General features: G+C 37.2%; 11 protein-coding genes, 1 non-coding gene and 2 pseudogenes across 13 annotated transcripts; 6 read left to right on the top strand and 8 right to left on the bottom strand.

The window, feature by feature from the left end:
* Positions 1-5,365: 5,365 nt before the first annotated feature.
* Positions 5,366-8,299, bottom strand: LOC143546250 (heat shock factor-binding protein-like). The gene is made up of 5 exons (XM_077037952.1): positions 8,202-8,299; positions 7,794-7,847; positions 6,843-6,866; positions 6,329-6,371; positions 5,366-6,194 (listed from the first exon to the last, which is right to left on the bottom strand). The coding sequence occupies exons 1-5, from the start codon at positions 8,202-8,204 to the stop codon at positions 6,079-6,081; spliced, it is 240 nt and encodes a 79-aa protein (XP_076894067.1). The 5' UTR covers positions 8,205-8,299; the 3' UTR covers positions 5,366-6,078.
* Positions 8,300-10,294: 1,995 nt separating this feature from the next.
* LOC143546249 (translocator protein homolog pseudogene) lies at positions 10,295-11,018 on the top strand (annotated as a pseudogene).
* Positions 11,019-24,617: 13,599 nt separating this feature from the next.
* TRNAV-AAC (transfer RNA valine (anticodon AAC)) lies at positions 24,618-24,691 on the bottom strand. Its single transcript has one exon. It is a non-coding gene; the product is annotated as a tRNA-Val (tRNA).
* A 189-nt stretch (positions 24,692-24,880) lies between these two features.
* On the top strand, positions 24,881-29,147 carry LOC143546226 (DNA mismatch repair protein PMS1-like; annotated as a pseudogene). The gene is made up of 9 exons (XR_013137567.1): positions 24,881-25,150; positions 26,314-26,480; positions 26,566-26,692; positions 26,770-26,838; positions 27,001-27,074; positions 28,091-28,156; positions 28,329-28,432; positions 28,504-28,685; positions 28,751-29,147. The product of XR_013137567.1 is annotated as a DNA mismatch repair protein PMS1-like (transcript).
* Positions 29,148-56,695: 27,548 nt separating this feature from the next.
* LOC143546269 (ABC transporter C family member 4-like) lies at positions 56,696-65,475 on the top strand. Its single transcript, XM_077037970.1, has 11 exons — positions 56,696-58,871; positions 60,579-60,899; positions 60,983-61,069; positions 61,151-61,777; positions 61,952-62,116; positions 62,196-62,490; positions 62,570-62,784; positions 62,858-63,163; positions 63,834-63,897; positions 63,978-64,217; positions 65,125-65,475. The coding sequence occupies exons 1-11, from the start codon at positions 56,796-56,798 to the stop codon at positions 65,223-65,225; spliced, it is 4,497 nt and encodes a 1,498-aa protein (XP_076894085.1). The 5' UTR covers positions 56,696-56,795; the 3' UTR covers positions 65,226-65,475.
* Positions 65,476-68,726: 3,251 nt separating this feature from the next.
* Positions 68,727-76,010, top strand: LOC143546268 (ABC transporter C family member 14-like). The gene is made up of 11 exons (XM_077037969.1): positions 68,727-71,117; positions 71,198-71,518; positions 71,602-71,688; positions 71,756-72,376; positions 72,500-72,664; positions 72,930-73,224; positions 73,307-73,521; positions 73,589-73,894; positions 74,610-74,673; positions 74,750-74,989; positions 75,691-76,010. Exons 1-11 carry the CDS (start codon positions 69,003-69,005, stop codon positions 75,789-75,791), a joined length of 4,530 nt encoding a protein of 1,509 aa, XP_076894084.1. The 5' UTR covers positions 68,727-69,002; the 3' UTR covers positions 75,792-76,010.
* A 2,499-nt stretch (positions 76,011-78,509) lies between these two features.
* LOC143546267 (universal stress protein PHOS34-like) lies at positions 78,510-80,211 on the top strand. The gene is made up of 4 exons (XM_077037968.1): positions 78,510-78,786; positions 78,857-78,951; positions 79,694-79,815; positions 79,918-80,211. Exons 1-4 carry the CDS (start codon positions 78,597-78,599, stop codon positions 80,009-80,011), a joined length of 501 nt encoding a protein of 166 aa, XP_076894083.1. The 5' UTR covers positions 78,510-78,596; the 3' UTR covers positions 80,012-80,211.
* A 1,254-nt stretch (positions 80,212-81,465) lies between these two features.
* LOC143546266 (caffeoylshikimate esterase-like) lies at positions 81,466-85,325 on the bottom strand. Its single transcript, XM_077037967.1, has 8 exons — positions 85,076-85,325; positions 84,852-84,942; positions 84,717-84,749; positions 83,580-83,726; positions 82,706-82,836; positions 82,479-82,616; positions 82,289-82,387; positions 81,466-82,015 (listed from the first exon to the last, which is right to left on the bottom strand). The coding sequence occupies exons 1-8, from the start codon at positions 85,094-85,096 to the stop codon at positions 81,671-81,673; spliced, it is 1,005 nt and encodes a 334-aa protein (XP_076894082.1). The 5' UTR covers positions 85,097-85,325; the 3' UTR covers positions 81,466-81,670.
* Positions 85,326-88,438: 3,113 nt separating this feature from the next.
* LOC143546225 (outer envelope pore protein 16-4, chloroplastic-like) lies at positions 88,439-89,805 on the bottom strand. Its single transcript, XM_077037932.1, has 6 exons — positions 89,713-89,805; positions 89,582-89,633; positions 89,473-89,504; positions 88,952-88,985; positions 88,746-88,813; positions 88,439-88,669 (listed from the first exon to the last, which is right to left on the bottom strand). Exons 1-6 carry the CDS (start codon positions 89,803-89,805, stop codon positions 88,535-88,537), a joined length of 414 nt encoding a protein of 137 aa, XP_076894047.1. The 3' UTR covers positions 88,439-88,534.
* A 12,940-nt stretch (positions 89,806-102,745) lies between these two features.
* On the top strand, positions 102,746-108,567 carry LOC143546248 (magnesium/proton exchanger-like). Its single transcript, XM_077037951.1, has 8 exons — positions 102,746-103,106; positions 104,471-104,646; positions 104,736-104,854; positions 104,949-105,067; positions 105,162-105,289; positions 105,815-106,031; positions 106,112-106,241; positions 108,118-108,567. Exons 1-8 carry the CDS (start codon positions 102,752-102,754, stop codon positions 108,413-108,415), a joined length of 1,542 nt encoding a protein of 513 aa, XP_076894066.1. The 5' UTR covers positions 102,746-102,751; the 3' UTR covers positions 108,416-108,567.
* Positions 108,568-108,699: 132 nt separating this feature from the next.
* LOC143546246 (blue-light photoreceptor PHR2-like) lies at positions 108,700-110,829 on the bottom strand. The gene is made up of 4 exons (XM_077037949.1): positions 109,814-110,829; positions 109,317-109,528; positions 109,055-109,144; positions 108,700-108,972 (listed from the first exon to the last, which is right to left on the bottom strand). The coding sequence occupies exons 1-4, from the start codon at positions 110,762-110,764 to the stop codon at positions 108,897-108,899; spliced, it is 1,329 nt and encodes a 442-aa protein (XP_076894064.1). The 5' UTR covers positions 110,765-110,829; the 3' UTR covers positions 108,700-108,896.
* Positions 110,830-112,588: 1,759 nt separating this feature from the next.
* On the bottom strand, positions 112,589-117,484 carry LOC143546265 (U3 small nucleolar RNA-associated protein 14-like). The gene is made up of 10 exons (XM_077037966.1): positions 117,136-117,484; positions 116,175-116,331; positions 115,625-116,100; positions 114,836-115,057; positions 114,408-114,749; positions 113,909-114,337; positions 113,671-113,757; positions 113,217-113,582; positions 113,017-113,148; positions 112,589-112,928 (listed from the first exon to the last, which is right to left on the bottom strand). The coding sequence occupies exons 1-10, from the start codon at positions 117,418-117,420 to the stop codon at positions 112,869-112,871; spliced, it is 2,556 nt and encodes an 851-aa protein (XP_076894081.1). The 5' UTR covers positions 117,421-117,484; the 3' UTR covers positions 112,589-112,868.
* A 1,101-nt stretch (positions 117,485-118,585) lies between these two features.
* Positions 118,586-122,812, bottom strand: LOC143546224 (poly [ADP-ribose] polymerase 2-like). Its single transcript, XM_077037931.1, has 17 exons — positions 122,729-122,812; positions 122,374-122,647; positions 121,293-121,420; positions 121,137-121,218; positions 120,804-121,039; positions 120,602-120,728; positions 120,479-120,534; positions 120,311-120,384; positions 120,134-120,230; positions 119,988-120,050; positions 119,835-119,915; positions 119,634-119,744; positions 119,478-119,553; positions 119,261-119,403; positions 119,102-119,175; positions 118,904-119,009; positions 118,586-118,805 (listed from the first exon to the last, which is right to left on the bottom strand). The coding sequence occupies exons 1-17, from the start codon at positions 122,810-122,812 to the stop codon at positions 118,713-118,715; spliced, it is 1,905 nt and encodes a 634-aa protein (XP_076894046.1). The 3' UTR covers positions 118,586-118,712.
* An 18,346-nt stretch (positions 122,813-141,158) lies between these two features.
* On the bottom strand, positions 141,159-141,635 carry LOC143546223 (uncharacterized protein At5g01610-like). The gene has a single exon (XM_077037929.1). The coding sequence runs from the start codon at positions 141,633-141,635 to the stop codon at positions 141,159-141,161; it is 477 nt and encodes a 158-aa protein (XP_076894044.1).
* Positions 141,636-142,947: the final 1,312 nt, after the last annotated feature.

The raw sequence follows: 142,947 nt of genomic DNA, 5'->3' as shown, positions 1-142,947 counted from the left end.
CAAAACTAATATGCGCAATTGTGCGGTTTTGAAGTTTAAGGGTTTTAATTATTGCTGTAAAAATCCCGACTGCGCATGGTGTCAGCTAATTTTGATTAATTTTAAATAATTCTTAATTAATCCTCACCTTAATCACCAAATAGCAACTAACGATTACTAGAACAATATAATGGGACGAGAATCCCAAAAAGAAAAAAGAAGGGATTGCAGGATGATTGATGAACATTAAAAAAATGTGTTAGTTTACTCAATAATTCAAGCAATGGTTTAAAGGCATAGGTTGTAAAATAAACTACACTCCATGTGTGTCGGCAAGATTTAAATAGTATTGTTGAATAGGTAAAATATGTTTTTAATATCATACTTTAATAGATGGTTTTTATATTTTGTTCTTGGAATCACGACTCTTTCTTTCTTTGTTAATATCAAGGGTTTTTTTTTTTGGACATAATAATATTTAATATCATAGAAACATTCAAACGTTTTACAATAAAGTGGCAGGTAAGCGGGCAACAAGTTGCGTCGTAACCCCCTTTTGTATAGCAAACCCAATCCTACTAAAAACAAAGTTTCGATTCTTGTGGGCCGATACGTTACTATGCACAACTTTCTGAACCCTATTCAAAAGGTCAACGGCATCCGGAGCTAAGAAACCAAAAGGGTTAAACTTTGATTAAACATTTTTTATGTTTACCGTATACATCAATGGGCCGGGATCATCTTTAATATCAACAAGTCGGAAAACCAATGTGTTGCAATGGCTCTAATGTCTTCTCTGGTTACTTCGTTGGAAATTCCGAATCTAAACCCTCTTTCTATAGTTGTTTTAAACTAGTGCGTCAAGGCCGGGACACGACGAATGAACCCTAACACCTACGTCGGGTACCACATCGAAAGCCCGAAATCCAAACCCTCTCCCTATAGCTGCTTTAAACCGTCACGTTGTTGCTGTGATGCGACGAATGAACCCCTAACATCTACGCGAGTACTACGCAGAAAAACCCGAAATAATCCAAATGTTGTCTCTATAGTTGCTTTAAACCGGTGTGTTGCGAGGGTGCACAACAGTAACTCTGTTGGTATGAGACTGGTTCGTTATGATACTCGCGTATCCACAACAGTAATTGTTTTGTCATTTGGTGGTTGCATACAAGTAATTGAGCCGGCGCGATATGATCAAAGGGAAATGATAGTTATATAACTTCGAAATACATAATTTATAGATTTTCATCTTAAGAAAATGCAATTTATAAGAGAACAATACTAATCTTCTGTACCCACTTTTGTTTATCAATTATCATAAAGTATATAAATCAACATATTACATGATTTACATACTCTATATCATAGTAGTAGGTGAATCTATATCATAGTAGTAGCTTTAGGGTCGGTCATGGTGACGGCAGTAGAAAAAAAAATTAGGGTTTATGGACTTGTGGCTCTGATGCCATGAAAGTCAATGATGATATTATTGTGAATGAATATTACATGCCAATCATCCGAAATATATAGAGTATACATGACAACCTATTCCTATCAAGTATGGAAAGGAAATCATTATAATATATAGAGAATATAATACTCTAATATTAACGTGTGATGCTTTCTTCGTGTTATAGTATGTTTTGTTCTACCTATTATTTTTAGAACTCATTGGAATTGAAAGAAATGTTTAATAAGCTCCAAACAATTTAAGAAGCTTTATGTTGCAAGGATGATTTGTTTTGTTCTACCTATTATCTTTATGTCGACAACATGGTGATGGTCAGAAATGATACCACAAAGATGTAAGTGCGAAAGAGTGAACTCAAGGATTTCTTGGCATTGAGGTGGTCCGTACTCCGTACCAAAGATGGTTTAGTGATAAGCAAACTACATTATGTGCTTTACATTCTTAAAAGATTGCGGGTTACGAGGATAGAAGCTAAGTTCGTAAACCTTAAAATCGAAAGATATAAAATGAACCCTAGTGATGTAGGCCGCTGTCGTCACATTAAGGGTAGGTTGCTCCACCTACAAGCCACGAGGCCTAATATTCTACACAATCAATGTTTTGAGTAAATTTGTTATCAATCCATGACAACCACACTTGGATGACGTTTATTGAGTCCTACAGTATCCAAAGGGGATGTTGGGCAGGGAGTTCTTTTATCACATGAGGGTGGTACTTTCACTTCATATATATTGTGATTCCGTCTAGCTCGGATGTCCTTACATCTATAAATTACACTTGGTAGAGCGCCAACTTCTTGAAGACAAAGTAGTTAGTTGTCTCTTGTTCATCAGCTAAAGTTGAATATCGGTCCATGGGATCAATCGTTAGTGAAGTTCTTTGGGTAAGATGGGTTCGAACGAAGTTAGGCATCCAGTTTACTAAACCCACTCTCTTGTTTTGTTATAATCAGAATGACATGTAGATAAGTAGATTGAACCAATCATATAATTACTTTCTAAGATTTATAACGACTAACCTCACTCCCTCGAAGGGCCATCTCTTCAATACAAGTTTCGTTTTACATCATTTCATTAGTTAGTAGTGTATTTGTATGATCCCTTTGAACATACTAGCAACTTGGCAAAAAGAATAACTATTTGGGTTTTAGGGTTTACTGAAAAGAAATTTTTGTTTTATTTTTTAACATTTTTTTTAACGTACGACAGTTTAGATTACTGACGGGTCATTTGGCTCACCTGATCATCACCATTTTTCAGACATAAAGTCTTGGGGCTTTAGGCTGACATGCCCCGATGTCCGTCATGAATAAGATGGAATACTTATATCTATTCCTTTTGCTTATATAAATGAATATAAACCAGTAGTAGTAGTTACGAATATGCTTATTTAATATATTTATATATTTATTTACGTCTCAAGCATTAAAAACGATTTTGGATACATAAAATAGTAAAAGAAATACAAGCACTTTGGATATTTTTTTCCTATGATCTCGGAAAGAGATATAAATACTTTAAATGCAATTAAAATTGATGTACAATACTTAGAATGCAATTAAAATGATGAGTTATAATGACATAGAATGATAGAAACTCATCGTGATCGTTTTTTGATAATTAATGTTATAAAACCAAAACCATTTAATATGTAAAAAGTTATATGGCTATTTATATATTTAATTAATAATAGCACAAGATTTATCAAATTTATATTTTCACAAGTATATTAAGTCTATTCTATTTTAATTTTTATTATATTAGTTACATAAATTATTGATTTTTGTTTCATACATCCTTATTCAGTTTATTTTTCTTTCACTTATTCAATGTATAAGTTATTCTTTATTAACAAAAATAGTAAGGATAATAATGAGGAGCAACCACGTAGTATTTTAGAGAAATCAACTTTGTTGATAGATAAAATAACCTAAATAGTTATATACCTTTTCTAGTTAAATTTGTTAATCCTAATGAAAATGTGGCGTGTGCAAGTGACACATGACATATGTGCCCAAGCCATCGACCTAGAAGCGATCACGTGCAACATACGCACAAGTAGATGTTATTGTGCGTTTAAGGACACACAAGTAGATGTTTTTGTGCGCTTATGGACACTAGGTTGTTATTTTGTCACTGTTAATAGAAAAGAAAGAAAAAAAACTTTTATAAATGAAGTATAATTGTTTTTCTTATCACATTCACTTGAATAATTTCAAATGAGAGAAAATTGCATAAGTGGTCCATCTGATTAGACCAAATGGCAAGTTTGGTCCCATAACTTAAAAACTTAAAACTGTAAACCTAGTTTAAACATTTTTGAAATGGTTGCACGTTTAGTCCATATCATTATTCCCATTTATTTTTTAATGGAAAAGTTACATCATGTGTCATTCATGTGAGTGTAAGTGTATATTTTCAGATAAATTTATAAGGTCCAAAGTTAGAGTACTCCAGATAAGTTTGTGAGGTCGAATGTGTAGTTTTCGCATTAGTTCTTGTAACAGGCTGTTAAAAATGCATTCAAACAAACATATAGCCTTTTTTTCCATTTTTCACAATCATGATATGAAGGATTAATCTTGAATATTAATAAAGTTAAGGGTTTATTATGTTATATTTATTTTACTTAATTAAATTGTAGTAGGTTTAGGAAAGAAGTCTTGAAGAGCAAGTTTAGTAGGTCTATATATAGGGTCTAGATTATCAGTTTTATGAGAGAGAGTTGTTTCTCCTAGTAAGAGTTAAGAGAGAGTTAAGGAGTCTCATCTCCATTACGTTTGATAAGTTCGTGAAGTTCGTTTGTTAAGTTCGTTTATTATATGAAAGGAGTTGTGAGTTGTCACCCCAATATCGTGTGTTCGTTTGTTTGATAAGTTCGTTTGATATAATTGTTTGATCCGTCTGGGCCAACATGATACGCATGTTATGCATCCCTAAGGCGGAAATAGGAAGAACATGTGAACCCGCAACCTCTAACAAGTTACAATTTAGATATCATATTAACATTCATAACTTTTGTGTAGATTAACCACATGTAACCAGAGGCAGACCCACATAGTGTGATTGATACTGATAGAAACATAGTCAGCACTACATAATCTCCAAGTAGGATGCACATTTCCTTAAACTCACACTGATGTATTAGGTCGAGCAGTTGATGTCCATACCAAACATTCATGTGCATTAGGTCAACATTCATGTGCCATTTAACCTTCATTAATTTCAAAAACATTCGTAGTTGATGCTGATGGCTACCTTTCACATTTCAATAAAGTGTTGCATTATGATTGTTTGTACTCATCCTACTCTTCTGACAATGATACACGCCTGTAAATGAGTTTTTCTTATGTGTGACAATTGGTTGACGAGTTAACGAGTTAAAATATATTGGTGAAAACAATCATGGCCCATATATTTATTCGCTTAATGGAAGTCAACCGTAACTGGAATCACTTAAAACCATGTAACTTTTTTTTAATGGAAATTTCATTATGTGACTTCATAAAAACATCCAAACGATTTACAATGAAGTGGCAGGTAAGCGGGCAACAAGCTGCGTCGACCTCACAGGAGTGTCCCTAAGTGTCCCCTCTTGTTGGGATTAGGGACACTGGATTTGTAGCAGGCCAGGCAGCATTGAAGGCGACATCGGGCAAGGTTGCTAAACACGAGAGAGCTTGTTTGGAGAATCAACACGTGTTTATCCCCTTCGCCTTTGACACTTTTGGTTTCTTAGCTCCGGATGCCGTGGACCTTTTGAATAAGGTTCAGAAAGTTGTGTATAGTAACGTATCAGGCCATAAGAATCAAAACTTTGTTTTTAGTCGGATTGGGTTTGCTATCCAAAAGGGGGTTGCGGCGCAGCTTGTTGCCCGCTTACCATGTAACCAATTTCTGTAAACATGTCCTTGGTTTTTAAAAGTGTGAGTCCCACCGGGATGATAGAATTAGGGTGCAAAAACACACTTCCAGACTGCGCTCAAGTCGATTTTCTGTGTGTTACATGTCAAACAGGTTGATTGGTGATCACAAGTTGGCTAGTTGCAAATGACTTGTAACCAAGATGTAAACAGATTGTAATAAAGGTGTAAAGGCTTAAACCGGCGATAAAAGTTTGGCGGATTAATTTAAAAATCATCAACTTTCAAGAAATGTAATTGTACACAAATTTGAATATAAAGCTTACAACTAGTTCAGTCATATTGTACAAGAGTCTTTATTGATCATAACCTTTTGCTTTTAGAAAGATCAAAAAAGTTTCATCAACAATAAAGACATCCCCTATTTCTTTCTCTTTCTTATGTAGGAAGATGTACCTTAGTCCTTAAGCAAATATAACACAAAAATCATTCAAAAAAGCAATTTCAAACTAAAACTAAAACAACATATCTGTAGCCATCAGTAACATGGCCAACCAAACAAATACACTTTTCAATAACATTATGTATGATAATAATTTCAAATCATAAAATGGGGTATTCAATATTCATGTTCAAAGTTCAAACACCCTAAAACAGCAACATAACAAGATATCAAGCAAAATAAGAAACAAATAATTCACGGTTTTGAAATTCTAAATGCGGTAAGCAATAAGCAAAACAAAAGTTACACCATAACCAGATCTCATTCATCATCTTTCGGTGGTACTGCGGGAGGTGGTGGGCCCTCGGCTCCCATTTCTGCTCTAAGATCATTAATGCTCTGCTCCAACTCGCTAATCCGTTCTCCCATCTCATCGAGTGAGTTTCTGTTAAGGTAACTTAATAGAACTCTGTAATAATAGTTAAATTTTATGTGACCCAAATGAAAATTTTATGTTTTCACAGTATTTTGACTATAGAATAGTAATAAAGAAATATGTAAAAAAGGATATTCTTTGATACGATGGAGTCTGACATTGTTTGGAATCTGTTTTGCTGCAAAGAGAAAACTAATCAGTACAAATTCGAAGTGTGATTGTAATGTAATTAGAGAACCACACTAGCATTTAGGCCTGTAAACGAACTGAATGTTCAGTAAATCGTTCCACGGAACATGAACATAAAAATTTGTTCATTCGTTTATGTTTGTTCATTTACGTTCGTTTGTTTATGTTGGTTTACATATTTATTTAGATTTATACCGATACTAACTGGATTGTCATGTATCAGCTCATCACCCAATCATATTTTAGAGCTAACGAACCAGAACACGTTCATTTTCTTCGTTCACTTACGTTTGTTAATGTTTGTTCGGATTTACGTTCGTTTAGAATATAAATGTACGAACATAAACAAAGACAAACATGTTCATTTTCTTCACGAACAAACATGAAAAAGAAATTCGTTCATTTAAATGTCCATGTTTGTTCGGTTTGTTTACAGGACTACTAGCATTTGCAAGCTTACCATCTGTTGGAGAAGAGTTTGAACCTGCCAAAACAATGGTGTTAATATTAGTTAATGCCAGGAAATTGCAATCTACAAACTAATAAATGGAAGTCCTGTTAACTATTAATAAAGGACTTGGTGAAATCATGGTTTATAATCAGGAAGCAGATTAAAAAAACTTGTCTCTTCGATGAACACATTCACTTAAATTTGTATCTAAGTGTATAAGTAATGCACTATCAGTTACAGAGGCCGTCAGTACTATATTACTAGTGTGCTTATTGAAGTATTGAAAAGTTCATAGAGCAAGGTTCTAATCAATGTTTTAGAGCAATATATATCCAAACTTCATTGTTGTGATTAGTGGCAAACTCACGTATTTCCTTAGATTCAGGTTATTTGCAAATATAATCATAATTTTCAATAGCGAATAGCGTTCAATAGCGGCAAGCTATCTATATGCCACGTAGCAACATCGATGAAGTAGTGCCCGCAATCATGTTTAGCGATAAAGTAGTAGATTTTCCTTTTTTATATTTTACATTTAAGTAGTCAACCAAAATAGCAATTACAATCAATATGAACACTCACACAACCAAAATAGCAACTATAATCAATAAATACCACCAAATAGCCTAGAAAACGCTATCTATATCAACAAGAAGGGATATAAGGCAGGAAATGATTGATCAGTACCAAATATGAGCATTCAAGAACATAATATTTAAATCAAATAAACATAGATTTGAAGTAAGGTGACAGACACGATATCGGCCATATGTTTGTTAGTTTCAATAGTTCTATAAGTATCAATTAGAATTATAGTGACATGTAACATAATCCAAACACATTTAACTAGGAATTTTTTGCAGTTGAAATAATGTAAGATATGCATAACATGTCACTCGATTTTTACCTAACAAAATTTAAGTAATAATAATAATAATAATAAGAGGGTAAAAAACTTACAAACTGTGTCATATCAGCAGTATTTTGCTTTCCATCTCCGGAATCTTTTGCTTCCTGTAAACAAATAATTATATATATGCAATTCATAATTCTTCACATTCATTATATTATATTGTTTCCTTGTATAGAGAACATGAACATCAATGTGCCAATAGCATTTCAAAACCGTATCAATTAGCGTACATTATTAAGCTAAACAAATCGTAATTCAGATCTAAAAACAACGAAAATCCATTATTCCGTGGCAGATCTGTGACACTTTAGGTTAATTATTCCAAATATAATCGTTAGGGCATTTGAGTGTAACGTTGAGAATCAAATGATGAATCGAACGGAATTATTACGGATTTAATAGAAGGTTATAATCATGAAATTATTATTATTATGAAAGAAAAAGGAGTTGCGTACCATTATTGAAGTGAATGTGGATTTGATTTAGCGCTGTGGTTTCTGCAATTTGGTTTCTTTGATTGATCTCATTCAGCTTTTGCTTTTGTGTAATTTAATTACTTAATTACCACTTTGCCACACCATTCATTGTTAAAGGATTAAAATGTAAAAATAAAAACATTAAATTTCAAATTTTCAAAAATATAATTATTTTATCATTATTATTACTATTATTGAAATCAATAATTCATTTGTAAACTTTTGTTTTCTACTGAAAGTGCACAAAGGCAGTTTTTAAGTTTTAGTTTTTTCGTTAAGAGTAACAGTAGATAAATTTTGTTTGAAATAAAACAAAATATTGAACTGAGACCTTAGATATAATATTATGAAGCATACAGAAATCATTATTAAGCATGATTATAAAAGTTGTATTGATTCCAAACATGAAAGTAAAAAAAAAAACGATTATATAATATTCTATCAGAATTCTACTCATTGACCCCGAACACATTTTTATCTGCTTCTCGGAAAAACGAAGATTGAGGTAAATATGATTTACGAAAACTATAATGTTTGTAAAACAACCTTACATTTTAAAACGCAATTTAGGAGGTTTTTAAGTGACCAAAGGAGTGATGCTTTAGCGGTTCAAGTCTCACTTTTGATAAAATATCATACATGAGTAAGGATTTTACTATAGTGGATCTTCTAGTGATGTGTTTTCCCTGAAATTGGCGGGCCGAATCACCAGCGTAGTATGCAATCGCGGGCATTCATAGTCTTTTGATAACGGATGTACCCGAGTGACCTGGCTTTGTTGGTTGTTAGAAAAAGCTTTTTGTATGTTCAAAGTGTCTATAGAGTGACTTTCAACTTGCATGCTTATCCAGCCCAACCCATTTGACTTGTTTGTCGTAACTAAAGTCCCTACGCTTAACAGTAAACACGTTGACCTGTTATAAAATAAATCCCAAAAAGCTCATATGCATGAGTAAAAATTCCAAGCTACCACTAATGAATAATGATACATTGCAAAACAACGTTTCTATGTATCGGGTTTTACACCGTGCGTAGTATGGCGCTTTCCTCACCCAAAAAGCCCACAAAGTGCCGGGAACACCGCCCCTTCGGGGTGCTTTGGAAGGGGGGCGCTTCCCACAAAGCGCTGGTGGGGGAGAAAAGGTAGAATGTGATTGGTTGCTTTATTTGTTATTTTTTTAAATATAAAATAATGACGTGGCGTCACATGACGTGAAACGCTTTCGTAAGGGATCCATCAACTACACAAGTCTACGAAAAAGCATGGGCTTATAGTGTTTCCAATGTAAATGCTCTAATAGTTAAGTAGGCCGGTCGAGCTGGCCCAACCAAACAGGCCCATTTGATACGTTGATTATAGTTAATATAGTTTTCGGTTGGAATTTTCTTCAAAACCAGCTAAAGCAAGCAGATCATCATATTATATTCTTAAATTCTAGAAAAGAACATTCTTTGGGTTTTAAGTAGTTTAAAAAATAGTTAACCAAGATTTTATAAAAAATACAACATAATATAAAATGTCAATAGTATATTAAAAATTGAAAAATTAAATGTAGTTTTTTTTTAAATTTGATACGTAATTCATATATATATATATATATATATCTTTTTTTCTTTTCAGCTACTTTGATGTATGGAACTATAGATGGATTACGTGAATACACAATAGTTATAATTTTCTTGTTTTGTCGGCTCCTTATCATTCATCAGACTTAAACTTAAGACTTCCTAAAACTTCCTCACGTCAAAGACGAGAACTATGATAGTTACAACTTACAAGTTACAACTATGTTAATGACGACTGTTTTTAGAAGATACGTTATCTCGACAACCGTCAATGTGAAGTAACAATATACAAAAGTCCCAAAAAAAATATACCAAAAACGGATAATGCATTTGACCAGATCCTACAAACACACATACGTGGCACTACACTCGTTCACGTGGCAACCCCTAACCCAATTTTCCACTCCTCACCACCTTCTCAAGACACTTGTCACCATACTCATACCCATCTTCCCGCGAAAACCCTATAAAACACCACCTCAAAACCCCATAAATCAACATTAACATTAATATCCACCATGGATTCCACCACACAAGATTTAAAACACAGAACCAAAGACCAATCTCCAACTCTTCAAGATGACACCAACATAAATACTCAGTCAAAGCAACGCAGGCGCGCGATCCCGAGACGTAGCATCCGCTCGCTTGCCGTCGGGATCGCGATCCCGCTTGCTCTCACCTTAGCAAACATCCATGTTCAGCTGGAACCGAAGCTACCGAACCGTCCAAAAGCCCTTCTGGATCCCACCGCTATGGGCTCTACATTTATGTTGTTTGGCTTCGGCTTTCGTAATGGGGTTATCGGCCTGGCTCGTGTGGGCCGAGGGCGGGTTTCATCAGAATCCGTCTACGATTGGGTTTTACTTGGGTCAGCTTGGTCTGAGCTTGGCTTGGGACCCGATATTTTTTAAGATGGGTGCGGTGAGGCTCGGGTTGTTGGTGTGTTTGGGTCAGATGGCGACTATGTGGTCTTGTTCGAAGATGTTTGGGCGGGTTAATTCGACTGCAGGTGACTTGGTGAAGCTTTGTTTGATCTGGTCCGGGTTTTTAACGCTTGTGAACTTGTATTTTGTGGTTTAAATGTTTAATGGCTTAATCTATACATGCAAAGAGATGGTGACGGTTTTTTGTAAATAGAAGTTTCTGTTTTAATATGTTATCTGGTTTGGTTATACGCTCCGCTATATAATAAGAAGTCATGTTCGTGTTTTGTTTAAAAGCGCGTTTTCGTTTAATGGGATTTGACTATAAACATTGGGGCAACCTCCTGCCCACCACAGGCGGATTAGCATTGCAAGAAGGGTGGCCAGGCGCACACCTTTTGAAACTTTAGCAATATTAAGCCCCGTGTCCAAACCAATTAAAATAAAATCCAATTCTAATCAGTTAATTAAACCAATTAAAATCTAATTCTAATTGGTTAATTTTGATTTGGAAGAAGAATACCATATCACTGGACAGAAATTAAAATCTAATCCTAATTGGTTAATTTTGATATGTAAGAAGAATACCTTATTATTAATATTATTATAATTAGTAGTAGTTTTTTTTTATATAACTGTTAAACTTTTTTTTTTTTTTTTTTTTTCATACACATGTTCTTAGAGCCGAGGGTCTCTCTGGAAGCCACCTCTTTATTCCTTTGGATAGAGGTACGGTGTGCCTACATCCCACCCTCCCCAGACCCTACCTATAGCTCTGCTGTCGGTGGGATTTTACTGGGTATGATTGATTGATTGATTGATTGAAGAAGAATACTATATCACTAGACCGATACCACTAGTTTGCAATTACAAGGTCTGATTATATAGGTGAGTGAAGAAACACTAACCGGACCCCGGACAGATTACTGGTAACCTGGGGGTTAGATAGATGTTTCCCACGAGGGGTTAGACCCTTGGAAGATGGTTCTTCTGATAACCTGCAAAACAGACACCGTGAGCTCGTCACTAAGAAGGGGGGGGGTTCCTCCTTGTGACCACCCTCCGGCGTGAGAATCAGACTAGATTGCTCTTTAAATATAAAAGTATATTAAGAGATTGCTAGAGCAGATATCAAGTATAATATGATGATAATGTGATAAGATATGATAGGATGAGATGGTCATACCATTTGTGGTATTTATAGCCGAAGGTAGGTTTCCAAGGAGGTATGGCCGGCTGCAACAGTGTTCCTGTTCCACCAACAGTAGCCTACGCACGTGCCCTGCTGGTAGTTGGTGGGTAGGTAGCGGCTGATAGCGACCAGGCCTGCTGTATACTATTCCTTTTCTACCAACTGCCGGCTACGCAAGTGGTATGACAATAGTTGGTGAGTAGGCAGCGGCTAATAGTGACATACAGTGTAGGAGCATGCTGCTCGCCATACTGTTGTCCATAAGCTGTCGTATCTTTAGTCAGATCTTTTTCCCATACCTCGTCAGGTACAGTACAGAAGATCTTCCCGTATCGTACGGACTGGCTTATTTGGGCGGGAGTATTCCCCCTCCCGCCCTTATGCGGGATTGTTCCCGGCTTCGCTCATTCCTTCAGGTGACACTGAATGATTGAGAGCTAAGTGCCTTGTGCGTGTAGCCTTGCTGCGCGGGTGGCCTTCCCTAATGGCTTGTATCCGAGGCTGCGGGGACAGGCGGAGTCCTTCACCATTGGGAGGCATTTCCTGCGGGACCAGCTTGCGTACTGCGCGTAAGGACGTCACGTCTCTGAGCATGGTTGGTCCTGCGGATCCAGTTGGTTTTTGCGCAGACGTCCCTGTTTAAGGTGAGTCTTGCGGGTCCAACTGGGCTCTGCTGGGACCTACCTCTTCAAGTCCCCCCAGTCCAATGTTCTTCTCATGCGTGTTTAATAAAGTGAGGTGAACTTTTGGACTTAAGCAAAGGGTTTTGAAGGGTTTTTTAAGGTTTTCCATGGGGATTCTTCCCGCGGAAGTCCTTGTCACTTGCAGAAATTCCCGAGTTTCCTTCTTGGTCTTTGGGTATGATGCGGGTAGGTCTGTAACCTCCTCGCAAGTCAGGAGCGTTGAGTCCCACTTGTGTGGACTCTCCATGAGGTTTTGGTAGTTTTGAACATAGTGATCAATTATGTTAAAACCACCAATTCCATCCTGGAGCTTCAAACAACGTAGTTCTCGACGTTCCCGCTATGCGGGGATGTTATTTCCGTTTCCGCAAGCATTGCCCAGAAGATCCTTCTTGGTTTCAATTCCCAGCGGAGCGCTAGGTATGTGAAGGGTTTTGCCTTAACACTGTACCAGCGCTCGTCTTACGGTTACTTTACTTCCAAGGTATTCCTGGCGTCAATTCCCTGCGGGTGCTAGGTATGTGAAGGGTTTTGCCTTTACACTGTACCCGCACCCGTCTTACAGTTACTTGGTTGCCGAAGAATATTTGGCTTCAATTCCCTGCGGGTGCTAGGTATGTGAAGGGTTTTGCCTTTACACTGTACCCGCATCCGTCTTACGGTTACTTGTTTGCCAAGGTTTTACTTGGCTCCAATTCCCTGCGGGTGCTAGGTGCGTGAAGGCTTTTGCCTTTACACTGTACCCGCATCCGTCTTACGGTTACTTGTTTGCCAAGGTTTTACTTGGCTCCAATTCCCTGCGGGTGCTAGGTGCGTGAAGGCTTTTGCCTTTACACTGTACCCGCATCCGTCTTACGGTTACTTGTTTGCCAAGGTTTTACTTGGCTCCAATTCCCTGCGGGTGCTAGGTGCGTGAAGGGTTTTGCCTTTACACTGTACCCGCATCCGTCTTACGGTTACTTGTTTGCCAAGGGGTATTTTCCCGCTTACTTTTTAATATTTTTAAATTTTGAATTTTGAAATTCGAAAGGTTGGTGGAAAGATAGGAACAGTCCAAACCTCTGAAACGTCGTGCGACGGTTTCTTCTGACTGTGTCAGGACGTGCAGGAAGTTATGGTGACGTGACATTATATGGTCATTCCAGACGCTTTTCAGGCGCGTGGGCGCGATTTTTCGGGCGCGTGGCCATGAAATTACTGGCACACGTCCTTTCAACAGCTGTTTCCAGCTTGCTTTTTGCCACGTGTCATAGTTTCATTGCACCTTCGATTTCTCTCTCCTCCGCATTAAATTCACCGCATTAATTGCGATTAGTATATAAAGGGGAAGAGGGTCCTTTGTAATTCACATCTTCACTTCTTCTCTTCATCTCTAAGGCGATTTCTGGTGAATACTCCCTTATTCAGTTGAGCATTCCTCCGAAATCGTTTCTTCTTCCTCTGCAATATGTCTTCCCATGATGCTGAAGCTGTAGCCGACGATAGGAGTACTGCTGGCGAGTGCCAGTGTGCTCTACCTGTCGATCAGTACCAGTATGTCGTCAGGAAATTCATGCTTGAGTCTCTTGAGCCTGAGTTTCCTGAACCCCACCAGACTGTGTACGATGCCCCCAGTGGCAAGATCGGGGTATATGCTGCATTCTTTGTTTATGGGAACCTTAGGTTCCCATTGACAAAGTTTATGTACCGTGTCTTGGAGAGGCACGGTGTGCACCTGACCGAGGTGCATCCGATGGCGATTGCCAAGATCCGGCACTTCGAGTGGGTGTGCCGGATTCTGGTTATTGAGCCCTATGTGGACCGCCTGATGACCTTCTATACTTGGAGGTGCATCCAGGGGTGGTACACCCTGACAACCCGTATTAAGGGTTTGAAGATCTGCGTGACCGAGCGCAGTCTCCGATCGTGGAAGCGGGAGTTCTTCTACATTTCTGCCCGCGCCATCCCTATTGCCATGAAGTTTAAGAAGGGACAAGCGCTTTCGAGCCTTCACGCTTCCAGCTACCAGGAGGCGGAATGGTTCGCGAAGATATCCCGGGTCCAATCTCCGGTTTACCGGTTTGCGGAGTCCGGGATGGTGATGCTGGGGATGAGCCGGGTATGGAAGGATGCGTCCCGGTTTCCCATCCTTCTCGAATACGGTTTGAACTCTATTCCTTATGGTATGTCTTGTCTTTCTTGCTGATATGAGTTTGTCTTCTAACCGTTTCTTTTCTTTCAGAGGGGAACGATTTGGAGTCGCTCCTGTACCCGCGGGAAGCTGACGGTCCCGTGCGGGTGGGCACTCGTGCTCTAGACGAGAACGAGTTGCCAATCCTGGAGCAAACGGCGGATCGGTTTGTGGAGGTCTACCCGCTGGGCCACGAGATCCTGAGCCAACGGCGGCCAGGTAAGGCGTTATTCTCTCCTCCACCCCTCAATGCTGTACCCGCTGCTGGAATTCCTGACATCCTGTCTTCTTCTGAGGAATCCGCAGATGGTCCTCCGCTGGTGCGGAAGAAGAGGGCTGCCGGCGGGAAAGGGAAGGAGAAGGCGGCCTCCACAGCCGATCCAGTGCTCCTATCTGACGCCGAGTCAGATAATGAAGAGGTGGCGGGGAACCCCGGTGGTGAGAAGACCACTGTTCCGGAGGCTACTACTGTTACCTCCGGAGAACCAACGACGACGACGGTGACCGACATCAAGAGACCGGCTCCATCGGGCTCGTCCCCGCCCGTCCGTACGTTCAGGCTCAAGAAAACCCGTAAGTACAACTTCCTTTAGCTTTTATCTTCATAGCTTAATATCATTTAACACTTATCTTCTTGTGCAGGCGTGGATGTTGACGCATTCCAAGGTGGAGCGCAGAGGAGTACCTCTCCGCCGATGACGGTAGGCTCGGTCAGCCTACCTGAGGCGACGACCCAGGCGCCTGCGCCTGTTTCCGCTGGATCAGTTGCTCAGTCCCTTGAGCCGACTGTTCCAGCCGAGATGACGTCACCGCCGGTGGTAAGTGCGATTTTTACAGCATCTTTCACCGAGCCGGCGGTTACGATTGCTGCGGATTCTGCGGCAGCGACTGCGGCGGCTGCCACCATGCCCCCGCCACCGGCACCGACGGCCGGCCCATCAGGTACGCATGGGAGTACTCGCCAATCTTTGCCACCTTCCCATCTGCCTGACCTTTTGGATGGGTTTCCTTTGGGTTCAGGTGATGGGTTCGGCGGCTATCGGCCTGTTATAGACCCTACAGGTGCGTAGGGTTCCTTTGGCCCTTTTTCACTTTTATTTTTTATCATCTTTTCCTAACTGCTTTTTCGTTTTTTGCAGTGTCGGATTCCAATGAAGTGTATGTTCCGCGATGGAACATACGCCGAGGAACAACCCTTCGTACCCCTGTGGAGTGCGTGGAATGGGCTCGCCACGCTGCTCCCCATGGTGCGTTGGGGGAAGCCATGGCTAGCTACCAGGAGGGTAGGCTAACCAATGAGCTTCGGGTTCTCCAGGCCCGGATGCAGCCGCGCGTCGAGCTGCTTTGTCGTGAAAACGATAAGTTAAAAGCAGCTCGCGCCAAGGAAGTATCTCAAGCGCGGGCTCTTCGGGAGGAGAACCAAAAGTTGGCCGCAGCTGCTGCGGAGAAGGAGAAGGCCTTCAAGGCCCTCGAGGTTGAGGTTCAAGCGCGACTCGAGGCCCGCTCCAAGGCTGCCCAAGCTGTTAACGAACAACTTCGGCTGGCTAAGGAGACTGCGAGGAACGCAACCGAGAGGGCCACCAAGGCTGAAGCCGTTGCTGAGCCTTTACGCGTGGAGAACGAGGAGCTCAAGGCCAAATTGGAGGCTCTCCAACGTGCTCATGATGCCTTGGCGATGGAGGATGCCAAGAAGCTTCAAGAGATCCTGGACCAGAGGGGCGTGCTTGATCACACCGAGCGGAAGCTTAAGGGCGTTGAAGAGGCTGCTGCAAAGGAAGTGCTACTTGCCAACCTTAACAAAAGCGAAGCCGAACGCGCCCGCACCCAAGCTCAAGCCGCCCTCCAAGAAGTTCTGGTTGCCAAGGAATGGCTTCTTCGAGAAGCGTTGCCTCAGGTAGGTTTGGCTTTACGTCTTCACGCTTTCCTTTGTACATAGAAAAGGTGCTTGACACTTGTATATTTTCTTTTGTAGGTTGTGCATCGGGTTTTCTCAGAGACATCCTACGACGATGCTATGAGCGCAGCCCTCAACGCTTCTCACGAGGATGGGGAACGGGCCGGCTTCCTGCTTGGTCTAGGGTTCGTTGAGAAAGGCTTCCCGCCTTCCAACTTCCCTTTGTACAATGTTGATACTGAAGCCATATATGACCAAGCAGTAAATCAATACGCCGCCTTCCCGCATCCAGTGGTGGAGAAGGTGAACCAAGTAGCTGCTGCTGATGATGGGTTAGCTATCTTTAAAGCCTTCCTCGAACCGCCCCGTTCTTCTGATGGAGTGGGTCCAAGTGGAAGCGGCCCTGAAGCTTGATCCTGAAGATCCCTTCCCGTTGCTAGGATAGTCTTGTACAGATGTATTTATTTTCTTTTCGTAGGCGGGTAGTTACCCGGCCATTTTTGTAATAATCCGTTTGTGAAATATTAATCTTTTTGCGCATAAGATTGTTATTTCCTTCTTTGGGTTTCTTGCTTTATAAACTTATGACTTGCATACTTAGTTTAAATTAGCAATTTTCCAAGTGTAGAATAAGTTAACCTGTTGAACGTGGTTGATAATGGGTTAAAGTTTTGCTTCCTCTTTCATGATTGTGCGGGTAGAACCGTCACTTGCACTTAGTAGGATGGCTAAACTTTAACCTTTATCTGACCTGCGTGTAGGTTTTCCTCATCTTTTGAGGATAAGTGAACCTTTGAACGTGGTCGATAATGGGTGTGAAGTTTTGCTTCCTCTTTCTTGATTGTGCGGGTAGAACCGTCACTTGCACTTAGTAGGATGGCAAAGCTTTACCCATATCTGACCTGCGTGTAGGTTTTCCTCATCCTTTGAGGATAAGTTAACCTTTGAACGTGGTTGATAATAGGTGTGAAGTTTTGCTTCCTCTTTCGTGATTGTGCGGGTAGGACCGTCACTTGCACTTAGTAGGATGGCAAAACTTTACCCATATCTGACCTGCGTGTAGGTTTTCCTCATCCTTTGAGGATAAGTTAACCTTTGAACGTGGTTGATAATAGGTGTGAAGTTTTGCTTCCTCTTTCGTGATTGTGCGGGTAGGACCGTCACTTGCACTTAGTAGGATGGCAAAACTTTACCCATATCTGACCTGCGTGTAGGTTTTCCTCATCCTTTTAAGAATTTTGTTTCAAACCGTTCGACGCGCGGTTGTCAATAGGTAGTGTTCAGTTTCCTTTCAAGATTCATGCGGATAGACCGGCACTTTCATTTAATGGGATAATTGAACTCTTCCCCTTCAACTGACCTGCGTGAAGGTTTGTCACGTTATTGGGTTTGTGCGGGTAGGACCGCCTTCCCACGCAACGACTTCACGTAATGTGAATGCCGTTACCAGTGTTCAGAAAAGTATAAATGTAAAATCATCAGCTTCGATGTTCTAAAGAGAATCATTTCCATTAGAAGTGGCTCTTGGCCTTTTCTTTACAAATTGGAATTGATTTACATGCAAACTGTGTAAATAAGCTCCCTTCCATATTGTTGGGATGGGAGTGCCATCGAGCCGATACGCACCTGGTTCGGGATCTCGTTCTTTACGCAGCATGTAGTCTCGACATTGAAGCTGGAATTTTTATTCGTGTTTACCCCAGCTGGGGTTCTACACGCACCCGCCTGTTCAGCCTTTATTGCGCCACGAGGTGCGCGAGCGTCCCATCTCTGACAAATGCTTCGACCATGTCTTTTACGTATATGCATTCTTCAGTGTTGTGGCCTTTTGTCTTGTGAAAGTCACAGTATTTGCTCCGATCAGCATCGTGACGATGTCGGATTATTGGAGGCTTTGGCCACGGGAGCTCTTCAGTGGCGAATATCTCAGTGACGCTTTTGGTGAGTGGCGTCCATCTGGAGTTTCGGTGCGGCTGTACATTATCCTTTCCGCCCAATCGATGTTGCAAGCCGGATGAGGTGTCAAAGTTTACCCTTGACTGCCAAATGCCTAGCTTCCGCTTTTTATTTAATCGGGCGGTGAGGACGTTGTCTTCTCTCGTCTTCTGAGTGTAGAGGTTTGTGCTCTGGGGGAGATCTCTACCCAGTTGCTTCTCCGTTTCCGCATAGCGTTTTGCTGCTGTCATGATGGCATCCCATGTGGATGGCATGCCATCTTTACCCGTTAGGGTGCGGATGAGCTCTGGGTCATGCGCGCCCTGGATGAAGGCAGCGCGAACAAGATCTTCGCTGATATTGCCCAAACTTAGCTTCTTTGAGTTGAAGCGAGTGATGAAGTTTGGCAGAGATTCATCTTCTTCTCGTATGCATTTGAGGATTGTCCATTGCTCCTCGGTATACTTCCGTTGCTGGCTGAAGTGTTGGCTAAACTTCTGCTGGAAGTCTGCCCAGTCGTAGATGTGGTTGACCGGTAGACGATCAAACCAAGCTCTAGCAGCCCCAACAAGCGTCATTTGGAACATGTAGCACCACGTGGGTTCCGTCCAATTGCTGACGGTTGCCCCCGCTATGAACCTGTTCAAATGATCGTCTGGATCAGATATACCGTCATATGTGCCTATGTTAGGCATTTGTTTGGCACTCTTTGGGGCGATTGCTTCCGCAATGTCCCTTGCAAACTTGGACGTTCCTGCATTTGCAACGTTTGGTCTGAACGTTTTGGAGAAGTCTCGTGGACTTCCACCTGTGCTTTTTGGTTTGAAGGCTTGTCCAAAATGCCTTTTCGGTTGGGATTCCATTTCCTTACGCTTCCCTTTTGCCCTATGGCGAGGGTTCGCGTCGGAGTCGGATTCCTCCGAGTCATCCTCCCAGTATTCGAATTCGTCGGCCTGTTGTACGGAACGCAAGCGTTCGTTCAACTCGGCCTGGAATTCCTTTTGTCGTGCCTCCGCCCATGCCTTGACTTCATCGAGAGTTTGGCGGGGGAGTCTTCGTTTCTCAACCTGGGTATCAGTGGATCCCAGTAGGCGATCATTTACTGCACTTGCCCCAGCATGAGTAACTGGGGTAGTGTTCGTAAAATTTACTTCACTTGCCCCGGCTTGGGTAACCGGGGTAGTGTTTGTAAAAACTGTGTTACCGGTATTCCCCCCAGTAGCTGGGGTTGTGGTTACCGGAATTTCTCTAACCATCTTTGTAGAAGTTTGAAAAAACTGGAGAAAAATGAAGTTCTAGCTTTATGCACGGATGGCGCCAATGAAGAAACACTAACCGGACCCCGGACAGATTACTGGTAACCTGGGGGTTAGATAGATGTTTCCCACGAGGGGTTAGACCCTTGGAAGATGGTTCTTCTGATAACCTGCAAAACAGACACCGTGAGCTCGTCACTGAGAAGGGGGGGGGGGGTTCCTCCTTGTGACCACCCTCCGGCTTGAGAATCAGACTAGATTGCTCTTTAAATATAAAAGTATATTAAGAGATTGCTAGAGCAGATATCAGGTATAATATGATGATAATGTGATAAGATATGATAGGATGAGATGGTTATACCATTTGTGGTATTTATAGCCGAAGGTAGGTTTCCAAGGAGGTATGGCCGGCTGCAACAGTGTTCCTGTTCCACCAACAGTAGCCTACGCACGTGCCCTGCTGGTAGTTGGTGGGTAGGTAGCGGCTGATAGCGACCAGGCCTGCTGTATACTATTCCTTTTCTACCAACTGCCGGCTACGCACGTGGTATGACAATAGTTGGTGAGTAGGCAGCGGCTAATAGTGACATACAGTGTAGGAGCATGCTGCTCGCCATACTGTTGTCCATAAGCTGTCGTATCTTTAGTCAGATCTTTTTCCCATACCTCGTCAGGTACAGTACAGAAGATCTTCCCGTATCGTACGGACTGGCTTATTTGGGCGGGAGTATTCCCCCTCCCGCCCTTATGCGGGATTGTTCCCGGCTTCGCTCATTCCTTCAGGTGACACTGAATGATTGAGAGCTAAGTGCCTTGTGCGTGTAGCCTTGCTGCGCGGGTGGCCTTCCCTAATGGCTTGTATCCGAGGCTGCGGGGACAGGCGGAGTCCTTCACCATTGGGAGGCATTTCCTGCTGGACCAGCTTGCGTACTGCGCGTAAGGACGTCACGTCTCTGAGCATGGTTGGTCCTGCGGATCCAGTTGGTTTTTGCGCAGACGTTCCTGTTTAAGGTGAGTCTTGCGGGTCCAACTGGGCTCTGCTGGGACCTACCTCTTCAATGGCTTATATAGGTGAGTTTTGACTTGATATACCTAGTGAGTTTGTAACGTGCAATTTGAAATGTTGGAAGTGTGTTTTTCACCCCTTTAAATTCGGGATGCCCGACATGGGTGTAAAATCTGGTCTGATTGACAACTTTGAACTCAGTATGTTTCTAACTATTGGGTTTTGGTAACCAGGGTTTGCTCACCAAAATGGATTTTAAGCTAACCCACGGTGGTTCTGTTAACAAGGAACGAACGTTACACCAAAATGCATTATTTGCGCTAGCTCAACGAGCTGTCTAACACTGTCCAATAGAATTGTCTTCACCTATTTAGTGGCTTGTCATAGCATCCATCGTCTTGTAACTTTTCTAATTTTTAGCGAGACTGTTGGCCCAGACGGATCAAACAATCAGATCAAACGAACTTATCAAACAAACAATCACGCGATATTGGGGTGATAACCCTCGACTCTTTTCATATATCAAACGAACATAACGAACTTATCAAACATACATGAAGATAAGACTCATTGACTCTCTCTCAACTCTCGTCTCTCTCTCAAAACTAATAATCTAAACCCTATATATAGACTTACTAAACTTGTTCTCCAAGAAATACCTTTTCTAAATATATTATAATTCAAATAACTAAATTAAAACATAATTAAATAAACCCTCAACTTTATTAATAATTCAAGATTAATCCTTCATTCACCCCCTTAATCTTGAATTTGTACCACCAAGGTCTTGATTCCCGCATAACACTCTCAACTCTTCAATTTTAATCATTGGTTCATTTTTACCCTTTCTTTTTAGTTGTTTGTAACAAACCTGCTTAACATGCTTTTCACGTTCCTCGTTCAAACCATCCACACTGACCTTAGATACAATGTCGTTCTCCACATTCTGCTTTCTCACTTTTCTTTTCATTCTTTGCTCATCAAAATTTGCAGATGGGTTATTCTTTCTTTCGTTATCACACCCTGTCGAGCCATTTATTATGAACCTTTCTTTCGGTTCTGACTTTTCATCAACAAATGCTCGATTGTTGACTTTCACACACACTTCTAAATCTACAGACCTGTTAACTGCATCATTCTTTTCATTCAGTACAATATCCTTCCTCTCATCATCAGTAGCAGATTTCTTTGTTTCTTCTCACTTATCTTAACAACTTTCTCATCTTCAAGGTTGTTTGAGTCAGAAAAACATACCTGAAGATTCACCATATTCTCTTCTTCTTCCTTTTTTTTAAGAAATTCTTTCTTTTTCTTTATTCAACCTTGCTTTTCCTTTACTTCTCAAAAAAAGCTTGCTGAGCTTCTTCATTCTCTGTAACTTCCTGATCTTCATTATTATGTGCTTGTTCTTGAACAATAGCATCCAGTTTTTACTTCTCAACGATCTTATCCAATCTTTCTTTCTCAGCGGCTTCGTTAGCTGCTTTTTCCTCTTATTCCTTTCGTACATAATCAATTCAAAATATCGAATCTTCAAAGCACGCCATACTTCCCCAGCATTCATAAGTATGCCAACTTGTACCAAGACGCCTTCCGGTAGGGTTTGACATATGAACCCTAACGCTGTATACATCTTCCGTTCATCTATAGTCACGTCGACTGTAGGTTCAATAACATCCCAAAAACCATACTCTTTCAGAAATCTCTCCATCTTGATCGACCATACTTTGTAGTTCGATTTCGTCAATACCGGAAGTCCCTCACTCACCATCACGTCTTTCCTGTCTTTACTTCTTTTCTAGTTTGCTTTTCAGTTAGAATTGATTCCCGATCCCGAAATCAATCTCCAAGGCTCCAACACATAAGCAAGCACTGCAAACTTTTCTTTTGTTTTCTTTAATTAATAAAAAAAACATTCTTGATTACCTGAAAACAATCTTGCTAAACACAAACTTGCTTTAAAACATGGATTCCGAAAACCCGAACACTTTCTCACAGCATTGATTTATATTTGTGTGCTTCTAGATTTTTAATTTTGATGAACAAGTAAAACAATTCACCTTAGTCAACAACCTTCCTTCTTGGTTGCTTTGATTTTTTATTTTAATTCAAGCTGACTATATTATTTGCCTCGAAATAACTTCACCAACTAATCTTTATTTATTAAACCTTCAACCGACTTCACCTTTTCTCAATTCAAGATAATCACAATGAATTAAATAAGTTGTGAAAGTATTCACTTACTTTTAATTCTTTTATACTTCGTTTACAACTCCAACAAAATAGCTGCTACCTTTGTTGTGATCACGGCTATCTATAAAACCTCTTTTCTAGCGGCACTGATTATCGATAGTCTCAAATAAACTTAAACAAACATCTCCTTTAATTGCCGACTTTACATTCTTGATGCGATCAGCCAGTAAAAAAACTGGACGACACGACAATTCAAATGAACCGTGTGTTCAATGAGCCAAAGCTCTGATACCAATTGTTGGCCCAGACGGATTAAACAATCAGATCAAACGAACTTATCAAGCAAACAATCACGCGATATTGGGGTGACAACCCTCGACTCTTTTCATATATCAAACGAACATACCAAACGAACTTCACGAACTTATCAAACATACATGGATAAGACTCCTTGACTCTCTCTTAACTCTCCCTCAACTCTCTCTTGTCTCTCTCTCAAAACTAATAATCTAAACCCTATATATAGACTTACTAAACTTGTTCTCTAAAAAATATCTTTTTTAAACATATTATAATTCAAATAACTAAATTAAAACATAATTAAATAAACCCTCAACTTTATTAATAATTCAAGATTAATCCTTTGGAGACGTCATCTTCATTAATAGGGGTGTGAAGGCCCTTTGTTTATTGTCGGTGAGAATATTTTCACTTTATGTTGTTCCATGTTTTCCTTTTGTTATTAGTGACAAGTTCCACCGATTGTAAGTTTCTTCGTTGAAGGTAACTTAGAGCATTTTCATCTCATTCCCTATAATTATGTGAGGAAAGTTTGTAAATTATAGGGTGGGGTTGTGAGTGTAAATTATAAGATAGAGAAAGAAATGTAGTGATTTTTTGTAAATTTGGGGAAACATTTGAGGAAATATTGTTTCCCCTATTTATTTTTAAATATTTGTTGGATTGGTTGTAAGTAGAAAAGAGAGAAAACTGTAATGATAAAGGTATAAAAAATATTATTTAATTAAAGATGAGAGAGAAATGTAGTGCTTTTTAGTGTAATTATAAAGATATGGATGGAGAACGGGTTGAGAATGCTCTTACCCCTTACTTGCCGCCTATATCATAATAGGTAACTTCTTGTAGCTCACTCCATCTCAAGAATCCCATCGGATGCTATTAACACTTTTCAGTGTCACTCGCTTAAAACCTTTCTTCTTGATATCTAGAGTTGTAACTCACAAGAGTAGATACTGAATATTCTCTTTTGAGAGTTCATCTTGGAGTTTGATTATCATTAGTTCTTGACTTCTTTCTAGTTTCTATAGTTTATATCAAACAACCTTCCTCATTTTGTTATGTTCATGCAACTCTAAATACTTAATTGAATTCTTTTGTGTTTATGTAACATGTATTTAGTATTTTATTGGATAAAAGTAGTATAGTAATATTGTATCGTTTCCTGTACAATTAAAAATAATGTTTTTATTTACAAGGAAAAATAGTAGATTTTGGGTCAAATTGTTAATTGTTCGTTAAAAAACATTCAAAGGTTTTGTAAAACAAAAAATCACTGGCTTCGCCCGGGTTCGAACCGGAGACCTTCAGTGTGTTAGACTGACGTGATAACCAACTACACCACGAAACCATTTTTGACAATAAATCGTCCTTACCATATAAAATCAGCGTAGTATTTCATTTTAATTTTGGCGGTAAGCCACTGAAATAAATACCTAGGGTTTCACTTCCGCCAAAAAAACCCTTTCAATTCAATTTCTTCCATCCAATCATCCAAATTCATTTGATTCCATGCAAATTAACGTTTGATTCAAGCTAAACAGTTGTTTCAATAGAAGGAAGTGACGCACCTTCACCGGCCATAACATCTCCGTCGATAAAGCCGATCAGCAAGACCGCAATCCCCAGAATCTGCTCCGGCCAAGTGATTCTGGACCTCTCTTCCGCCGTCAAGGAGATGGTGGAGAACAGCTTGGACGCCGGTGCCACCAGCATCGAGGTTTCGTTGAAGGAATTCGGCCAAGAGTCGTTTCAAGTCTTCGATAACGGCTGCGGCATTTCGCCACACAATTTCAAGGTACATTGTTTTGTTTATATATGAATGAAGGGGAAAGTTAACGTACAAATTAAATTAGTGTGCTAACTGTGAGAATCAAGTAGTGTAATTATATATACAAGTCATCAATCATCATCAATCATGCCCAGTAAAATCCCACCGACAGCAAAGCTATAAGTAGGGTCTGGGGAGGGTGGGATGTAGGCACACCGTACCTCTATCCAAAGGAATAAAGAGGTGGCTTCCAGAGAGACCCTCGGCTCTAAGTACATGTGTATGAAGCAAAATAAAGAAAATCAAAGTTTAACATTTATATAAAAACTACTACTAATTATAATAATATTAATAATAAGATCACAGTTTAACAGCTATATAAAAGCTAATAATAATTATAATAATAATAATATATGTAAGGGAAATACCATTATGGTATGTGACCTAAATTAAGTTAAGTCTAAGCCCTAAGGTATTCAATTCTCTCTAAAAATCCTTAACTTTAATTCTACTTCTCCACGAATTCCTATCCTCAACCATGTCCTCGGAGAGGTTTAGGTCTATCAAATCCTGCCTAATCCTCTCATCCCAAGTCAATTTCGGTCGTCCTCTACCCCTCCTCCCCTCTATAGTAATGTTTTCTACGGATCTAACAGGATTCGTCGTCTGCCTATTGTAATTATATATACAAGTAATTAGTGTTATTATGTAATTACATCATACTATAATTACACTATGTTGTACATATAATTACACTGCTTGATTCTCACTGTTAGCACGTTAATTTAATTTGTATTTGATCCATTAGTGATTTTGTGAGTTTAGTTTTGTTGATGATGGTTAATGTTTAATTTTATGTAATTTCAAGGTGCGTTGTGTAATAAATAATAAGTTTCATTGATGAATTAGTGATTTTGTGAGTGAAATTTTGTTGATGATTTCCAAATTTTTAAGTTAGTGATTTTGTGTAATTAAAGGTAAATAAGTTTTATTGATAAATTAGTGAGAACTTGTGAGTGAGAAAGTAATGATTTTCAACTTTTATATTTGTGATTGTGTAATGACTAATAAGTTTTGTTGATGAATTAGGTAGTTTGTGAGTGAAAAAGTTTTGTTGATGATCCATGACTTTTAGTTTTGTGATTTTGTGTAATAAACTAATAAGTTTTATTGACGAATTAGTGATGACGTTTCAACTCTAGAAAATTAATGATGACGTTTCAACTCTAGATTCACCTGTGCCTTCTCGTTCAAAGATGTGTTATACAATGCAGTTTAGTTTTGAGGAATTAAAGAAAAAGAGGCAGCAAAAACTAGCAGCAGCATTGTAAGCAAGCCAACATACACGTGGAATATCAAAGACTAAAGGGTTTGAAACTGTAAATTCTTTGTGGTAATTAGTTAATTACTGCAATGTGTTTGCTTTTTAACTGTTTGTTGTTATTTACGTTCAGATGTTATGCTGATGCTACATTAGAGATTTCTCAAGTGGTAAAAGAGGATGCTAAAGAAAAAGCTTTATCTGCCGCAACAAGTGAATTAGAAAAGTTGTTTAAGAAAGAAGATTTTGGCCGCATGAAGGTTATTAAAAATGAATATTTATATAATAAAAGCAGTCTGATAGTATTTAATGAAGTAATTTTTTTATTTATCTGTAGGTTATTGGGCAGTTTAATCTTGGATTTATCATTGGCAAGTTGGACCAAGACCTCTTTATAGTGGATCAGGTTTTGCTTCTTTACTACTATGTATATTTCATGTTTTCATCTGATTCTTCAACATAAAATGCCTAATCTTATTTCAAGATTGTTCTATGCATGGATTCTAGTTTGTATGTTATAAAATTTATTTTGTAGCTGACGGTTTGATGGCGTTTTTTTTATGATCAGCATGCTGCGGATGAAAAATACAATTATGAGCGCTTGTCACAGTCCACCATCTTGAACCAACAACCATTACTGAGGTGAGTGTGTGTGTGTGTGTGTGTGTGTGTGTGTGTGTATGTTCTTTTTATGACCTAAAAGTATGTTGAGAACCGCATTAGACGTGTACATTTTGCTTCAACAAAAGAAATAAAACTGAAAACCAAATGTTTATTTTATATCCCCCCCCCTCTTCTTTCTTTGATTTTGTCTCCTCTCAAGAACTTGTTAAATATATAAAAATGAGCACGTATGCATGTATATATGCATCTATATAGAGTGTAAATATCATAAAACCAACATACTTTTTATTTTTTCTCATAAAAGTCCCTCAACATCTTTTTACACATTAAAGTCCATCTACATGTTAATTTCAACAAAATTGTAAATTTTTTTAAACTGATACTTATACATCTGGTTGTTCTGCTTATGTCATCATCATCATCATCATCATCATTGGACTCGGTAAATCCTATCATTAGCAAAGCCATGGTAGGGTCTGAGGAGGGTAAGATGTAGACAACCTTACCTCTACCCCGTAGGAATAGAGAGGTTGCTCCTGGTGAGAACAACCCCCCCCCCCCCCGGCACGGTGTGCTTGTCCTTTTTTTTTTTTAACTAACGTAGCTTATATTTTTCTATCCTAGTATTTTAAAACAATTTGGATGTACCGTTTCAAGTTGTTTTAAAAAAAATTCACAATTTTGTTCAAAATTAACATATAGAAGGACTTTAATGTGTAAAATTTGTTGAGGACTTTTGTGATAGAAGACAAAGCATGTTGGTTTTTTATTCCATTTGCCCTTTGATAAAAGACTTACCAATATTATATTTGTCTAAAAAATAAATCTTAAAAACATTGAAATCCGCATGCTTTCTAGTTGCTTAAACAATAGATAGCACAATATGGTTTTCATAGTTCTCAATGTATTATTGGCTCTGAAATGAATGTTCTGCTATTTATGTGTATTTGTTGATTGGAGTTTTCCTTTTGGAATGTCTTCTGTTACACCTTTAGTTGATAAGAGTTCTTTTTTGTTATATGTTGTATATTTAGGCCAATTTCGGTGGAGTTGTCTCCTGAAGAAGAAATAATCGCCTCAATGCACATGGATACTATCAGGTGAGCTTTCTCTAATCTCGAGTTTTCTTATTTCCCTTTCCAGCAGTACCCAAATGGATTTTCTGGCAATCATTTTCAAAATGTTTTGATTTTTTCATAATCTGTCAAAATATTGCTTTAAGATAGTTTTTTATAACCAATCCTAATACTTATTATTCTTTTCTACTTCCAGGAAAAACGGGTTTTCATTAGAAGAAGACGTGGATGCTCCTCCTGGTCACCGTTACAAATTAAAAGCTGTCCCCTTTAGTAAAAACATAACTTTTGGTGTTTCAGGTTGCCTACAATGCTATGCTATTGTTTTAAATTTTTTTTATGAGTATGTATTTATTTGTTCTCTTTTGCAGATGTGAAGGAGCTTATATCTATATTGGCTGATAGTGAAGGAGAATGTTCAATTATAGGTACTTATAAAACAGACACTACAGATTCAGTGTGTCCCCCGAGAGTACGTGCAATGTTGGCATCACGTGCATGCAGATCATCTGTGATGATCGGTGATCCACTTGGAAGAAACGAGATGCAAAAGGTACTTCTTTCAACCTGTTCAACTTGTTGGAGATAAAAGATTTGACTTGCTGTTTATGATTGTAGATAGTTGAACATTTGACTGGTTTACGGTCACCATGGAATTGTCCACATGGCAGACCGACGATGCGCCACCTGGTGGATTTAACGACTGTGCATAAAAGGTCACATGAAGATGATTTAGCTTAGTGTTGGATGCAAATAGTTCAGGAAGGTTGGTTTTATGATCGTTTGGTGTTCTTTCTTTTGCCTTGTTCGCATGTGCATTTTATTCGAAGGCCAATTTTGTAGTCCCATTTAGTAATTATATCATGCACTATCTAAAGGAAAGTTCCCTATCCTAAACTGTTGGTCACCAAATATTAGATTCGCAACGAAGGAATCTAACACGAGATGATGGTATGCAATTTAACAATCTATCAGAAGAAACTTTCTTCTTTTACCCATGCTTTGCAACTTATTCCTCAAATACTCACCACAAACTTATTCTCCTCGGTCTCACTTGTCGTCTCTGTTCTGCATCGTGCCATTATCACTCCGCCCCCCTAATGGTTAATGCTTATTATTATCTAATTTTTTACTAAGTTCTTTATTTATATCTTTAATAAGTTTTTTTGACGGTTTGATTGGTCCAACAACCTCACTCAACGAATGCGTAGAGTGGCAGCTTGATAAACGGTCCAACTTTTAACCCCGACACTTCCCAACTTGAGCGTATGTTCAGGCTATATGTTATTATCTTGATTATACTTGACACAAACTTTGAGCTTTAGTCATGAACAACCTACTTACCTATTATAGATATCGTTGTGCTTGTACTCATTATCCTTATTGCATGTTTTGCAGTATAGTTTTGATTATTATACGATGACTTAGACGTATAGTATAGAGGCCTACTGCTAGCAAATTATATTATGTGGTTGGTGCCAAGTTCAGTTCAACATGACTACATTGCATGCGCATATCTCCTTCGTGTGATGTCATGGAGTCACACCATTGAGGCATTGATGGCGTGCGATAAAATGGCAATGTAATAAGTTCATGACTATATCTTTAGCACGCTTGAGGGTGTCTGGTTTGAGAGATGTATGGATAGGTTCTAGAATTATATTACATGTATGGGTGGATGGTTGGTGTGAAATACCTACATGGCATCTTACGCTCGGTACATAAGTTACCTACTTATGCACTACGATTGTTGTATTTTATTTACACCTCTCGATATTATTGTGTGATATAACATGGTTATTGATGTGCTTTTACTATATCTGCTTTGATTATATTGTTATCGTCATTCATGTTGTCCGCTCAAAGATGGCTCGCTCATTTCTTTATGCACGATAAATTTTCAGCTTCATCAATAAAATGTCTTCCAATCATTTAATATGGCCGGCGATGCTAGAAATGATTGTCTGGAAGAAACAACATAAGAAATCCCGCCAACAACAACAAACCGTATCCATATTCCGATGAATAGAGAAATTGTTTTCAAAGAGACACTCAACTCTAAAACCATATGTATGAAATTGAAAAAAAGAAACACAAGTTCAATGCTAGACCTTTGGGCAGCAACAAAAGGTTAGATAAATAAAATAAATGCTTAATAATAAAAATAATTTAACAATAGTCATAAATAATAAGTAAATAGATAAGGAGAGTAATAACGGTAATTAATAATAAAATATAGAACAATAATTTAGAATTAATGTATTATAATAATATATATCATCATTTGACCTAAAATAAGTTAAGGAAAAGCCCCTAGTTGCATTTCTAACTAAAAACTACACTCATACTAAAGGTCATTAACTTTAATCATGTCTCCAAGAATTCATATTCTCAATCATGTCTTCAGAGATGTGCATGTTTACCAAATCAGGTATAATCTTCTCATCCCAAGTCAATTAGGGTCAGCATCTGCCCCTCCTCTCCTCTACAGTAATGTTTTCGACATATCTAACAAGAGCCATCATCATCTTCTCCTCACATCTACAAACCATCTCAATCTCCCTTCTCTTATCTTATATGAAATGTTAGTCAACCCTAATCTCTCACGAAAAACACCATTTCTTATTCATCTGTTTCGTATATCGCATGTCTAATCACTGTCTAATTATAATTATGACCCTATAAAATGTTCCCTTTAATTTAGTTGGGAATGTACCGTCACACAAAATTCCTGTAGTTGCTCTTCATCTACACCATCCTGCCTTGGACGTGATGGGCCACATCACTATCTATCTAGCCATTGCATAAATAGAGATTATTAGAGTTGCATCAAGTTCTTTACATTTGATGACATGATGGCTCATGAACAAATAAAGTTCATAGGTGTATATAAAATAAGTATGGCAAATATTATAAAAAAATCAACATATTTTATGTTTTTTCTCTTTATAGTTTCTTAACAATTCTTTACGCATCAATTGTCCATCGAAGTCTCTGTACATGCTAATTTTGAACACAATAGTGATTTATGTTTTATTTTTTATATAACTACCTAATACCTACAAAACATTAGTTTAAAAAAAAGTATATAAAATATAAAAAATATATAATTCTATTTCCAGTTGTTGATTCAGATTTTGTGAAAAGGCTATTCATTAAATACTGCTTTTCTAGCTAGTGAGTTCAATTCAATTAAATGATTTGCTATGGATTGATTAAAAAAAAGAACTTAACGGTGGTTTTTTTTATCTAATTACAAACCTTTTTATGTTCTTTTATTATACAGACGAGCGGATCTGGAGCTCCCATTAGCCAAAATGAAATCGAGCTCAGCTCAGACTTGTATTGAAAGAGTTATTAATTATATCTAGATAAATATGTTGATAAGTTTTTTCTAATCAATTTTCTCTAATAAATACATATAAACCGTCCCTCTCACATTATGTGGTTCATAGATTCTTAATAGAAAAGAAAAATATATGCCATCACAGGTTTAAGAAAGTGGCATCAAAAATATTTTTACTAAAGCCACAAATGAATGTAAATAGATAAAAAGCCACTGTTTAGCACTCTTCTTTTATTTTTGAAATTGATCCATATGCACATCATTTAATTGAATTTAACACGAGAATCAAATATCTAGCTAAATCCAATACTAAAAATGGAATTATATATTTTTTTTAAAATCAATGTTTTGTAAGTACTAGGGTTATTTTTAAAGAAGAAACAAAAAATCAATATTGTGTTAATATGTTGGTTTTTAATAGTATTTACCCAAATAAGTATTACAAATTTTAAATAAAGTGTGAATATAAAAGGTTTAAGGAGAAATAAATTAAACTATTATTCTATAATAATATTCACCTATATAACCATTTAATTTAAAATAGGCTAAACCATTTTATAATTTATTTTCTCTAATAGTTCTAATGGTGATACGTCCAGAAACAAAAATCACATTTTATGGACTTTCCGATGATTTTTTTCTTTTCTTTTTTTCTTTTTGAAAATTTATGGACTTTCCGATGAAATTTATGTGGTCAAGGAGAAAAATGCCTAAACCTAAGGCCACCAGGGGCACCGCGTGAGGAAGGCCCATCACGCGTGATGGCTTCACCTCACACCGTCGCCGGTGGTTTATCACGCAAATGATGGGTGGGTTGAGTGATGGCCATCACACAAGTGATGGTTGTTTTTCAAGAAAAATGACCGTTGAGGGAAGGAGCCATACCACCATCACACCACACCACCACCCATAGTAAAAATCCATCACATGTGATGGATTTAAGGTTGGTGATGTGACACCATTTGATTGGGTGGGGTGTGTGATGAGAAATTTCATCACATCCAGCACCCCTTCCCCCCTAATGTTACATGCCATGCCTTTATGACATATGTCACCTTCACGCCTTATTTTTATGTCTAAATAGAAAAACATAGAAGATGTAACCAATGTGTCTACTAAATCCACACCCTTTTAAGACTTCCTAGCTAAAATCACACGTCCTAGGATGAATTAACATATATGGTTTAGTTTTCACACGTCCTAGCTAAAATCACACGTCCTAGGTTTTAACTTCAAACCATGAGATATTTTATATTATGCCCGATGTGTCGTTTTATTTTAAAATTTAGCCACGTTACTATTTAAATAATAAATGATTTATAATATGTGGTCATTTAACTTGGGTAAAGTTTATGGTTAAAATGACATTTGTGTTTTTTGGGTGAACTTTGAAATAGAAAGTCACTGGTTAGATAACTGAACCCAGTATAATTCATGATGAAGAGGTAGGTCCCAGCAGAGCCCAGTTGGACCCGCAAGACTCACCTTAAAGAGGGACGTCTGCGTAAAGACCAACTGCTTCCGCAGGACCCACCATGCCCAGAGATGAAGACCTTACGCGCAGTACGCCAACTGTTCCCGCAGGGAAAGCCTCCCAATGGTGAAGTACCCCGCCTGTTCCCGCAGCTGCGGATACAAGCCATCAGGGAAGGCTACCCGCACTAATAGCAAGGCTACACGCACAAGGCACTAACTCTTGATACTTCAGTAATGTCACCTGAAGGAATGAGCAAAGCGGGAATACTCCCGCCCAAATGAGTCAGTCCGTATGCTTCTGGAAGATCTTTTGTACTATACCTGCCAAGGTATGGGCAAAATAGACAAGATCTGACCAAAACAGCCCTTGAACCAATCACAGGGTGACAGCTCACCGACAACAGTACGAGGAGGAGCACCCTCTAGTACTGTTTGTCACTATCAGCCGCAGCCTATCCACCAACCAGCATGGTGTTGGGTTCGTAGGCCTTGTTGGCCCGGTTTATTATATGAAGTCAAAAGAGGAGACGGGTGTGGGCGGTCGGGCCCAAGCCCGGCCCGGTTTAGATTTCTTGCATAATAATTTACTAACCCTAGTTCAGTCTCTATATAAACAACATTATGTACTTGTAATATTTGTCACTCAATAAAGATATACCTAGTTGCCACCCGTGGACGTAGGTCAGTTTAGACCGAACCACGTTAAATCCTCGTGTTCGTTTATTGATTTCGTGTCGTGTTCGGTTCGTGTGTGCGTTTAATCCTAACAAGTGGTATCTAGAGCTTAGGTTCGGATCACGCGAAGAACACGTTGAACCTGTTGCGCTCGCCGTCGCCACCAGTAGCTGCCGTTCAAGTTTTGTTGACCGTCGGTAGGTTCCGATTACCGCGTATTAGGAAAGGGTGATCGTCAGATAGGGTTCCGCCATACCCAGTCGTCGACGATCCGTGGCTTATTTCAGGTTCTGTCCTTTTTTTATTTTGTTGAAAGCTATTAAATAATTGCATCACCACTGGTTTATCACTGCCGCAAGAGAAGACCTCGACAAGGGAATTGATTTCCCATTTTGTTGGAAACCTAGAGTTTGTTCTCTTTTGGACCACGTAAATAAATTGGGCAGGAGCTCATTTGTTTTATATTGTGGGCCTATAAACTCTTCTTCAACCAAATTGTTATTTCCTTTGGGCCATAAATTAAGGTGGTAGGCCCAACTAATTTGCTTAATTTGTGTGGGCCAAATTCTTGAGCAGTTTGACCGGATATATTTGGGTTTGAGTCGAGATCATAATTTGCAAAGTACGAGCCAAGAACAATTGAATCGAGATTCTATTTTTCGTTGAAGAACAGTTTCAAATCAGAATAAATTTAAAGAAACCGGGAACCAGTGCTAACCGCGTTTGTCAGGTTTTATCGTTTCAGTTTAAAATTTCAGTTTCTGATTTACAGTTCGTATTTCCGCTGCGGTTTAAATAGGTTGATTTTTTAACAAAGTTCAGTAGAACAGTCGTTAAGTTCAGGCTCGTGTTGCTGTGTTTGTCTCTGTTTTTTATCCAGTTTTTCGTTTTAGTCATTGTTATGGCAGAAGACGGAAAGTTTTCGATACAGAAGTTTGACGGACAGAAGTTCGGTTGGTGGAAGATGCAGATTGAGGCACTACTTTGTCAGAAAGACTTGGATGTAGTGTTTGAGGATGAAAAACCAGAAAAGTTGTCAGAAGCAGATTGGAAGAAGTTAGACAAGAAAGCTAGGGCTTGTATTACTTTGTCGTTATCGGAAGATGTGGCGTTTAACATCATGAAAGAAACCACAGCACGTGGTATGATGGAGGCGCTATCCAACATGTATGAGAAGCTTTCGGCAGCGAATAAGGTCTACCTTATCAGAGAGCTAGTGACAACTCGAATGAAAGAGGGTGGGTCAGTTACAACTCATATCAATAATCTTAATTCGATCTTGTCCCGCTTAGTGTCAGTTGACATTAAGTTTGATGATGAAGTTCAAGGCCTCTTGTTATTATCCTCTTTGCCCGACAGTTGGTCGCAAACAGTGACTGCAGTTTGTAGTTCGTCTACAAATATTACTTTCGATGGGATTCGAGATCTGATTCTGGGAGAAGATTCAAGACGCAGAAGTTCAGGTGAATCATCAGGCAATATGCTAGTCACAGAAGGTAGAGGTAGGGGAAAACAGCGAGGCAGTGGGAGCAGGAAGAGGAGTCAGTCTAAGACTCGTAAGGATATTGAATGTTGGGGTTGTAAAGAGAAAGGACACTTCAGGAATCAGTGTCCAAATGGTAAGAAAGAGGTGAACGTTACAGAAGACGACACAGATGACGGGGTCAGTAGTGATGAGGCTTTGGTTTGTAGTGTTGAGAGTAGCGTTGATGCTTGGGTGATGGATTCTGGTGCATCGTTTCATGCCACTCACTGTAGTGAAACGATGAAGAATCTTAAATTTGGGGATTTTGGAAAGGTTCGACTAGCGAATGATGATATTTTAGAGGTTACGGGTATGGGAGACGTTGATTTGATAACTTCGGCCGGTACTTCTTGGACTTTGAAAGACGTGAGGGTTATTCCAAGTTTGAAGAAACGTTTGATTTCAGTTGGGCAGTTGGATGACCAGGGGCACGATGTTAAGTTCGGGAATGGGCAGTGGAAAGTAGTCAAAGGGAATCTCGTGGTTGCTCGTGGCAAGAAAATGGGTTCGTTGTATATGGTCGATATGTCACCGAAAGGAGTGGATCCAGTTTTGGTGAAAGACAAAATCCGGTTCACAGAATCTCGTGGGCAGAAGAAGGTTAGTTTTGCAAGTAACAAACCCAGAGCCAAAGTGAAGATTCAGGATGAACGAGCTAGGAAGGTTAAATCAGTTGGGGGACATCGTGACAGTGGGAGCACAGGTCGTGTTTCAGTTACAGTTCCAGGTCGACAGTGGATTAAGAAAACCAGTGTTCCAGCTGTAAAAGTCTCTCCAATGAATTACTTGCTGAATATGGAGAGTGTTTGTTCTCAGGTTATCTCAGGATCCGGTAGTTCGTTACAGTGGGAGCCGGTAGAGACAGAGAACGGGTCAGGGGCAGTTTCAGCCATGACTGACGTGTTGGAGCTCCGGGGAGCTTCAACGGGCCTTCAGGTTAATTGATGAGAAGGCGGTGGCAACTAGAAGAAGTTTAATGTTCAGATTACAGAAGTATAATCAGGAGTGCAGACGAGAGTACTCAAGGCCTCCGAGTGGGAGATTGTTGGGTTCGTAGGCCTTGTTGGCCCGGTTTATTATATGAAGTCAAAAGAGGAGACGGGTGTGGGCGGTCGGGCCCAAGCCCGGCCCGGTTTAGATTTCTTGCATAATAATTTACTAACCCTAGTTCTGTCTCTATATAAACAACATTATGTACTTGTAATATTTGTCACTCAATAAAGATATACCTAGTTGCCACCCGTGGACGTAGGTCAGTTTAGACCGAACCACGTTAAATCCTCGTGTTCGTTTATTGCTTTCGTGTCGTGTTCGGTTCGTGTGTGCGTTTAATCCTAACACATGGCTTGTGCGCAGCCCACTGTTGGTAGAACAGGAATACTATTCAGCCGGCTGTACCTTCTTGGAAACCTACATTCGGCTATAAATACTCCAACACCTTGGAATGGTAAGGGGATTATCGGATATCTCATTATCTTATCTTCTCTAGCAATCTCTTAATATACACTTATATTCAGAGCAATCTAGTCTGATTCTCACACCGGAGGGTGGTCACAAGGAGGAACCCCCCCTTCTCAGTGACGAGCTTACGGTGTCTGTTTTGCAGGTCACCTGAAGAACAACTTTCTTTGCTGGACCTCATCCTCGTGGGAAACATCTATTTAACCCCCAGATTATCCGTAATCTGCCCGGGGTCGATTAGTGTTTCTTCATTGGCGCCATCCGTGCATAAAAGCTAGAACTAATTCTTAGTTTTTTCAAAATTTCTGAAGAAATGGTTAACGTTACTCCGGTCCCAAGGCCAGTAAGTGACCAAGAAACCCCGGTAACCACAACCCCAGCAACTGGGGGGAACACCGGGGGTTATACAAATTTTACGAACACTACCCCGGTTACCCAAGCCGGGACAAGTGCAGTAAACAATATTTCACTGGGGTTCACTGATGCCCAGTTGGAGAAACGGGCGAGGCTCCCTCGACAAACACTCGATCAAGTTAAGGCGTGGGCCGAAGCACGTCAGAAAGAGTTCCAAGCTGAGTTGGATGAACGCTTGCGTTCACTTCAACAGGCTGACGAATTCGGCAGTACTCGCCAACATCTCAACATGAACAGTGAGTGCGAGTACTCGGACGACGAGCGGGAAGAATCCGATACCGACGCAAACCCTCGCCATAAGGCGAAAGGGAAGCGTAAGGAAACGGACTTCCAACCGACAAGGAATTTTGGAGAAACCTTTAAACCAACGAACGCGGGGAGAAACCCACGTGACTTCTCTAAAACTCTTAGACCAACTGCTGCAAATGCAGGAAAGTCCAAGTTTGCAAGGGACATTGCGGAAGCAATCGCCCCGAGAAGTGCCAAACAAATGTCCAACATCGGCACTTATGATGGTCTATCCGACCCAGACGATCACTTGAACAGATTCATTACGGGGGCAACCGTCAGCAACTGGACGGAACCCACGTGGGGTTCACTTCATTGGAATCCGACACTTGAAAAAACAAAAAGCAGTTAGGAAAAGATGATATATATAAAAAAAAAAGGCCAAAAAAACCCTACGCACCTGTAGGGTCGACAACAGGCCGATAGCCGCCAAACCCATCACCTGAACCCAAGGGAAATCCATCCAAGAGGTCAGGCAGATGGGAAGGAGGCAGAGGTTGGCGAGAAGCCCCAAGCATACCTGAAGGATCGGCCGTCGTTGCCGATGACGAAGGAGGCATGGTGGAGGCCGCCGCGGTAGAAACTGTGACAACTGCCCAATCCGACCCGACCCAGGTACCCGTTTTCGAATCCGATTCTTTTTATGATTTAAAATTTGATTATTAATCTTTGTAAATTTATCATTAAATAAATTATATATATATACATATTATTTTTATATTACTTACTAATAATAATAATTTCCTTCCCGCCGTCCCGCCTCTTTCTCTCTTTCGTCGCCGTCCCGCCTCTTTCTCTTTCTTGTCGCCGTCCCGCCCCTTTGCTTAACCCTTGCGCCTTGAACCCCCCCCCTTTTCTCTTAACTCTTTGCTTGTCCTTTGGTTCTTCCCGCCTAAGGATGTCTGCGCAGCTCCACGCGCCAGACTCCTTACAAGGAAGCTTGCGCGAAGACCAGCTGTTCCTGCGATTCGCGAGACGAACTCTTCTCTCAGCGCGCTAAGAATTGTAGTTCTTCTCGCAGCGCGCTAAGAATGGTAGTTCTTCTCGCAGCGCGCTAAGAATTGTAGTTCTTCTCGCAGCACGCTAAGAATGATAGTTCTTCCCGCGACGCGCTAAGAATTGCAGTTCTTCTCGCAGCGCGCTAAGAATGGTAGTTCTTCCCGCGACGCGCTAAGGATTTGTATTCTTCCCGCGGCGCGCTAAGGTTTGCTCTGTCTGCCTTCGCCCTCGCGCGTGCGCTCGAATCTTCTCGCGCTAAACCTTAAGTCTTTTCTTCTGTTTAGGTCTGCCTGTATTCTTTTGATATCTTATCTTTTGTTTGAGCTCTTTAGGTCAGTTCCGACATCTGTCCGAAAAGCCACTTTCGGCGCAGCATGCGCACCAACCCTATTGGTTGACAGAAAAAGTGACTGACATAATCTTTTGAAATCTTCTTTTGCATGCCTTGAACAGTGTTTTATCTGACACCTCCCTTGCTTTATTCTGTAACCTGTCAGCCTTCCCCATCCCCTGCAGCTGCCGGCGTATCTTTGATATCTTTTGCTTTTGGATTCTTATGCTTTTTAATATCTTTTGCTTGATTTGATAAGATTTTTTCCTCTTTTATAGGGATTGTGTTCCCTAGGGTTTGCCTATAAATTAAGCTATTTTCTTAACACTTCACACACTACACTTAAACACTCCCCATATCTCTCTCCCTTTGCTCTCTGCCCTAATTCCTCAGCCGCCTCCACTCTCTTGCCTCCGTCTTCTCTTCTGTTCTGCCCAGATCTCGGTAAATATATATATTTTGTTTAAGTAACTTACATATATTCAAGACATAAAAAAAAACCAATCGTTAAACCAATAACCTCTTATTTATAGGTTAACTTGTGCTTGTTAAAAGTTGGTTCTTGCATTACCTTTCAACGCACCGTTTACATGTGAGTAATCTCGTACCTAATCCCTTTTTATTTTTAATGTTTTGGGATGTTCATGTGTTCGTACAAACTTGAGTCTTAAACTTGTTTATAAACTTTTGTCGCGCAAAACCCCATGTGTTATGGACGTAGACTTGGCTGTTTATTTGTATGTGTGGATCGTTAACCGTCTTGTCGGCCTATTCCGCAGTTTTCATGGATCCATTAGATGAACACGGGAGAACTATCGTTTATGATTTCTCTTTTGTTTACACTTGCACAGTTTTCTTGTTTTTGTGCTCAATTGGGAGCACGGATTGAACTATGAGCTATGATCTAAGGCTTGATCACAATCTGATTACACCCTTGTTGAACACCAGTTATACACATGATGCGCGCAGACATTGTTATCTATTTATATGTATTAATCTTGATTTCTCACCGACACGCAAGTGTTGACGTTTTATTTTAACACATGTTCAGGTTTGCTGTAGCTGTTTCTGGAAGCTTGAGGACACATAGGATGTTTTCTTTTCTTTTGGACCTAGTTTAAAATGTAACAAGACAAGTTTATGTTATTTGAATATTTTAAGTTATGATATGATTTATGTTACCTTATGTCTTGTTCTGCGCGTGCGCAAGGAAATGTATTTATTAAATATTGACACCCAAATAGTGTCGCGAGTAATGAAACAATACGTGGCGCCCCGATGTATAATCCGCCATCGGTCGGGGTGTTACAGAAACCAACGGAGGTGAACTCACAACCGTGGCCGCCGCTGCGGAGGAGCCCGCAGAAATAGTCACCGCCGGCTCAGTGAAAGATTCAGTAAATATGGCACTGACAGCTGGCGGAGATGTCGTCACAGTTGGAACAGTTGGCTCATCCGGGTGAGCAACTGAACCAACTGAAGCAGGCGCAGACGCCTGGGTCATCGCCTCAGGTAGGTTGACCAAACCTACCGTCATGGGTCCGGAGGTGCTCCTCCCCGCTCCACCCTGGAATGCGGTAGCATCCACGCCTGCACAAAGAAGATATATAAGTATAATGGTGGAAAACTATGAAGTTAAAAGTAAAGGAAGTTTGTACTTACGGGTTTTCTTGAGCCTAAAAGTGCGAACAGGCGGGGACGAACCCGATGGAGCCGGCCTCTTTACGCCGCTCACCGTCGTCGTCCTGGGCTGCCCGGAGGTGACAGTCGTCGCAGCCTCCGGAGTAGTGGTCTTATCACCACCAGGGTTCCCCGCCACCTCCTCGCTTTCGGTCTCTGAATCAGACCGATTCACCGGATCGGCAGTAGAGGCAACCTTCGCCTTCCCCTTCCCGCCGGCAGCCTTCTTTTTCCGCACCAAAGAAGGACCATCTGCGGGTTCCTCATCAGAAGACAAGATTAGAGGAATTCCAGCAGAGGTTTCAGCATTGAGAGGTCGAGGGTTGAATAACTCCTTACCTGGCCGCCTGGCGCTCAGGATCTCGTGGCCTGGCGGGTAGACCTCCACGAACCGATCCGCCGTCTGTTCAAGGATGGGCAACTCGTTCTCATCTAGAGCACGAGTACCATCAGCCTCCCGCGGATGCAGGAGCGACTGCAAGTCATTCCCCTCTGAAATAAAAAAATAAACAGTTAGAAGAAAAACCTATATCAACAAAGAAGACAGAGCATACCGTAAGGGACAGAGTTCAAACCGTATTCGAGGACGATGGGAACCTGCGACGCCTCCTTCCACACCCGGCTCATCCCAAGCATCACCATCCCAGACTCCGCAAAGCGGTACACCGGAGTCTGGACCCGGGAGATCTTGGCGAACCACTCCGCCTCCTGGTAGTTGAGGGCGTGAAGGGCGGGGAGTGCTCTCCCATTCTTAAAGGTCATCGCAAGGGGGACGACGCGAGCGGAGATATAAAAAAACTCACGCTTCCACGACCGAAGACTGCGCTCGGTAGCGCAGATCTTCAACCCCTTGATCCGATTGACCAAGGTGTACCACCCCTGGATGCACCTCCAGGAGTAGAAGGTCATCAACCGATCTACGTGGGGCTCCACGCCCAGAATGAGGCACACCCACTCAAAGTGGCGGATCTTGGCGATCGCCATCGGGTGTACCTCCGTCAGATGCACACCGTGCCTCTCCAAGACACGGTATACAAACTTCGTCAATGGGAACCTGAGATTCCCATAAACGAAGAATGCAGCGTACACCCCTATCTTGCCCTTGGGGGCATCGTACACCGTCTGGTGTGGCTCCGGAAACTCAGGCTCGAACGGCTCGAGCATGAACTTCCGGACGACGTACCGATAGAGGTCGGCCGGAAGAGCACACTGGCACTCGCCAGCAATACTCTTGTCATCCTTATCGGAAGTGGACGACGGATTCTCGACGAACACGTCAGACTCCTCGGCAAAAGAAGACATGTTTCGGATGTACAGAAACGATTTCAAAAGAATGCTCGACGGAATAGTGAGTATTCGCCGGAAATCGTTTAGAAGTTGAAGAAAGAAGTGAAAGTGTAGATTACAAAAGACCCTCTCCCCCTTTATATACTCATCGCAATTAATGCGATGAATTTAATGCGGAAGAGAGAGAAATCGCAGGTGCAATGAAACTATGACACGTGGCAAAGAGCAAGCTGGCAACAGCTGTTGAAAGGACGCGTGCCATTAATTTCGCGGCCACGCGCCCAAAAAATCGCGCCCACGCGCCTGAAAAAGCGCCTGGAATGACCATATACTGTCACGTCGCCATAACTTCCTGCACGTCCTGATACTGTCAGAAGAAACCGTCGGACGACGTTTCAATAGTTTGGACTGTTCTTATCCTTTCACCAACTTTTCGAATTTCAAAAAGATTCAAAAGTAAGCTGGAAAATACCCCTTACCTTGGCAACCAAGAAACTATAAGACAGGTGCGAGTACAGTGTTAAAGGCAAAACCCTTCACATGCTTGGCACCTGCAGGGAATTGAAGCCAAGAATACCTCGGCAACCAAGTAACCATAAGACGGGTGCGAGTACAGTGTCAAGGCAAAACCCTTCACATACTTAGCACCCGCAGGGAATTGAAGCCAGGAATACCTTGGAAGTAAAGTAACTATAAGACGAGTGCGGGTACAGTGTCAATGCAAAACCCTTCACATACCTAGCACTCCACAGGGAATTGAAACCAAGAAGGATCTTCTGGGCAGTCCTTGCGGAAACGGGAATAACATCCCCGCATAGCGGGAACGTCGAGAACTAGACTGTGAAAACCTCCAACATGGAATTGGTTGTTTAAACATAATTAATCACTATGTTCAAAACTACCAGAACCTCATGGAGAATCTACAAGTGGAACTCAACGCTCCTGACTTGCGAGGAGGTTACAGACCTACCCGCATCACACCCAAAGATCAAGCAGAAAAGTCGGGAATTTTAGGAAAACCGCGGGAAGAATCCCCACGGAAAACCTTAAAACTAAAAACCCTTTTCAAAACCCCTTGCTAAAGTCCAAAAGTTCACCTCACTTATTAATAATTCATGAGAAGAACATTGGACTGGGGGGACTTGAAGAGGTAGGTCCCAGCAGAGCCCAGTTGGACCCGCAAGACTCACCTTAAAGAGGGACGTCTGCGCAAAGACCAACTGCTTCCGCAGGACCCACCATGCCCAGAGATGAAGACCTTACGCGCAGTACGCCAGCTGTTCCCGCACGGAAAGCCTCCCAATGGTGAAGTACCCCGCCTGTTCCCGCAGCTGCGGATACAAGCCATCAGGGAAGGCTACCCGCACTAATAGCAAGGCTACACGCACAAGGCACTAACTCTTGATACTTCAGTAATGTCACCTGAAGGAATGAGCAAGGCGGGAATACTCCCGCCCAAATGAGCCAGTCCGTATGCTTCTGGAAGATCTTTTGTACTATACCTGCCAAGGTATGGGCAAAATAGACAAGATTTGACCAAAACAGCCCTTGAACCAATCACAGGGTGACAGCTCACCGACAACAGTACGAGGAGGAGCACCCTCTAGTACTGTTTGTCACTATCAGCCGCAGCCTATCCACCAACCAGCATGGCTTGTGCGCAGCCCACTGTTGGTAGAACAGGAATACTATTCAGCCGGCTGTACCTTCTTGGAAACCTACCTTCGGCTATAAATACTCCAACACCTTGGAATGGTAAGGGGATTATCGGATATCTCATTATCTTATCTTCTCTAGCAATCTCTTAATATACACTTATATTCAGAGCAATCTAGTCTGATTCTCACACCGGAGGGTGGTCACAAGGAGGAACCCCCCATTCTCAGTGACGAGCTTACGGTGTCTGTTTTGCAGGTCACCTGAAGAACAACTTTCTTTGCTGGACCTCATCCTCGTGGGAAACATCTATTTAACCCCCAGATTATCCGTAATCTGCCCGGGGTCGATTAGTGTTTCTTCACATGACTAGGATCGGTGGGGGTTGTTTCGGTTCTTCCAGTTATACCGCACCGGTCTTTTCGCCCTGTCCCGATCAAGTTGACATCATGCCTTACCATATCGTCTAGAACTCTAGATTTTGTAGATACGTTATACTTCAATTTACTTAGATAAAATTATTATTTGGAATTAGTTATTACATGGATGTTCTTTAGATGTTTTGAAAGACTAATATTATTAAAAGGAAAATGGGGATAACTCAAAGAAACAAAGGACCCTATAGATAAAATGAAATAGCTTTAATTTCATTATTCATCAACTAGTCAGTGAAAACGGATTGTTGTTGAAAATCATGCCATTCCCTGATTTTCAAATCATCCAACATATAACTAACATATAACTGATGAAATGGCATATACAGCTTGACATTCCCCCAATAAATCTTGAACTATTTATTTAAGGTCTTCTTTCTCTTTTCTACATATTTCCCTATTTTGATGCTGTCCTATGTTCCTGAGTCTCATTAAATGAAAAAAAATAAAAAAAAATAAGTGGAAAGAAAGAGAGTGTTGCGTTTTTGAGTTTCATTAAAGAAAGAAAGAGAAAGGAAATAATAAAGCGAGTGTTCTCGAGTTTCAAAAAAAGAAAGAAAATGATAGAGAAAAAAAGTAAAGATAAATGAAATGAAGAGTAAAATGGGATCGTTTTCTTTCTTTCCAAATTGAAAAGAATGGAAGGGAAGAAAACTAAAGGAAGAAAGGAAAGAGAGTGAAAAGAAAAGAAAGATTTCCTTTCTTTTCAATTTTCTTCTTAACTGAACTCGGGAACACAAGCAACCAACAACAGGAAAAACGATGCCACGTTTCACTTGTGGTTCCGGCGATGCTCATCACCCATCCGATATTGAAATTCCACAGGGGTCGATAACAAAATTTTACAAGGGTATGTTGGGATTTTAACAATATAATACCATTAAAAAGGATTTTCATTTGGGCGACCGACCACGGTATCACGAGGGTAGGTTCACCCTTGAACCTAGTGACTTGAGCATATGTTCAAGTTATATGTTATTACCTTGATTGTATTTTGACACGAACTTTGAGCTTTAGTTACTTCCTATGATAGATATCGTTATGCTTGTACTCATTTATCACATGTCTTGTAGTATAGTTGTGATTATTATAGATGACTTAGACGTATCGAGGCCTAACATTTGCAAATTTATATTATGTGGTTGGTGCTAAGTTCAGCTCAACATTACCACATTGCATAAGCATGTCTCTTTGTGTGATACCATTGAGGCATTGATAGCGTGTAATTAACAGCAATGTGATAAGCTCATGACTATGTCTTTAGCACGCTTGAGGGTGCCTGGTTTCGGGAGACGTACAGATAGGTTCTTGGATTATATTACATGTATGGGTGGATGGCTAAGGTGTGAAATACCTACATGTCATCTCACGTTCGGTACATAAGTTACCTACCTATGCACTATGTTTACCGTATTTTATTTACACCTCTCGATATTCTTGTATGATATAACATGGTTATTGATGCGCTTTTATCATATCTACTTTGATTACATTGTTATTGTCATTCATGTTATCCGCTCAAAGATGGCTCGCTCATGTTTTTAAAGCACGATAATTTTTTTAGCGTCATCAATAAAACTTCTTCTTATCATTTAATATAGTCGACGATACTAGAAAATTGATTGTATGGAGTATGATATAAATAAAGATTATTAGAGTTGCATCAAGTTCTTTATATTTGATGACATGATGGCTCATGAACAAATAAAATTCACGGGTATATAAAATAAGTATTACAAATTTATACAATAACAAAGTGGAAGGATTGTGCTTTCAAATTTGTTTTTCTTGCTTATGATGTTGTACCTTTTTTTTTGTTTTTTTATCAACACTTTTCATAGTTTACAAATGTGTTACAAAATATTTTTTAGTTTTAACCCCAAACATTGTTCCACTTTCAAATTTTTGTCTCCTATACTTTTTATCTATTACAATTTTTTGTTTAACATTTCAGTCTAAATTTAAAGAGTTAACACGTTACAACGCGTGTGTGGTTCATCATTTTTATGTCCATGTTTCCAGTTTAACGGTCCTGCCACAACGCACAAATGTTAATTTGACTTGAATATTTTTTTCTAGAGAAATCTGCAATTTGCCTCCCTGGGTTATATCGTCGGGAGATGGAATAGCCACTGAAAAAGAATTTGCGAAGGTTGTATCAATATGTTTTTTATAATTGTAATATGAGCCCCTGGTTAAGGGTACTTTAGTAATTAGATAAATAATAATAATATCTAATAATAATAACAATAATAGTAATAATAATAATAATACTAGAGTAGCTCATCATCATCATCTTCTCAACTCTCGCAATGCGAGTGAAGAAGATGAAGATGAATGATGAATGACGAAGATAAAGATATGAGTTTGTGTTTGAATGATGATAATTTATGTGTTTGTATAAGATTTATGGGTTAGGATTCTTAGACGGAGATGATGTTCTTGATTTTTTGGATTTGTGTTTGTGTTAGAGTTCTTGATTTTCTGAGTTTATGTTCTTGATGTGTTTGAATGTTAATGATGAAGATGAAGATGATGGGTATAATGGTCATTTTAACCAATTATTAACACTGCAGGGAGCATTTTGGTCATAATAAACACTGTAGGGAGCCAAAAAAACCTGCCTGAGAAACACAGGTGCGCAACATGCGTAAATTCTTTTTGGCTATTCCATCTCTCGACAATATAACCTAGTGAGCAAATTTCAGATTTCTCTTTTTTCTATATATTATGCTTCGGACTAATTTTACGACGCAAACGAGCGTGTGTGCCTCAACATTTTTTACGTCTAATTTTTGTTCGGTTTTCTTAATGGTTAATGATAGTTACTTGCCGCTGGTGATGGGAAGGTGGCCGAAGGCAGTGATGGTGGTAACTTCATGCTTTCGAGTTGACTAGATGTATAAATACATGATTTTACACCCCGCCGCAATGCGGGGGGTTAATACTAGTTTTAAATAAAGTGTGAATATTATAATGGTTTAAGGAATCACTTAAGCTATTATTCTATAATAATATTTACCTATATAACCGGTTAATTTAATCTTAAAATTGGCTAACTAATTAACCATTCTATAATTGATTTTCTCTAATTGTTTATCTAATCTAAAGGTGATATGTCTAGAAACAAAAATCACATTTGATTAAATTTGTGTGGTCAAAGAAGAAAAATGTCTAAATCATGTTGCATGTCATGGTTGTAACCAAAATGATAATACGCGTCTATGATCACTCTTTTTAGACCTCCTATCTAAAATTACACGTCCTAGGACGGATTCACATATATGGTTTTAACTTAAAACCATGAGATATTTATTTTCTGCCTGATATATCGTTTTATTTAAAAATTTAGCCACGTTACTGTGTAAATAATAAATACTTTATAACATGTGATCATCTAACTTGTTAGGAAGAGTTTATTGTTAAAATGACGTTTGTATGTTTTTTTTAAAAAAAATTGAAATAAAAAGTCAATGTTTAGATAACTTAACCCACGTGGTCATTATATTTTAATATGATTGAAAACTATGATTATTAAATTATAGAAGACTAACTATTATATTAAAAAAAACCTAAACTTGTGACTAATATTCATTTACTTGCATTCCATCAAAAAAGTGTGAATTGATTCATTAATGAATAGGACCGGTGGGAGCTGTTTTGGTTCTTCCTTGGTGTATGGCACTTGTGTTTTCGTCCTGTCCTGATCAAATTGACATCATGCATTACCATATCGTCTAGAACTCTATATTTTGCAGACACGTTTTTCTTCATTTTATTTGGATAACATTATTATTTGGAATCAGTTATTATATAGATGTTCATTTGATTTTTTTGAAAGATCAATATTATAAAAAGAAAAAAAGGGGACAAGGGACCCTATAGATAAAATGAATAGCTTTAATTTCATTAATTATCATTTGATAAGTGAAATTGGATTGTTGTTGAAAATCATGTTATTTCTTGATTTTCAAATTATCCCACATATAACTGCTGAAATGGCATAAACAGCTTGACATTCCTCCCGATTACCTTTATGTTACTAGTTTTTTTTTTTTTCAATTTAGTGTAGTTACAAAACTTCTTTACCAAATAGATGTAGTTTAAAAAGTATTTATCTAAATAGTTACAAAGTATTTATCTAAATAGTTACAAATTTAACTAGTAAAAATTTCATTTGACATCTACGATACATGTATGATACAAATATTCAATTTAATTGTTTATTTTTTTTAGTTTCTAATAAAAAACATAATTTCCGATGACTATTAAGTTTATAAATACAAATGATATTAACAAATTAAAAGCAATAATTATATTTCGCCGATACATAAAAAACTTCGTTTCCAATGACAATAAGTCACATGACATCGGTTTGTTATGATACATGCATAATCCAATTTCGCCGACAAAAAAAAACCTTATTTTGAGTACAACTCCGAGGTTTGTACTGTATCGGAAATTATGTTGGGACTAAATGGTCACTACTGTCAATGACTAAAGAGGTTACGACTAAGCAAACCAGTTGGGACTAAATGTGTATATTCGAAAAACTTTGAACAAAACCGCAATCTACTCGTACCGCATAGAGCATTCTTGTAACTAAATCTAAGGTTTGGTAACAGTACCATATTTAATGTTAACTTTAAGATATTGCATTGTTGGAAATACCTGATTTTAATTTTAACATTTTTTATGTCACTAATTTCCATCAGAAGTTTTGTTAAGTCGTATACTGTTTTAATTTAGAAATAAAAGTGCATTATTATTATTATTATTATTTAGTTGTAACAATAACAGCAAACGCAACCTCTTAACTTATTAAATAATTATATTAGTTATTTATTAAAATTTACTAATTATTTATTTAAAGAAGTTAGTGTTAGAATGCAAACATGAATTAACATTATCATGTCCGAAACATTACCTAACATTTGGCGAACTAAGGTTTGTGTCAAATTTTAGATATCGTCCTTAATTTTAAGGTGCATGTTTAGTTCCTTATGTCTAAAAATTGTATTCTAAATTTTGGATATGAACCTAAAATTAATATTTTCTTTTTAATCCCAATCCAAAAAAGTATAACTGGATTAGTTTTTATATTAATTTAATATGAACATACGATTTTCCATTGAAGAATTTTATGACCGATTTAATGATACGATGTTTGCCTTTTAAAAAAGTGAGATTGTAGGTTCAAGAATTTATTAAAGACTAGATGATTGTATGTGAAAGAAAATTGTTGTTAAAAAGAAAAATTCCCCTTTCTAAAAAGTTATAAAAAGCTTATAAAATTTTTTAGGTAACCTGTGAAGCTGTCATGGTTGGACTATTGTAGGGGTAAAATAAATAATTTAATAAAAATATTGATTTTTGGGTGATATGAGTTGGTGGTATTCGTGGTGGTTAATAAAAGAATTTCGTTTGTCTTGACCGTTCTAAAAAAATAATAATAGTAAAGTAATTACTTTACGGTGTATAATTATTTCACTTTAGGGTTTTTAAATTATTATCACCTTTTATGTCTAAACAAGTAGCACATGTCCATTGGATGGTAGTAACTATTGTTCCACAATTGCACACGATCGGGTTACGTCCGCATTCATTTCAATAAAAGTAATATCATGTGACACGAATTTACTTGAGATTTATTGAAAAAAAAATACGTTACATTTATTAAAACATAAGAACGAATACCGATACTAGTTTCGATATAGACAATGGTACTCACACTCTTACGATATCAGAAAATAGCTTATTTCGAATATAATTCCGTTTTTAGCAAAATATACATTGGAATGTTTAAAAAAAATAAACAAACATGCGTATTGCGATGTCTTGCGTTCTCAGCAACACTTCGATTTCTTGCTGGAGATTTCGTATAATCTCTCATGTAATCTTTCATTCCGTCCATTCATTATTATGTGTACTCTCCTGCTCCGCCATCTCCTTCAACTATGCTTGTATATCAAAACAAGAGAAGAAATATTTAGGTATTTATAGATTATAATACCAACAAAAATTCTCTCAAAAATATACTATATTGGTGCACCCCGAGAATCACCTAAAAAGAGCTATATTATAATCTTATCGGAAAACAAACCTCAACGAAATTTCCAATAGACTACGAAGGACATCGGGGGTCACACCAGCAAAATGTTGAATCTTAGTGAAAATGAATCCCATATTATTGACAGAATTCTAAGGGATTGATCGTCGTTAATACTCTTCCACCAAATCGAAAAAATTTTAAGATCAAGCGCAATGTTTTAAATATTGTAAGTTTAAAAAAATGTCTAAATTTATCCATTAATAGACACCGACGAAATTCGAATACGCCAGATGGTAACTTGGTGTCTATTATACTCATTTATTTAGTAGTATAATTGTATAAATCATTATTTGGTTCTCCTATCTACATAGGAAGATTAATATTTGTGGGTGGCGAGTTCTGGATAATCGCATTCTAACCTGGTCTAATTTAGTGGCCAAAGGTATTGATGTTTTGTCTACTCTATGCCCTTGTGTAATGACGAAACAGAATCGGCTCTTCGTGTGTTTGGTGATTGTAACGTGGCTAACAACATTTAGGTTTTGATTGAAATGTGGCTTGATGTGAATTTACCTATTTTAAGATTTCCTTCAGACTTAATGGATTAGATGGATAACTCAACGTTAAATGTGGATAAAAAAAGAAGTTGTAGGTATGATTATATATGCATCTTGGTGCGCTATTTGGAGGCTTCAGAATGATTTGATATACATGAAGAGTCGGTAAAAAAAATTCCGCGGTTGTTTGATGATGTTACGTATTTTTCCTTTTTATTGGTTTTCGAGTAGGAAAACTAAGTGTAAGGTATCTTGGACATAGCGGATGAAAAATCACATGCCTTTCATGTAGTGTTTTTTTTCACGTCTAGTTTTTTGTTGATTGATGCTTATAAAATCCTGACGTTCAATAAAAAAGGAAAAGGAAAAAAAAGACCATGGTGCATGCATGCATAATCAACTACCAATACTCAAGATGTTGAAACACAAGAAGCCCATAAGTTTTACAAGAATTGTTAGTACAACTTTGGTCATCAACACACAAACTGGTCTTTAACCTCATCGTTCTTTTATATATTTTCAAATCCAAAATTATACTAAAAATTACTATATTTTTTCTCTTTTTCAATTAAATAATATTTTTTATACATTTAATATTATTTTTTCTTTCTCTATTATTCAGTCACAACCACTTTTAAAAAATACAAATAAAATTATTGAGTATTATAATAAATTTTTAAATATACAGAAATATCGTGGTATTTGCTCTCTTCCATACTCACAAATCACCTAAACCACTTATTAAATTATAATAACTCCAATAAAAAAATAGTGAAAAAGATGAGAATGTTCAAGACTCATCACTCACCAGTGCACACAAGTTATATCAAGCTTTGAGCCACAATTTACATAATGATCAACAATTCAAACTAGAAAGAAGCAAATGACAAGAAAGTCATGTTTGTCTTTACAAGATTGGTCTCTTTTATAAGATTTTGGAACAAATTTATAATTTTAATGGGAGCAAACAGAATACATTTAATATTTTTCAGTTAACTACCACTGACAGATTCTTGTTGAATGTAGGCAATGCCATTGCTCATACATTAATGGATATATTATAATAAGAGGATATCTAATCTAATCTAATAAAAGAAAATAATGAGGATGATATTGCAATCTTATATTTATTTTTGGCCTAATCTCTCTTCTCATTCATCTAACATATCCATGGGTTATGGAGCAAAACCATATTGACATATGAGTTATAATTTCTTTTCTAATTATCTAATCTCTCATCTCATTTATCATAACTTTCCATTTTTCATGTGTCAAAATAATTTTGGCAAATGAGTTTTAATTTCAATTCTAATTCTCTAATTTCTCATCTTATTTATCCTACCTACTCATGGGTCATGAGGCAAAACAATTTTGAAAAATGGGTTATAATTTTCCTTCTAATTAATTTCTCATCTCATTTATCATATATACCACGGGTTATTGGTCAAAATAATTTTGCAAATTTTGTATATAAAAATAAATCGAATTTGTAAATTTGAGATTTTAGACTTCTTATTGTTTGTACTATATTATATGTTTTTCTTTTAACCTTTAATTTTGTTCGTTTATTTCAAATAATGGATCTTTTTATTTTTATTTTTTGACAAATCTCGTGTAATACATGAGTTTAAAAGCTACTATTATAATAAGTGGATACAAACAAGTGTGCAATGGTTGGACTGAAAACGGCCGTTAAGTTCCAAAAATGATACCAGTATTATGGGCCTACATTCAGTTTCTTTTTGTATAAATGAAATCAACCTTCAACCGCTTAACGTTTGTTTTTATGAATTATGATGACCCTACAACTAATACACAAAGTAAATTACACTAAAATTCAAATAATGATGAAAACTATTAATTAAAATATTTTTGCATTTTTTTATTTTACATAAAGAAGGATCTTAGTACAATACTAATATATTAAAGTTGGATATAAATGACGAAACTATTAATTAATAGACTTTCTAGTGTTTTTTTCTTTATGAAAAATGACTTTCACTTGTTAAAGTGGTTAAATTAAGTATGAAGAAGTGACATTTGTAAAGATGATCTTTAGAGCATAATATATAAAATTGAAGTCTTTTATTTAATCTCAATGTACCAACCTTTCTATGTTTATGTTTAATGATTAAATTTCAGGGTTTCTGTTTGTGGCTACTAGTAATAGTATGCGAGTGATTACATATCTAGACATTAAAACAATATTTTCATGAAAATTTAAGTCATACCAAATGTCACCATATGCTTTTGTATGAATCGGAAGAATGTTGGAGAACTTATTAATTACGACATATTAATTAATCAAATATTTAGCATTTTCTTGTAGTAGCACTGTCAACAGTTCTAACATATACATCAAGAAATTTATAGCTTCTTACAAATGAACGAAAATGACTATTTTGAGCCATCATTTTTCAAAAAATTATCAAAATGGCTACTCCTAAATTGGTGGATCGCCCCTTCTCTGCATGGCATCTGCACGATTTGTAATATAACAAAATCCATAGACCTGTTAACAAGATTGGTCGATATGACCCATTTAAAAAAAAAACGAGCAGTTTTCTTTAAAAATTCGACGGTTTTTATGATTTTTTCAAAACCATAAAAACTATAAAAATCGCTGACCATTTTTCTTAAGAAATTCGACAGTTTTTATGATTTTTTAAAACCCGTAAAGACTTTTTCAAAAAATCATAAAACCGTCAAATTTCGTTTGAAAAACGTCTTTTTTAAATGGTCGGATCGACCAATATTATTTACATGTGGATGGATTTTACTGGATTACAAATCGAGCGGATGGATTTTACTGGATTCCATTATCGCAAACAATTGTCATTTTTATTTATTATACTTTTCAATTACTTGCTTAACATTATGTTAACATCCTATATTATTTTATGCATGTCATAGGTAGCTATAATGAAGTAATGTTTGTACCTTTAGTTTGAACCTTAGGTTTTAAATAAAATGAAGAACAATATGCTTGTTTAAAGATTGATGTATTGTTTTTGAAGTTGTTTTATTCTTTCGAACAATTGCGTATTTTGATATGGAAAAGATTAATTAGTTATTATTACCATATTTTTTTTAGTTTTTTAGAGCTATGATACAAATTATGTCGCGTCTCGACATTATCTGCCGTTAGGTTGGGGTGTGACAACTTCCCTTTTTTGTTTATCTCCCAGACGATTAGATAGCATACTTGATTCTTTATGTCGACGATATTGTGCTCACCGCCTCTAATAGTGCACTTCGTAATCACATCATTACAAGGTTATGTGGTGAACATGTTATGTTCGATTGGGGCCTCTTCGTCACTTCCTTGGCATTTCAGTTACTCGTGACCTCTTTATGTCCCAATCGCAATATGTACGGGACATTTTACATCGAGCGTCGGTGGCGGCCTGTAAACCTTATCCCACCCTAGTTGACACTAGCCTAAGCCCATTGCTAATGAGGGGAAACTTTTACCATATGACACCTTTTATCATAGTCTTGCCGGGGTGCTTCAATATCTTACATTTACACGTACACGTACACGTACACGTACAGGCATATCTTGCGCGGGCCAACACCTATGCTTGTTTACGCATGCCTCCACCCATGACTCGCATCTTGCATTCATGAAACATCCATTGAGATTTATTCATGGTACTAAAGACCTTGACTTTCGTATTTAAGCTTCGTCTACTTATACAGACCGGGGCGGGTGTACCGATACACGTCTGTCTACTTCAGGCTACTGTATCTTCCTCAGTGACAACTTAGTCTCATGGTCCTCGAACGACAAACCGACCTTGTCACGCCCAGTGCTGAAGCTAGGGATGAGCACGGTACCGTATCATTACCGAAAATACCGATCCCGAAATTTGCAAATTCTTGGTACCGGTACTGAAAAATTTGGTACCGGGAAAGTACAGGTACCGAAGGTAAAAAATCGGGAAATACCGGTACCGTACCGTACCGATCCCGAAACTTAAAACTTTGGTGCCGATTCGGTACCAACGGTACCAAATCGGTACCGATTTCAGTACCGGTACCGGTACCACCGATTTTGCTCATCCCTAGCTGAATCTGAATGCAAGGGGTCGTTGATGTTGCTGAAGCTACATGGATTCACAATATTGTTCTTGAATTGTGTCTGCTCGTTTGTAAAGCCACAATTACATATTGTGATAACATCTCCGCGGTACACCTCTCAGGCAATCTAGTAAAACATCAGAGGACCAAACATATCGAAATGGATATACTCTTTGTCAGCGAAAAGGTTCAAATCAGACATGTTTAGGTACTTCATGCATGTTCCATTAACTTTCTAGTACGCCGACATTTTAACTAATGGTCTTCCACGACAACTATTCGAATCATTCAGGTCCAATTTAAACGTGCGCTCATGCTCCCGCTGAAAATATTAGCGGAAGATAAATGATTTATGTAACGAAGATACAAGATATACGTCACCTCGTTTATAACTATTCGGTAACCTTATTTAGTGAATTTGCATTATATAATATAATTGTAATTGTAATAATTCAAGACACACAATGAGAATTACGGTTGTATCAATTATCATAGACTTGCTGACATAATATTGTAGTCCGTAGGATTGTAAACGAGCCGAACATCCAACGAACGTTCAGCGAACCTATTGTAAATAACTAGGTCATATCGGTTTGGGTCTTGCGTTATTTATGTAAAGAGAAAATGGACAGACCCACGAGACCTGACCATGGATCGTTTAATGGTATTCTTAGGACCCATGGATCAACCCTATTATAAATAATCGAGTTTGATCCTGGTCAAGTCTCGCGGGTCTTACCCAGTTTATGCTCACCGTTTGCTCGTGAGCGCCCGTTAGTGTCGTTTATTTCTAACTGTCTAAGGTATGTGATAAATACATTAAAGCCCTTCAAAATTGTATTAACTAACGGTTAGTGTATGTAAAAATGATAGTCAAATGAAAGTATTTTTTTACCATAAAAGCCTAAAATAAAGTACTGGATCAAAATTGTTAATTTTAAGAAATCACATAACCCAAAACCAAAGTTCTCTTATCTATACTATATATAATACACCAAACAAGGACAAATTAAGACACCTTGATTTTAAGGGATTCACAAACCAATTAACATATGATACAACCTTTAATGCAGAGAGCAAACTTGTCAACAACTAAAAGAGGTTATTAAATAGTTACATCATTGACCCCTTCACTTTGCTTAACTTTTGTAAATTTTAAAAATAATTACAACTATGATCCTTGATCTTTCACTCTTATATGATTTTTATTTTCATTTTTAACTCAACTCCCCTCATTATTTTTAAATATTAATAACTTTTTCATGTGCTAATATTTTTTTAAGGAAATTATACCATAAAAACGAACATGTTTTTATCTTTAATTTGAGTATCATATTGTTATAGTTTTTGCATTTAAAAAATATCATTTTACGTAGGGGCGTTTGCTGTCTGGTTTTAATGGATTTTAAATTAAACCGTGGTCAAACCGTTAGTAACCGGTTTTGTCGTCGAATACCGAAACGAACATTTGAAAATTGAAAACGACCGACCAAAAGTTAATAAAAAGATCAATTGTGAAATCAAACCAATGACCTGTATGAACGTTTTTCGGTTTCAAATCGAACAACGAACATCCATAAACTTGTTATATGATTATAAATGTATGTGTTTTCCGCTGCATCGCACGGACACTTGTCTAGTTTTAAATAAATACATTGAACCAGTGGCAACAAAAAGTAAATGAGAATTAAGAAAAATAAATGGGAATTAACAAAAACGAAATATAAAAAAACTTATAAAAATATATGAAAACAGTAATTAAAATAACATTTCCTAGGTAAAAAAAATATAACTAAATAATAAAAAAACACATTTTAAAATAAAAATACTAGAAATTCATTTAAAAGAAAAAGTAAAACAAAATAACAAGGGAAAATTTTCAAAATAACCACGCTAATCTCTTGGTTTTCATTTCTAGTCAAATACTTCAAGTTAAAAAAAAACGAGTTTTAGGTTCAAGTCTTGTATATATGATAAAAAAAAGGGGTAAGGGTTTTCAAGTTAGGTCATTGTGTTTTCAATCTATGATGGGTCAGTTGTCCACCAAACCAATGATCCAAATGATCATTCAAAAAAGAAAAAATATATATCCCATTTATTTTAATTCTTCATTTGCCCGCCGCTTTATGATAAAAAAAACAATTAATTTGGTTTACAAAATGTTAAAAGTGACATTTAAGGTTAGTGTTAACGGTCTAATCATCCATTCCAAAGTCAAATGGAAGACGCCAAATATGAATAATTAACAACATCACGTCCCATTACAATCCACTCCTACTTATACATATACACACTCCATGGATGAAGAAGAAGTTGGTAGAGGTGCATAAAAGAAACCAAAACCTCTCTCTCACAAACCAAACCAATCCATTGATGCCATTTTTGATTCCATATCAAAGATGACGTCACCTTGTTGGTTAATCTCTGTTTCTTGTTCTTCATCCTATTCCGTGTCACACAACGCATCAGGCGCTTCACTTTTTTTTCAATGGCTGAGATTCATCTTCCTCTCTCCATGCCCACAAAGAGCTCTTCTCTCCGCCGTTGATCTCCTCTTCCTCCTCGTCCTCTTCGTTTTCGCTGTCCGAAAGCTGTATTCAAGATACACTTCCAACACATCACCCGTTGATGAGCCTTTTATTGCTAAAAACAGAACTGTTCACAGTCACACTCACACCAATATTTGGTATAAGTTGTCTCTGTCTGCAGCTATCATATTAACAGTGTTGTTTATTGTTGCATCAGTTTTGGGATTCTCCGAAAACACCGAGTCGTCTTGGAAGGCGCTTAATGGGACTTCTTGGCTAATTCAAGCTTTAAGTTTTCTTATAATCACTGTTTTAGTCTACCGCCAGAAGAAACATCAAACCATAACTCATTCAATCACGCTTCGTGTCTTCTGGGTTGTCAATTTCATCCTCGTTGTATTGTTGGCTTGTTCGGGTATTATCCGGCTCGTTTATAGTATCGGGAACGCTTCGGACATAGTTTCGGTCATCTCTGTATTGTTTTCGGGATACCTGTTTATTGCATCCATGATTGGCTCAACTGGTGTTCGAATATCTAGAAATGATAATGGTAACGGTAACGGTAACGATGACGAGAAGGTGTCAATTGTAAGTGGATGGGCTACAGCATCAATCATATCAAAATTATTTTGGCTATGGTTGAACCCATTGTTATCCAAAGGGTACAAAACCCCTCTAAAGGTAGTAGACATCCCGACGCTATCACCCGAGCATCGGGCCGAGAAATTGGCAAGCCTATTCGAACGAAACTGGCCTAAACCGAATGAAAACCAGCAGCATCCTGTCCGAATCACGCTTATCCGAAGTTTCTGGGCATCTGTGTTATTTAACGCGTGCCTTGCACTTATAAAGCTCTCGGTCACGTATGTCGGGCCTTTGTTGATCCAGCGGTTCGTTGATTACACGGCTGGGACTAGATCGTCACCGTTCGAAGGGTTTTATTTGATACTAACACTTCTAGTTGCAAAGTTTATTGAAGGGTTGGCATCCCACCAGTTCAATTTCCACTGCCAGAAGCTCGGGATGATGATCCGGTCGACGTTAATAACATCATTGTACAAAAAGGGGTTGCGCCTCTCGTGTTCGGCCAGGCAATCGCACGGTATCGGTCAGATAGTGAACTACATGGCGGTGGATGCTCAACAAGTGGCTGATATGATGGTTCATTTGCATGCTGTTTGGGTTATGCCTCTACAAGTTGCATTGGCACTTATTATTCTTTACACATACATTGGGTTGCCAGCAGTGGTAGCGTTGGTTGGGCTAGTGTTGGTTCTTACATGCGTGATATTTGGTAATAACTTGATGAACAGGTTCCAGTTTCGTCTTATGCAAAACCGGGACAAGCGGATGAAAGCGATGAATGAGACGCTTAATAACATGAGGGTGATCAAGTTTCAAGCGTGGGAAGAACACTTTAAAAAGCGGATTAAAGCGTTTCGCGAGTTAGAATTCGGGTGGTTAAAGAAGTTCGGGTACGCCATAAACGGGAACACGATTATTTTATGGAGTACCCCATTGCTAGTGTCCGCGCTCACCTTTGGGAGCGCGGTACTACTTGGGATCCCGCTAACTTCGAGCACTGTTTTCACAGCGACGGCGTTGTTTAAGACGTTGCAAGAGCCCATTCGGACGTTCCCTCAGTCGATGATCGCGCTATCGCAGGCTGTGATATCGTTGGGGAGATTGGATAGGTTTATGCTGACTCAGGAGTTGGATGAGGGGGCGGTGGAGAGGCTGCCGGAGAGTGGCGACGGCGCGACCGCGGTGGAGGTTAGAGATGGGTCTTTTAGCTGGGATGATGAAGCTGCTAATGGTGCTGTAGTCATGAACTTGAACATTGACATCAAAAAAGGACAACTTGCGGCAATTGTTGGGACTGTCGGTTCTGGGAAATCATCTCTTCTTGCCGCAATTCTCGGCGAAATGCACAAAATCTCCGGGAAGGTACTTACTACTTGTAAACGTTTTGAGTTTAATGAAAAATTTTTTAAATTATTATTATTATTTCCTCTCCTCTCCTCTCCGTCATATCATAGTCAATTTGATGCGAGGTGTTTTTTATGAACCAAATATCTTTTCAGTCCTTTACGACCAAACAAGCTGACTGTATGTTTTGATTGGGAAAATCTTTGAAATAGTCATGTTGAAATTCTTATATTCAATTTTAGCCATTAATTAGTCAAAATTCCAATAACAGCTATCAAGAACCCTCAGAATTGATGGAACTCGTTAAAGAACCGTCAGATATGACAAAACTCGTTAAAAAACCGTCGAATCCGACGGAAATCAATGAAGAACATTCTTGATGGCTATTTTGAGAATTTTGACTACTTAATGGCAAAGATGGAAATGGGGAGGTCAGCATGAAGTTTCATTCATAGCCTGAATTTCCAGCACAAACTATTCTTTTATTTTAATGAAAACATATTTATGTTAGTGTAGTTAAAACATATCAATTCATCCTTTAATCTAATAACTAATTACTTAAATTATAAAGATTAAAATTATACAAATATTTATGTCAATATAATCAAGATATTTATATCTTAAATGAAATCAGATCTAACCTTTTTTTTATTAAATCAATTTATATACATTTTTAGAGTAGTTGATGAATGTGGTAAAGTTCATCGAACGATATTTATAGGTATAAGATGATTAAGATAACAAAAAAAATATATGAATAGCAATTTTATTCTCGCATATTTATTCAACTTTCATGGATCTATGAAGTTTTCATCCATCTCCTTCGATATTATAATACAAAAGCGTATTTTATTCATGCTAATTTTATATATGATCTTTTCTTATGTTATTCATAATAAAATATCTTCATCATCTTTTGTTAAAATTCGTTATTTCATAGGAAAATATAAATACAAATTATAGTCGCTATGTGTATCTTTTTCGTGATTATTAAGAAATTGCGTGAGAATACACCGCGCATTCGTATAAAGATTCCATTAAAAAATATAATTTGAACTTATTAAAAATTTAATTTGATAAATATAGTTTTTTTTTCAATTTAATCATTTATTTTTTTATGGCTTAATTGTATTTCTTTTAAGAATCTCGTGCATCACATATTCACATGGGTTCTAAAGCTTTTATATATACACATACATACATATACCACACATACATATATAGAGTTATGTTAAAAAAGAAACTCCAAAAAAGTGTGAAATGAAGAACCCCTTTCCGAGCCCTTGAACATCTCTCTCCATCCTGTTATGCACCATCGATAAACTACATCACATCTTTTTTGTAGGGAAAAAAAACCCTAAAAAAAGAATAAAAATAATATAAAAACGCAAAAATAAAAACCAGAATGTTTATCTAGCATCACTCGTTCATTAAAAAAAATTCGGTTAAGTCTTTAGATTTGGTTTTTGAGGGGGGTTTTTAGTTTAGTTATGTCATGTAAGATGTAGATTATCAAATAACACAAAATGTCATGTGTCATGTTCCTACAGTATCCACACGGTCGACATAACGTAGAAACATGTCCATGTGGGCTTTGATTTATTTATTTATTTATTATTATTTTGGTTGAAAATTCCCTAAACTTGTTGGGTTATCATTTCTTGATTACATGATATGTCAACTAATGCATGTCCTACCCTTTGTTGATGATCTTGTAACAAACAGGTGAGGGTATGTGGGAGCACCGCGTATGTTGCACAATCAGCATGGATTCAAAACGGGACGATTCAAGATAATATTTTATTCGGTTTGCCAATGAATAGGCGTAAATACAATGACGCGATCAAGAACTGTTGCTTGGAGAAAGATTTAGAAATGATGGAATTTGGAGATCAAACTGAGATCGGAGAGCGTGGGATTAACCTCAGTGGTGGCCAGAAGCAGAGGATTCAACTTGCACGCGCTGTTTATCAAGATTGTGACATTTATCTTCTTGATGATGTCTTTAGTGCTGTCGATGCTCACACGGGTTCTGAAATATTTAAGGTGATCATGCACATTAGAACAAAATTTATTCATTTGTTTCGAGTTGTAATTCTAACAGTTTTGTTTTTAAGCTTCGATTGTAGGAATGTGTGAGGGGGGCTCTACGAGACAAGACAATATTACTCGTCACGCATCAAGTTGATTTCCTCCATAATGTTGATAAAATCCTAGTAAGTATATTATATCATAATCTTTGACATTGTTTGTATGCACATACTTTAATTAATTTAATTTAACTTGAACTCTGTCAGGTTATGCGAGATGGGATGATTGTCGAATCAGGAAAGTACGATGAACTACTAGAAACGGGTACGAATTTTAAAGATTTAGTTTCTGCCCATGAGACCTCTATGCAACAAGTAGAAATGGAACCCACCACATCAGATATTGTATCCCCTAAAGCTGTTCCAAAGTCTCCTAGCCAACACCACCACGAAAAAGATCAAAAGGCGTCAGAACAATCCAAATCTAGTTCTGTCGGAGGATCCTCAAAGTTGATCAAAGAAGAGGAGAAGGAAACCGGAAGAGTCAGCTTAGGTGTTTATAAGGCTTTTGTCACTGAGGCTTTCGGATGGTGGGGTCCGGCTATTGTTGTATCACTCGCATTACTGTGGCAAGCTACGGTGATGGCAAGCGATTACTGGTTGTCATACGAAACTGCTGATGCTCGTGCTGCCTCTTACAGTCCTTCACTGTTTATAGAAGTCTATGTAGCTATAGTCTGTTTATCTTTCGTTTTGGTATTCACTAGATTCATGTCTGCAGCAATCGTTGGTCAAGTAACTAGTCAGGTATTTTTCAAGCAGATGCTTAACAGCGTACTTCGTGCTCCAATGTCTTTTTTCGACACCACCCCTTCTGGAAGAATTCTTAGCAGGGTGAATATTCTCAAAACTTTCCCTTTTTGGAAATTAATATTTGAATGCTTTAAGTAGAAACCATACTACATATACCTATATGATATCAAGCATAACGCAATTAAACCATAACTACACAATATTATTAAATAAGTATATTTAATAACAACTAACTTTGAGTGACTATCTTTTCAGGCATCAAGTGATCAAACCAACGTCGATACATTCATTCCTTTCTTAATGAGCATCACTCTTTCTCTATACATAGCATTGCTAGGCATTATTATCATCACTTGCCAGTACGCTTGGCCGACTGTCTTCTTATTGATTCCACTTGCTTGGCTCAATTACTGGTATCGGGTATGTTTCATTTATGTTATGCAGTTAGTGAACTACTTACTAGATTTTAACATTTGAACTAATTAATTAACTTTATCAGAGGTTCTATCTTTCATCGTCTCGTGAAATAACACGGCTTGACTCAATCACAAAAGCCCCTGTTATTCACCATTTCTCAGAGAGTATCTCAGGCGTTATGACGATAAGATGCTTTAGGAAACAGGACATGTTTATTGTAGAAAATGTTGATCGCGTGAACGGGAATCTAAGAATGGATTTCCACAACAATGGATCCAATGAGTGGTTAGGATTTCGGTTAGAGTTCATTGGAAGCTTATATCTATGTATTTCCACTACTTTCATGATTTTATTGCCTAGCAGCATTGTTAAACCAGGTATGTATATTTATGCATCTGCAACACCATGTTTAATTTATCTGAAACTTTAGAGAAATAATCATAAAATGGATTACAGAAAATGTTGGATTATCACTCTCGTATGGATTATCACTCAACGGAGCTTTGTTTTCGGCTGTATTCTTTAGCAGCTTTGTTGAAAACCGAATGGTTTCGGTTGAAAGAATTAAACAGTTCACCGTCCTACCTTCAGAGGCCGAATGGGTGAAAAAAGATAACCCTCCTCCTTCAAATTGGCCTTCTCGTGGCAATGTAGAACTCAAAGATCTTCAGGTAACTTAATCTAAGCTCGTATCTTATGTTCATTTTAAAGTTAAAGTTTCTGAATGTTTTGTTTTGAAAACAGGTGAGGTATCGGCACAACACGCCTCTGGTTATTAAAGGGATTACACTAAGCATTAAAGGAGGCGAAAAGATCGGTGTGGTTGGTAGGACCGGTGGTGGAAAGTCAACTTTGATCCAGGTTCTGTTTCGGTTGGTGGAGCCATCTGGCGGGAGTATCATCATCGATGGTATCAACATCAACACCCTTGGATTGCATGATCTAAGGTCAAGATTTGGGATCATTCCTCAAGAACCAATTCTTTTTGAAGGCACTGTTAGAAGCAATATTGACCCCATTGGTCAACATACTGATGAAGAGATCTGGAGGGTAAAACTTATTTGTTTTTTTATTACTTCTTGTGAAAATGACTACATTTTTAACTGAATCATTATAATGACACTAAATATATACTAGTATACTACATACAAATGTACCCTGAAAATACAATATCAATTACTATATTCAACAGTTTTCATGGATGCACCTATAATGATGTCTAACATCTTTGGCCTCCATTGATTCATCTCTAGGTTTGTAAACAAACCAAGCGATGTTCGTGTTCATTCTCTTAACTTAAACCGAACAACCGGTCAGACACGAACAATTAAACAAACGATGTTTTATTGTTTCTGCCGTTTGTTAAGAAAATGAACATGTTCATGCACGTTTTTGTTTGTTCGTTTATAGTATAAACGAACATCAACGAACAAACATAGCTGAACATAGATGAACGAGCATAACTAAGCTAAAACTAGTTAAAAGTAATGTGAAGAACAACGTGTTGGGCCTAAACAAATGAAAACTAATGACAAAAAACAAATTTAAATAAACAAACGTTCATGATCATAAAAGTAACAAACGAGACACGTGTTCATGTTTTTTTTGTTTAACAAAATGACCAAACTTTCTGCCAAGCAATTCACGAACCGTTCACTGAACGTTCGATTCGTTTACAAGCCTATTTAGTATTTATCTCACGCGAAATTTTGTTTTGCAGGCCCTTGAGCGATGCCAGCTTAATGATGTTGTAGCTGCAAAACCAGGAAAACTAGATTCTGCAGGTACTAAAAACAGTTATTTAACAATAGACGTCGGGGTGTGTGTTTAAAGTAACATATTGATCTTGTTTGTTTTTTGTTAGTTGTTGATAATGGTGAAAACTGGAGTGTGGGACAAAGACAGCTTCTTTGTTTGGGAAGAGTGATGTTGAAGCACAGCAAGCTGTTGTTCATGGACGAAGCAACTGCTTCTGTTGATTCACAAACCGATGCAGTAATTCAGAAAATTATACGCGAGGACTTTGCCGACTGTACCATTATTAGCATTGCTCATAGAATACCAACTGTGATGGACTGCGACCGTGTGCTCGTCGTCGATGCTGGTAACTGATAACTCTTTTTCTTATCTTTAGGCTTGTAAACGAACCAAACGAACATATAAACAAATGGGTTTTCTTGTTCATGTTTGTTCGTTAAGAAAATGAGCTTGTTCATGCTCGTTTATGTCCGTTCGTTAATAGTATAAACAAACGGGTGACGGACATCAATGAACAAACAGAGCGCACACCAATTAATATGGTGTGCCTAAAAGTTAGATAAAACTACACTAAATTGTAAGAGGAGATATCTCAATTAAACAAAACTAACCTAAATTGTAACATGCCTAAGTATACTAAATGATTATATTAATGAACGAACTTAAACTAATGTGAAGATAAATGTACGTAAAGGAACAAAAAGAAACGATCATAATTCATCGTTCACAAACATAAATGATTAAACGAGGCATGTGTTCATGTTCACTTGTTTATTAAATAAACGAACTTTCCATCAAACGGTTCCGTGAACGTTCAGTTCATTTACAGGCCTACTTATCTGTGAAAGACTGGAATTAATATATCCAACGTCAGTAAAAGAAACTAGAAACCTAGATAAACCTAACTTAGCCTGCGGGGCGTGTACTAATAAATTCTAATAATAAGTTAGTAGGATTTGGATCAAATACAAATGAAATTAATGTGCTAAACGTGAGAATCAAGTAGAGTAATTATATATACAAGTAGAGTAATTATCATAGAGTAATTGTAATTACTCTATGATAATTACTCTACTTGTATATATAATTACTCTACTTGATTCTCACGTTTAACACGTTATTTTCATTTGTACGTTAACCTTCCCCTAAGTTAGTAACACTAATAACTATTAACTAACCTTATGTCCTTATCTAAATAATAGTTGTTGAATATGTGGTTTTAAACTTGAATTCACTTGTTTTGTTTTAAACAGGTTACGCGAAAGAATTTGATAAACCATCGCGGTTGATCGAGAGACCGTCACTATTTGGGGCTTTGGTTCAGGAGTATGCGAACCGGTCCTCTGGTTTATAAACAGTTAAGTCAAATGAAAGCATAAGGTTTAAGAAGAGGCTTGTGATTTGACAGTTTTGATGAATCAGTTGTCTAGTATGTGGTAATGATATTATGCTAAACTTGTGTCTAAAAGTTTGCCATTTGAATTCTATTACGTTGAGATGATTCATTATTATTCTACAGTGTAATTTTGGTGGTTGCAATTTCTAAATAAGTTCATGTGACAATACATTTAATTGCAGGTTTCATTTAGGCATTTTATCAAGCACTTGATTTGTATTCAATCTTATTAAACAGAAACTTGATCAAAATGAGCAATCAATTAACATGCCAATTTTTTTTTTATTCATAATCAATTGGATAAATTTTGGTTACCAAGCCCAAACCAAAATGGCATAAATAATATTTAAAAAACAATCAATTAAAAAAATGCCGATCAAAATACTGGTATATGCTATATGGCGACGCTTCATCGTTCTCGTTGCTCCTTCCAAGCTCCAACCTTCCTTTAGTTCGCTGCCACCAGTCACCATCATCTCCAGCAATCCACAACCGCCGGCGCCACCGAACAGAACACCGACCACCCCCATACCAACTCCGTGACTCACCAAGGTATGATTTTAAGTTTTAATTATTTGATTATTATATTTTATGGTTGTTTCACTAGTTGGTCGAACGATTGGATATTTGGATAATATAAACTGCGAAGAGGTGTTCAAACAATTTGCTATCAAGAATGCTAGGAGAGCTTCACGATTCATCGATTAACGGTCAGCTATTATTGTATTTGTTTTTATTATTATATTTTGTTGTTTTTATTGTTATAACGTTAATGTCGTTTAAAATTAGCTTATGTACTTTGGGGTATACTGCCATTTTCGTCCATAAGTCAACTAACAGAGTTAGTGATTTGAACTAGGACAAAAAATAAAAAAGCCAGGAGGACAAAAATAGCTAAAAAAATTGGACGGAAATAACAAAACTAAGCAAATCACGGGGGACGGAAATAACAATTCACTCCCGAACCCAATTATACTTCTAATCTAACTTTACATAATATAATCTTTTAATGCCTATCTAATAAAAACAAAATAAAAAATATAAATTGGATATGGCTCAATGGTAAAGCACTCACTTTACTAGTGAGATGTAGGTGGTTCAAACCTCACTATCACCAATTTATATGAGAGATATGAGGGATGACTCTGGCTTGACAAGGTTCAAGTCCTTATCTCACCCGGTTTTACCGGCTCCTCGCTGTCGTGCCGTTTGACGGGCGTGGGGGTCGGGTTTTATCCGGGGAATCCAATAGATGGACCGCTAGGGGCTCCGTCCGTTCGGACTTGTGGCCTGATCGAGCTACCTTTAGCCAATGGAGGCCGCGTACAAAGTATCCGTCGTTACTTGGTTGGTCGTTCCAAAAAAACAAAAAAAATAAAATAAATGTAAAGGGTCCTCGAAAATAAATTCAGCAATCCCATTAAACCTTATGTAAAACTAATGCATTAAATGATTGGACCATAATAACCCAGTGGTTAAGAGGTTCCTCATGATCGATGGTGATGAAGATGAATGCTTTTCATAATTCTTTACTAATTTTTTACACCCTGGTTAAGTTGGATGTGGCTCAATGGTAGAGCACTCACTTTACTAGTAAGAGGTAGGGATTCAAACCTCACTATCACCAACTTATATGGGAGATACGAGGGATGACCCTGGCTTGCCAAGTTCGAGTCCTGATCTCACCCGGTTTTACCGGCTCCTCGCTGTCGTGCCATTAGGCGGGTGTGGGGTCGGGTTTTATCCGGTGAATCCCTCAATAGGGTGGACCGCTAGGGGCTTCGTCCGTCCGGAATAGTGGCCGGCTCGGGCTACCTTTGGCCAATGGAGGCCGCGTACGAAGTACCCGGCGTTACCTAGTTGGTCGTTAAAAAAAAGAAAGTAGACTATTTACACGCTGGTTCAGTTAAGATTGACTGAACATGTCCAAAATAATAATTACAATTTTGATAGAAAGAACAAACTAAAATGGTCAGGTTGTTTGGCCAGCCAAAACTAATAGATATTTAAGGGTTGAAAAAAATAATAATGTGTTATGTTGATGGCCCAGTTGCACACTTAAAAGTTAAAAGTCCTAATTAAAATCCTGAAAAGTAAAATAAATTTGGCTTTCCAAAGAAGATAATAGTAATTTCCTTTTGAAACAAAACTTTACACATTACAAAATTTTTATTAATCAATTTCATACAAATATGTAACTTTATATTCCTAAAATAGAATAATAATAATAATAATAATAATAATAATAATAATAACATAGCAAATTTGAATTGTCCTGATGCAATAGTATGAGAATGATTAAGATTTGAAATCAGAGTTCTCGAGTTCATATTAATATGTAACTTTATATTCCTAAAATAGAATAATAATAATAACAAATGTTAAATAGCAAATTTGAATTGTCCTTCTAATTAAATGGCATGAGATATTGGTTAAGATTTAGATTCTTTGAGATCTCTATTTAAAGAGGTTTTTCCAGAGTAGTTAATTTCTTCTCTGTATGCATCAGACCTGGCATGAATAGTTAATATCCTGTGATCATTTTTTATTTTTTGATATTGGGGGTACCCAAACAATGTTTCAAAAAAATCATAATTGTGAAAAGTGTTGTAACACGATAGAACCATGGCTTCCCATTTAGGCAAATGAATCTATTTTGACCTTTCATAAACACCCAAAATGTACGTATTTATTTTTTATTTGTAGTACTTTTTACTTGTCGTTCTAAAGTTTGGTACGTTGAAGGGTTGGTTAGAGCTAACAAATGAACCCCCACTTATGACGTAAGCAATGAGGTATGGTATCTCTGTGAACGGCTCCACCAAAATCCTCATGTCCCCGTCCTCTCTTTCGTACTATTTTAACTTCCAACCACACACTCCACCAAACCTTACATGACCTCTTATATTATTATTATTATTATTATTATTATTTATTTTATTATTATTATTATTTTAAATTGGTTGTGAATCAATGTCAATAGTATAGCACTCACTTTACTAGTGAGAGGTAGCGTTCAAACTCCACTATCATCAATTTATATGAAAGATACGAGGGACGAGGGTTCGAGTCCTGATTTCACCCGGTTTTACCGGCTCCTCGCCGTCGTGCCGTTTAGCGGGTGTGGGGGTCGAGTTTTATTCAGGGAATCCCTCAATAGGTGGATCGCTAGGGGGCTCCGTCCATCCGGACTCGTAGCCGGCTCAGGCTACTTTTGTCAATGGGGCCGCTTACAGAGTACCCAGCGTTACTTAGTTGGTCGTTCCAAAAAAAATTTAATATTATTATTATTATTATTATTATTATTATTATATTCTACACGCTATGCATATGCACCGCCATTAATACAACTCGTGACAACCCTCATTGCACTACGTGTCCGTTGACTGAACACTCATCGTCTCCGGTAACCTGTAACTTTCATTAACTCTCACTTCATTTTAGTCGTATAAAACTTATTAACTTGACTTTCTAATTATCATACTTTTTCACGTAACAAAGAAAGAAGGAAAGAACCGTGTTTGTTTTTGGTTGGTTTTAGATTTCAATAAACTTGTCTCTATCTTTTGTCGTTTCCTTATTAACTGGGATCTTGTTGGTTTCTCGGTTCTTAAATAATAGTAATAATAATTCTTTTGTATATATTTACTTACAGGAGTATGCAGATTGGTTAAGGTGTGTAAGAGAAATCAAAAGCTTAATTTCTTTCCACTAATTAGTTATATAAAATCCAAGATGATTTCTTCATCATCATCTTGGATTACTTCCAGTTCATGTTCCTTAAACGAATCTGGACCTTCTGTTATTATTATCCAATGGCTAAGATTTATCTTCCTAGCATCATGTCCACAACGAGTGGTTTTATCCGCCGTTGACGTCATCTTCTTGCTCGTACTCTTCATATTCGCTGTTCAAAAGCTTGTTTCGAGGTTCCGTAATGGCGGAACCGTTGGAGTCAACGGTTCCGCCATCGACGAACCTCTTATTGCCAAAAGTAGAACTACTGTCACTACTAATCTTCGGTTTAAGCTGTCGCTTCTCGTGGTGGTCGTTTTGACTGTTTGTGCTGTCGTTTCGTCGGTTTTGGCGTTTACGAATGGTAATCAGACGACATGGAAGTTGATAGATGGGTTTTCTTGGTTGATTCAAGCTTTGTGTTTCTTTGTAGTCTTGGTTTTGATCCTCCATGAAAAGAGGTTTCAAGCGGTGAATCATCCGGTATCAGTTCGGGTGTTTTTAATTGTTAATTTCGTTATAATCGCTTTGTCGGCTTCTTCCGGTGTTGTCCGGTTAAGTTCGGGTACTGGAAACACCTCGGATTTCAAATCCGACGACGTAATTTTGTTAATTTCACTACCGTTTTCGGTTTTCCTGTTGATTGTATCCATAACCGGATCAACTGGGGTTTTGGTGGTTACAGAATCCGACAGTAACGGTAATAGTAATGGTTATGAGAGAATACCATCCGCTCACGAGTTGGACAAATCAACTAACTTGAGCGGATGGGCAACGGCTTCGATCCCATCCAAAGTGTTTTGGTTGTGGATGAACCCATTGTTGAAGAAAGGGTATAAAGCCCCTCTAAAACTCGATGACATCCCAACTCTCTCACCTGAGCATCGGGCCGAGAAGATGTCAAAGCTTTTTGCAGAAAATTGGCCTAAGCCTCATGAGAATTCAAAACATCCGGTTCGCCTCGCGTTAATTCGGTGTTTTTGGAAACATATCGCGTTTACTGCGTTCCTTGCGGTTATAAGGGTGTGTGTTATGTATGTCGGTCCGTTGTTGATTCAAAGGTTTGTTGATTATACTTCTGGGAAGAGATCGTCACCGTACGAAGGGTATTACTTGATCTTAATCCTTCTTGTTGCAAAGTTTATTGAAGTGTTGTCATCCCACCAGTTCAATTTCAACTCCCAAAAGCTTGGAATGTTGATCCGGTCGACATTGATAACATCATTATACAAAAAGGGGCTGCGCCTCTCGTGTTCGGCTAGACAATCGCACGGTGTTGGACAGATAGTGAACTACATGGCTGTTGATGCACAACAGCTTGGTGATATGATGCTTCAATTGCATGCTATTTGGCTCATGCCGCTTCAAGTGTCGATAGCGTTAGGCATACTTTACATGTACCTCGGCGTGCCATCTTTGGTAGCTTTAGCCGGGATCATGGCAGTTTTGGTTTATGTGGTTTTTGGAACCAAAAGGAACAATAGGTTTCAGTTTAGTATAATGAAAAACCGGGACTCAAGGATGAAAGCGACTAATGAGATGCTTAGTTACATGAGGGTGATTAAGTTTCAAGCATGGGAAGAACATTTCAACAAGCGGATTCAAGCGTTTCGCGAGTCCGAATATGGTTGGTTAACCAAATTCATGTTTTCAATTGGTGGAAACTTGATTGTTTTATGGAGTGCGCCTTTGTTCGTCTCGTCGCTCACTTTTGGAAGTGCGATTTTGCTCGGAATCCCACTTGATGCAGGGACGGTTTTCACTGCAACATCATTGTTTAAGAACTTGCAAGAGCCAATCCGTACGTTCCCTCAATCAATGATCTCACTTTCACAGGCTATGATTTCATTGGGAAGATTGGATGCCTTCATGTTGAGTAAGGAGTTGGATGAGGGGGCGGTTGAGAGGCGGGAGGGTTGTGGTGATGGCACGGCGGTTGAGGTTAAAGATGGGTCTTTTAGTTGGGATGATGAAGCTGCTGATGGTGCTGTGGTCAAGAATTTGAGCTTTGAGATCAAGAAAGGTGCACTAGCAGCAATTGTTGGGACCGTGGGGTCCGGGAAGTCGTCACTTCTTTCATCCGTTATTGGCGAAATGCACAAAATATCTGGGAAGGTACCACTTATAACTTCATTAAAAATGATTAGTAGATGATATAATTCAAGAAAACACATTGTTAACTTTGTTTTCGACAGGTGAGGGTATGTGGGAGCACCGCGTATGTTGCACAAACAGCATGGATACAAAACGGGACAATTCAAGAGAATATTTTATTTGGTTTGCCAATGGATAGGCGGAAATACAAGGAAGTGATCAAAAACTGTTGCTTGGAGAAAGACTTAGAAATGATGGAATTTGGAGACCAAACCGAGATAGGAGAACGTGGGATTAACCTCAGCGGTGGCCAAAAACAAAGGATTCAACTCGCCCGAGCTGTTTATCAAGATTGTGACATTTATCTTCTTGATGATGTCTTTAGTGCTGTCGATGCTCACACGGGTTCTGAAATATTTAAGGTGATCATGCATATTAGAACAAAATTTATTCATTTGTTTCGAGTAGTAATTCTCACAGTTTTGTTTTTAAACTTTGATTGTAGGAATGTGTGAGGGGGGCTCTACGAAACAAGACAATCTTACTTGTCACACATCAAGTTGATTTCCTCCATAATGTTGATCTTATCTTAGTAAGTATCATAATCTTTTATTAGGATTTGTTTGTTTGTTCTTGATTTCAACTCGTATCTGTTTTAGGTGATGCGAGACGGAATGATTGTTCAATCGGGAAAGTATAATGAGCTACTAGAATCTGGTATGGATTTTAAAGCTTTAGTTTCCGCCCACGAGACCTCGATGCAACTAGTTGAAATGGAAGCTACCACATCAGATAGTGCCTCCCCTAAACCCCTTCAAAAATCTCCTAGCCTAAACCCACGAGAAGAAGATCAAAAGGCGTTAGAACGATCCAAATCTAGTTCCATAATTGGCACATCAAAGTTAATTGAGGAAGAAGAGAGGGAAACCGGAAGAATCAGTTTAGGTGTTTATAAGGTTTATGTCACCGAGGCTTCCGGATGGTGGGGCCCGATTATTGTTTTGGTTTTTTCAGTCGCGTGGCAAGGCGCACAAATGACAAGTGATTACTGGTTGGCGTATGAAACGTCCGGTGAACGGGATTTCAATCCTACGTTGTTTATAGAAGTCTATACAGCTATAGCCGGTCTTTCACTCGTTTTGGTATTCTGTAGAATTGTTTCTTCAACGTTCCTCGGGCTTAAAACTTCCCAGATATTTTTTAAGCAGATTCTTTACAGTATACTTCATGCTCCAATGTCGTTTTTCGACACAACACCTTCCGGAAGAATCCTCAGCAGGGTATCGTTTCTTAAATCTTTATTATTTTTATTATTATTATTATTATTATTATTATCATCATTTTCACTTTTTCAGTAAGTAAATGCTAAACGTTTACAGAGGTTATTTGCTTGATATTTTCAGGCATCAAGTGATCAAACAAACCTCGATGTCTTCCTTCCGTTCATGATGAACCTGACTCTTGCCATGTTCGTAACGGTGATTGGCATTGTCATCATCACTTGTCAGTACGCGTGGCCAACTGTTTTTCTATTGGTTCCTCTTGGTTGGCTCAACTTTTGGTTTCGGGTATGTCTAGTTTAATATTTTTGGTGAATTGACATGTGTAAAAGAGACTAGAATAATAATAATAATAATAATAATAATAATAATAATAATAATAATAATAATAATAATTATAATAATAATAATAATATTATTATTATTATTATTATTATATCCGAATGTTGTGTTTACAATGGAGGGATATCCCTTAATATATAAAAACCGGAAACTAGAACCCCTAGATAAACCTAACTTAGGCCCGTGAGCTAAACACAACTAATTGTTTCAGGGATACTATCTGGCAACGTCTCGTGAATTAACACGACTTGACTCGATTACAAAAGCACCCGTTATTCACCATTTCTCAGAGAGCATCTCGGGCGTTATGACAATTCGGTGTTTTAAAAAGCAAGACAGGTTCGTTCAAGAAAACATTGACCGCGTGAACGAAAACCTAAGAATGGATTTTCATAATAACGGATCCAACGGGTGGTTAGGCTTTCGTTTGGAGTTTCTCGGAAGCTTATTTCTATGTGCTTCCACAGTGTTCATGATCATCTTACCTAGCAGTATTATTAAACCAGGTGAGCTTAAATTCCTGTCACGTTTCACATTGTTTTACTTGTTAGAGAGCTAACTAATCTTGAAATGTGCAATATTGATCAGAGAACGTTGGATTATCACTCTCGTACGGTTTGTCACTTAATGGAGTGTTGTTTTTTGCTTTATACATGAGTTGTTTTGTTGAAAACCGGATGGTTTCGGTTGAAAGAATTAAACAGTTCACCAACATACCTTCAGAAGCCGAATGGGTGAAAAAAGATAACCCTCCTCCTTCAAATTGGCCTTCTCATGGCAATGTAGAACTCAAAGATCTTCAGGTATCTAAGCTCGTGTCTTATGTTCATTTTAAAGTTAAAGTTTCTTAATGTTTTGTTGTAAAAACAGGTGAGGTATCGGCACAACACGCCTCTGGTTATTAAAGGGATTACACTAAGCATTAAAGGAGGCGAAAAGATCGGTGTGGTTGGTAGGACCGGTGGTGGGAAGTCAACTCTGATCCAGGTTCTGTTTCGGTTGGTAGAGCCATCTAGCGGAAGTATAATCATTGATGGCATCAACATCTCCACCCTTGGATTGCATGATCTAAGGTCAAGATTTGGGATCATTCCTCAAGAACCAATTCTTTTTGAAGGCACTGTTAGAAGCAATATTGACCCCATTGGTCAACATACTGATGAAGAGATCTGGAGGGTAAAACTTGTTTTGTATAAGTGACTACATGTTTAACTGGATTATTAATATATACAAAACCGAAACCAGAAACACTAGAGAAACCTAACTTGGGCCCTTCGGTTAAATATAGAATAACCGAAGATGATAACATTTTTGGCCTCCGTTGATTCATCTCTAGGCTTGTAAAAGAACCGAATGAACACGAACAGAGCATGGCCGTGTTCGTTCGTTTAACTTTAACCAAACAAATAATTGAACGCAAAGTCGCAAACAATTAAATGAACGAGGTTTTCTTGCACATATTCATTCATTAAAAATGAACATGTTTGTGTTCGTCCGTTAATAGTGTAAAGTGTAAACTGGCGGTTCACGAAAGTAATAAACGGCCGAAATTGAACATAGATGAAGGAACATAATCAAAGCTAAAACTAGTATAGTTATGTGAAGAATAATGTTTTGGGCCTAAAAAGTTAATTAAAATTAGACTAACTTGTATTGTAATGAGCCAAAAAAAAATTAAATGTATATACTAACTTAAACAAACGTAAACTAACGAACGTTCACGAATACAGATGAACGAGACATGACCTCATGTCGTTCATTTAACTAGATGAACAAAAGTTTTTGTTCATGTTCTATATAAACGAACTTCCTGTCAAACGATCACAACTGTCCACTGAGCGTTCGATTCGTTTACATGCCTATTCATCTTACCGAAGAATTTGTTTTGCAGGCTCTTGAAAGATGTCAGCTTAATGATGTTGTGACTGCAAAACCAGGAAAATTGGATTCTGCAGGTACTAAAAATAGTTATTTAACAGAAGAAGTTGGGCTGTGTATTTAATCATATTGGTTTTGTTTGTTTTTTGTTAGTTGTTGATAATGGGGATAACTGGAGCGTGGGACAAAGACAACTTTTGTGTTTGGGAAGAGTGATGTTGAAGCACAGCAAGCTGTTGTTCATGGATGAAGCAACTGCTTCTGTTGATTCACAGACCGATGCAGTAATTCAGAAAATCATACGCGAGGACTTTGCTGACTGTACCATTATTAGCATTGCTCATAGAATACCAACTGTGATGGACTGTGACCGTGTCCTCGTCATTGATGCTGGTAACTGATAACTCCTTTTCTTATATGTAGGCTTGTAAGCAAACCAAACGAACTATTAAACAGACTGGTTTTCTTGTTCGTGTTTGTTCGTTGAGAAAATGAGCTTGTTCATGTTCGTTCGTTAATCGTATAAACGAATGCTTCACGAACATCAATGAACAAACAGAGCACACACCAATTAAAAGTTAATGTGTTGTTGACATCATTATGTTGAGTCTAAAAGTTAGATCAAACTACACTAAATTGTAAGAGGACTAGAGGAGATATTTCAGTTACATAAACTAGACTAAACTGTAGCATGCGTAAGTATATTAAATGATTATATGAACACATGTAAATGAACGAACTTAAACTAACGAGAAGATAAATGAACGTAAACGAACGAACATAAACGAGACACGCATTCATGCTCATTTATTTAACTCAATGAACAAAAAGAGTTGTTCATGGTCACTCGTTTATTAATAAACAAACTTTGTGAATGGTTCACCGAACGTTCAGTTCGTTTACATAATTACATGCCTACCTATATTTAAAAGCCTGGAACTAGTACATCTGAAGTCTGTAATTTGACTGAGGATGATAATTGATAAGTAACACTAATAAATATAATTAACCTTATCTAAACAATACTTGTTGAATCTGTGGTTTTAAACTTGAATTCACTGAGTTGTGAATTTGTTTTGTTTTGTTTTAAACAGGTTATGCTAAAGAGTTTGATAAACCTTCGCGGTTGATTGAGAGGCCGTCACTATTTGGGGCTTTGGTTCAGGAGTATGCGAACCGGTCTTCTGGTTTATAAACAGTTAGTCAAATAAAAGCACAAGGTTTAAGAAGAGGCTTGTGATTGACAGTTTTGATGAATCAGTTGTCTAGTCTAGGGTAATGATATTATGCTAAACTTTTGTCTAAAAGTTTGCCAGATTGAATGTATTAAGTTAAGATGATTCATTATTATTCTAAAGTGTAATTTTAGTGCTTGTAATATCTAAATAAGTTAATGATGTGACTGTACATGTAATTGCAGGTTTCATTTAGGCATTTTATCAAACACTTGATCTGCACTCTTATCTAATTAAACAGAAACTTGATCAAAATGAACAATAATACATAAAAGTAAACCAGTACCGAGATAGATACGTACCTCTGAATTGAAAGTAACTTGAAATCAGCAACAGTAGGTTTGTGAGGGAACAGCAAGCTAAATTGATGTTGGTGGTTAACGATCAGAAAGATCACAAGTATCTGCTGGTTGAAATACATTTGTGAGTCGTGTACAGTTGAACCGACAACAATCACTTCGAAAAACTCCTCTTTTGTTCGTATTTCTTCTGACCGCCAAACCATTAGTTTGTTTGTCCAGGCCTGAACATGTTATAAAAATAAATTAATATAACATTAGTAGTATTTGATGTATATTTATATTCGTTGCATACAAATTTAACCCTTACAATCGACCCTGTGTGACGGTTTCCGCGAAACTCCAGAAAATTCTGGTCAAGTGGTGTAAAGATCAATATAACCAATCCTACAAAATGTGTCATCTTCGTTGTATACAACAGTTCGAGATTAGTGCTGGCGGTTTTGCAATCCAAACCATGGTTGCCTACTGGTGCTAGAATGTTGTCTGCCACAACAAGTGAAAGAATATGAGTCGTTGTGTTGCCTTGAGTTCATATATTCGGCCTGTCTCATTTATTCTGTCAAACGAACATTTCATTTCAGCTTGATGACGGAGTCACCTCTTTGTATAGTATGAAAAAGTGAAATGTTTGTACTTTTTTTTATTTATTTAGAGGGTTCGCTATTAGCGTTTTTAAGGACGTTTTATGGGTATCATTGTATGGAAACACAATAGAGGGCGTTATGAAGATGAGCATTGAAGCTCCATTTCTTACTTAACGATGACGTCGAAGTCTTTAGAGCCCCTCCATAATAATGAGCCTTAATATTTTTTTTACATTAGTACTATTTTACTATCAACTCGTTTTAGTTTATAAAGTTCAAATAACTTTGTGCCAAAACTATAAAAACAAAAAGATTATAATTATTGATTAATTATTAATTTATTTAAGAATTAAAATGATATTACCTTATCTTTGTGTGTAAATAATTTTAAAGAGAATGTTTTGTACTTTTTACATGTATTACAAGTTTTTTAATATATTACTGTGATAAGTTTCAACTTTATATTCACATCTCATTCGAATTTCACTCCATATAATTTATTCCCATCAATAAGTATGTAAATATAGAATGTATTCAGGCCCTAGTATACCCGGAGGATATGCTTGAAAACCCTCTTAAATGTGTGTTTGGTAACTATTTAGTTTTTTTATACTATAATTTGAATTTGAATCTACAATTTTGTTTTTTAAGTTTTTTTATTTTTGTTTTTAATTGTTCTTTATTTTTTTTAAATGAAAATAAAATAATTTTGATGATTTTTAAAGTGAGAGAGATGTATTTTTTTTTTCAAAAAACGATGAAAAAATGCCATAATTTATCGTTGAGTTAGCAAAATCTATATAACACATTATTGTTATTGTTATTATTATTATTATTATATAATTTTGGGTGAGAAATTCACACTTTTTCTCACTGGCTTGGCGAGAAATGGACATTTGAAGACCTACTATTAATTTTATAAGTTTGTAATACTTTTTTTAGTATTCTTTTTGGTAAAGAAAGTTTGTCAATGGAGCAGATCTATAATTTTCCTATTTAAATTTAGTATTGAATTTTTTAATGTTATTTAGAAGGATATACCGATAATTCAGATGCATTATGATTTGTAATTAAGCTTAATACTAAACTGAATTATAACCAACATTTTTAATCATTCAAAATGCAATTTTTTTGCCTGTTTAATGTAGATTTGAACTTTAATAAAAGTTAAAATGAGTTTTAACAAGTGATTCTAACCAAAAAGATTAAGAAATTTAATACATATTAGGTCCCAATACATATCGAAGTGTTTGTTTCTCTCCCTCAATGATACTAATCTTTAAAAATATACAATTTTGTTAGTTATCGATTTAGCTATCCGTCACATTGGTTTGGCTTCAGTTTCATAAATTTGTGCAACTTAAGCCAAACTAATATAGTCGGTTATTGAAGATGAAGAGAATGGGAGGTGATTATGGTTTTAATTAACTTTTTCAAAATAAAGGTATTGCAGTAATTTTGTAAAAGGTATTAGCTTTACTTACCAAACATGCTACGTTAGAACAAACAGTGAAAAACAATTAAACAAACGTGTAACCATAGAGACCAAAACTATAATATACACGTATCCAAGAGTGGATACTAATTAATATTCTTAGAAAATAATATACGTAAGATTAAAAGGTGTGGTGACTAGGCTTATTGTACACGAGAACCATACATACACCATTACCATGCGCCTTTGAGGTGGTGGTATTCAATTTCCAAACGAATTCCGTTGAAGGTGTCGTCGTATGGGTCCCAACGTCACTCAAATAATAACAATAATCATTTCCATTTCCATCTAACGGCGTTAATCCGTTGTCTATAATAATATTCATCTTTGTCACATACTCTACACACATCGCGAAGGAAGAACGAAACAAAATTAAATAAATCAATGGCGAACACGGAAACGGAACAGAAACCGGTGATGGTAGTCGGCATCGATGACAGCGATCACAGCTTTTACGCACTGGAATGGACTCTGGATCACTTTCTAGTACCTTCTGCTCCTAATACTCCATTCAAGCTGATCGTTGTTCACTCCAAGCCTTCTCCGACTTCCGCCATCGGTTTCGCCGGTCCAGGTAAATCAATTATTATTCATTTGTTGTGATTATTGTGTTTGTTTTGATATGTTTTTGTTGGTGAATTCAGGTGCAGCGGATGTGTATCCGTTTGTGGATTCCGATTTGAAGAAGATCGCTGCAAGAGTCGTGGAACGAGCTAAGGAGCTTTGTCACTCGAAATCGGTTCGTGTAGTTCTGTCTTATTTGAATTATTATATAATTGAGGATTGGTATTAAATATTAATCTAGCTGGATGATTTAAATTTCGATTCCAATTCTGAATCTATGCGCAGCTTGTTGCCTGCTTACCTGCCTTTATGTTGTAACTAGATTATTTTGTTTAGTGTTGATGAAATGTATATTTTGAATCTATTGCTGTAATCGAATTGAATTCGGCGTTAAATTTGTGAGGTTATGGACAATCCCTAGGTTAAAGGTTATTAGGTTTCGTATGTTAAATATGTTTATGTATTTGTAGAAACTTAGGCTAATGGTAGTGGTATTGATCATTCAATTTTGCTGTTTTTCTGAGATTTTATACCTAGAATAATAGGATTAGGGCTTGTGTGATAGAAATTGTGAACCGAATTTGAATTATTGGAAAACGTTTAGCATCTAATGATCAGAATTAGGGCTCGTGCAATTGGAATCATTTGGGGATGTTGAATGATCCTTGCTCTTTGTGAAATGATTTTGAATTTTTATAACACTTTTAGCTTCTAATGATCTACGATTAGGGCTTGTGCATTTGGAATCGTATGCGGTTATGAATGATCCTTGCTCTTTTTTTATTGAACTTTTAGCATCATATTATTCATATGCATTTAAAATCATGGGTGTTTGGTGTTGAAATGTTTCATTTGTGTATTACTTAAATCATTTGCTCTTGTTTGGATTGTTTCTTAAAGATGATTTCTCGATGCAGGTGAATGATGTGAAGGTTGAAGTTGTGGAAGGCGATGCCAGGAATGTTCTATGTGAAGCTGTAGAGAGGCACCATGCTACCATGCTGGTAGTCGGTAGCCATGGTTATGGAGCAATTAAAAGGTAACCTTTATTCAATTACTTAACATGTAAACTTAATGATTCTTGTTTCAATTTCTGTTCTAGTTTTTCATGATTAAACACTATACATGATTGTTTATCTAGGGCGGTTTTGGGGAGTGTAAGTGACTATGTTACTCATCATGCCCATTGCACTGTGATGATTGTGAAGAAGCCAAAGACCAAACACTCAGGTTAGCTTTACCCCAAGTAAGCTGCAAATTACTTGTACTTATATTCTTCATAGTCTTGGCTTTAGAAGGTTAAGACATGATTGGCATGTGCTTACTTAGTCAACTGCCTGCAGCTTGAAACTGCTTGAATCTTTGTTACTATATACTTGTGTGTATGTTTACCATCGATAAACTGTATTATAATATACAGTGTTTCATCTGCTTATTTTACGGCTATTGATAAATCTGTTTATGGTTATATAAGAAATGGTGCCTATGTGACTTAGATCTTGTGGACGGTGATATTCATTTTGTGAGTAATCTTCATAACTTGGTGTCAACTATAGGCAACATTTTAATGCCACCAATTCTGGATACTCCCTAGCTGTGCCTGCACATCTAGCTACCATTACCGCCACTTACTTGGCGGCACCTGCTACCCCATCTAGCTGGCAGGGTGGCCAATTATTGCATGCAGTTATGCTTAGTACGATGCCACCAGTTACTTTTTCCTTCCAGCAGCCTGGGGACTTGGGGGTGTTCGTGACGGGTTGCGGGTTGGGAGGTTGAGTTGTTCAACCCGAACACGACTTGAAGTCATCCTGACCCATATTTCAAATCGTATTCGGTTTAAAGTTAGAGCTGATCTCAAAGTCGTCCTGACTCGGCTTGACTGGCGCGGATTGGCTCATTATAACACCAGTTAATTTATGCAATCGTTTGGATAAATAAACCCGGTCCACTGGAGGTGTTATGCCTTCGGTCTTAGGTAAGCAGCTTATGTAAGATAGGATGGGGATGAGGATAATGATAGGGAGAGATAGGGATGGGATAAGGATGAGGATTGGGATAAATCTGTACACTGATATTGGTAACTAGAATCTTAATAACTCGGTGAAAACAATACTAAACATTTCAATGCCACCATTTTCTGAAATCTGATATCCCTAACAGTGCCGCCACATCTAGCCACCATCACCTACCACCGACCACCACATTTAGCTGACATTGTGGCTGATTAGTGCATGTAGTTATACTTAGTACCACCCATCACTGTATTCTTCCAGTCGTGTTATGGTGGCGAGTTGACGAGTTGCTGGTTGTTAGGTTTCATTGTTCAACCCAAACACGACCCATATATTTATTTGTGTCAAAAACATCATATTTTATTTGCGCGTTATGGGAATGGTGAGAGGGGGGATGCAGGTTTGGCGCCTACATTGTGTTGTGGTGTGGAGTATGGTTTTTGGCTGAGGTGGATGGGAAGTGGCGCCCCCTCCACCTCCACAACACTTAATCTGACCAATATATACAAACTGAACCCAACCTTTATACAGCTTTAAATTTATATATTATGATATATTATTGTCTTTTCCTTTCAGTTTGTAAATTAACAGTTTGTAGATTAACAATTGTGTCTTTTGTTTAATCTAAAACTTAACTGAATTTATTAACTAAAACGTAGGTAAATTAAGCAGACCCGCAACCAACTATTAACTTAATTAACCAAGACTCCCTATCAGGCTATCATGTAACCTAAAAAATACAATCATTTATAACATGATGAACCATTGCTACTAGATTCTGTTGTAAAAACGTAATATTATCCATTGAATAAATCACATGTCTCTATATATATATACATTATTCAACTAGAACAAGGATAACAGTTTGGCTGCAGGCTGTTACATGGCGGAATGCAACCGTCCTGCTTTCCACCTGCGCGCCTGTTGTATTGATGGTGATGACACTTTGCCTTGATCGACCCAAGAAATATTAACCAATGTGTCCTCACATGTTGATGTAGTTGTACACGTGTCACTACATCGCTTGTCAAGCCAAGAAATGATGTCACGAAAAACAATATCAATGTTGTGGTCTGTCTCACCAACGGTCAAGCCGTGCCACATACCTGGGTAGAGTTTTATGCTCTTGTCTTGACTGCTCGCTTGAGCATATAAAGCCTTGCTTACTTCTGGATCCGTGACTGTATCGGCTTCACCATGCAACACAAAGAAGGGTATTTTCACCTGCCAATAAAGTCAAATTTAACATTGTTTCAGACTTTTGGCTGAGAGTAGGTCTGTAAACAAATCGAACGAATGCAAACCGGGCATTGTTGCATTTGTTCATTTAACAAACGATCGAACTCAAACAATTAAATGAACGGAGTATTCTTGTTAGCATGTTCGTTTGTTAAGAAATTGATGGTGTTCGTGTTTGTTTTTCTTTGTTCATTAATAGTATAAACAAACGGTTTATGAACGAATCGTCAACACAAGAGGGTTATTTTGTAAAATAACCTCATTTAATGTGTCTTCAAGGCTCATGCTAGTTCTAAGCAACTCAAGAGCTGTTTTAAGCCTGGGCTTCTCTTGATAAACCAACTTGTTCCCGCGAATCTGTACACACGTGTTAGTTTACAGAATTAGCCTTGGGCAGATAGGAGTGTAAGAGGTAAGATGAGGGGTAGTAATGGAATTTAACTAGTACCTCTTGTCTTTTAAGAGGGTCCTTGAAAGCAGCCTCAATGACATCCTTTGTAGGAACAATCTTCCAAGTGGGAATCAAGTCTTCTACTCTTGTTAATATTTTAACCACTAGTGGGTGAGGTTTCACTTTCTCTGATATCTATCAACAAAATATATTGAAAATTAGTACAAAATAATTATGATTTGATTAATATTTAGATCAAATTAGCCCTTAGTTTGTAGGTTTACCTTACACATGGGAGCCACAAGAACAGCACCATGCCAGAAATTTACATCTTTTTTGTGTACAAGAAGGGCTACTGCACCACCCATTGACTCTCCATACAAGAATCTTTTTTTGTTCTTGTATTCATCTTTTCCTGATATACAAAATTTTCCATGAAGTTATATGATTTAAAGAAGTGAATATTAGTGGTGGATTATGATTTTGTTTTGAGTGATATCACTTGTTGAAAATGTTTGACGAATCAAGGTTACGCGAGTGTCAGATACACATATAAAACAAGTATCATATACTATATATAACCAAAAAATTTCTATCAGTGAAAGTGGTTATACAACACTTAGATTGGTCGTTGCGGGCTCACATGAGACGCCAAACAAGGGTGTCACACAGGCACTCTAACAAACTCTATACCGTGCCGCTTCAAGTAAAGGAGAGCCAAAGGGCAAGGCACAACATGTTAGCACCATCTTCACCAAATGGTGGGTGGGGTTTCACCCCGTGACAACCAATCAAATTTTTTTTTTGTTTGTTTCATTTAACTTTAGTTTACTCATAGCACGCTAGTTAACGGTTGACTAGCTAATGTCTTGCTGCCTATGTGGCAATGACACAATGTTAGCCCACAACCTACAACCTTATTATTTTCAAGTAATTAGATGTTCATTGGAATGGAGGGTCTATGTGTATTCATTGGTTGAAGTTGCAATAATTAGATACAAGTTGTTTTGAGTATGGTACAAGTTACCTTAAAATAATTTGATAATAATAGATTTAATTATCCAAAAAAATTGATTATGTCACACTTAAATATATACTTAAATAAACATAATTTATAATGATCACTTCAAAACTTGATTTTTGATAAGTGATGCTTACCAGAAACAAGTTTAAAGTAGTTGTAACAATCATTAACGATGTCATCGAACTTTTTGATGTAACAACGTGCACCCATAGATCGCCCATGTCCTTCATAATCAATCCCAAACACTGCGTATCCATAGCTAGCTAGCTTGGTCCCGCATCCTACAATCGAATTTCCTTTTCTATATTAGAATGATTAATAACTAATTAACTATGAAAGTAAACACCACAAAATATGCAATGATCATGTCAAATAAGATGATACAGTTATAAGTTATACAATACCAATGTAGTATAAAACTACAAAAAAAGAATACCAATATTATCCAAAAACCTTAAAATTTCTAAATAATTATAAAAAATATATATTAACGCAATAAATGGTCCTCTAAAAAAATTAAAAAAATGAATTTTTGAGTGAACATGTCGTAGTCTTTTGTCCTTTTTAAGTGGGCATTGATTTTAAATGCCCATGTTAAAATTGAGCATATCAATCTACAACTAAAATAGGTATTAATTTATTATAACCTTTTCAAGTGAGGCAAACAAATGTCAAAATGTTTTTGGCTATAGATTAGATTTACATATCACCACATGACGGAACCAAAAAGAAGGTAAATAGGGGCCATCAACCTTGCAATTATTAGAACTTGTTACCTAAAAATATGTTTTCATTTTTAGAAATTGCTAGTTGAACCTTTCAAGTCGTTGTTGACAAAAAAAACTTCAGGAAAAGGTGGTATGGTAATTCAGATTTTTTTTGAGTTATTTATATATTTAAAAATTTTATGAATCAATTTAGAAAATAGTTCAACGGGTCTTGCATAGTAACTCATCGATGCCGATGAAGCATAGTTTTGTTTTCAGTATGATCGGTTTTGTCATTCAAAAAAGGTTGCGGCGTAACTTGTTATCAGCTTATCTGCCTCTTTGTTGTAATTGAATATTATTTTAAGAATTGAAATTTAGAAAACATAAGCTTTCTTAGTACTATATGTAAAAAAAATTTAGACAGGCTATTTTGCATTTTTGCCGAGAAGTTTCAATTCCGTCACTATCTAGTATCTACTATCTAATATATTAGTCATCAGGCATGATAAAACTATCAAAAGTGTAAACAAAACTCAATTCAATACGAGAAGATACATTTACCTTTCATGAAGTCACCACATTCCATGCCATAACCTTCAAAACAACAATTAACAATTGATAAATTTTCCATCAGTAAACCCTATAATCACAAAACTTTTATGTGTGTGAATGATATATATATATACACACACATACCATGGCAGAGGAAGACAAGAGCTTTTGGAGAAGAAAGAGGCAGCCATCTGCAAGTAAAAAGCTGAACTCCTCTTGAATTCTTTATATACTCCTAAAAGTTCACAAAAACCACCACTAAAAATCCAACTTTTATAACAAAATCATAACACCCATGTGATCAAGATTCAAATTTAGTGACAAATAAACAAAACCCATTTGCTAAAATCAATCAAACAACTACGTACCTCTTGGTATTCGACTTCCATTAAAGGTGGTTTTGAAGTGAATAATAATAATAATATTTTGGATCAAATGATAAGATGAAATGAAAGGAGACAGAAACGAGGAAAAGATGGATTAATTCTAGTGGGTGATGGTTTCCAAAAATTATACGAGACCCATGCCCTGTATGCCCATAACTTTTGGTATCATCATGATTGGTGACGTGGAGAATGTTTCCTCAAATTATTAATTTCTTTGGATATTAGAATATACATTGTTTAGTTGGATAGATAAGTATGTATACTCGTACTCTTGGAATATTGATTTAATAATCAATTCACATCTTGTTATAATGTATAGTAACAAATTAAGAAAGTTGGTCAGTTTTATTGATATTTATTATATTGTTAATTTGTTATGTTAATTGATTGTAAGCTAATTCAAGTCCTGAATTGATATGAACACAACAAGAAGAGATTGGAGAACCGTCGAACGTTTATTGACCAAGAAAAACATAACCTTAATATGTATTGCTAAATAATAGGAAAATAGAACGTTTATTTCGCTTTTGTGGCTTCAAGGGCCCAATCTTGGGTTCTTCAAGACCACATCCTACGGGAGTGTGGGGGTGGGTTGTTTGACTCTGATTATAGGGGTGCGTTGGATACCCTGTATAGTTCTCTTCCTGATCTTGATCTTGGCGGTTTCTACTTTAAAGACACCGCCCCTCCTAAAGCCCAGAAAATTTTGGCGAATGCCTTATATGGTGAAATCGTCAAGACAGTTGAAGAGAAGTTCGCTTTGTCCCCGCGGCAGCGAGCCGTGTTTGAGTGTTTACGTGCCCCTCACGCTCAGGATTTCCTGTCAGTTGTTCCCATTGAAGGTTTAGGGCAATGTATGCCGGCAGTGGAATATCGGGCCATCCTCAAATACCGGTTGATGGTACCCTTTTTCCCGGTGGATGACCCGTGTCCCGTATGCCAAAAGGCTTGTTTGGATTCTTTTGGGGAGCATGCAGTCCATTGCAAAGAATTACTGGGCTTTAAATATCGACATGATCTAGTTCGATATGTGCTTTACGACGTCCTTAAGCGGGCCGGGATCTCGGCAAAAAAGGAAGCCCCGGTGAACTTCTTAGCCGACCCTTTAGATGAGAGATCAACCCTACGACCCGCTGACATTCTTGTTTTTGGATGGGAAAAAGGGAAGCACGCGTGCGTTGATTTGATAGGCGTATCCCCCCTCGTTGGGCTACGGGACCACGGGTTTGTGGTGGGTCATGCGATAAACAAGGCAGAGGCGGGTAAAGTAGCTAAGCACAAGAAAGCTTGCCTTGAGAATTAGCACGTGTTCGTACCGTTTGCTTTTGACACCTTTGGCGCTCTCGGCCCTGACGCGGTTCAGTTCCTTAAGCGGGTTCAGCAGGTGGTCAGCAGTAACTCCGCCCATGCTAAAGAGACGTTGTGTTTAGTAGGGTAAGGTTTGCTATTCAGAAGGGGATAACGACACAGCTTGTTGCCCGTCTATCTGCCGTTAGTCTGTAATTGTCCAGGTGTAAAAGTTTATTGTTCTACATCATTCCCAATCCAAAAATAATAATAATAATAATAATAATAATAATAATAATAATAATAATAATAATAGGATAAATATACCCAACTAGTTATTATCCGCTATATATAGAGTTTTTCCCTCAAATCAGTTGACAGAAAATAGTATATGTTGAAACGGGTACTTCGAACAATATTTATTACAATAAGTTATTTTTTAAAGCGCATTTTCTTACTCCTATTTTTTATTGGTTAATAATAATTTTCCTTTAAAAGTTTTTATTTAAAAAACATAAACTAAAAAAATAAGTTTTATTATTTTTGAAATCTTTTTTCGTTAAATCCTAGACAATTATTTCAAAACCAATTAATTTTAATTTGAAAATGTAACTGTGTGATGATTAATACAAAATGATGGCATCGAATTCATGAGTTGATATTATCGGGATTATTAAAATACCCATTTCTCGAAAATTCAAGTATCTCAATATAGCCCGATTTCCAAGTATCCCAATACAGCTCGATTTCTTTCTTTGAAAATTGATTAAAATAAAGAGGGTGGCAATTATAACACATCATGAGATAAGATCGCTTGGGTACTTAGCATATGCTAATAGCATGATTTTATTTTTATATGAAACCCAATGTTGTATAATTGGTCCGGGTCATTCTAGATTTCTAGACCATCTAGAAAGGGGTCACGTGGGTAGCTAAAATGATGAGTCTAGATGCTTAAACGAGCCAAGCTACTTAAGATAGACTCACAAGCCTTGACAACCTATTACTAATGAGATGGTGTAACTCTTGTTTTATGCAAAAATTACGATAAAAAAAAGTAAATAATTTATATTTGCTATATGTATAAAATACGGAGAGAAATGATCTCCTATGAATTGATTTTTCATACGAAACATACAAAGTGGTGTAATATCAAATCAAGCTTAAGTTGGATAATGACGCAACCTATCACACAACCTTTACAACACAACAAGTTTTTTCTAAAAGACGTACTTTTTGTTAGTTATAGCGACACTATACTAATACTAAAAGTAACAAATATTTGTGTTATATTTAAAAGAAAAAGATATTGAAGAATGAAGATAATAATTGTAGAAATAGATAAAAAGTCAACAACTGTGGTTTCATTTTCTATCCTGATAAAAAGTAACGAACATTATACATTGTTATCAATGTCTCAGGCTTAGCAATAGATTTGTTCACATAATGGTCCAGTTACTTGGTATGTTTAGCACAAAAAGAAAAAAAGACTTTGTATCTATAGATCTGATCCCTCTCCTGTATATATAACTTAATTAGATATGTAATCTCGATTTTACAAAGCTCAAGGCGCACCAAAAGCAGTCCGAAACAACATGGTTTCAAGCTAAGGCGTTACGCCTTTTGTATGCAAGGCCCAAGATATTTATATAATCGTGTCTTAATAATTCATGCAGATCTTTAACATGACTTACCCAAAATTTAGACTAAGTCAAAGTAAACTATGTGTGCTTTGACATATAAATATCTTTATGCACAAATCTTTCCCCTTACAAGACCCAAGAGCCACGCCTCAAGCTGCTTTTTCATGCGCCTCACCTTTTGTGCAGCCAGCTCCCTTTTTCAAGTTAGAACCGACCACGCATGGGTCGCCTTGCGCGCTTTTCAAAACCCAAAACCCAATATGTAATAAATAATGAACAAGCCAAACACGAGCTTAAAAAATTATTACCGTGCTCGAGCTTTGGACATATAAAGCTTGGACCAAACCGAGCTCAGCTCGTTTACACATGTAAGACAAGTCCCAATGATCAAAAGGGTGTCAACTTAGCAATGGGATCCTAACATTCTTCAAATTGTTCAAGACACAGTTCAAAAGTCTCAAACTAGTTCATATGATTTTTGATGCACTAAGTTAAGCTGGTTCAAGTCTTTTCAGATTGCTCTTGACTGGTCAGCAATTGCACAAAATCCAGAAAGAAAAGCAGTCATCACCGCAACCTGCCTCCAGTTTCGGGTCCCAGCACCAATGGCTGCACCTGCAACCCCACCTGCAACTAGAGCATTCACCTGTTTGAAAAATCAAATCTCAGCCACTTATTATGCTAATTGCAATCTAATGCACATCATGTGCAAGGTAGCTCACCCAATCATTTTTGTTGTGGTATTTTCGAATCCCACAACGCGTAAATGAGAAAATTCCGGCAAAGAGTCCTAATTAGGACATATAAAGAGATGCATAAAAATAAATGAATGTTTAAAGCAAAACAAGGAAAGTAAAAGATAAATTCTTTTTTTGCGAGAAAAACAAGAAATGTGCACTGCATGTGAAAAGAAAAAGAATGAGATTACCGCATTGAAACCCGTATTTACCAACGGTCTTGGCCTGCAAATAAGATATAATATGGAACCATTAATCAAGTGGACCTACAAATTTGAGCACATATGATTTACTTATGCCATGTTTGATTCTTGAATCATGTGAAATAGATCATTAACTTACTTTTAAAGTGGTTTAAAAATCATTATGTTTATCATAAAAAGGTTTGAGTAATACGATTGCCGGTTTCAGTAATATCCCAAAGATCAATAAAATCTTTAACATTTACATACGTTTGAAATCTTTGTTTCCAATAGCATAAACCTTTTTCTTCTAGCAATGGTGGTCAAACCACACAGCTGGTCAACGCCCCGTTACCAAAAGAACACACACTTGATGTTTGATGTCGCATACCGTTAAAAACAGCACGGATAAAGAATTATGAACTTAAACTTTCAAACTTTGCAGATTAATTTGAATCACAAAATCAAGTGGTTATAAACTTATAAAGTCAAATAAATAAATCATCAAGGGAACTTAAAAAAAAACGTACAAGGAAAGAAGCTCTCGAAATACCGGTAAGCCCTAAATCACATTCAATTAAACCAATAAACAGACTTTAGAACATAACTGACAGATGATTAACTAACAAACAAACAAACTTTTTTGGTTAGCATCGTAGGAACCAGCACATGAACCCCAGATTAATCCGCCCTGTCATTTATTTATTTATTTAACTGCATCATTTGATTGTAATTAGAATTAATAAGAAAAGATGAATGTTGGTGCTTACAGTTCCGACACTGATGATTGATTCGACGGCGATGGAAGAGCAAGGAACGTCATGGTACCACTCTGTCTCCGTTGGCAGGCGAGGTTCAATCATTGGGGACCTATTCCTTCCACGCCAATGGAGGATTAAGAGGAGCAACTTCCAAACCCCGTTGGTGTTCCGTTATGAAACTTACAAGTTAATACCACTTTTCACATCTTACAAGTTAATACCACTTTCACGTCCCCCTACCAAACACCATCAATATATTAAAGATAATTAGGGCTGTTCAAAAAGCTCGCGGCTCGTGATCGCTTGAAAAAAGCTCGGCTCGAAAAAGCTCGATTTTAAATGAGCTCGACTCGATTTCTGAACGAGCTCGAGCTCGAGCCAAGGTCAGCTCGGCTCGTGGCTCGACTCATTCGCTCGGTTATATTAAACCCTAAATTTTAATATCTATATATAATAATTGCATATCAAGAAATAAATAAAAATTATACATATATTATGCCATTAATACCTAAAACCTTATAAAAGAATAACTAAAAAAACATATAACGTTAAAAATTCTTTAGTCTATAAATTTTATATAATATGTGTGTTAAAATTATAATATTTTTCTTTTATATATCAAAATTTGTAAAATATAAAATAAAAAAAATAAAAATAAAAATTAAATGAGTCGGCTCGACGAGCTCGAGCTCGGCTCGAGCTTTAAACGAGCCGAGATCGAGCTCGATATTTCAGCTCGATAAAGAAAACGAGCCGAGCTCGAGCCAGCTCGATTAAGTTCGAGCTCGATCACACTCTGGCTCGACTCGACTCGGCTTGTTTACATCCCTACTCCGAATCCAGCCAACCACCTCAAAGCTGCCAAACACCTTCAATATATTAAAACTGCAACATTTCACATGTCATCTGCCACAGTCAAGACCCGTGAATGGTGAGTTTCATAACGGAACACAAACGGGGTTTGGAAGTTGCTCCTCTTAATCCTCCATTTGCATGGAAAGAATAGGTCCCAATGATTGAACCTCGCCTGCCAATGGAATATCCTAATCCATATTGTTCCTAATCCTCTGGTGGCAGGAAAGGATACACCGTTTTCCTTTTTTTTTCTTTTGATTTTCCCCGTTTTCCTTTTTTTTTGTAAATACACACTATTTCGAAAAAAAATTCCGGTTTTAGCACGCCATGCCTATTTTGGGTTAATTTAATTTTATTAATTACAGCCCTTGTATTATTATATGCCTAATTGTATTCTCCTTTCAGTTCTCAAAACTTTTTATGTTAAAAATTTCTTACACCTTTACGACATTTTGGACTTAGAATAACTTAAGTAATTGATGTGGGTCTAGTCTCACTTAATATATATAGAGATAAAATAAAATGAAAAAAATATATAAGAATAACTTAATAAAATTATGTTTGACAAGGTAAAGTTGGTAAAACGGGATATGATTAAAACAGTTCTTTAATTTTATACTTTTTTTTATAATCAAATCACATAAAAAATCTATATTTTTCTTTTGTTGGCTAGTAACAACAAGAGGATGAGGTAACAAAGCGACAACAATGATTTTGGTGGTGGCAACAACACCGATAGGTTGGCGCTATTGTATCAATGGTAGAGGTGACAACAATGGTGGTGGTTGTTCGACAGTGACAACAATAATAGAAGCAAGTGCTCTTATCATACGGTTTTTATATCAAGACAAAGGTTCAAAAGAAAGAAAAGAGGCATCCCTCTTTTTAATAGGATTCACAATTTGGTGTTGAATGTTGATGTTGGCACCAACAGGAGTGACATTGGGTAATGCTTATTTATTTTGATATTCTAAATTAATAATTTTATAATTGTGATTTTTTTACACACCTTTTATCATTTGAGTTGAGTCCAAATGATCTATTGTATAATTTGCTTAATGTAAATTAAATATGTATTCAATCAAAACTGATAAAATTGAAACAAACATAAAATAACTCTTGAATTTATGACACCCCTATTATAACATGATGTTACCCTAGCATATATTATAATATGATACCATATTTTCTTCACTTATTATTTTTCTTCTAACGACATCCAATATTCATACAATTTTGAAATCAAATATCAACCTTGACGACATGGGTATTCTTACCCGCTTATAATCATAAAGTTCAAAAGCTAATAAGCTACAAGCATCAACTCCTAAGTAAAGATATTGATAAGCTAGATGCCTCATCACGACAGCTTCTGAGCCCACAAGCTTAATAGCATATTGCTACTATAAGGTTGGTCGCTATGGGGCTTGGTTGGAACGGTTTTGGGGCGCGGTCCAACCAAGGGCGCCGAGGGAAAGGTGGTTCAAACGGCCGGCGCGGATGTGTGAAATGTGTGGGCCCCTTTCAGCAGCTCTCTCCACAGGGGCGGACCCACATAGGTCCGATCGGGGTCCCGGGACACCGATGTTTTTTAAAAATTACTTAGAGACGGTATATTAAATTTTGTAAGGACCTCATAAAAATTAATACTTGGAACCCATACTATTAAGATTGAACTGGTACAGTGAAAAGTCCCTTGTTTTACTTGTGAGAGGTTGTAGGTTCAAGCCCCATCATACTCCTTTTTTGTTGTTTTTTTAATATCCTAGTCTTAGTTATTCAGTTAGGGTATTTGTGTTTTTTGTTAGTTTCTCTCATATAGTCATTATCACCATGCAACATATATAATGTTAACATGGATTTTGCATATTCTTTTATTATTTACCTTGTGTATGTATATTATAATTAATCATTTATTTGTGTTAGAGTTATTTTTTCATGTTTTGGTCAATTATGTAAGACCATATATATAGATTACGTTCATGTTTTTCGGGTATGAATTAAAAGTGTATGTTTCATCTAGTTTGTAATTTAGATTCTTTCTACTTACTCATTTCCAATGACACCATAGTTCCGTGTTTTATTATGTTCCTCGCTTCGACCCGACCCGAATAACGACCGACCCGAAAAATTTTGTAAACCGAAAAAATTGGGACCCCATTGACAAAAAATCCTGGGTCCGCCACTGTCTCTCCATCTCTCACACACACATGCATACATATGCATATATATATATATATATATATATATATAATACGGGCGCCCTTGGGGCATTAAAACATAGTGGGGCATCTTTGGGGTGAGGCTTCGAAGCCCTCGGTGCTTACGTGGCGCTGACGTGGCACGGTGGAGGGGCTTCGAAGCCCCCCACCATAGAGGATAGCCTAATCTACAATAGTTTGAGAAGTCAACAATGACAAGACATAAATCAAAAGTTTGCTTAAATGCAACTGTGCATTAGTGCAGTGCATACTTGCAAATAGAAAGTGGATTGGAATTTTCACGAAAATGGATCTCACCTGAAAAGTTAGGATAGGGAGTTGGCCCTCTCTTTATGCTTTACGTAATTATTATCACCTCTCGATCTAGTATCTTATGCTCACGCCAGAGGCTGATCACAAGAGATCCCTCCTCCTGCGTTGAGGCTAACAAGAGTAAACAAAATGGCTTAATTCTACGAGTTTTGTAAAACTATAATAGTGCGTGTCAATAATAATATATATTTTTACAGAACTAATATTGTTTAAGAAATCCTTTTCACAACTAAGTATGGGTTTGAAAATATTTCAAAATTAATGCAATCTCCATTAGTAATGGCAACTTGAAGAAACCCTATAGGGTTAGTCAGGGAATGCAAGACTTAAATTACTGGGAATGTATAAATTGCCGTTACGAACAGCAACTTCTGTCATGTTTTTGTCAAGTTGCCATTACTAATGGCAACTTCTGAAAAGTTGTCATCAGCAATGGAAACTTATGACAGGTCGCCGTTAACAATGGAACTTCTGACAATGTGTCGTTAGTAATGACAACTTCTGCCAAGTTGTCATTAGTAACTTCTGAAAAAGCATGGTCATATCACTTCTTTGCTTTAATTCACGGGAGTTTGTTTGTAACAATAAATAAATGAATGTTTGTTTGTAACAATAAAGTTAAAACCATCAAACACTCAATATAACTATATAAGTAGGTAAGGTGGGGGGACCAATTTATCATAAACTAACCATTGTACCATAACTTTCTTTAAGCTTTATTTGCAATAAGAGACGACATATCTCTCGAATGTTTTACATGTAAACCAAACCTATTTAGCAGTTAGCAAGGAAACCTTTTATAGTTCTTCATCTCTTAGGTTGTTTTTACATGTACGTCTTTCATAGCTTCGAATAGCATGATTGTTATGCATATCTATGTACACGTACATATACTCGTATGCTTGCATATCCTGAGATATATTGTATTTGTATGTAAAAAATTGCAGTTTTGATTATTGCTTATAGTAAATTGTGAACACTTTATAAAGCAACAGTTTTTAATTGGTTCCATGTGTTTTAGGTATCTTAAGTACCTAACAAAGAAGTACTTGAAGAAGCACAATGTGCGAGACTGGCTTCGTGTGATTGCTTCTAACAAGGACCGCAATGTATATGAGTTACGGTATTTCAACATTGCTGAAAATGAAGGTGAGGATGAAGATTAAGCCGACTTCTTGTTTAATGGTTATCAGGTTCTTCTTTAATCTTTATTAAACCGTTTGAAGTAAAGTTATGAGTTTAAGCTACCAAGCACGTTTGTTTCACTGAAAATATCTAAATCTATCCTCACAAACCTGAAATTTATTTACAAAGTATGCATTTACGTGCAAGCGTATATCAATTTAGTTTTATACCTTAGTTTGTTATGTTGCCTACAAATTTTGATCATGATTTTGGTTCACAAAATTCATTGAAGAAGTTAAGTTTTATACGTTGGTTTGTTATGTTTTCTAATTTCTAGAAGTTCTCTTCTAACTTTTTTGGTACATTATATTAGCGTGGTGCTTGGTTCATAATATTATTTCGAAAGATAAAAGATGATTGTCTGGTTAACTATAACAACACTTCTTAAGGGTTATCATGAGTACAATGTTCACAGGATGACAAGATATATCTGATTTATATTTCTAAGAAGTAATTATTTTACTAATTTAAACATTTGAGTATTTGATATAGTCAAATATAGTTATTTCTAAAATTTACAATTATAATACTAGAAATTATTTTTTATTATTTGATTTGATTTTGGTTTTGAATGTGAATCTAAAATATTATGGATTTGGTTGAATTTAAAAAATTAACGTTGTTGTCAATGTTGTTTGTATTTGTGGTAGTGTGGTACCACAACTTGTGTGAGCTGCTATCCTCGTGCACGAGTCATTCCGGTCAATGGTCTTCAACTAGTACTCGACCAGGTTAAATTTTGGGCATTGGTTTTGAACTAACGTTATTGTAAGGATGATGTTATGGTTGGACCAAGTTTAATTGTGTTTATACACATTAATCTTTAAAGAATTTTTTAGAATAGAATGATGTTATGGTTGGACCAATGTTCTTTATCATACACACGAAAATACTCAAAACACATATTAGTAGGAAATTTTGTTTCTTAGAATCTAAGGGGTCCATCATCAGCTTCTTCTTTTCTTTTCGAAGAACACCATTTTACCGAGGATTTCTCGGGTGTGAATAATTTCGTACAATTCATACTGTTTAAGTTGTTGTACCCAATGATACTTGACGAGCTTTAACTTTTATACCAAATCTGGATCAAGATTGCCTCGATATCTTTAGGGTAAATAATAAATTTCTGTATATTTTTCAAAGTCACAAACTGTGACATTTTTTCTTCTCATTTTACTCTCTTAACATTTGCCTTCCACTATTACAACTCAAGGTAGATGATTTTTGTTTGGGTTAGATCAGTAACAGCTAAAGCTTAGCTAATCTAAGCCTGGATGTTTATTATATAAACAAATAGGACATTTACAAGAATACAAAGATGTCAACTCATTTCTTGGTGAATGGTGATAGAACTTGCAAATATAATATTTTTCTAAGCTATAGTGGCAGAGATACTTGAATTTTTTTAAAGTCATATATACGCTAGATTATTTTGAACACGGTACTGGATTGCCAGTAACTTCTCTTGTTACTTCTTGTTTCTATAAATTTTACTGAAAGCGTTTTTTTTAACAAACTTTGAATTTTTATTTTTTTTTAACATCACACTGATGTTAAAGATTGGCCTGAAATAAATTATTAAATCTCATGGACCAATTATCTATTATGTATATGTATTAATTTAATTTTAGACTTTAGAACATAAAATGACGACATGATTGAACCTTTTTATTTTTTTAAATAAAAAACTTAGAAAGTGGTGAAGATAACAAAAAATAATATTGGTGATTGGATCGATCAAACGAGTAACACGACCCACAATATAATATCTGCCGACTATAAATATCTTCTTCCTTGTGAGTTTCTATTAGAATAACTAGGGGACTCCCGGCGCAGTGTTCTGATTTGGTTACATACCGGTTTCCTTTCGAATACGTTGCCGCTTAGGTTGGCAAACCGGATCAATGCTGTTGATATTTCATGTAGCTTAAAATACACTATATTATGCATGGCGGCACCTAAGGTATGGCTACAATTGTCCCCTAAAATATACATTTAACTACGTATAATTTGTAGTTAAATTACTTTTGGATTAGAGCTTTATCATGGTGTTGTCAATTATTATGGCTCCATGTAAGTAATTTGACCACTTGTGCTTGAAGTTGTGGTTGTATAAATATACATGAGTCTACTAAACATAATCAGAAATATTACAGCTTAAATTACATTATACAGCAAATTCCATGGCCAATTTATGTTCTAAAACTCTCAGACGACAACATTTTGACCAACTACAATTAGGAAGAAAAAGGAGCAAATGTTGCTGAGATAACCATTTATCTATCATTTCCACATGGGCTCACTATTTCAACCGAAGTCTGTGATGGATATCAACAAAATGATAAAACTTTGAAATGATGAAAAAACTTACAGCAATAAGTTTTTAAACAGAATTTTGAAGCTAGTTGCAATCTTGATTGTAGTTGCAGTTGTAGCATTGGATGATGTCAACGCCTGCAACAGATAAGACCCAGTCTGGTTAAAGTGTCAATTAGTAAAACAAAATCAAGTAATAAGAACAAACTATGTTGTCAAAATCCACCCAAAGCAAATGCAAATTGGCAATAAAAAAACCCAGACGAAATCAAAGAAAGCTTAAGAAGAATTGAAACCTCGTTGGTGAGCAGTGGAATCTGGTGACATAGGTAAGGATTCAAGATTCAGCCAGACGTCATATCGATTTTAGTTCTCTGGGTCAAGCCACGTATCACCAACAACTCTTGCTCTCCGGTGAAGCTAGACGCCTGAAATCCATAGGTGTTCTAAGCCTTATGAGTTCTGATTGATGAAAACCAAACCCTATTGATTATGAAGGAATACATACGCAAAGGAAAAACATGCACTTCTCCTTTAATATATAGTATAATAATTAAAATATATATAAATCAAATCTTTTAGATTTTCCAAAGTTTCATCATCTTTTTTTAGTATAATAATTAAAATATATATAAAACATGCACGTTTCATCATCTTATATAAATCATCTTTTTAAAATAATCATTTGAAAACCAAATATAGTTCCTTTCACTTTTCGTTTGAACTTCTATTAATTATTCTAACTTTATATAATTATTGGATTATATTATAAATTACTCTACAGTCTACAATAGTATTCCTATATACTTTTCTAAGAACATATATACAGGCTGATTTTTGCTTCATAGGAAATAATTATTGCATTACATACATTTCTAGTCGGCTCTTATTGACACTGTTTGTACAAACCCGTTAAAAGATGATTCAACACTCAGCCTTTAACAAATATCATATGATAGTCAAGTTTATAGCATGCGAATGAGGATAAAATTAAAGTATTTTATTATTTTAAATATGAATATGATATTTATGTATGATTTATCCACAAAGTGCAATTTACATTACGATATAATTGTGTAGTTGTATACTTGCATTGTGCGTGTGTCGAAGTTTGAAATGTGTTTTGATTCTGACCGAGTTCGCCATGCGTCAGATTTTGATACCTTATGTGTAGATTAATTTAGATGGTCGGCGCCACAAAATAATTTTTTTTATTATTTTAATGTTTTTTTTCTTTAAATACGCAACTTATTTTTGATTTATTTCAAATAGTGTAACAAACGTAACCTAAATCAACCGAATTCGTGTTTATATACTGTTTTTTTTTAACATCTGCTAATTTACCTTGTGTGTTTCGTGCCGGTATGGTATATGTGTTCAAATTTCAATACCTTACTTGGTTTTTTTAATATGTTAAAGTGCAAGTTGTCGATTGTTATCTTATCAACCATGAAGTTACATTAATCATTATTGTTACTCCTTTAGTATAAATAAATAATAGAGTTAATAGCCATTTTCGTCCCTGTGATTTGCTACTTTCGCCACTTCAATCCAAAGTTTGAAATTTTGTCAATTTAGTCCTTATAGTTTTAAACATTAGCCAATTACGCCCCCCCTTCTAACGGCATCCAACTATGCCGTTAGATTTAGGGGTATTATTGTCTTTCTCCTATTTATATTTAGTTAATGGTCAGTTTCGTCCTGTACTTTGATACTTTTGCTACTTCAGTCCAAAGTTTGAAATTTGTCAATTTTATGTTTAATTTATTCAGTTTTTTTTTTTTTTTTTTTTTTTTTGTTTTTGCTACTTCAGTCCATGATGGAATTCATTGGTAATTTGGTAAAGTGGTCAGGGTAATTCCCTAAAACCGAACTATATCGAAAAAACCAAAATCGTTTCTCTGATTAATGCATAATAGTTAGGGTTTAGAGATTAACATATCGTAGCAAACATTTGGGTCGAAATCAACATCAGGAGGTCGAATATCCCGTATTTCCATGTTTGCTCAAGAAATTAATGCACTAAATCGCATGTGTGTTCTTCAAATCGTGGTATTGTTCTTGAATTCGTCGGATTCAACCCTAGAATTGTAGTCGATATGAAGAATTCAAGAACAACACCACGATTTGAAGAACACACATGCGATCTAGTGTATAGATTTCTTGAGCAAACATGGAAATGCGGGATATTTGACCTCCTGATGTGATTTCGACCATGATGTTTGCTACAATATGTTAATCTCTAAACCGTAACTATTATGCATTAACCAAATAAACGATTTTAGTTTTATCGGTATAGTACGGTTTTAGGGAATTACCTTGACCACTTTACCAATGAATTCCACCATGAGGGAGAGTTTAGAAAATGTCTAGAAACTAAATACGAGGGGGTATGATTATTGTTATCGACAGAGTAAACGTAAACCTGTTTTGGTCGATGCTTGGTGGTTTTGGGCTTGGCTTATGCTCTTAAAGGCTATAGACAAAAAAAAAGAAAAAAAAAACTGAATAAATCAAACATAAAATTGAAAAATTTTCAAATTTTGGACTGAAGTAGCAAAAGTATCAAACCACAGGGACGAAACTGGCCATTAACTAAACATAAATAGAAGAAAGACAAAAATACCCCTTAAACTAACGGCATAGTTGGATGCCGTTAGACTAGAGGACGTAATTGGCTAATGTTTAAAACTATAAGGACTAAATTGACAAAATTTCAAACTTTGGACTGAAGTGGCGAAAGTAGCAAACCACAGGGACGAAAATGGACATTTACTCTAAATAATAATATACAGACAAATATCGAAACTATTTATGGTACAGTTATCACGTGCCACTAAATTAAAAATAAAATAAAAAACTTAGAATATATATATACTAGTATATAAACCTGTGTATTACACGGGTCTGGGTATCAATACATTTTAAAATTAAAAATAATGTATAAAAGATAAAATACAAATTGTATTTAACAATGTTTCATTTACAATTACGTATCAATCTCACGAATACACATGCTATTTAACAATGCCACGTTTGCAATACATATTAATATCACGAGTACACATGCAGGTCTTATATACTTCCGTAGTAACCAATTATAACTTCAGATTCCCATCCATGTCTTATATACTTAGTGGTAGACTGGTAGCCGATTATAACTTTATGTTTCTGAAATGAAGATAATTCTAAGTGTGAGCTTAAGTGTAATCAAAACATCCATGCTCATTTAAGTATATATATTTATTAATGCCTAGCTATAAATATCATATGTTGGTCATTCTTAAACGGGTTTGGCTCTTCAAATTATAAAAAAATTGATTATTGTAATTGTGACTTATTTTAATTACGTTTGCCTCCATTATAGTATTCACACATTAACATTTTAAACTACATTTAGGTTCTTTCAGTTTCTCCTAAGGCTCCTAAACACCCGATCATCTCATCGCCTACAATTGTTATATAAATTAAGGCACATGCTTTAGTTTCATATACTTTAATACATGAAATACTTGTCCGGGATTTCTTGAGCATCATTCCCTTCTCTTACAATGCAAAAATAGCTGCAAAAACTTTCTGTTAAATAAAAACAAATGCTCCAACAATTGGATTCCAATCTTCAAAATAACATAATTAAAACCTATTGTCTCTACTTAGTAATTGATCAAACATAAGCATAAACCCAAATCCCATTTGAAGAGACCCACCTAAAAATGGAATCTGTCTTTAAAATCAATAATATAATGTCTAAGCCATTTTCTCATTATTATTCTTTAATAATAATAAAAATAATAATAATAATACTAATAATAATATATACATAAACTGCAATGTTTTTATTAACAAATTAACGGGTATAATCGATACCAACGGGGTGTCTGATACCTGATGGTGATTAACCGACAAATGCCTAATGGTTGTTTGACCATTGACCCAACCTTCCCCGGAACCATTTAACATAGACCTAGAACCGGACCAATAACAGAAGGGTCAATATGTTTTTAAAGCAGGTATGGTGGGACAGTATGCAAGTCCTACGTAACGGGCTGCAGATTAATGACTTTAATCTACCATGTCAATAAACGAAAAAAAAACATAGAAACAACAAATGACTCAAAATTACCTATTGATACATTGTATAAACATCTGGTCCACCTACAGAAGTGGCACTAGTGAGCGAAATACACACAAATTGAATCCTGTAAACAACATATATATAACAAAGTGTTGAAAAAACACATTTCACTTAAGTTAGTAACTTTCATGTGTTGTAATACATTTTTAAAGTTAATGGAGGAAAGAAGTTATTATTATTTATTTTTGGTAAACAGAGCCCAAACATTCAAGATCCTATCTTCATTACCAACCATCCCAGCACTGAAAAAGCTCATTTCCTGGAGAAACCGGTTGAATGAGATTTCTTAAAAGTAGCCTAAAATGAAAGACTTAAACGGGTCATCATTCACCCAAAGTGTATCTTAAGTAAATATTACCTTTAAAGTCATTTTGTTCAAAAATTTGCTCCACTGTTATATTATAATTACAGTAAACAATTTATATTTTTCAAACAAAAAGATCTTCATTTTCAAACAATTTATGTTCTTTAAAAATAGTTATGCGCATTTCATTAATAAAAAGCAACAAAAATTATAAAGTGCAACCGTAAGCTCGGTTCACATGGCTGGTTCCAAACCAAGAACCGAACCATCAAACCAAGGTTTCTAAACCGTGAACCAAAGAATACAAACCTTGCGTGTAGACCATAAAATTCTTAATTTTTTTATTGTTTTAACGTATAGATACTTAACAGTTACACTTTTACAACAGATTATTAAGTATTATATAAAACAATAACATTTTAATTACAAGTCTTTCGTCAATTTCCTTTTTAGTTTTAAATGTTGGCATAAGATACCAAACCACTTTAGTTTATTACATAACACATTTTAATAAAACAAATTTTAAATGGGGTTAAACTCGCGAACCAACCTGGTTGACCCGAACACACCCGTTTATAGCTAACGGATTCATGGGTTTTATCTAAAACTGACCCAAACACGTTTATACCAAACCCAAACCCGCAAATTTCATAACCGGTTTGTGTCGTTATCCTATCCAAAACATGTTTTAAGTGATCAACAAATTGATGACAATTGGTACCGTCCATATTTCTCAATCCCAACACCTCTAGTAATCTCCCAAAGCTTCATAGAACCATCATTATCCTATCCAAAACATGTTTCAGTTGACCACAAAATATTAAACTATTGGAGAATTAAGAAAAGACCAAATTAATGCTACCTTAACCTTACTGATTCAAGAAACACAAACAATATTTTTCCATCTTTCCCAACTGGAATTTGATCTGTTTGTCCATAACTGTTAATACCCTGAACCAAAAATTGAATTTTCAGAGAAGTGACATAAAACAAACTCTAAAAGAACAAACAAATGATGTTCATCACGGGTTTAAGATAACCGTAGGCATTTTAAAAATAAAATATAAGAAGCATTGAAGAAATCAAACCTTATCATCTCCAATGCTGGAGGCATTTGAGTGAGGCACTGAAGTATGAAGTAACAGAAGTTGGATAGTTGTAAGGTGCACATAAGATAGATATCAACAACCTTATGAAGGTCTGTCGTGACAACCATGCATTTTGGGTAGATACAATCCACCTGAAAAGTTAATAAATGGTGAGTGGCGTGAGCGATCATTATCAATTGAAGGGAGGTACCGGTTTATCTATACGATCGTGGATTCGATTTATCTGGTCACAAGAAACCAACCGCTGCACTACTTCTCTTCCTAAAAACTAACCGTCAAAATGCTTGAAGCATAGGCATAACATGTGTCAACACAATATAAAATGAAAAATTAAAGCATAGTCTGATTATCACGTGTCCCAAAATCTTTTGTTTTATTATAACAGAGATATCGCTCTATTGATACCACTTTGAGTAAAAAAGATCTGATTAAAATAATATCAAATTGCAAGTTGTCATCTTATCAGTCTACATTAGCAGCAGTTGTGTAAAACGTGTTCATGATTCATCATCACTCCAATTAACAAAATCATGACAATGACATAGTTATAGGCTTATAGCCTCTCATAACATAACCTAGGGTTTAACTTTATGATCACCGGCTACCGGAAATGGCTAACAGTACGAACGACGTCGTGTTATGTGAAAGCTATTTTCTGTTACACGGTGAAACTGCACTCAGTGAAGGATTCCGTACGTTTTTGTACCTGTTAGCACTTGCGTATTGTTTCATTGGATTATCGGCGATAACCGCTAGGTTTTTTAAATCGATGGAGCACGTGGTGCAGCACACGCGGACGGTGACGGAGGTGGATCCGGTTAGTGGTAGGGTTACTGTGAAGCATGAGAAGGTGTGGAACTTTACGGTTGCGGATATTTCATTGTTAGCCTTTGGAACGAGCTTTCCGCAGATCTCGTTGGCGACGATTGATGCGATTCGGAATGTCGGACAGTTGTATGCTGGAGGTTAGTGTTTGAACTTGTTTTTAGGTTGTGGATTGAAGTTGTAGGATAGTTTATTGAGTTATATGCTTAATCATTAGGCACCGGAACATGTGTTGGTTTTGTAATGTTACGGATTCGGTTGCGGATTGAAGTTGTAGGATAGTTTGTTGAGTGGAAGTGAATTTCACCGTAATATTACAGAATTAGGATAGTTTAGAAAATAGTTTGTGAAGTTTGGTTGAATTGTTAGGTTTAGGAATTAGGTTTTGCAATATGTGTTGGTTATGTAATGCCACAGATCCGTTTGCGGATTGAAGTTGTATGATAGTTTAGTTTATTAAGTTGATTTCAGTTTGTGGAATATGATTAAATTGTTAGGTTTAGGAATTAGGCACTGGTACATTGTTGGTTTTTTAATGTCACAGATTCGTTTGTGGATTGAAGTTGTATGATAGTTTACTGAATGAAATTGATTTCAGTTTGTAAAGTTTGCTTTAAGCTGATAGGTTTAGGTTCTGGAAGATTTCTTGAATGAAATTGTAATGATACTTCAAATTGTTGAGTGGAATTGATTTTAGCATGTGAAGTTTGTTTAAATTGTTAGGTTTAGGAAATAGGTTTTGCATTATGTGTTGGCTCTGTGATGTCATGGATTCGTTTGCAGATTGAAATTGTATGATAGTTTATTGGATTAAATTGATTTCAGTTTGTGAAATATGCTTAAATTATTAGGTTTAGGAATTAGGCACTGGAACATGTGTTGGATCTGTAATGTCACCGATTTGTTTGCAGATTGAAGTTGTATGATAGTTTGTTGAGTGGAAGTGAATTCAGTTTGTGAAATCTGCTTAAATTAATAGGTGTAGGCCTCTGAACATTTAGTGAATGAAAATTTCTGATACCTTACTGAATGAAATTGTGTTATGGTATGATACACTATGTTGTTGGTTCTATAATGTCATAAAATAATTTGAACATTGAAATTGTATGATACTTTATTGAATGATATTGATTTTCATTTGTGAAATTTGCTGAAATTAATAGGTTTAGGAATTAGGGCCTGGAGCATGTGTTGGTTCTATGATGTCATAGACTCATTTGCACATTGAAACTGTATGATAATATATTGAATGAAATTGATTTTAGTTTGTGAAATTGTTGGTGCTATGATGTCACAGATTCATTTGAACATTGGAATTGTGTATGATACTTTATTGAATGAAATTGAAATCAGTTGGTGTAATCTCCTTAAACTATTAGGTTTAGGAAGTAGCCTCTGTAACATTGTTTGTTCTGTAATGTGTCAGATTCATTTGCATATTGACTGTGTGGTAATATTTTGAATGAGATTGACTTCAATCTGTGAAATCTGCTTAAATTAACAGGTTTAGGTCCTGGAACACTTGTTGGATCTGCTGCATTCGACCTGTTTCCAATCCATGCTGTTTGTGTGGTGGTTCCAAAAGCCGGAGAACTGAAAAAGATTTCAGATTTGGGAGTTTGGATAGTAGAACTGTTTTGGTCATTTTGGGCATATATTTGGCTGTACATAATCTTGAAGGTAAATAAATCTTATATATTCACATAAGTATCTCGTTTCAGGTTAAATTTATAGGTCTAAAATTTGCAAAAAAACATCCCTATTTGCAGGTATGGACTCCAAATATTATCACTTTTTGGGAGGCCTTCATTACAGTGCTTCAATACGCGCTGTTGCTTATACATGCTTATGCACAAGACAAACGCTGGCCCTATATATCTATTCCTCTGTATGATACCATTTGTTAATAAGTTTCCAAGGCACAAAAGTCGAAAAGCCACTGACATTTATATTATATTACTGTTAATTTGTATATTTTTCAGGGAGCGAGGGGAAAGACCAGAAGATTGGGTCCCAGCAGAGGCATCTCCACATGAAATTGCTAGTGTTGGAGATAAAGAAATTGCTGATATATTTTCTATACATGAAGAACACGAGTCAGGTATCATTTGGTATTTCTTGAAATTAACTTCTTATTTCTGTTTTCTATAATCATCACAGACTGAAAGTTGTATACTAAAATATGTAATATGCAGATTCTACTTATCATCATCTGCCTTTACATGATCCAGAGTCATCCGATAAGCATATTGATGAACCAGACATTTATGAAGAATCTAGTGTTGTGTATATTTGGAAGCAGCAATTTGTTAATGCTCTCAAGGTACGGCATATATGAATAGGCCTATAAACAAACAGAACGTTCAGTGAACCATTCGGCGAGAAGTTCATTTATGTTTGTTTATATAATAAACGAACGAACATGAACATACGTCCCATTCGTTCATTTACGTTCTGAGCTTTCGTCTGAATTTGTATATTTATGTCCGTTTATTAACATGTATTTATTCTTGTTCATTTATGTTTGTTTATGTTCGCTTACGTATTCATTTAAATTTATTTGTTACATGTTCGTTTTCTTTGTTTATGTTTGTTCACTTACGTCTGTTTAGAATATTAGCTAATGGATACTAACATGTTCATATTTTTAATGAACGAACATGAACAAGAAAACCTGTTTGTGTTTGTACGGTTAAAGTTAAACAAACGAACACGAACAATGTCCGTGTTCGTTCGGTTCGTTTACAAGCCTATATGAAGCATTTAACAGCACTAAATAAAGTCCCATATTGTTTATATAAAATGATTATAAAACATAACACTGAATGCTTTATTTTTTATTTAACAGATGGAAAACACGAAATTAAGAAAATCAGATAACAGTGTGCTTATGGTGGGACGCATTTTATGGCACGTTCTTGTATCTCCATGGAGATTGTTATTTGCATTTGTGCCACCATATCAAATTGCTCACGGGTGGATTGCGTTTATTTGTTCCTTGATTTTTATAAGCGGAATAGCTTATATTGTTACAAAGCTTTCTGATTTAATCAGTTGTGTTACAGGTCTGTATTAGTAAGTGGTTAATATAATCTTTAATTTTTGTTTCAAGGATTATTTTGAAGGCAAATTTGTCATTTTGTAGGAATTAATGCTTATGTTATTGCATTTAATGCATTGGCGAGTGGAACCTCATGGCCAGATTTAGTGGCGAGTAAGATTGCTGCTGAAAGACAGACAACTGCTGATTCCGCCATTGCAAACATCACCTGCAGGTTACTAACTGTTCTTATGTTCTTTGTTATCTTAAACATAAAAAATTATCATTGAACATTTAGGCAGGGTTGTAAGCGAACCGAACTGAAACCTTGTTCATGTACGCTCGTTAAGCATTTATCAGACAAATGGATGGTTGAAAATGGACAGTTCACGAACACATGATCGAACGGAAGTTCTTGTGCGTGTTCGTTTATTAAGGAAATGATTTTGTTCGTGTTGGTTCGTTTATTCATAAACAAACACATTAATTTGAAAAATAAAAATTGACATTCTTAAGCTCAAGTATTAAACATAACTAGTACTAAACCCGCGCGATGCTGCGGCGACGACAATATGTTTAACCGATTTTTAGTAGTTACAAGACATGCAATAATCAGATCATAAAGATAACAAATATCAAACCAATATTAACAAATGATTAAAAATCATCTTCATTTTTGAACATATAATCAAATGTACATTTTTTTTCCCTAGACTAATTGAGTGAGGCTTAGTCATTTTGCTGACATCTGTAAATAAATATAAAAATAAGTTGAATTCTCAAAAACCTTTTAAATGAAATAGCATAAAATACAATAATACATATGTGTACCTCTCTTAAAAAATAGTGGACAATAAAACTCGAAAAAATGGTTTCATAACCATTATTGTGTGTGTGTATGAAACATCAACCAGTGACGAATCAACATTGTGTGTGTGGTTTCATAACCATCATTGTAAGGTTGAAATTTATTAAAATTTATATATACAAAGATACAAAAGAAAAACAAAGAAAATATTGATGATTATATGGGTAAACTTAAGGGAGTGGAAGGATAATTATCAATTAAACTTACAAAAGTTGAATATAATTGAGGGGTTAAATTTGTAATTATATTTGAGGTTTATAAGTGTATATTTGAGTTGTACTCTTATGCTTAATTGACTTGTACATTATCATAAACACCTCAAAATAAAATAAAATTTACATTGAAACGTCGACAAAATTAAGCACGTTGCAATGGTAAAGTCGGTTTTTTTAACACATAATATATTAAAAGATATAGAAGAAATAAAAATTTTAAATGAATATGTCAAATAAATGGGTAAAGTTAAGGGGTTTATTTGTAACTACTTGATAAATTGACAAAGTTTTGTTGAAGTTAAAGGATCATAATTGTAAATACTTTCAAAACTAAATTATTAGTAACCGTATATGATGTCTAAAATACTATATTACCCCTAAAATTTCAAATTTGTATGCATTAGTGATTGTTTATTATGCATTAGTGACTGTACCTCTTAAAATTTAAGAGGTCCTTCACTCATGCATTATATATAGTAGAGATTATCTGAAAAATACTTTTGACATAATAATCATAAACATAGTATAAAATAATAAAAATGAAGGTGATAAACTAATAAAAATTAAAATATATATTTTATACTTTATGTTCGGTCACTAAAGGTTTTTTATATTTTATACTTTATACATTTTAGTTTATTATCCTAACATTTTATTAGTTTAAACAAACGAACGAACCTTTATGAACATAAATGAGCGTGAATGAATGAACATAAACAAACACATTACCAAACATTCACAAACACAACTGAACGAACTGGCCTTCGTCCATGTCCGTCCTTTTAATTGATCTAACGTAAATCATTGTTCATGTTTGTTTATGTATTTAACGAACGAGCTTAAACAAACTTCCCGCTGAATGGTTTGCTGAAGGTCCTGCTTGTTTGCAGCTCTACGTTTAGGGGATGTTTTGTTATGTTTACAAGTAATCACTATACATCAATATATAAACAAACTAATACATACCACTTGTGTTGGTTAAACTAACAGTCAACAGTCAACTCACTAATATTTTTTACTTTGTGTAGTAACTCAGTGAACATTTATGTGGGAATTGGAGTTCCGTGGCTGATTGACACAGCTTATAACCTAATCGCATACGGAGAACCATTAAGAATTGAGAATGCAGAGGGATTAAGTTTTTCATTGCTGGTTTTCTTCGCAACTTCTGTTGGGTGTATTTCGGTTTTAGTGCTTAGAAGGGCTGTGTTTGGTGGTGAGCTGGGTGGACCCAGGGTTTGGGCGTGGGTTACTTGTGCATATTTCATGATGCTTTGGTTGATGTTTGTGGTTTTATCTTCTTTAAAAGTTTCTGGTATTATTTGAAGACGAGGTTAGGCATAAATTTGATTATTATTATTATTAGTATTCTTGCTGGTGTGTTTTGTTGCACCAGCTATTTGTAACATTAGGGGATGCTAGAAAGTATAGTGTAAGATATCCTTCAAAATTGGTTTATGTGTATACTTCACATTGTTTTAAGATGTTATTTATGCCCCATAAGTGGATGGTTGATATAATTCATTATAATTTAAAATCTATATTTAAATGTTTTGATCATGGAAACACATCAATAACATGCCAACTACCAAGCCTAAACAAGGCATAAATTGAATTGCTCATTGAGTAGTTTGGAGGTCAGATTTTATCCAGAGAATTGTTTACATGAAGCACTACACATAATATGTTATTTCCATAAAACAAATATCATAGAACATCTCAAATAAAAAGAGGGATGAACTGCATTTATACATTCTAAAAAAACAAAACAAAACTTAAAACCTTTGCTTCAAACATCAACCCCTCATCAGACTGCACCTGTACAAGCTGTGACTGGAGCAGGGTTATTTTGTTTAGCAGAACTGTATTTCTTGGTGATGAATCTGCAATTTTTGTAAAAGTATCAAATAAAAAGCTTAAGAATTAATGCTCATAATCAAAAACCAACTTAGTGTGTTAACTTGCCTGAAGAAATCCCTCCATAAGAGCTCATACATCAACCAATTCGTCCCACTATCACCACCATCTTTCCGGCTTGATGCAGCAGAAATCGTTCTACATTTAAACTTTTCATCAGTAACAAGCCCATGAAATACAACATCCTGTTAACTCAGGCGTTGGGGATTGCATTTGCAAACACTTTCGGAGTGTTTGGATGGATATTATGATGAACAATATCATTCAAATTCCAAAACACAATCCTACACACCCCATAAACAACATATACCTAGAAGCAGATTTCTTCAAATCATCAAACATGGACCGCGGAGAAAGACATCCCATTGCAAGCCATGGTGAGATCTTGCACGAAAAATTAGCACCATATAAACTAGTATCATCTTTTGCATGCTCAGATTTGCATTCAGAAGCAAACTTTTTAAGTCTTTCCAATGCTTCAGTCTCACCTCCTACAAGGGTAGCATTACCACTTGCTTTTGCCTAAAACAATAACAATAATAACATAATATATATAACTTTCAAAATCTAAATTCATACAAAATGTTCAAATCACCAAAATAATCAGTGTTATATAACTTATATTATAATGTGTTATGATCAAATACAAACGGTCCAAAACTATAGCTTAATAACAATTAGCGTTAACATAATTACTCTGATATTTCTTACATTCACATGTTAAAAGTTATTTTATTTGTACCAGATCACACCCCGTTATTGTATCATGATTATTACATTACGATCGTGTATTTCCCAGCTCCGTACCTGATTCATTGTCTCGGTAGGGCTAAACCCCAAATCACTCAAAGACGGAATCTCCCCCGGCTCCACATCACCGCCAGCCGGCAACCCTCTCAACCGATCAACAACCTCAATCGTCTTCCTAACCTTCACCCCTTTCACTTTGTCCCTAAACCCGCCATAATCCGTCAGCATATCCTCCAACTTAAATGGCAAATCAACAACGTGGTACAACGTGCTTCCCCAATAGTACTTCACCTCCACCCCTTCATCCTTCAAAACCTTCTCCACATTAATCTCACCCTTCACCTCATCATACGCCACCTCGCTATGCGCGTACACCGCGTCCGCCCCAACCGCCTTAACCAACTCCGTTACAACCGTTTCAGGCCGCCCGACCCGAACAATAAGATCCGACCCTCGGGACCGTAAACTCTTCCGCAAATCCGAAACCGACTCGATTAAAAACGAGGCGCGGTAGGGCCCGGTTTTATCGAACCCGGATGTCGATTTCCGGTAGTCTCTCGGGTCGAAACAATAAACGGGTAAAACCGAAATAGACTCGTTATTAGCTGATATTAAACACTCATTGTCATGAACCCGGAGGTCGTTACGAAACCAGACGACGGCGGTACGGCGGCAGCCGGCGCCGGAAAACGGGTCGGAAGGACGGCGAGGGGTTAAGGAAAGTGGGTTTTGAAGTGGGTTTGAAGATACGGTGGAATTGAATGATTTGGATAAGGGTTTTGTGGGGTTTAAGGGTAATGATAATGTTAGGGTTTGGTGGGATAAGGAAGTGATTTGATTTGGGATTTTGAGGGAATTGGGGGTGGGTTTTGGCGGGAAGGTGAAATGGGTTGGGATGAGAGTTGGGAGAGAGAGTGTGATGGAGGTGAATTGGTGTTGAGAGTAATAATAATTAGGGTTTTGTGGTGTGTCTTCTTGTTCTTCATGAGGTTTTGAGTTTGAATCCATTGGTGTGAGCTCGGTGGGAGAGATGAAGTTTCAGTTGGGAGGAGGATAACGATGAGACGGTGTTTTAGGAAGTATTTATAGTAATTCTTTTAAACTGTTAATAAATAATATTATTCTTTCATGAGTTATGACTTATGACTGTTTAATCCGGATGTCTGATAAATTGTTTGCTTATGTTCGTCCATTTAATAGATAAAGTGTTATTACTATTTTTATTTATTACTTTTCTTACACAAAATCACGAAATCACATGTCAGTTAATCTCACGAAATCAAAAAATTAAACAAACTTGCTAGGGATGAACGGAGATGAGGAATCTTGTGTATACATCGACAGTTTAAATGCAGTGTGATGTTGTTGATCAGAGAAGTAAAGAGATAATCAAAAAGATGCAGAGATGCAGGTAGTAGATAGAGAAGTTAAGAGATACAAATGGTCGTTGTGAAGGGTTGAATGGAAATATTATACCCTTTAAATTAATAAGTTAAAGAATCCTAATTTTTCAAAACCTCTTATTTTGCATTGGCCACAAGTTAAAAACCATAAGCCCTTATGGTTTGTCAAACACTTTTTACACATTAATAAATTTTCAAAAAGTTTATATTTTATAAGACCGTCTGTAGTGGCAACGTTGCCACCTGCGTTTTGGAGGATAATGCGGGGGGTACACCGCCCCCTGCGTTTTGTATATATATTTTTTTATCACGTTTTATCTAAAACGCTAGAAATGGCACGAAAATCAAGGAAATGACTGTTGCATTGTTACCGTTGGAGAATAAAAATAAAAAAAAAATTATTTCCTATATATTAAATCATTTCATCCCCAATCAAAACTCATCAAATTTATAAAAATTCTCTTTCAACTCTATAATTCCTTACACAAAATTCACTATATATGGATCCTCCATCTATATATAAACAGTTTTTCGGGCCCGACCAACAAGCCGAGGACATGGACGACGAGGGCGAAAACGACGACGACGACAACAACGACGAATAGTTTTTTTTTATTTTCATGTAATATTTATTTAATAAAATATTATTGTTATTTGGTTATTCTTATTAAAAATTAAAAACAAAAAAAAACAAAAAGTGTAAAAGTGACTGGGCGTCACGTGGCGTATAATGCCTGGAGGTGGAGAGTTATGATTACAACATGTTTTTGTAAAAAACCATAACTCTGACTGGGCGTCACGTAACGCATAAAACCTGGATGTGGAGAGTTATGACTACACATGGTCTAAGTCGGTGGAAATAAGGAAATCCCAAACACCCTTACACCCCTCAAAGATTTTAATATATAAACTAGTTTTAAGTTGAAAATCCTAAATCCCATTTCATGTATGCATGTCGCTTCACTCTCTTTAAACATTATGGACGTTAAATTTCAAGATATTATATTGATATGATTATGTTTATGATTACTATGTTTAAGTTTTTATTTTTTGGATATTATGTGGTGTATTTTAAGACTTTTAAGTATTTTGTGTCGACTTAATGATTATTATTCTCAAGTTAAAATATAATTGTTATTTTCGCTTGTCCAGTTTCGGTTACATCTGTTTGTGTCCATTAGTGTTCAACTAGTGTCCGTTTACTAAACTAACAAACAGCCACAAACAAACTCAATTAATTAACAAATGAACAAGTATTTTCATTCGGTAGAGTTTTAATAAACCGTCCGTTAGTGTCTAGTTAGCTTAACGGACGAACACGAACAAGGTCTCGTTCGATTCGTTTACAAGTATCCCAACAAACCAAACAACCATTAATTAGTAGCCATTGTTCTACGTAGCTTAATAAATTACTTCGCTACAACATTCGGCAAAAAAATACAAACGGTTATCCAAATAAAAATAAACTCATCCGTAATGTAATTAAAAACATAATAAACATTAATATATCATCACTTCTCTTTTCTTTCTTTCTGTTGGGTAGATCAAAATCCCAGAAACTGCTAAACAGAATATAAATATTAAAAAAATGAATTACATCTTCAATGGTGCTCGTTCACTTCTCAAAACTAGGTCAACCTGAAAGTCAAAACCCACGACACGACCATAACCATCATCCTCTTCAACATGTCGTGTCAACACTCCTATGTTTACTTCTTTCCCTTCTTCAACTTGATTGGTTGTATGCTCACACCAGGCTTCTTCACCACCTTTTAATAATTTAAAACAAACAGATATTAAAATAACATCCAAACATGCATATTAAATAAGTATAAAAAAACGAAAGAGATAACATACTTCAGGCCGATTAAGTGCCCCGAGTGCGGTTGCAGGGTTAAACTCCGGCCCAAGAGGCATCCGATTACTCTGTTCAAAATGCTCCTTGTTCTTAAACGGATAAGGTAACACCTTCATTTGCAACTTTTCCGCCTACAAAAATACAACATTCATTAATTTCGTATATAAGGTCACAAAATTAATAAGCGTATTTACTTTACCTTTTTATCGACTTTTTCTGATATAATGACATGTTTAAGATGTGCATCTGGTCGTTTTTTAAGATCTGCATCCCTCTTCTTTTTGGCTCTTTCATGTTCTTCTACCATCCAGGACGGTAACCCTCTCCTTTCCTGTTTGTGGGTCCACTCGCCCCACCCGGGAAGTAAAACAGGCTTTTCGGGTTCCGGGTTTTCCTCATTCATAACTTCTTGTTTTGCCATTTCAAAATCTCCCTCCACGTCATCACCCGCAAACGCACGCTTTATGAGATCGTCTTGTGATGGTAATTCATAATCCGTGCCCGATGTTATAACTCCATCTACCATTCGCGCCTCGCCATCTGTATACCTATCTTCATCTCCATGCTTCATATTAACCGAATATTATAATAAAAGTTAAAAAATAATTCAAAAACAATAACATATTAAACATGTAACGGGGTTATTATGCTACCTCTATGTCTGTTTCCTTGCTAGAAGCCAACTCTGCAACCTTTGACTTTTTGGCTTTAGCCTTTGACTTGTTGGCTTTATCCTTTGACTTGTTGGCTTTAGCTTTTTTCTAGCTTTTTACCTGATTAGAATCATCATCCTTCATACCCCTCTTCTACATAACATAACAACATTGTTCAAAACAAAAAGATAAATCTTTTATTACAAACTTCACATGATTTAAGTATCTAAGTGTGTACCTTCTTTGAGATATTGGTTGAGAAAAGTGAAACTTCATGTGCAATCTTTGGTCCTGAAACTTTGCTGATGTCATCAAACAATGGATCGTGTCCGACTTCAGATTCCTCGCGAAGAATATCAGTGTCGATAGTGTCATCTTTCTGCGTAATAATCCGGTCACGTTTATCCTTAACGTCTTCTGTGACATCAGCGTCATCTTCACTCTCGGAATTGTCAAAGTAATTATCTCTATCCTTGTTATTAACCTTAATCTTGGATTGTGACACCGGTTTCTTTTGAGCACCAAATACCTTTCTACCACCAACTAAACCAGTATTGTTATTTAAATCATCATCACCCTCCAACTGTTTTAAAGAAGATTCAAATTCTTGTAAAGCAAGTCTTGCTTCTTCATCAGCTGCATCTTTTTTCTTCTTCTGCCCACGAGCCTACGCAAACAGATTAGTTAAAATATATATTATTTATTTTAAAAAATAAATATAAATGAACTAAGTTTACCATGAAAGGTAAAGAAAGAAGTCCGGATTTAGGCGCGTCGTCGTCTTCTTCTAATAGTTCAAGTGTTCTCTTTTTTCCTTTTTCTAAGAATTTTAACTTTGATGCCTCATCATCATCATCATCTCCCGAGATGACATCATCATCGTCGTCGTCATCATCCATGCTGACATCACTACTATCATCATCATCATGCATTGAGTTTCTTTTTCTAGTTAAAAGAGCATGTTGTTGAAGCTGTTCTGATATAGCAGCACGTGTTCCATCATCTTGAGCATCAAGACCACGTTTCTTGATTCGTTTAGCCCATTTAGATGTGTTCTTGTGCTTCAAAGTCATGCGTTCCTGTAATTAAAAAAAGGTAATAAATTAAAGTTGCAATTATTTTAATCTTTTTAAGAAAAGAGGTGATTTTTTGTTATTATTATTACCTCGGCTCTTTTAAACTCCTGCTTCTCTGCAAGTTCTTTAGCAACTTCAGGGTCCATTTCAGTATCAATGGACCCCACTTTTGATTGATCCTTCTTTAATAACCGACGATAAGTTTTGGATTTTATATTTTTAATCCTTTTCAACTTTAGTTCGTCACGAAATAGAAGATTACGCATTTTAGCAAGACGGTCTTGTCGTTCCTTCACGTCCTCTGCGGATACCTGGTCAAAGTGTACAATGTCATAAAAGGCACATTTTTGTGTACAGCGTCACGCGGGCTTGTTAACGACCCAAACGAAAACAAAAAAAACGAAGCATGTTCGTGTTCGTTCATTTTAACTGCAACCAAACAAACAAATTGACACAAACAGGGTTTATTGTTCGTGTTTGTTTATGTTCCATTATGAATATAAATAAACGGTTCATGAAAATAAACAAATGAACATAACTGAGCAAAAAATAGTTAGATAAAAGTAATGTGAAAACAGTGTGTTGGGCCTAAAGAGTTACTAAAACTAGACTGAGTTGTAATGAGCGAAAATATATAAATAGATACATTAATGAGCCTAAGCCCTAAGCTAACGAACTTTACATATAAACTAACAAACATAAATGAATGTAAACACACAAACAAAAAATTTTGAAAGAACAAACATTCACGAACACAAATTAACGAACGAGATGTGTAAACGAACTGAACATTCAGGAAAACGGAAAATGTAAACACATACATCTGTTCATTTATTAAATAAACGAACATAAAATCAAGAGTTGGTAAAAAAACATACCTGATTAAGTTCTAAAAGCCGTGCACCGTCACTCTGATGAGCATCCGAAAGTTCTTTAGCATTTATCAACAAATCCATTTTCATTTCAAAGTCGGTTCGGGGCTTAAACTCAGAAACTATTGCACCGACAGTCGAATTGCCAAGATCTATATCTTCATTAAAGTAAATAGTTTGTGCTTCTCGGTTTTTCTTCACTAAATGCTCATACTCAGTAAGTCGCTTATTTGCTTGAATATAAGCAGTTTTTCTATCAATTTTTTCTTGTTGCGGTTTTGGAAGTGGGGGTAATATTGACTTCGACTTTTTATCGAGTCTTGCAACATCTTTTCTAAGTTTGCTAAATCCAGATTTCCCGTGAAGGGGGTTTAAAAAATCATCAATGGTAACACGCCCATCATTATTGATATCATGGGTTGGATTACTTTCAGCTTCCGGGTACGATTCATATACTATAACATTATTTTTCTTCTTCTTGCCTATAAAGTTATAACATATGATTATAATTTAAATTTAGAGGCTATATGAGACGATGTTTGAAAAATTAAACTACCTTCAAAAGCAGCACCAGGTAATCCAGTAATATCTTGCAACATTCTTGCATGTTTCTCATCATCATAATCATCATCATCATCTTCATCATCACCATCGTGGTCTCCTTTCTTGACTCCATCATCTCCATCTTCATCATCAGATGCTACATCTTCATCCTGTTAATAAAAAGAAACATGCAAACATAAAAACATATGTTGGTCAAACTAACAAGTCAGCACAAAGCTTCTTCCTAGTTGCTAAATGTAAAAACTTTTTGCATTCTTAAGAGCAGCATTGCTTAACACTAAATCAAGAAAGTACAGAACATTATGCCTAACAATCACAAATCTCAATTCAATCAAAATGATAAGGAAATCAAAGGTTACAAGCTTTTGTGTATTTAAACCTAAAAGACAGAACATGATGATAATAAAAATAAAGCTAAAGAGCTGTTTGGTAGCCTCTTAATGAGTCCAATAAGATGCTACTTGTTAATGGTTCAGAGGTACAATGTGTTCGGTTCATTAAAAAGACACCTCTAAAAATGATTCATGCAGCCTCTTAATGGTAATAAGTTTTAGAAATATGCTGAATGATTCAGAGGCTACCTCTTAATCGATCAGGTTTCTTAGATTGCCAAACAGCCCCTAACTTATATTAAAAAGAAAACATCATTGATAAAATACTAAAACTGAAATACTATATTATTTGTATTAACAAATGCAAAATTAAATATGAGATTCAATCCAAAGGAATTCTCACAAATTCCATGTAATCTGCAACTTACTTCTCCAAATAACTCACTATTATCAATTTGAAGCAAATTAAACAAATAATTCATAAATATTCTCAATTTGAAGCATTTAAACAACTAATTCATAACTATTATCATCAATTTGAAGCATATAAACAAATAACCAGCAATAATAAGCAGAAAATCAATAAAAGTGTAATAATAATAATAATAATAATATGATTACCTCAAAATCCTCAGGTAGCTCATACTCAAAGTTTTCAACAGGATCGTATGCTCGATTCTTCTGTGACTCTTCTTCCGGAAGCTTCTCTCCGTACTCGTACAAATCCTCATCGGATTGAATAATATCTTCTTCTTCGTTTCTATTTAGTGAATCGAGTTGTTTTTGTAAGGCGTTAGGTAAATGAGGTCCTTTCTTCCAGTTGCTTTGTTTGCCTCCTTTCTTCTTATTATTATTATTCCTGTTAGTCGCCGGAGCTACGTTCCTCTTCCGTTTCGTCTCCGCCATCTTGTTACGGTTTACGACGGCGATTTATGAGGCGGCGGCGGCAAGGTAAGGTAACACTGGTTCGTTCAGGTTATGATGCGAAAGAGTGATTCATTCGTGTATTGTGATTTTATATTTTATTTATGGTTATAAAACTATTTGCTGAATTAGTCCTTGTATTTTCATTCACTTTGCCAGTTTGGTTGCTTGGTTGGTAATTATGGGTTCAAACAAGCCGAGTCGTTTGCAAGCTGATTGAGATCGTATTGAGACGAGTTTAAACATGCCCAGTCCCGAGCTTTGAGCCTAAAAGTGAGCTCCTTTATCGAGCTCGAGCCCGCTCACGAACCTAAATTATTAATATACAATTTTATGAGAAAACAAGTGGGAATGCCCACCAACCCCTGAAATTGTATATATATATATATAAATAACTACATAATGTATATTATATTATTATGTATATATAAAATTATAAATGAAAAAATATATTAATAAACGTAATTAAAAATACTAATTAATAAATAGTTAACGAGTCAAACTCGAGTTTGAAAAAGTACTCACGAGCCGAGCTTAAGCTTTGGAAATATACATCGAAATGAGCTCAAACTCTGTACAAGTTAAACGAGTCGAGCTCGAGCCTAGTCGACCTCAGGCTCATCTCGTTTACACCCATAGTTGCTAGAAATAAATTTTGTACTTTCCCATAATTTGTAAGTAAACAATCGTGTGGAATATGTGTGTTTGCTTCAATGCTTGTAGTGAATTAGATTTTCAATCAGTTTGTCTCATATTAATAGTTTGCATGCGTTTGGTCGTGTGTTTGAGCTTTTGTGTTCACGTCTATTGAAAGAAAAAATCATTATCGTTATAGTAGAAAAGATTAAAAGATATAGAGAAATATATTTTAGGTTTTCGATACTTTCAACATAGAATTCATTACGTTAAGATTAAAGCAATGACATACAAAACTATAAAAGAAACCAATTGAAAATATATCTCACTATGCACATAAACATATTGTACACGAACTCGTTGGCACTTCGTCATAACCCATGTTTTTTAAGTGAAAACTAAACAGCTACAGTCACAAAGCTCGATTTACTTCTTTAACACGAGAATGTTTTTAGACTTTAGTTTTAACAGAACATTGAAATCTACATTGTGTGCATACCCAACATACATATGTTACACCAAAACTAACCACATATCCCACAACGATTTAGCCATAATCTCAAAACATGGGACTCTCGTTGTAAAACTAACCCCTCGGAAATCATAACAGCAAAAAGAAAAACTGAAACTGCCAATGATTATTTCTTGAAATTAAAATTAACATGAACAACATAACGCATCCTGATCTGGTCCACATTGTAAGCAATATACTCATTGTATAGTAAACTAGCCTGCAAGAAACAATAGAACTCTTGATACATCCCTTTTAATCACTCTATTTATTAAATAACCAAACAATATAGGTATAAAACGAGTTAATTAAACACACCTTTGTGCTCAGCTGCTTTTTGGGCCGTCCTAGTGGAACCACAACACCGCCTTCAAGAGTCTCAATCTCAGACATATCAGGTGCAGTCGCCCCAACTCCTTTCGTGCTACAAACCATTTTCATAAAATACTGTTTAACCTTAATAAATCCTTAACTATAGTTAGTCAACAAAAGTCAAAATTGGCACAGTAGTAAAACCTTAGTTTCCCTTTCGGCAATTTGTCAGCGTCGTAATTAGCTTCTAGTAGCTCAGCCATGTCACCAAGCGCAACCTAATTTACAACAAAATCCATATAATTGATCAACAAAAGAAACATTAATTAAACGAAAGCGTATTATTTAAAGAAGATAAATAACCTCACACAAAAGCAGCACACCAGAAGAAGACTGTGGCGATGCACAACAATAGTTTGCACTTTTTGAGAACATGTCAGCAAAATAAACACCTTTTCCAAACATGTAACCTGTTACTGGTGCTTCTGGTGGCGCAATTCGCAAACCTAGTATTTTGTTTTTGAACAAAATTTAGTCGTTTTTGAACAATATATAATACTAAAAAATAGATAATAATGACCTTGAGACAAGATTCCCGTCCAATTCGAAAGCCGAGAACCATGCCACAATAGCATCCTATTTTTGGTATCAGAGAACTGTTTGATATGCAGTATATACTGTTAGAACCAAGATAATCAAAATCTATGATTTAACTATATGAAGATATTTTCAAAACCTTGCTGAAACGGTCAGTTTCTCCGTGCCTTGAGGTTTTAAAAATCTGAACAATTTCAACACTGTAGTTTGTATGTGTCTTTGCGTGAGTGTTCTTCATGTACTTCGTAATCTAATGATGATTAAAGAAAGAGTATATATAAGTGCTAAAAAATTAAAGATAGTTCGCCGCTTATTATGAGGGTAGAAGAAGCAAACTGACCATGTGAAATTCTTTGGAATCAGTTTCTACGGGTGTTAATTCACAAGAAAGTCTTTCATAACATGAATACAATGGGTCTTCCTGTTGCAATGAAAGATAAATATTTCAAATTGAATTAGTTTACATGTGAAAATTAAAAATTAAAAATATTACCTGGTCCCCAGTATTGTCCTCAAGCAACTTTGTTGCAACCTCAATTTCACCAAGGGCTTCAACCTTTCAAAAAAACCAACATATAGCAATCGTCACACATACACACACACACACACATATATATATAGAGAGAGAGAGAGGGATACCATTTCCAGCTTGCGTTTTAACTTTTGAGGGGTATCAATAATGAACTCACGCATCTTTTTAAAACCAAAATCATGGGGAATAACTGTGTAAAATTCTCTGCAATTAAGAAAAGGCATGTTATGAAACCTTAAAAATATAAAACCTTATAATAAGAAAATTAAAACTCTGGTACATACCCACTTAATTGCTCAAGCATTTTTCTATCATGTTGACCAATGACATCAGCAACTCTCTTCAAAACCTCATAACCCTAGTTTTACAATAATGGCAATACAAAATTCTGAAGTAATAAGTGAAGTGAGCTAAAAGATGAAATTAACCCTAAAACAACTGAAATAACTAACCTTCAAAATTGTAGCTTTGCTTAGCTTGCCAAGTGGCAACTTCTCAGCATTGTAACCTGTAACACAATTCCAGTCACATATATAAACGCATAATACAAATTACCACGTCAGCAAACACAATACCTATTTCCATCATTTGCTGCTTCATCATACTAACATTACAAATAAGTGAAATAAACTTGGCAACACGCGCTTCAAGTTTGGTTTCCCGAGGCTGAATTTCCAATTTACTGCTAACCTTTTCTTGAGCCTGCACAAAATCATGAAACCTCTAAAAAATTAACTACAAAAATTGCAATCAAACTATATATTTAAGTCAACTCACAATGGTTTCTTTCCCTGCTTCATTATAATCCATTTCCAACCAAGTGTAACACTTGGGGTGAGAAACAAAAGCTTTACGGTCCGACCAACAGTTCTTAGTTTTCGCATAGAACTTTTGTTCAAACTCATCTAATGCTGACTGTACACACGTGTAGGGCCCATGCAACTTATCTTGGCCCTTCACACCAACCCTTCCCCATCTATTGTAAACCATATAAGAAGAACCATCGTCTGATTCTGCAAGTCATTCAATTAAATATATAGTTAACAGCATAGTTAGGTTATATGTTTGAATGTTTTATTATAATTAAAGAATTGGGACGTAATTAGTAACCTAGTGCTTGTATGATATAAAACTTGTTATTGTTAGCTCCAACATTTGTTTGATTTAATGTGGCATCATAAATATCAGCACCCTGCATTTAAAGTTTATAAAAATAGAATTTAATAGGGTCATAAACTTTAATTTTTGTACAAAGGTAAACATTACCTGTTGCAGTACATGGTATTGAGATTTTACATGATCTGGTATCCATTGATCCAATACAGCTGAACCTTTCTTTGTAGCTGTAACTAGTTTTTCCTTGTTCTCATTTGTATCTTTTTCCTCTTCAATCTCTGAAGGCACCATAATAGTAAGATAAAAAAAAGGTTCTAGTAGATACTAGAAAACAAAAGATTGATTTAATTGAAAAACTAAGATAGTTGGCCTGGTTCGAGAGGGGCTAAATGGCTAATCTCTGATACAAGAATCACTTGATAATCAAAATAAACAAGACAAAGAAATTAGAACATGAAATGGAATACTTCATAATTTTGGCAACTAATGCCTCCTAACAGTCAGCCCCTAACAGTCAGCAGTCAACCCCCCACTAATTCAGTCATAAACCTTTGCTCCTGAAAGACTAGGTCAAGGTAATTAAACCGCTGGGTCAACCCGCTGATACGGTGGAGTCGTATCAGGTTTCCAAAACATTGTATACAAAATCTATTAGTTTATGATTTAGTAACACGATAAATCCCTTTTTCTTTTATGCCCGCCTCAAATACCACCCTTGGTTTAAAATAGTGTGAGCGCTCCGAGGCGTTTTGGTCCCAAAAGCTGACATGTGTGCGTCGCGCGAGGCAAATGTCTATGCACAAGCAGACAAAATTCTACAGTTTCCAGGCTAACTGGTCTGTAAAAACTAAAAAACGGCCTGGAACCAGCCTAAACAAGCCTAAAACATGTCTAAATTCCCACAAATGGTATGTTTATGATATGCGCCTTGCATATTACGGGCCATTTTAAGCACCTTGTGCCTTGGACAACTATGGCTCCTAGTAGGCAAAGGAAACAGTATTGGTTGGTATGACAAGCCGGATGTTAGTGAAATCTAAAGAACTACGTAACATGAACTAACACTCAAATGTACCTTAAGAGTAAGGCATGCTACTTAAGAGTATGTGCCCGCTTTCACCAAAGAAATTGTTAATAAACAAGTAACTCTCAACAATTCAAACACTTAATTCCATCATAAATTTATTTATTTGTTCAAAAACAATCTCACTAAAGCAAAAAATGCAGTTACCTTCAACAATGGTATGAGTATTCGTTTCCGAAACTTCACATAGACTCTCTATAAGTTCTTTCTTCGTTCCCAAAGTCGAAACACCGAGAGCGGAGGCTTCTTCACGCAACTGCTTAACACTCAACCTCCTTAAATCCTCAACAGCCCTAATTTTCTGATTATTCTCACATTTTAAATCATCCCCATCGGTTTCCCTCGCTCGCTTTTCTAACCTAGAACTTGAATCCGTAACAGGAACGGACTCGTTTCGAATCGCAGAGTCGAGCCTTTTGACCTACGAAAAATGTGAGTCTAGGGTATAACATTTGATAATGAAATAAAAAGCGGACAAAGTTAGTTAGTTAGTTAATGGTACCAGTGTGGTTTTGAAACCGTTGGTGGTGAGGCCTCGTTTGGAGAGTTCGTCTCGGAGTTGGTCGACAGTGAGCTTACTCGCCATTAAGATAATAATAATAATGGTGGGATGAAGATGGTTGCAGAAGAAGAATGGGGGTTTTAATTTAATGGAAGTAGGTGTTTAAAAACAAGCTTTCTGAGGAAGTTAAGTTAATAGTGAGTATGTGCTCGGCACGATTTGCCCGCCACTTCTTACCTTTGACTTGATGTGTGCCAAAGAGGTATCATTTCCTCTTACGGTTTGGTTCGGGTTTGAATCAACAAAAGTCAATACTCGGGTTCAGGTTGTGACCGGTTTGAAGAAAGTCAAGAATTCATTTTAACCGATTTCAATTGGGTTCGGTTTTTGTCAAACCGGGTTTTAATTGGTTCCGGTTCAAGACATTGGGTTGAGGTTTCTTACAATATGAACAACATATCAAAATTTACGCATTTACTAAAGGCACTTGGTATACAGGTGTCAAAGAATTAGATAATGATTGTTTTTTCAATGGTTGTGCGTTCAAGCAAAGTTGGCTCTACAATTGTGCTAGGTGAAGCAAGGACTTTACGCCTCCACCATTTTAGGGCCCCCAATTTACAAGCCTATGGTTTTTTAGTTGAAACTAAGGGAGGTTGCTAGGGTTTGGAAAATTTCTCAGTGATAAGGATTTTTTAAAAGTAATTAGGTTTTTCTAATAATTCAATTGTTCTAAATTTTGTTGTCCATTCAATCTAGTGTTTTGGTTACTAAATATTGTAAGTTCTCTTTTATTTATTTGGAGAGACATTCTTGTTTATTTAACCTGGTTATGATGTTGGCACATGGTGAATTATCTGTTTTGGATCAAATGATATTATCTTTTAAGAATCTTATGTTCATTAAGAAAAACATAGAAGATTGCTAGTTAATTTTTCTGGAAGCAACAAGCATAGCTCCAATAAACTTCTACCATAAACCTTAATGTTGTCATGTCCGGGTGTTCACGGTAAGTGGTCTTGTTAATCTCGGTTCGCCAAGGGGTTTCTTTGTGTGTTTTCTCTCGCATCTGCCTCTTCCATGTTGGCTCGGCTCGACTTGAGTCTCCGACACCGTCTCGTCTTTCTCAGGTTGAGAATCGGGCATCATGCTCGTTTGATTAACATCGGGCATCATGCTCGTTTGATGGACACTGGCCATCATGCTTGGATTATAAATATTGGCCATCATGCTCGGTTTGTGAACACCGGTGTCACACCCCAACCAAAGGCGGAACATGCCGGGGTGCAACGTGATTGAACAAATACACAAGACACTATTTAAAGTGACAATATTTAATCAACTCCTTTTATTTCAACAAATCAATAAACAACACATCTCGTCCACACAAACAAGTTGAATACAAGTAGCAATTATGTTGTTCATTTTACTAATATCCTAATAGTCTTGGTAACGTTTTCATCAAGTCCTCGAGTCAACAAAAGTCAAACCTGTAACATTTTATAAAATAAAGTTTGCAACACAAAGGTTGGTGAGCAATTCATAAGTTTGAGCATATAAGTATATAGTAATAAAAAAAGCCACAAAACTTGTATACAAAACAATAAATAAAAGCAACAACTTGGATAAATTGACAATCGCTAATAGAATTACGTTAGCGCCACCTAGCTACAAGGGGTTGCCAAGTAGTCTAGGATTTAATAGAATATCGTTAATTGCATTACGTTAACGACACCTTGCTACAAGGGGATGCTAAGTAGTCTATGATTTATAGATTCAACCAACCGAAAGCGATAAACACGTAGACATATAGCATAGAACACCAAATCAAGCAAGTATTTAAGTAATGTATACAATCACGTTTGTGGGTTTAAGATTCAAGTAAATAAAGCATTTTGTTTGATAAGTATGAAATGTTGCCTCAAAACGGAAGATGGAAAAGGGGGTATGAAAGTACTCACCTCGATTGATGAACCGAGAAATAAATAGATAAATAAATGAAGCTCGAATGGTAAACGAGCAGATCCAACTTGAAACGATAAACACCTTAGCTAAAATAAATAATGTAATATATATTAATGAACTTGAAACCATAATGAAACTATATTGGAAACATTGAACGAGGAGGTTCGGTTGTTAAATCGGGTTACGGTTAAAAAGTATGACCCGACAGTTTCAACTTACATCCCGCTAGTACATGAGTTGTTTCTATAGACTTACCGTCAGCTAATTCAACAGGAAACTTAGCATCTAACGGGGTTGGAGTTAAGTCTAAGAGTTTACTAAAGGCTTCCGATATAAAACTCCTATCAGCTCCAGTGTCAAACAAAATAGAAGCAAAACAGTCGTTCACAGGAAACTTACCGGTAACCACATTCGGATCGTTGCGGGCCTGGCCCGACCCAATGACGAAAGCTCTACCTTTACCACTGCTTCTGCCACTGTTGCTGCCTCCATGGTTCTCATTCTGCTTTAGCTTGGGGCAATCCTTCCTGAAGTGGCCCTCTTGACCACACTCGAAGCACCCTTTAGTCGCCGTAGGCTGTTTAGGAGCACCCTTTGCCGCTAGGTCTCCCCTACAGTCTTTGACCTGATGACCCATTTTTCCGCATCTCAGACACTTGATACGGTCGCATGAGCCAGCATGATGATAGTTTCACTTGTTGCATTTCGGGTACTTCCCAGCATAGCCACTCGAACCCTGCCCGCCACCGTTGTTGTTATTGTTGGAACCCTGATTATTGAAGTTCCGAGCGAGTTCGGGCTTACGGCAGTGTTGTCGCTGTGGGGGGTTCGATGATGAGGACCTGGTGTTGTCAAATTTCCTCTTTCCATTACTCTGGTTGTTGTTGTTGTTGTCAGTGATTGAGTTTTCTCGGGTTTTAGAGGTGGAACCTCTAGGTGGTAACGCAACTTGTGCCACTGCCTGGTCCGTCAGTTTGTGAGCTAATCGGATCGCTTGTTGAATTATAGCCGGTTTGGAAGACGTCACTATACCCTGAATTTGTGGTACCAACCCATCGATATACATCTCGATTCTCTTACTAGGCGGGTCTACCATCCGTGGACACATTACTGCTAGCTCATGGAAACGGGTGGTGTAGGCTTCAATCTCGGAACCCACCATTCTCAACGACCAAAATTTAGATTCCAACTTCACGATTTCCTCTCTAGGACAATACTCTTCCCGCATCATATTCTTGAACTCTTCCCAGTTCATAGCGTTTGCCAAATCCAATCAAAGAATTTGCACATTGGAGTTCCACCAAGTGAGGGCAGAATCCTCCAGTGTCCCAGCAGCGAACTTAACCCTGCTGGCGGGTGGACAGTTACACATCTCGAAAGCTGACTCTGCCTTCTCAACGCAGGAAACCTATGGCTCCCTCAGTGCCCTTAAACGAGTTGGGCTTGCAATCCAGGTAGTTCTTGAAAGTACAGGCTCCGGCTGGACCTCCGGCTTGATTCTGAACATGTGCGGCTAGAGCTGCCGCCGCATGTGTGATATCTGCCCTGATCCGACCCGACCCAGGTACCCGTTTCTCTGACCCGATCTCTTTCTTTTATGACTTAATATTTATTTATACTTATATTTTACTTTTAATAATAATATATATATTTTTCCTTCCCGCCTCTCTCTCTCTTTCTTTCCGCCGTCCCATCCCTCTTCTCTCTTTCCGCCTTCTGTTCCCTCTTGTCGCTGTCCCGCCCTTAAGCCTTGTTTCCCTCTTTTTCTTCTAACTCTTTGCTTGTCCTTTGGTTCCTCCCGCTTAAGGATGTCTGCAGCTCCACGCGCCAGACTCCTTACATGGAAGCCTGCGTGAAGACATCTTGTTCCTGCGATGCGTGGAGAGAACTCTTCTCGCAGCGCGCTAAGAATGTATGTTCTTCCCGCAATGCGCTAAGAATGTATGTTCTTCCCGCGATGCGCTTAGAATTCTTGTTCTTCACGCAGCACGCGAAGGATTTGTGATTCTTCCCGCAGTGCGCTAAGGATTGTTGTGCCAGCCTTCGCGCTCGCGCACTCAGCCTTCCCGCGCTTAACCCTTGTATCTTCTGTTTATTCCAGCCTGTATGCTTTGTGTTGTCTTATCTTCTGTGCTGTTGACCTAACCTATCTAATGTCTGAATAGTTACTTTCGGCGCTGCATGCGTACCAACCCCATTGGTTGGTAGATAAAGTGACTGACATTATCTTTTGAGATCTGCTTTTGCCATGCTTGACCAGTACCTTTATCTGACCCGCCCATGCCTGTTACTGTTTTCCTGACAGCTTTATCTTGCCCCCTGCAGCTGCCATATCTTTTGATATCTTCACTTTTCAGAACTTTTTACCGTTGATATCTTTTCTTTTACTTTTTGAGATCTTTTCCCCTTTTTCTAGGGTTTGTGTCTCCTAGGGTTTTCCTATATATAATAATAATATTTCCATACCACATCACACACAAACACTTAATCTCTCCTGTTTTCCTTGCTCTCTCTGCCGCCTCCTCTCTGCCTCCGTCTTCCTCTCCGTTCTGCCTTGTCTTTCCGGTAATATATATATATGATAATAATGTTTAAGTTACTTATTAATTATGCTAACTTATAATCAAGACTTAAAACAAATCATTAAAACAATAATCTTATTTATAGGTTAACTTGTGCTTGTTTAAAGTTGGTTCTTGCTTTATCTTACACCGCATCGTTTATCAAGTGAGTTATCTCGTATCTAATCCCTTTTTATTTTAAATGCTTTGGGATGTTCATGTGTTCATACAAAACTTGAGTCTTAAACCGTTTATGAACTTTAGTCGCGCAGTATCCCATGTGTTGAGGACGTAGACTTGGCTGTTTATTTGTGTGTGGATCATTAACCGTATTGACGGTCTATTCCGCAGTTTTCATGGTACCATTAGATGAACACGGGAGAACTATCGTTTATGATTTTCTCTTTTGTTACACTTGCACAGTTAGTCTTGTTTGTGAGCTCAATTGTGAGCACTGGCAGTCTTGTCTCTTAGAGTTGGTCCCGATCAGATTACACCCTTGTTGAAAACCAGACATACACATGTTGCGCGCAGATTTATTGTTATCTATGTATTGTATTAAACTTGATTTCTCACCAACACGAAAGTGTTTGACGTTTATTTTAACACATGTTCAGGTTTGCAGTAGCCGTTTTGGGAGCTTAAGGACACGTAGGAAGTTCTTTATTTTGGACCTAGATTAAAATGTATCAAGACAAGTTTTTGCTGTTCGAATATTTTGATTTATAATATATTGATTTAAGTTGGTTTATTTATATCTTATGTATACGTTGCGCTTGCGTGAATGAATATATTTATTAAATATTGACACCAAATAGTGTCACGAGTAATGAAACAATATGTGGCGCCCCGATGTATAATCCGCCTTTGGTCGGGGTGTTACAGATTGGTATCAGAGCTCGTTGACTTTAGGATAGGTGGTTAGACGTAACGGCCTAGAATACCTAAGAGTCCCTTCTCGCGCATGAGAGAAATCTCATGTTTGCGCGCTTATTGTTAATTACTCGTTATTTATGAATATGCTCGCGCTTGCGCAGTATATGATTTTATGTTTTATTTCGCGATATTTCGATTTTTGTTGAATTTCGATTTTTATTGATTTTACTTACATATTCGTTTGTTGAATTTGAAAATCCGAAAAGTCATGGTGATACATGAATAGTTGATTTTCAATTTCCATTTACGATTATGTTCTGAGGTTGGAGACTTGAAAAGTCATGGTGATACATGAATTGTCAACCTCCAATACTCATTTTCTTGTATATTTTATATTGAAGATTGGAAAGTCATGGTGATACATGAATCGTCAATCTCCAATACTCGTTTACTAGTCATTTTAAATTGAGAACTCGGAAAGTCACGGTGATACGTGAATTGTCGGTTCTTGATTCGAATTTGTTACCCTTATTAAGTCTGCATTTAAAGTCATTTATTTTACTTTAACTTTTGATAGTATCTAACTCCGTGAAACCAAGCTTTTCGAGGTTAAACTTTGTGCTAAAACTAAGATATTAACTAAAATTAAAATTTTTATAGAATGCCTCCGCTATCTCGCCGATTTCAGAAAAGAGAAGCCTCGCGCATGCGTAGACAGCAACGTTCCCAGGAAATGGCCGCCGCAATAGCCCAAGCTTTGAGCCAAAACAATACCAACACCTCGAGTTATAACATTAAGTCCTTTAACGCGGGTAACCCTCCAAAGTTCACAGGTCTTGAAGGAGCCACCGTGATGCTCCAGTGGCTCGAGAAGATAGAAAACACTTTCCTTCACACCCAATGCCCCTCAGAAAGACGAACCCTATATGCTTCCAGTGTCCTGGAATCCAGAGCGCTTACATGGTGGAATGGAGTAGCTCATGCGCGTGGCGCAGAGGCTGCTTCTAGCATGACATGGGAGGAATTCAAGGAAATTCTTACGCGAGAATTCTGCCCTCCCAACGAAGTTAAGCGCCTGGAGGAAGAATTCTGGAACTTGAAGCAGTACAGCGGTGAAGCGCGCGAGTACGCGACGCGCTTCCACGAACTAAGTTTGCTTGTCCCTCACCTCGTTACCCCTTCACGCCGAGCAATCGAGAAATTCCTTGGGGGTCTCCCCATGGAAATTCAAGATTCTGTATGGGCCAGAAACCCAGTTACCCTCTCTGACGCCATCGAGTTGGCCGCTGTGCTTAGCGACAACCATGTCAGAGCAGGAACCCTGTTCCTGCGGGGAACTGAGAAGACCAAAACCACCAAAACTGTCCCTGAACCCGCAGAAACCAAACCAGAACCCTCAAACCGTAACAACCTCAAGCGCAGGCGCAAGGCCTATGCGCTTACCAACCCGCCCATTGTCCAGCAACCCGTTTACCAACCCCCAGTTTACACGCCTAACCCACTGTCAACCTACCCAGCACCTCCTGCAGTCCATAACTATGCCTTAACCAATCCAGCACTTCCTGCCCCGCCAACTAAGAAACCTTACACAGGAAACCATCCCTTTTGCCCAACCTGTAGATTTCACCACCCAACCCAAACCCCGTGTCGACTTTGTACCCGATGTGGCCGTACTGGTCACATTGTAGAAAACTGTAGAGTCCCTCTCGCCAACCCAATTTCGCCAACACCACCAGTCTACCCGCAGAACCCACAACCAACCTACCAAAACCCACGACCCAGGTCGTGCTATAACTGCGGTGATCCCAGTCATTTCCGGAACGCGTGCCCGAGACTACAAGTTCAGATTACACAAGCGAATCCGGTGAACCAGATTTCGAACCAAGTGACGCGTGGACGAGCTTTTAACATAACCGCGCACCAAGCGCAAGCGAATAATGACGTAGTTAATGGTACATTTTTGCTTAACGGATTTTATGCTTCTATACTTTTTGATACTGGCGTCGATCGAAGTTTTATCTCTCGCGCCTTCGAGCAGAAGCTTGCGCGACCGCGCAGCGATTTAAAAGAGAATTTTTCAGTTGAATTGGCTAACGGTGAAACTATTTTAATTAACTCGGTGATTAAAGATTGCACGCTTAACCTTAACGAAAACGATTTTCTGATCGACCTCATCCCTATGCCTCTTGGAAGCTTTGATGTTATCATTGGTATGGACTGGCTCTCGAAGAATCGCGCCGAAGTTATTTGCGCCAAGAAATTGATTCGCATACCTCGAGAAAATGGCGATCTTTACATTTACGGCGAAAAACCCTCCAGTGGTCTTAAACTTATGTCTTGCGCCGAAGCCCAAAGACTCATGCGGAAGAAGTGTATTGCATTTCTAGCCCATGTGGTTAAACCTGCTGAAGAGGAGAAGCTTCGCGATATCCCTGTTGTGCGTGATTTTCCTGAAGTTTTTCCTGATGATCTTCCTGGTATCCCTCCCGCTCGTGAAGTCGAGTTCCGTATTGATCTTGTCCCTGGTGCTTCCCCCGTAGTTAAATCTCCTTATCGTCTTGCACCCGCTGAGATGCAAGAATTGGCCAGCCAACTTCAAGAGTTGACTGCTAAAGGATTCATTCGCCCTAGCTCTTCGCCCTGGGGTGCTCCGGTGTTGTTCGTTAAAAAGAAAGATGGATCGTTTCGCATGTGTATTGATTATCGCGAGTTGAACAAACTCACCATTAAGAACCGGTATCCCTTACCGCGCATTGACGACCTCTTTGATCAACTCCAATGTGCCTCATGTTTCTCGAAGATCGATCTCCGTTCTGGTTATCATCAGTTGCGTATCCGCGATGAAGATGTTCCGAAGACTGCTTTTCGTACTCGTTATGGCCATTTTGAATTCTTGGTTGTCCTTCGGTCTAACCAACGCACCCGCCGTTTTCATGGATCTAATGAATCGGGTGTGTAGGCCTTTCTTGGATAAATTCGTGATCGTGTTTATCGATGATGTTCTGGTGTATTCTAAGACCAAGACCGAGCATGAGCAACATCTCCGATTGGTATTGCAAAAGCTTAGAGCCGAGCAACTCTATGCTAAGCTTTCCAAGTGTGAATTTTGGTCCGATGAAGTACAGTTTCTTGGTCATGTTGTAAACAAGATGGGTATTCATGTCGACCCATCCAAGATTGAAGCAATCAAGAACTGGATTACGCCATCCTCTCCTTCTGAGATCCGTTCCTTTCTGGGCTTAGCTGGTTATTACCGGCGCTTCATTTCGAACTTCTCAAAGATCGCTTTGCCTTTAACAGCTCTAACGCACAAAGGTAAACCGTATATTTGGGGCTCGAAGCAAGAAGAAGCCTTTCTGACGCTCAAGCGATTGTTGTGTGAAGCTCCTATTCTTGCGCTACCTGAGGGTAATGATGATTTTGTCGTGTATTGCGATGCATCCAACCAAGGTCTCGGTTGTGTTCTTATGCAACGAGGCAAGGTTATCGCTTACGCATCAAGGCAACTTAAGGTTCATGAAAAGAATTATACAACTCACGATCTCGAGCTTGGTGCAGTTGTTTTTGCCTTGAAGATCTGGAGACACTACCTTTATGGTACTAAGTGTATCCTCTACACTGACCATAAAAGCCTTCAGCATATCTTTGATCAAAAGGAACTTAACATGAGGCAACGCCGATGGAACGAACTCATCAGCGATTACGATTGTGAGATCCGGTATCATCCTGGTAAGGCTAATGTGGTAGCCGACGCGCTCAGCCGAAAACCCTGCCAACTTAACTGTATCTTGCCGCGCACCCAGCTTCACTTCGCGCCGATTCAAAGCAACCTTGAAACGCGTATTCGTGACGCGCAGCGCGCATCCATCAGTAACGGTAACCTTCGCGCCGAGTTAGCGTGTGGCGCGGAAGCACTCTTTGTCCCTAATCTGAGTGGAATTCTCTGCTATCTCAATCGCATCTGGATTCCCTTTGATGAGAATCTTCGCGCTGATATCCTGTGTGAAGCGCATAAATCTCGGTATTCTATTCATCCTGGCGCTGATAAGATGTACAAGGATTTGCGCATAACTTATTGGTGGCCCGGTATGAAAAAGGATATTGCTGTGTTCGTAGCTAAGTGCCTGACTTGTTCTAAAGTTAAAGCTGAACACCAACGCCCATCTGGTTTGCTCGAACAACCAGAAATTCCTACGTGGAAATGGGAATGTGTAGCGATGGACTTTATTACCAAGTTACCTTTGACTGCAAGCAAACATGATAGTATTTGGGTAGTAGTGGATCGATTGACTAAGTCTGCTCACTTTCTGCCCATTCGTGAAAACTACCGTGTTGAGCAACTCGCGCAGCTTTATGTCAAGGAAATTGTCTGCCGCCATGGTACTCCTTTGAGCATCATATCCGATCGCGATGGCCGTTTTATATCTCGCTTTTGGAAATCTCTCCAATCTGCGCTAGGAACTCGCTTGGACATGAGTACGGCATATCATCCTCAGACTGACGGACAGTCTGAGCGAACTATTCAAACTCTTGAGGATATGCTCCGATCTTGTGTTCTTGATTTTGGAGGTAATTGGGATTCACACCTGCCTTTGATCGAGTTTTCTTATAATAACAGCTATCATTCCAGTATCGGTATGGCCCCATTTGAAGCACTTTACGGTCGTAAGTGCCGCTCCCCGATCTGTTGGAGCGAAGTGGGTGAAACTCAAATCACAGGACCCGAACTTGTTCAAGAGACAACCGATAAAATCGCCAAGATCCGTGATCATCTGCTGACTGCCCGAAGCCGACAGAAGAGTTACGCAGATCGTAGGCGAAAGCCTCTCGAATTTCAAGTTGGTGATCTTGTTCTCCTCAAAGTGTCGCCTTGGAAAGGTGTTGTCCGCTTTGGGAAGAAGGGTAAGCTTGCTCCTCGATATGTTGGTCCATTCAAGATTCTCGCGCGTGTGGGAAAAGTTGCCTACAGACTTGACCTGCCGCCCGCGCTCAGTAATGTGCATCCAACGTTCCATGTATCCAATCTCAAGAAGTGTTTAGCTGACGAGAACCTTCACATTCCACTTGATGAAGTTCAAGTTGATGAATCTATGCATTTCGTTGAGAAGCCTGTTGAGATTATGGATCGCGAGGTAAAGCAAACCAAGCGCAGTCGTATCCCTATCGTGAAAGTTCGCTGGGAGTCCAAGCGCGGAGCCGAGTTTACATGGGAAAGGGAAGATCAAATGAAGATCAAGTACCCGCACCTGTTCTCTGCGCAACCTACTTCGAGATAAATTTCGGGACGAAATTTCTTAAAGTAGGGGAGACTGTGATATCTGCCCTGATCCGACCCGACCCAGGTACCCGTTTCTCTGACCCGATCTCTTTCTTTTATGACTTAATATTTATTTATACTTATATTTTACTTTTAATAATAATATATATATTTTTCCTTCCCGCCTCTCTCTCTCTTTCTTTCCGCCGTCCCATCCCTCTTCTCTCTTTCCGCCTTCTGTTCCCTCTTGTCGCTGTCCCGCCCTTAAGCCTTGTTTCCCTCTTTTTCTTCTAACTCTTTGCTTGTCCTTTGGTTCCTCCCGCTTAAGGATGTCTGCAGCTCCACGCGCCAGACTCCTTACATGGAAGCCTGCGTGAAGACATCTTGTTCCTGCGATGCGTGGAGAGAACTCTTCTCGCAGCGCGCTAAGAATGTATGTTCTTCCCGCAATGCGCTAAGAATGTATGTTCTTCCCGCGATGCGCTTAGAATTCTTGTTCTTCACGCAGCACGCGAAGGATTTGTGATTCTTCCCGCAGTGCGCTAAGGATTGTTGTGCCAGCCTTCGCGCTCGCGCACTCAGCCTTCCCGCGCTTAACCCTTGTATCTTCTGTTTATTCCAGCCTGTATGCTTTGTGTTGTCTTATCTTCTGTGCTGTTGACCTAACCTATCTAATGTCTGAATAGTTACTTTCGGCGCTGCATGCGTACCAACCCCATTGGTTGGTAGATAAAGTGACTGACATTATCTTTTGAGATCTGCTTTTGCCATGCTTGACCAGTACCTTTATCTGACCCGCCCATGCCTGTTACTGTTTTCCTGACAGCTTTATCTTGCCCCCTGCAGCTGCCATATCTTTTGATATCTTCACTTTTCAGAACTTTTTACCGTTGATATCTTTTCTTTTACTTTTTGAGATCTTTTCCCCTTTTTCTAGGGTTTGTGTCTCCTAGGGTTTTCCTATATATAATAATAATATTTCCATACCACATCACACACAAACACTTAATCTCTCCTGTTTTCCTTGCTCTCTCTGCCGCCTCCTCTCTGCCTCCGTCTTCCTCTCCGTTCTGCCTTGTCTTTCCGGTAATATATATATATGATAATAATGTTTAAGTTACTTATTAATTATGCTAACTTATAATCAAGACTTAAAACAAATCATTAAAACAATAATCTTATTTATAGGTTAACTTGTGCTTGTTTAAAGTTGGTTCTTGCTTTATCTTACACCGCATCGTTTATCAAGTGAGTTATCTCGTATCTAATCCCTTTTTATTTTAAATGCTTTGGGATGTTCATGTGTTCATACAAAACTTGAGTCTTAAACCGTTTATGAACTTTAGTCGCGCAGTATCCCATGTGTTGAGGACGTAGACTTGGCTGTTTATTTGTATGTGTGGATCATTAACCGTATTGACGGTCTATTCCGCAGTTTTCATGGTACCATTAGATGAACACGGGAGAACTATCGTTTATGATTTTCTCTTTTGTTACACTTGCACAGTTAGTCTTGTTTGTGAGCTCAATTGTGAGCACTGGCAGTCTTGTCTCTTAGAGTTGGTCCCGATCAGATTACACCCTTGTTGAAAACCAGACATACACATGTTGCGCGCAGATTTATTGTTATCTATGTATTGTATTAAACTTGATTTCTCACCAACACGAAAGTGTTTGACGTTTATTTTAACACATGTTCAGGTTTGCAGTAGCCGTTTTGGGAGCTTAAGGACACGTAGGAAGTTCTTTATTTTGGACCTAGATTAAAATGTATCAAGACAAGTTTTTGCTGTTCGAATATTTTGATTTATAATATATTGATTTAAGTTGGTTTATTTATATCTTATGTATACGTTGCGCTTGCGTGAATGAATATATTTATTAAATATTGACACCAAATAGTGTCACGAGTAATGAAACAATATGTGGCGCCCCGATGTATAATCCGCCTTTGGTCGGGGTGTTACAGCATGGTCATTCAATAGGGTTTGGAGTTCTGCTGCGGTTAAGTTGATGTTACCGTGACCGTGTCCAGCGTTTCTTCCAACCATCTCCTAGAATCACAGCATAAAATGTTAGACATGAATTATCGGTTTCATATGCAACACACCATACATGTAATAAAAGGTAGGTAAGAAAGAAAAATAAAAGAAGCAAACATCACATAACAACCATATAATAATCCAAATAATAATTCATGATTAAAACCATTGTATTCGCTACAAAGTATTTAAAACCAATCCTTAAAATCATAGAAAATAATAGTTTGGATGGAGACAACCCCTCCATCTAGGTGTTATCATTCTTCGATGTCATCGTCTGAGGACACCTCTGAGTGTGCCTCCGGCTCAGCCGGTTCTTCCTCCGGTTCCTCTTCGGGTTCCTCCTCGGGTTCTTCCTCAGGTTCTTCTCGGGTTCTGCTGCATTCTGGGCAATTTGCGTCTGTAAGATATCACAACGCTCTAGAGCTATCTCTGTCCGGGATCTCGCCACAAAGAGTTGCTATTGCAAATCTATCATCTCTGCTTGCATTTTTCTCATTATCTTCATTTGTTGATCGTTAGCCTCCTGCGCCTCCCTCACAGCTTCCTTCAGGCAGAAAATTTCTTCCTAGTCTCGGTTCCATCTCTTAATAATTCGGGAACGTTCACTTTCGCCGAGCGAATAAAATCCGCGTCACGCTCTAGACAGGAAACAACAGCTGCGAGAACACGCTCTATCGGTTCGGTTGTGGGTGGTAGGGTGTTGGGGTATGCAGGACGGCTCGAGTGAGGTAGTGGGGGAACTTGCTCGCGGTAAACCATACGCCTGATCAGACTCGGGTACCACTCCCAGCTAATGTCATCGTCGTACGTGCCTCCAGATAGGCGATGCCTCTTCGGTGCAGGGGCTTCTAGTTCCGGGGCTACTCGGGGTGGCGATGAGGTAGGTAGTTGCGGTTCTCTTCCATGGGCATGAGTCACCTGGTCAGATGATGATAATGATGATGGTGGCGTCGACATCCCTACAGGATAAGTCGTGTATGCGCGCGTATGAGTGAATGAGGTAAAGAGATAAAGATAACGAAAGTCTAAATATAATATATATATATATGCAGTGCGTAAAAATTATAACTAATGGGTCGTTGCGGTTATAGTCTAGTATGCATGCAAATTCTAGTTCGCTATAACCAAGAGCTTTGATACCAATCTGTCACACCCTCAAAATCCACTAACGGAGTTTTACCGTCCGAGGGTGTGAACTAACAGGATCGGAATCATTAGTTATAATCAAACACCATAAATAAAGTTTTCAAACCACGAAACATTAAGTTTAAATAAGTGCGGAAGCGTAAAATCATAAACCAAGTGTTGCGTCACGCTGGACGACTTAAAACCCAATTAATAACAGTTTAAAAACAAGTTTGGAAAAACGATAGTGTTCAATGAAATGCATGTTCCTATACCGCGCGCCCGCCTCGGCTACCTGAGAATAACATACTAAAAGTGTCAACACAGGGTTGGTGAGTTCACATATATAAATAAAGAAAATGTTTGCATTTACGTGTTTGCGTTTGCGTTACCATATAATGTTAAGTCAATTATATATCAATAGGTAGCTAGCCTATAAAACAAGTATTACTAAGTGTTCGACACCGAAGCTGACTGTTTATCATATGCCTTTCCACCATGTCAACCACGACCATGGTAATGTGTTAGCCAAGATTACACCCACTCAACCTACAGTCGAGTTTAGAGTTGGGTGGGGTTTGTCAAACCCAGTAGTACTACTCAACAGTGACTCGCTATTATACAAATACTAAACGGTTCGATGTTATGAAGGACTTTAGTTGGTTTGTTTGCCACTTAGCCTTACAAGCGATATATAACCAATAACAAAATCTAAAGTGTTTGGAGTATGTTATCTCCCCCAAGTAAAAAGCGTTTAAAAGAGTAAGAGGGGAACGTGAAACTCACTGTTTGCGAAGAATTCAAAAAAACAAATCCGAGAGATGCGCGTCAAAGAAAATCCTCACTAGTGCTCTAAAACAAAAAAAGAGATTTTCTAAGTATTGGAACTATTATTGAGTCTCTAGACTCGGCACATAATACCTATGCATGAAATACGTTTCATGTTTCGTTTGTGAATTATGTGTGACTTGACAAACACATTGGTGACACGTTTCATGTGTAAACAACTACATAAGTATCAAGTACTAACATTGTACATTACTAGTAATTATTCCCCACAAGGGCAATTTAGTCAAAAACATAGCAAATATCGATCAACAAACACGTTTCATGTATTTTAACATAGTTCAGCAGCTAGTATTATCAAAACAGAATTCTACTTGGAAAGATTACTCAATTCAACAGATCATAACATATCAATTAATTTACCAAAAATCGTCACAGAAGCACACATGAGCTAGGTTTCCAGAACTATTTTTATTGTATTTTTATTCCACATAGATTTCTCACAATGATCAAAACATTACAGTAAACTCACAGCAGTCAAAATCATGCGCAACAGAATGTTATTTGTTATTCCTGTCAATTGGTAATTCCAATTAATGCAAGACCAATTGGGTTAGATTCTTAACTCAAAATGTTAACTTTCAGGAGTGGAACCAACCCATTTTGTCTTGTAGTTTATGAGATATGATAGTTTCAAAACAGCTTACCAGCAGACCTCACAATTCAGACTTGCACTACAGTTTTGTAAAATAATAAAAGTTAATTTTTACACGTCCAAAAATTACAAATTTGGACTCTTTAGAAACTAGACTCAACCTAGTACACTGTAGTGTTAATAATTTCGACCAATTACCACATTAACATCCAGTTACAGTGGTCTAAACATCAATTTAACAATCTGTCCAGTACCAGTTTACATCAAAACTCAACATAACAACAATCTATGAACCATAATCCATGCATATAACACTCTAGACACAAGATTTACCAACCATGCATATCAATTTTACGTTACACACATAGTTAGGGTTTTACTTGAAAGTTTAAAATCAAAGAACAAGTAATTAACAAGCAATTGTAACACAACTAGTTATCAATTCACTAGCAAATCATCATCAAACATGCAATCAAACCCTAACTCATCTTAATCATCACTTTCAAGAATTAGGGTTTTGATTAACCCGTTCAATATCAAAATTAAACACATAGAATGCATAGAGTAGTTGTTAATTACCTATCTAGCACCTTAATTCTTCAACAAAACTTGAAAATCCTTGTATGTGTGTGTGTGTGGGGTTACGGCAGCCAAAAGGAAGAGAGGGAGAGAGAGCCGATCGGTTTAGGGGGAGGGGATAGGGGATTAGGGTTTTGTTATTATTTAATAATAATTATGTTACACAATGGCTCCTCTACTTCTAGTTATTAAATTTCTAGTGTAAATAATAACTCTTGACTCTTGAATTCTGTGTTCTATGTATAAATATCAAGTAGCATATAACTTAACACATTATTATCAAATATTTATTGTTTTGATGTTTGTCGTTTGTTCACCAATGGTTTGAGTCGACTCGTGTGCGTTTCAGTGCAATCCCGAAAGACTACATGTGTAGTGATTGTCAAGCGTCATTTAAAACGCTAGTTTAAATGTAATGAGATGTGCGTTATAGTTCTAGTGATCTTAAGTTTGAATTGACGGAATTTGGATTAACGGAGTTAATCTGAAATTGACGAGTGTCACGTTTAATGCGAGTTAAAAGGTTTCCAAAGCTTATAATTAGTTTACGAAAGTCATTTTAAACCCCTTATGTTTTTCTTAACGACTCTATAATATGACAAATATCGATTTACTGGTGATCGAGGTCGATAATAACATTATATGATAATTATATAAGGTTCCAAAAATTGTTGAGTCGGTTTTACAAAATAAAAGTTTATAATATGCATATAACTCGAGACTCAAATTTGACGAATGTCACAACCGGCACCTAATATTTGCATGTATGGTACATGTTTGTGTTGAAGTTAACACCGACCGGGTATGGGTGTTAAGGGTTCGGTTGCATCGGTTGGGTGGTGTTCGGTTATGAATTATTCGAGTCGGTTTGCCGGGAGAACAGGGCAAAACCGAATCCTGAAGGGTTGTATGGATGCATATTGGTCGGGTAGTTTGATAAAAGTTTTGTTAATATTTGTTGACAAGAATGAAGAAGATTTGTTGGTGTGTTTTAGAAAATTGGTTGGGTGGTGTTTTACTATATATAATATATATTATTGAAGTTTTTTTTTTTTTTTTGTAAATAATGTTTTCGCTATTCAACGGCCTTTTTTTAAAAACCAATGCCCAAACAAACATTGTCCACACAACGTTTACAACCACAATTGTAATCAAAACGTCAGGGGAGGGGAGGGGGTGTTCCCTAGCATTTTTGGTCCCCAAAACACCAAAGCAAACACAAATTATGCTCAGTCTAAGAGTTATAAGACCGTGTGTAGGGGATGAAGCCCCTATGGAGTCGTTTTGCGCTATGTGGTGCCACGTCACTATAGAGACATTTTGACAAAAAAAAAGGTGTAATGAATGGAGCCACAGTCAATTATCACCTCGTTATTTTATTTCCATTTTTAATACAAATTATATACATTTAAATTAACATGTCACATAAAAATTAAAATAAAAAAACTATATTATACAAAGAAAAAAAAACTTTTCTAATTCCCTGTATCCCCACGCCTACTTCCCCGTCCAACCTCTCCAAACCCTCATCTCAGCTTGAGCTCTGAATTCCATCATCTCAACCGCCTGTAAGTTCTTACACTATTGTTTACTTGTTCAAGACATGAGATTAGCCAACCCACCAATCACTAATAAGTCCCCCCCTTTCCGGCATTATGTTGGAGGCGCCCCCATTCCAATTCCACCTAAGACACCCTAGGGGCGGTGTTCCCGACATATTGGGTGGGGAAAACGCCTCACTACGCACGATCTAAGGTGGTGTTTGGGATTGATGCGCTTGTTTGTGTCTTCTCATAACTTAATAACTTTTTAAAAAGTTAATAAGATATGTAAGTTGTTTGGCAAACAAAAAAAAACTTATGAATTTTAACTTATTAACAAGACAAAATAAAAAGGCCAGTTGGGGAAATGTAACTTATTACACCCGTTTAAATAAATGTCCATTTTGGTCATTTTAGTTTCTCCACCCATAAACTAATCTAAATATTCTTTTATAAACTCCTATTAAAAAATTCAAAAGTTAATAAGTCAACAAGTTTTTTTAACACAAAAAAAAATTCCATTTTTACTTGAATAAACAATCTCAAACACACCCTAACTATGGCTTCAAATATAATACAAGTGCTATAGTAAAAAGGCACGCACACAGAGCAAAACATTTTTTCTATAAAGTTAATTTTAGCGTAAGGGCTTTATGTGGTTTAGAGTGTTAATTAATATTTTGACTTTGCAAATGGTATGAATCAAATCCGGGAGCGAGAAAAAAATTGTTAAAAGAATTACAAGTCTTTTGGCTATTCAAAAACAAATACGGTATCTGTATTAAATATTCGGATATGATCACATGAAGATTTTTCTAACAATATAATTTAAATAATAAAACGTCATTAACTTATTCAAACTACAAAGTACACACCGCCCTATAAATAATCACAAACCATGTGACTTAATTATAACAAAGCTACAATTACAAACCTAAGTTGATAAATTATAAAACCAGCTAGGTTTACAAGTTACAACATACAACCACGTACCACCATCTAAAAACCAACGTTAGTCAATGCTCCACGTGCTCCTCAACTCACAAACCAGACCTCAACTCATCTTCCTTAATCTTTCCTAACAACTGATTACAATCAAACCCACGCCCACACTGCGGCGACTCCACAAACCCACTAATATCAAACCCAGCCGACACTATCCCAACCGACAAGTACAACTCATCTCCATCACGGCTCACTTCCACAATATCCAACCAAAAGAACAACACTTTGACACTTATACCCTTCAAGCTGGTGATCTTGTCTTGACTTATGACTCCACTTATGGTGGACTTGTACTTAAGGTTGTACCCTTGAACGGTGTAAGAGCAAGTGTCCGGTAAGTACGCCTCGAACTTGCCGGTTTCTTCGTCGAGAGTGTACCCGGTGACTCCGATGGGAAGAAGGCCTGCTGGGAAGCCGTATGACTCAAGTGCTTCGTATGCGGTTAGTGAGGTGATGATTGGTAGAGATGATGATACGAGGAAGATGGAGATTAGTGTTAGTGGAAGGGACATTTTGGGAAATTTGAAAAGTCAAAGTTGTTGACTTGGAGTGAGATTGGGTGGTGGGGTGTGTGGTGGATGAGTATTTATAGAGTTGGTTTGATGAAATTTGTTTTTTTGTACCTACCACTTGAGTTTTATCTTGTGGAAATGTTGTAAATTGTAATACATGTTTCATAGTATCCACATGACCATTTGAGGCTATAGAAATCATTTATTGCTTGACGTGGAAGTGGAACTAACATTATTTGGAAAAATAAAAACAAGAAAATGATATAAAATGGTTAGACAACCTATTATATTGATCTATTATATTTATATTGATATATTATATTGATCATTAAAAGCATACATGACACAAGACGTTGTTAGACAGTTTTCCTATTAGAGACGAGTTGGCACTGACCCGTAAGCTATCCTTGTTATCTCTCTTATTCCACTACCCTCTTACTCCATAGAAACAACCTTGCTCTCATAGGCTATTTGTGACGAGTGTCTTCCCTCTTGAATTCCATATTTTACAACGGTACTCTCTCTCTCTTACATATCTTCCACGTTTGTGCTTGTGGGGTTGGCAAAATGCTCCAAGACGTATTTGTGACGAGTGTCTTCCCTCTTGAATTCCATATTTACAACGGTACTCTCTCTCCTACATCTCTTCCACGTTTGTGCTTGTGGGGTTGGTAAAATGCTCCAAGACGGTTTTTATAAAGGGGGCTTAAAAGGTTGGTTTTGATTAAAAAAATGGGTAAAAAAAATCCCGGTTTGGTCGAGGTGTACCAAGCAAAACCAACGGTTGCTTGGTTTAGTATGCTGACATTGCTCTACAATGAAATGTAGCATATACTATCAACACATAGGGGCATACCTACATATATAGGTCACAGGAACCCATTAAGTATTGAAAAATTACTGGAGTAGCTATACAAAAAAGTTGTAGTGAACCCATTAAAATGAAGAATGGTCCAAGTGGTAAAGGGATTGAGTTTCAAAGTGCAGGTCGTAGGTTTGAGTCCGGCCATGATGATAATTTATTACTAATTTTTAATGTAACCCTTAAAAATCAAATTAGAGTTCCAATTTTTAACATAACGCACACAACCTCCACCACTGTTCAATGTTCACTACCTAAGTACGATATGTCTCTTTGATATGTCCGCCGTGCGGCGTTCATGACCACGGGCCATTGCCGTAGCGCTAGCCACCGGGCACCTCAAGTTTGTTTAGGACAAGATTTTATAATCAACTATAGGATTGAGAGTACCTAAACACGTCCAAATCTGACCCGTTACCACCTAGCATACACTCATGCAAACTTTTGAAT

This window comes from Bidens hawaiensis, unplaced genomic scaffold (assembly GCF_021521415.1).
Source record: "Bidens hawaiensis isolate Kalapana, Puna unplaced genomic scaffold, B.hawaiensis_p1.1 tig00014295_1, whole genome shotgun sequence".
Lineage (NCBI taxonomy): Eukaryota > Viridiplantae > Streptophyta > Magnoliopsida > Asterales > Asteraceae > Bidens > Bidens hawaiensis.
The sequence above is the reverse complement of the archived record's forward strand: the minus strand, read 5'-3'. Positions and strand labels throughout refer to the sequence as shown.

Excerpts from the sequence above, each read along its gene's own strand:
- LOC143546267 (XM_077037968.1), top strand. The coding sequence starts at position 78,597 with ATGGCGAACACGGAAACGGAACAGAAACCGGTGATGGTAGTCGGCATC. Across the intron at positions 78,787-78,856 it reads CATCGGTTTCGCCGGTCCAG|GTGCAGCGGATGTGTATCCG; the intron begins GTAAATCAATTA and ends TGGTGAATTCAG. Across the intron at positions 79,816-79,917 it reads GGTTATGGAGCAATTAAAAG|GGCGGTTTTGGGGAGTGTAA; the intron begins GTAACCTTTATT and ends TTGTTTATCTAG.
- LOC143546224 (XM_077037931.1), bottom strand. The coding sequence starts at position 122,812 with ATGGCGAGTAAGCTCACTGTCGACCAACTCCGAGACGAACTCTCCAAA. Across the intron at positions 122,648-122,728 it reads ACGGTTTCAAAACCACACTG|GTCAAAAGGCTCGACTCTGC; the intron begins GTACCATTAACT and ends CATTTTTCGTAG. Across the intron at positions 118,806-118,903 it reads AAAAGCAGCTGAGCACAAAG|GCTAGTTTACTATACAATGA; the intron begins GTGTGTTTAATT and ends TGTTTCTTGCAG.
- LOC143546246 (XM_077037949.1), bottom strand. The coding sequence starts at position 110,764 with ATGGATTCAAACTCAAAACCTCATGAAGAACAAGAAGACACACCACAA. Across the intron at positions 109,529-109,813 it reads CTACCGAGACAATGAATCAG|GCAAAAGCAAGTGGTAATGC; the intron begins GTACGGAGCTGG and ends TTATTGTTTTAG. Across the intron at positions 108,973-109,054 it reads TTATGGAGGGATTTCTTCAG|ATTCATCACCAAGAAATACA; the intron begins GCAAGTTAACAC and ends CAAAAATTGCAG.
- LOC143546268 (XM_077037969.1), top strand. The coding sequence starts at position 69,003 with ATGATTTCTTCATCATCATCTTGGATTACTTCCAGTTCATGTTCCTTA. Across the intron at positions 73,225-73,306 it reads TAGCAGTATTATTAAACCAG|AGAACGTTGGATTATCACTC; the intron begins GTGAGCTTAAAT and ends AATATTGATCAG. Across the intron at positions 74,990-75,690 it reads TGTCCTCGTCATTGATGCTG|GTTATGCTAAAGAGTTTGAT; the intron begins GTAACTGATAAC and ends TGTTTTAAACAG.
- LOC143546269 (XM_077037970.1), top strand. The coding sequence starts at position 56,796 with ATGACGTCACCTTGTTGGTTAATCTCTGTTTCTTGTTCTTCATCCTAT. Across the intron at positions 62,491-62,569 it reads TAGCAGCATTGTTAAACCAG|AAAATGTTGGATTATCACTC; the intron begins GTATGTATATTT and ends AATGGATTACAG. Across the intron at positions 64,218-65,124 it reads TGTGCTCGTCGTCGATGCTG|GTTACGCGAAAGAATTTGAT; the intron begins GTAACTGATAAC and ends TGTTTTAAACAG.
- LOC143546223 (XM_077037929.1), bottom strand. The coding sequence starts at position 141,635 with ATGTCCCTTCCACTAACACTAATCTCCATCTTCCTCGTATCATCATCT.
- LOC143546225 (XM_077037932.1), bottom strand. The coding sequence starts at position 89,805 with ATGATTGAACCTCGCCTGCCAACGGAGACAGAGTGGTACCATGACGTT. Across the intron at positions 89,634-89,712 it reads CAATCATCAGTGTCGGAACT|GGCGGATTAATCTGGGGTTC; the intron begins GTAAGCACCAAC and ends AATAAATGACAG. Across the intron at positions 89,505-89,581 it reads CTACGATGCTAACCAAAAAA|GGCTTACCGGTATTTCGAGA; the intron begins GTTTGTTTGTTT and ends AATGTGATTTAG.
- LOC143546248 (XM_077037951.1), top strand. The coding sequence starts at position 102,752 with ATGGCTAACAGTACGAACGACGTCGTGTTATGTGAAAGCTATTTTCTG. Across the intron at positions 103,107-104,470 it reads CGGACAGTTGTATGCTGGAG|GTTTAGGTCCTGGAACACTT; the intron begins GTTAGTGTTTGA and ends TTAAATTAACAG. Across the intron at positions 105,290-105,814 it reads AATTTGTTAATGCTCTCAAG|ATGGAAAACACGAAATTAAG; the intron begins GTACGGCATATA and ends TTTATTTAACAG.
- LOC143546265 (XM_077037966.1), bottom strand. The coding sequence starts at position 117,420 with ATGGCGGAGACGAAACGGAAGAGGAACGTAGCTCCGGCGACTAACAGG. Across the intron at positions 116,332-117,135 it reads AGCTACCTGAGGATTTTGAG|GATGAAGATGTAGCATCTGA; the intron begins GTAATCATATTA and ends TTTTATTAACAG. Across the intron at positions 113,149-113,216 it reads CAGAAAAAGTCGATAAAAAG|GCGGAAAAGTTGCAAATGAA; the intron begins GTAAAGTAAATA and ends GTATTTTTGTAG.
- LOC143546266 (XM_077037967.1), bottom strand. The coding sequence starts at position 85,096 with ATGGAAGTCGAATACCAAGAG. Across the intron at positions 84,943-85,075 it reads TGGAAGTCGAATACCAAGAG|GAGTATATAAAGAATTCAAG; the intron begins GTACGTAGTTGT and ends GTGAACTTTTAG. Across the intron at positions 84,750-84,851 it reads TCTTGTCTTCCTCTGCCATG|GTTATGGCATGGAATGTGGT; the intron begins GTATGTGTGTGT and ends GTTGTTTTGAAG.
- LOC143546250 (XM_077037952.1), bottom strand. Across the intron at positions 6,867-7,793 it reads CTGCTGATATGACACAGTTT|GTTCAAACTCTTCTCCAACA; the intron begins GTAAGTTTTTTA and ends TTGTTTTGGCAG. Across the intron at positions 6,195-6,328 it reads AGACTCCATCGTATCAAAGA|TCGATGAGATGGGAGAACGG; the intron begins ATATCCTTTTTT and ends ACAGAAACTCAC.